This window comes from Ammospiza nelsoni, chromosome 4, assembly GCF_027579445.1.
Source record: "Ammospiza nelsoni isolate bAmmNel1 chromosome 4, bAmmNel1.pri, whole genome shotgun sequence".
NCBI classification, from domain to species: domain Eukaryota; kingdom Metazoa; phylum Chordata; class Aves; order Passeriformes; family Passerellidae; genus Ammospiza; species Ammospiza nelsoni.
Window position 1 is genome coordinate 32681146 of NC_080636.1, and position 144179 is coordinate 32825324.

Sequence of the window (144179 nt, forward strand, 5' to 3'; positions counted from 1 at the left end):
CCGGCGGTGGGAGCGCGCCGGGCCCCTCCTGGCCGGGTCTGGCGGGCAGCGTGCCCGCACCGCCTCGGGAGCGTCTGCGGAGCGTCCGGAGAGGCTCCGGTTACTTTCATGCTGGGTGTTCCCCATCGACGCGAAGCATTTTTTTTCCTGCAGCTGGGCAGGACCAAGCTCTTCCCTCAGCTCGAGGTTAATCATCTGCCTGCAATTAACCAGTGACCTCCCACGCCCGGCGGGCAGCGCTGTAGCTTTAACGCGGGCGCTGGAGCGGAGGGGCAGCAGCGGCAGGGCCGGCCCGGAGCCGCTCAGATCCCGCAGAGTGCCATGGAGAGCCGCAGCCTCCTCGCCGCCCTCCTGGCCGCTGCCCTCGCCGCCCTCCTGCCGCTTCCCGCCGCCTCCTCGGGCCACCGCAAGCTCCTGGTGTTCCTGCTCGACGGCTTTCGCTTCGACTACATTGATGACAGCGAGCTGGAGGGTCTGCCGGGCTTTCGGGACATTGTCAACATGGGGGTGAAGGTGGATTACATGACCCCAGACTTCCCCAGCCTCTCTTACCCAAATTACTACACACTGATGACGGGTGAGTACCTGTATCTGTGCTGGGATGCTCCTCAGAGCTGCCAGCTCCCTGTGCCAAGGTGGAAGGCGGCTCCCGGTGCCTTTTTCTTCCAAAGAAGATATAAAAATAACCCAAGTCGTGCTTTTACCTGGGAGTTTAAAAGCACTGTGGCATTACCGCCCAGAATTTTTTCTCTGAAATGTGTTCCAAATTTGGAAATGCTACCTGGCACTAATTAAATTCCCTTTTGCTCATCCAAGGTGTAGCTGGGTCCCAAACTGCTGCCACCTCAGCTCACCTGGAGCAAGCGCCAGGGGGGCTACTGCATATATATATGTATAGAGAACATAGAAACAACTGGGACTGCATGGGAAATGAATACAGAGACTGCTCAGGGGCTTTAATAAAAATGCATGTGAACCGAGTGTGGCTGCACTAAGAACTTATTTTCAGTCAGTAGGTCTGTTTTGGCAAGTTCAGCATTAAATTTCTTTTTAAACTTTGTAGATTTTCTGTTTTCTTAACTTTGCTGCAAGTCCTCATATCTGTAATAATTCAAAATAGCCAAATGGAAAAGCAGGCAGGATTTTTGCTTTTCCTCCCCTGCAGTTTCTCAGAATGTCCAGGGGAGGCTTTCAGAAAATTGAGAGGGCAGTCATAGTTTTCATTATACTGATTTTCTTTTAATCTTATGTGGAAGACACATGATTACAGGGACACTAGGAAGGTGCAGAGAGTAGACCTGGGCCAATTCCTTCAGAGACAGACACCAAGAAAGAAAAAGTTGAATAATAAAACAACAGAACCCAACAGAACAGGTTTTGTTTTGTTTTGTTTGTTGTTTTGGTTTTTTTTGTTTTTTTTTTGTTTTTTTTTTTTTCCTGGAGTTTCTGCTTGGATTTTTCTCTGGAGTTAATAAATAAGCAGGAGTTTCCAACCAATGAGGAGGTGTAAGAAAATCTATCCTCTCCTAAGATATGTGGCATCTTTCGCTATTCTTGGAACAATGCAGTGCCCAGTGATTCACATACTGCTTGCTGGGAAAGCAAATAGATGCCATTGTAAGACAAAAATCTGACATCAGTTGTGCCCAGCTTGTTTTGAAACTGCTTAACTCCTTCTTCCCTCTCTCTCTCTCTCAAGAGAAACCCTTTTCTCTTGCTCATCTCTGATCAGAGAAGAGTATAAAACCATCACAGGGTTGGGTTTGATTCTTTTTCATTATTTGGTGCAAATACATGAATGCAGAATAAATGTTGTGAGAGAAAACAGAGGTGTTCCACTCCAGGCCATGTTCTTTAGATGTACATAGGCATACCGACCTAACACTTCACAGGTGCAAAAAGAAATTTGGATGGAACTGTTAAAGATAGAAGAAAAGTGAGTGACATTTCACTCCTAACCACATTTAGTCATCACTCCTATTAAGTATATATATATATATATAAAATGAAGTCTATTAATATCAGCCTTTTGAAGAGTTTTGAAAACCTCCTACTTTGTACTTAGAAGAATTTTGTTTTCCGAGATGAAACACCACTACTGGATTTTTAATATTTTTAGTAGAGTCCTGCACCTCAGTCTGAAGCAATAAGATAGTCTGTGAGATAAAACTCACTCTTATTGCAAGTCTCCCAGACTTTATGATAGAGATATCAATGCAAATACAACTTAATTGGAAATAGCAATTCACCTCCCTAACACATGAGTCACAGTAGTATTAAGTAGGTCAGGAACCAATTGAGGACTAAGTTTAGGTGAGGAACATTGCCCAGAGGAAGATCCAAGTCTGCCCTTTGGCCCTTGGGGTGTTAGTTACCCCCATGACTGTGTCTTGGTACGACAGCAGGGTAACTCCCATAGCTGCACTGTTCTTACCCTTTGGGGCTATGGTGCCGTTTCCACTGAGATTTTATGGGAAGGTGGGGTTAGGAGTGCAGAGCACATGGCAGATGTAGTGTTAAGCTGTGTTCAGACTACATACATTATACAGGTTTAAGAGAAAATTCAGCATGGCAGGGGGACACAAGCATCATGCCACAGTGACCTGCTTAGGGAATGGCAAGCTACCGTTTCCCTGGTGCTGCTGCATAGGCATGGGGAAGCTTCATCACATCTCACCAGCCATGCAGTCCCTCTGCTGCAGGCAGACACAACTGTAACTGCTTTTATTTTTGTTTGTGGCTAGGATGTTTGGGAGGTAAATGCTGCCATAATTTCTTCTGAGAAATCAGGAACAAATTATTCTTCATGTCTTGTCCTACACTGCTGCTTCAGGAGCTGCTAAGAAAGTCACATTTTAACTTCCAAAACATTGTATTTTTCTTCATAGTATATCGGAGTCTTTCAAATCAGTTTAAGAAATTGCACATTCCCACCCCTGGCTTGTTCATGATATCCCACTTTGGGTTTTCTGTTTGTTTTTTGTTTTGATAAATACTCCTGCCCCTTCTTTCTCTGCTCATTCACAAGGCCTTATGGCTCCACGTCCATTCAGGAGCACTCATGGCTGCCAGGTCTTGGATAACACGTTCATACAAGTGTAGTTTGTGTGTATCTGATTTGTCTCTGTTCATGCTTGTGAGCAAGGCCTTTCCTTTCTGCCTACTGCCTTCCACCCCACATCCATGCAACCTTCAGGACTCCAGAGCACTTGAGTTGTTACCAAATGAGAGAAGTTCTGCCTCGTTTCTGTGGCTCTGGAGGAGGACAGTGAACTCTGCCCCTCAGATACCATCACTGTTGGAGCTGATCAGTCTCCTCAGACATGAACTCAACTCCTCCTCCTGCCCAGACCTGGAGGCAGAGGTTGTGGAGATCAGCAGCATCAGCCCCAGCACTTCTCAGTGTCGATGCCAAGCAGATGAAACCATAACTGTTGACCAGAAGCCACATATCTAAAAGAAACTAACTAACTTATGCTGATGAGAACCCCACCCCTTTCTGCTGAGGGGAGTTGCTGGGTGAAGTACTGACATAGCAGGACAAGCAGGGTCCAGCCTGGTGAAATTTTGGAAGGAAACATGGGAGGGACATGTCTTGTTTGTGGTCATGCAGTGCTGCAGGGCTATGGCAGAGCTCTTCATGTGTCCTTCTGCTGCTATTAATCTGTGAGAAGATACTTGCTGGAATGTCCCCAAGACACACAGAAAGCCCCAGCCCAGAGGTCTTTTCCTTTCCTACCCCAACTACGAGAAAGAAAACCAGAGCATAGAAAAATGTAAAATCACTAAGTAACTCAGAGTTTGGGATGAAGCTCCAGTTTTCCTGCAAGCCAGAGCATGGCATCAGGACCTACTATTTGCTTGAAGAAGCCTCAAACAAATATCCAAATTAGGGCTGGTGCAAAGGCATCTTACTGACAAGCAACCAGAGAAGCTGTTTTGTTCCAAAAACCTGGTACTGTGCAAGGTAGCTCAAGGATATGCTAGCATAAAATCCAACTCTTTGAAAAGCAGTCTCCTCTGGCAACTTCCAGCATGCTGTGTTTCTTAGTATTGGCTTCTACTGTGGCAGAAAGACTCATTTTTAGGTCGTTGGGCTGCTTTCTGAGCTGCTGAACTGAATCCTGCCTGGTGTGCTGGCTCTCCATGGTGCAGTTACAATATTGTTGACCTGAAAAACATGAAATGGAGAATTAGGTAGAAGGAGATGTTGCAGCTGTGACAGAGCTTTTGCAGGACTCTGTGGGCTTGGCAAGGGAGGTAAGAAGTCCAAATATGTCTATTGGAAAAGGCTCCCTTAATCATACCATGTGCTGTTTGTTTTGGAAAGGCAGGAATTAAGTCCACAAACCATCTTGGGTTGTTATCCTGTGGGGAGTTTTTAATTTTTCCCTTTCCCTGCCGTGGCCTGGCTCTGCAGGGAGCTCTCATGCCAAGTTCAGTGGAAAGTCTGAGATCTCCCCTGTAAGCACTGCAAGGCAGGAGTTACTGCTCCAGAGCACTTCTGCCACATCTGTCAAGAAAAGCTGCTCATGCTCTGGTTGGTCTCCCTTACCTGACAACCTGCAGGTGTTGGAGGGGTGATGAGGAACTCCCTGCAGCCCAGCTCTCCTGAAGTCTCCCCCAGCTGAGAACACTCAGGGGCACCTCACATTTCCAGCCAGCTTAAACATGAACAGAGAGTATCACATCTGAGATAGAAATCCAGAAAGGATTTCTTTTCCAAGATCATAACTAGAAATGAAGTCTTTCTGACAGGTCTTCCATGTGGATGTGCCAGCTGCTGCTCAGCTGTGCAGCCCCACATCCAAGAGTCATATTTCACTTGGCCTCCATGGGAAGCAAAGGGAGCCCCTGATTGCAGAGATGGGTGGGGAACTGCTTGGAGAGGAGCCAGCAAGGAGCCTCCATGTGCCTCTTTGGACAGGACCTGATCTTAAATAAGTGGCAGAGGGGCTGTGAGGTCCCCTGAGGCTTGAGGGGTGGAGGAAAAGGTGGACCAGAGAACATTTCAGCCTCCTGCACCCAGAGTGAGGGCTGTGGCCCTTTGCAGGGATGTGTCATCACTGTCACACAGTGATGACACATTTGGGTGTTGTCTAAAATACAGGGGTGGTTTGAGGTGTTTCCTCAGCCACTGCAGCTCATCCCTACGCATGCCATGACCTCTTCCTCTGCATAGCAGTAGGGAATGGGGTGACATGGCAGAGCTCCCACGGATAGGTGACATCAAGGTCCACTCTCCCAGACTGAAGATTTCACCCATCTTCCATTATTTCAACAATCTTCCCTTCACTCCTCACTCTTGATGTTGGCACGCTTAACTGCTGAGGGGCTTTGGTGGATGATGCCAAAGTCTAACAAACAGTCTACATCTGTTCTCCCCTGAGCAGAGCAACTCAACATACACTGCACCCCATTTATTCCATGTTTTCTGGGAGAAAATATGCTGTGGGCTCCCAGCCCTGGAATCCCCTGCAGTCTGGCTGATGTGCACACATACTCATGTGTTTACTGCTTACTGTGAGAGGTTTCCTGATTAAAAGCACAACAGCTCCAGGCTCCTTCCACCCAGTACCTGAAGGAAGCCCAGCCTGATGACGGTTCTAGTGGATGCCTCTTTTCTGCTGCACAGGTAATGGCATCCTGACTCCAGCCTGGTCCAGAAAAGGATGCTGACAATTTCTGTTCAGCAGTTAAGCAAATTCTATGTAAGCAATACCATGTTTTCTGAGGAATAAAAAAATGGAAGGATAGGAGTACAACAGGGAAGTTTGTTACATACACATGAACTAAAACTATCTCTACTTCACGAGCTAGAAGCTTAGAAAAAATCCAGAAGGACACAAAGTGCATGATGAGTGAAAAGGGAAAATTACTTTTTCTTTTTGGTCCTCTCAAACATCTACAGATGCCAGCAGCAGCAGAGATTTAAAAGATTCTGTTTGTGACATAAAGCTCTGAAATCAAGTCTCCTCTTGGGTTCATTAGCTTTCCATTTCTAAAATTCTGTGTTGGGAAGCAAAAGAGCATGAGCTGTGGTAATACTGTTAAGTGGCAGAGAAAGGGTACTGTCCTAGCAAGAACAGGCTGGAAAAGTTAGTGGGAACAAGGAGGGCTTTTTTTCCACATTTTTCCTCTCACTTTGTTTACTCACCACCTGCAGAAAAGCTGCAATGCCCAGCATCAAGATTTTTCTCTTTCTCAGACAAAATATTGCAAAACTCTGTGTTTGCTTCTACCAGTTAAAAAATTGGAAACACTCCTAAAATGTAGAACAGAAAGTTTTTTCTAACCCAAGTTCAAGTAGCAACAATGCTACAAATTAAAATACAGAGCTTTTTTTCTCCTCATTAGGTACAATCTCACAGCTCACAACTAGTGTACCTACTGCCAGCTGTTAGCTAAGTAACCATTCACATATCAAGGTATTTCTTAGCCCAGAGCTGAAGTCCCTACCAGAGGCTCATACTCTGCCCAATAATGCAGGCAGCAGCTTTGCCCATTGTTCTGCTCTGTGCTTGGAACCTCAGTGCCCTCTAGTCACACCCAGCTCTGGGGGTTCAGGGGTCCCACAGTGGTCCCTGAGCCCACCACAGTTCAGAAGAACAATCAACAGCTTGCAGTCCTGGCTCTCCCGGGACACAAGACCTGACTTCCCACACAAGAAAGCATCTGCAAAGCCTCAGCTGGATGATTTATTAGCAATTTTTGTACATCCCAGCCCTGGCCCCATGATGAAAGCATTAAATTAAGAGTTTCAAGGTCTTACTAAATGAATTCCCTTTAAGGAAAAAAATAATGATGTGTGTAGCTGAGATTTTTTCTGTGCTTTTTGATGTGATCCTACTTGAGTTGCAAAGTCTTGCCTGACACAGGCTAAGGTGTTCATGCTTTGGCTTTGTCTGATATTAGAGGTCATAAAAATTTGGAGAGACTTTGCCAGCAAACTCCTTTGGAACATGAATTGCCCATACACATCATGCAAGTACTGTTTTTGCTTGGGGGTCTGCAGATGGCAGGGCCACTTTGCCCAGGCCAGCATTCCCCTGAGACTTCTCATGAGCTCTGGCCTTCTCCAGGCTCCTCAGGGTTTAGCACAAGGGTTTTGTTTTTAGCCTGTGGTCTTTCTTGTCAAAGCAGAGCAGGTGAGACCCATCAGGGGAACTGCAGAGCAGTGCATATATCAAAGCTTAGTTCCTCGGGACACCAACTGCTATATCTGCTCCAGAACAGGAATATGGTGCTGGTGACTTTTAAGTCCTGCTTTCTTCATCCTTATAGGAGGCAGCATGAGCAGAGCATTTCCCAAGGCAAGTCATCCAGCTGTTTGCATGGAGGAATTTAACTCTTCCCCAGACTGCATAGCTCTGTGGCAGCCTTGCAGTGCTTGCATCTGCCCCCCTGACTCTTGCTACTTTCCAGAGAGTGGGGACATGGTGGTGGGAGATGAGAGGAAAGGTCTCACCATAGCAGCAAGGCACATACAAAATATTGCAAAGTACATTTAGCTAAATGCAGGTACTGGTCTTCGCCATCAGATTGCGGTACCTTTGCTGCATTGGCTAAGAGACACACTGTGGGTTCTCCGATAAATCTGCTTTGCTCAGTGCAGAGATGGCAGATGGCCCAGGAGTGCACATGCTGGTTTCTGGATCTCACACACAGCCAGGGCAGCGTGCGCAGCACTCAGTGTGACTGTGCTGCTGCTGTGGGTGGCCCAGTGGCTGTGTGTTCTGCTGGCTTTTTAAATTTTGTCTTTGTTTTGCAGAGATTCATTTGAATGGTGACAAAAGTGCCTGGAGATGTGGGAATGTGCTTTAGACAAATGCTGTATGAAGTGTAGTGTCCAAGTAAGCTGGAGCATGCAGACTTGCAAATGCTTTTGCTGGCTCTCCTCCAGAAGGATACAGAAGTTATCATATTCTTGGGAACTATACCCTCTTTGTTTTCCTCTGTTGCTTGAGGAAGGAGTAATTTTTACTACAATTACAGTGAGTTTAAATAGTGACATCTGTATGCTAAAATTGCTTGCTGCCCTGTTTCTATTTTTGAAACTCTTAAGATAAGAGTTTGATTACTGAGGAAAGCTATAGTAATGGAAGAAGTAATAAATTCTGAATGTTATGGTGACTCTCTAACACCATGTTGCTATTTTGATAATGATTAAGGAAGTACACCAAAGGTAATTTTCTTAGGCTGGAGAAAACAAGTGAAAATGGGATATAAAGAAAAAGAGTTGGACAGGTGACCCAAAAGAAACTTGAGAAATGGCCTAAATTCTGTGTACAAGTATCCTGGAGGGAGGGGGCAGGGGCAGAAATTCCAGTTATTCCAGGGCTTTTCAATCTAGTGAGCAAGGCTCAGAATAGCCATGGTTAAAGATTAACCAAGGTCAAAAATAAAATTAGACATCAGGCATACTTTTGAACATTGTTAATTGATGACAAATATTGGGAGGAGAAACCAAAGAGGTTAATTGCTTGATTACTGATGTCTTCCAAGGAGGTCCAGGGTCTTTCTGAGACACAGGCCAAAGGTAAGCAGGCATGAATGGCATTAAATGGTCGTGTCTTTGATGTGTTGCTCACCTGATCTTCTATTCTGACCCTGTCAACCAGGGATGTCTGCAATGAAAACTGATGCCTTACAGTCTTCTAGGTCTCTTTTTCAACAGTAAAAGAAAGGATTTGGAGTCCATAGAAAATTGAACTAATCTAATGTGGAGAACAGAACACTATCCTCTGTATTAGTTCAAACAGTTAATTAAATTTCCCAACAATGCTACAAAGAACAATCTCCAATCTCTTCCTTTAAAACAGCAGATCTTAAGTCCTGTAGGATCAGTAGCAGCTAGAGCTCATTAGCTCTATATGAAGACTACACTACACATCACAGATCCCTAATATGTAGGTTTCACACTGATAGAGCTTCAGCAGTACCTGTAAGTTTCCCAGGCTGGCACAAATTGACTGCTGCAGTTTATCAGGTTGATAGATGCTTAGGAATACATGGAATTCAAGAAGCTGAGGTTGTCCTGTAAATTGTACAGCTGTGCTTTTGATGCACTCTAGAGACTTCCCTTCTCTCTCTTTTGAGACTTACAGAAAAGAGAAAACTTGGCGGCCTGAGGAGAACAGATCACTGCCCATCCAATCCACCAGATCTCCTATGTTAAACCTGTTTGGGTTAGTATGATAAGGATTGACTGCCACAAACTGGGACCACTTTTTTCCTCTGGGAAGGAGGAAATGTTCTGCATAATTGAAATACTTTTTAGTAGGGAAGGAGACTTCAAAATCCATTTCAAGATCACATGCTCCCAAAGCATACAGAGTCCTCTGCACGAAATGACATCTTTTCAGAACAAGAACACCAAGGTTATTTCAGTTCTGATCACCATGCTCAGGCTCAAAATAATCAAAGCCTGTTATCTGAATCCCTGCAATAACATGACTCACCAGCTAATGAGGACAGTGTCTATCACATGCTTCAGTCATTGCTTTTTAAGATATGTAAATAAGGAACTTCCAACTTATTCTTCATAATTTCTTTTCCCATTTATGTTAATTCATCTTCAGAATAATTATTAAAATATAGCATCTTCTCTTCTGAAAATTACAAGAAGTCAAGAAGTAGACGATCTCTCTCAGTTATGATATACTAGTTTCTTGTAATATGAAGTAGCCCAAGGGCCCCTCAGTACAGTAAGAAGCCTGAACATGTCTGATGAAGTTATTGCTGTGCCCACAAGCAAGAACAAAGCATGATCATTGCAAGAAAAAAAAAAAAAGAAAAATGAACAATAATAGAAAATAACAGTAACATATAAATGTTTTTGCCTGTTTGCAGAAAAACAGTGTGCCCTATGGATCAAAGAAGGAGAAATACAAATTTCTCGATCTTTGTTCTACGTTTCTAGATTGTGCTCTTATCACCTTCTGTTCACAGCTTGCTTCCCCCAGCAGGTTGTGAGTGCTGATGGGTTCCTTAAAATGGCCTCAGACTTGGCAGCTGTTGGGTGTGTAGAAGGAGCCAGGTGTCAGCCAAGCACGTGGCCCCCAGTTTGTGTGTTGGGCTGGGTTTGAAATGTTGAGCAGGACACGGGGTGCAAGGTTTGTTTTTTCTGGCCTCAGCTGTTTAAAATTTGGCTGCCTGAAGCTGAGAAAAGGCTGTGATCTTTCTCTACCAATAACTGAGAGTGTCTGCACCTCCAGATACCCAAATGCCTATCTTAGGGTGGCATGAATTGCTTTCTAGACATGACTCTTCTTATCTGTTGATTGTGAAGGGAACACAGGGGGCTGACAAACTTTAGCAACTCATTTTTGGGTGTCTGAACTGGGGGATTTAGTAATCAAACTGGAGCACCCCAGTGAAAGGTAAGAGTCAGGGAGATTTCATGAATGGTTGCAAGGTAAGAGATCCTGGAATTCAAGACAGGGCTTTTCAGCTGATTTGCTGGATGATCCAGTAGTAGCAGTGGTGGTGATGCCAGCACCCTTTTACTGAAGAACACTATTCTGATTGTGCTGCTTTTGTCCCCACTCTCAAAGGTCGCCACTGCGAGGTCCATCAGATGACTGGAAACTACATGTGGGACCAGAAGGCAAATGTATCATTTGATATTGGTGTGAATAAAGAAAGCCTGCTGCCTCTCTGGTGGAATGGATCAGAGCCTCTGTGGGTCACTATGATGAAAGCTAAAAAAAACGTTTCCATGTACTACTGGCCAGGTTAGTATGTGAAAAATTCCTACAATGCACTTTGACACCTGAGCACTCTATATGCTGTCAGAATGGCTCTCTAATACAGTTCTGAAATACAGATAGGAAGGTTTTGTGCTTTACTAACCAGGCATAGAAATGAATTAGCTTTTTTTCAGTCATGATAATTTGCATATTACTTAGAAAGGAGAAAACTGAAGTTCAGTAGAGGCAGCTTTCCACTAAATGCTAGCTTCGGGAGGGTGCTGGCTTGAAGAGCATCCCCTCCTCCATCAACTGCTTTTTCCTCTTGTCCACCTGTAACTTCTGCTATGCTCAATGGTTGCTCCATGGTTCACAGTCCAATCAAAGTAAAACAATAACCACCCTCCCCCAATGCTTCTTTGGTTTTAATCTGGAAATTAGTAGCTGAGAGCTGAAGATTATCTGCTCTGTGAGAACAAGAAAATCCAGCTGAAAGCAAAGCATCCTTGTCTTCTGGTCCTCCTTCATTGTTAATTCATCTGTGGTCCCAGTTGGTCTGAGTCTGGGCCATTCATTTGGAGGGACTGGCCTTTCTGTTCCTCATTTGTTAGATACTGGACCACTGGAATGACTAGGGACATGCAATAATGAGTCCTTTTTATCAAACAGAAGTATTGTATCCCCTTAGACTACACGTTTAGGCACTCACATGGAAATAGGTGTTCCAGCTGAGCAACCAGACCACATCCCTTGCAAAGCACCCAGATTCTCAACATTTTTACCTTCTAACTGCTCCGTACCCTAAGCAGTCTGCAGACACCCTCAATGTGCAAGCGCAGGCAGGAGGACCAGAGAGCTGTTAGCAGAGCTGTGCTGAGCACAGCCAGTGCCAGCAGGGCAGTGGCAGCTGACTCATGCCATGGGCTCCTGGCCAGCTCGTCTCTGCTTCCCAATGCAGAGTGTGTGCCTGGCCACAGGCTTCCCATGCAATGTGGCTAAGGGTGTCCTGGCAAAAAGCCCATGATTCTAAGGAATGGGAAGAAAGAGTGAACCAAGATGAAAAACAGTGAAAAGCCATCCAGAGTGTTTCTACAGCACTGAAGAGCAAAAGGATCTGAGGGTGACAATATTGCTTTATGGACTCAGAGGCAGTCAAAGAGTTTACATCAGCCCTGAAAAAAGGCTGCTTCCTACTGAAGATGTCTCAAGTGATCTAACAGCAAGGCAAATAGTAGGATATAGAAATTATACAAGAATGTATGAATTCTTCCAAAAATTTACAAAAATATCTCTTTCTGTAGACTATTCATTTTTAACTACTATTGTAATTGCTCTCAATAGGTATAATTATGTACTGAATAGATGTAACAGCCTACAGAGAGCTGCTGAAATCCAAAAAACCAGTATCACTTTCCATTAAATGCCTTTGGACTTCACCTAGCTTCTTCATGTTGCCCTTTGAGCAGTGTTTCCCAGGGAATATATATGTATCCCTGTATATATATGTATGCTTTTCACTCTACATGCAATTTCTAGCTGAAAATTGCAAGGAACAAGAGAAACGCCATTCCCCCAGTGCTTACACTCCCAAGTGTATGCACTGAACTCTCTTATGACACAGAGGGGGAATTTTTGCATGGATCTGGCATTTTAGCTGTGGACTGTGACATGTAAGTCTGCCTATCCTTAATTATTTATCTGTGATGGTTAACCTTTGGCAAAGCCATCAGCGCTTCAGTTCAGCAAAAGTATGAAGCACATGTTTATTTTCAGGCTACTCATGGTCTCAAAGGACACATTGGCCATACAGGGTCAGACACAGGAAGCAGAGTGAAATATGGAACTACTGAACTGAAATACAGGGCTGTTGGGCTGCAGCAGGACTCCAGGTATAGCTGGGGTGAACAGAACTCTCTTCAAATGCAACAACATTTGTTACATTTTCCCTATATGAATTTTTTCCCAAGCATTTTCTTGTTCCATAGCAAGGACAAAATCCTTTCTAAAAATTCTACATCTATCATTTTAAAGCTTAAATTCTTAACAAGCCATTTGAATGGGGAGCGATACCAAACAAAATGAAAATAAAACTCCAAGATTTAATAACCAAGGTGAGTAGAGGAAGGCATTTGTACTGCATATGATCTGCTATTAGTGATTAGCTTTCCAGCATGAATACACACTGCTGCTTAGTAATGAATCTTGCAATTATGATAAAGATCCAAACAGAAAAGTTAGGGAAACTCTTAGTAGGAACTGCAATATGTAGCCAAATTCATTCCACTTTGTTCTGGAAGATGCTATTTTCTCTTTAGCTATCAATGAAGACAAACAACATCAATGAACCATAGCAGGAATGCATTGGAAACACCAGAGTGCTGATTCCCAAGATTAACTTTTACCAGTGTCATTTCCTCCTCAGACCCAGTTCCAAGCTTTGCAAAGCCTAAACCCAAAATCTGCTGCTTCATTTTCTTCCCTATGTTCCTCTCTCATGTGTAGTCACTGCCCAAAGAAATAAAATCCAGACCCCAGCACACAGGAACACAGAACACGGGAGAGCTCTGGGATGCAAACTATCACACAGCTTTATCTGTGAGCCTAACATAAACCCAGCAAAGACCACTCATGAGCAGAATGCACCTGAGATCTTGTGATTCTAGAAGCAGAGGAGCCAAACTATCACCATGCTGGGGGTCCCAAACACCACTTCTGCCAGAACATAAGGCCTTGCCTTGTAGGGATGTTTTCCTCCTTTCTTCATGCTCTGTGTGGGGTGAAAGGAATAGCCTCACCCTCAGGTTGCCTGTCGGAAGCACTGCTGCTCCAGCAGGTGGAGAATGCCCAGAGGAGCACAAGAGCATCCTGGTCAAAACCTTGGAGTGGTCCTTGCCTCAGCCCAGTAAGTGCCATCATCCCAGATGCTCAAGCTCCTTCATTTTCCAGCAGCCCATGCAACTACTTCAGCTGAAGTGCAGTGACAACTTCCCTAAACACTGAAATAAGAGACAGAGGGGGTAAGAAAAAAGACTCTAAACTCAACTTTTGCCATTTAAACATAATATTTATCAGACCATACAGCTAGTCTGGAAAGTTTTCAAAATCTTCTGTTATGACATGAAGTGTCCAACTGTTAAATAAATGTTTAGAAATGTAATTTAAAACTGGCAGAGATTCTGGTCTCCATGTCAGACAGATAAAGAGGGGTTTATCACTCTGAAAGAAGTCCTTATTCCTGCTCCAGTAGTTCAGGTTTTTAAATAAAGGTTTAGCATCATACAAAACTGTGCAGAGGGATCTAGCATTACATCTTAGTAAATACAGCTTAACTATTTGTAGTTTAACCAAGAAAAACTTGGCATTCCCTTTGGCTGCCTCCAAATCTGTTTAAATTTTCTTTCCCATAATATCTAAAAGAAAAAACTTACCATATGTCCTGGCCTCTTCCAAAACGAAATTTAAATATTAAAAGGTCTTCATAGCCACTATTTTGGACTTGTAACAAGCCTTAATATTAAAAACCCTAATTTAAGTTCTATTCATCATAGAGGCAAAAAAAAAAAAAAAAAAAAAAAAAAGAAGCATACTTGAAGACCACTATTTCATGGCCAAAATGATTAAATGATTTCTAATTGTTGCCACCCTGTAGTCTTTTACGTCATGCTCATCACTTGACAACCTAGAAATAGCAAATATAACTCAGAAACTAAAATATCCCAGATCCCCAAGAGGTTAATGCTCCCAGTTAAAATTATCTCATGAGTAATTCTGAAGAAAGTTATTTGAGAAAATTACAATCTGATGCCAGTATCTGAAGGCAAAAAGAGGCAAAATGATCATATTAGTCATTGGCCACAAGCAGTTATCCAGCTGAAGTTAAACACAAGGTATTTCTAACGACTTTCCAAATGCATTCTTAACTTCTTGCCTGGTTTTGGAGACAATCTTGAGCCAGACTCAAGTATGAAATGAGAAATTGGCTCCAAAGTTCCAATTCAATCCTGAAATACTAGCAAAGCCTGCAGAGGACAATTGCATCGCCTCTAGCAACTGAGGTAGCCGAAAGCCCTTGTTTTGCTGCTGGTAGCACCCAGGACACCCTACAAAAGGCTGGATCTCTGAGCCCTCAGGGAAGGGACTTCCTGGGTATGACTTCAGGCCATTCATGGAATACATTTTTCTGGTAATTTGGTTCAGTATCAGCTCCGACCCATCTCTGCTGCACAGTGTCATTTCTTGGGGACACTGTGTGCAGATGTAAAGGAGTTTTATTGCGGGGTGATCAAGAGACTCAGTTATTGTCACATAATCTGCTGGCTGCTTATCCAGGCTGCAGACAACTGTCATGGGGAATCATGGTGGAGAGATGAACCCTGAGGTATTTTCATGCAGAAAGTGGAAGAGTAAATCCTATGTTTGGGGCAACAGGGGAAGAATGAAAAGTAGGCACCATCCCACAATTTTGATACAAATAAAAATTAGATATAGCTTCAAGAGTAAGCAAATGTGTTTTTACAGGAAAATAAATCAGTTGACTACATTAGATGTTTATTATTGGAAATAATTAATTAATCATAACAGATGGGGTCCCTTGAAACATACAGAGCATATGGAGACCTGGGAGCTGCTACCACAGGTGAAGAGACTGAATCTGTCATGTGTGCTATGGCCCTTTCACTTTTGGAAAAGATAATTTCCATCTGACTTATCTGGCTTTCTGCAAATCATTAAAGGTTTTAAAAAATTCTTAAGCTTAAACACATAAGTTTTTCTAATTTTTCATGGTAGTCCTGAACTATCACATCAGAAGACTCCTAGCCATCTTGTGTGTGCTTTTCCCTGCATCCCAGGGATGTGGTGTGCTTTTCCCTGCATCCCAGCACTGCATCTGAGTGATGTGAGCCCATGGGAGCTGAGATGCAAGGCTGACAGACTCTCTTTATTGAGTGTCCCAGTAAGCAAACCACTGTAAATCACCTCTGTTGGTAGCTCTGCTTGCTGTAGGGCCCTGTCTGTACTTACACCTCCTTCTCACACCCCAAGCAACAAGTCAACATATGACAGTCCTTAATGCATTTCACTTTCCTCCCAAAGGAGAAGCAGAGGGACCCAGATGTACAGATTCAGGTTTTGGCTTAGAGCTGCCTTTTTGACCAGACTGTGTTGCTGTATGCAGAGGCCCTTTTGCAAAAGGTGGGGCTTTTTGGTTTTGATTCCTCCTTGTGGCCCTTGTTTTCTGATGTGTTTCTGAATACATCAGAAAATGCCTAACTGTGATGGGAGGACTCTGGAGTTCTGGAATGATGATTTGCATTAATCCAGTGTTTCTGGAAGCATACTTCTTTTAAATATTAATATTATTCAGCAGCATAGTAACTGGAGAGCAAAAGGGCAAAGAAACCTCACAAAAACATGTTTTTCTATGTTCAAGGCCATGTTCTCCTGTAGGATTTGTTGCCATAAATTTTTAGGCTACAAAACAGACTTTATTTTGCAAGAAAGGCTGCCAGTTGCCAAGAGAGTTAATTGGTTTACACTGTTTTAATAAGACCTCCTGGGAAACAGATATAATAGTGGAGAGCCAGTATCACACCATAAAATACACTTTATAGAGGATATTGCAATGTAAGATACAGTGTGTCTAACTGGAAAGTATTTGCTGAAGTTTCAGAGAACAATGTCTAAATCTATTATGTTGGAAGCCTGGAAATGAGGCTATATGGCCACAGAAGTTAAAATATAAACAAGCTGGTGATTTAGGTGGAAATGGTCTGCCACGAGGGAATCGAGCATTTTATTGTGGGCAGGACACACATAGACCTTCCTTTTAGAGAAGGAAATAAAAGAGTGCAATGTACAGTTTGCTACAAGCACTTGTCAAACCAACCTCTCTCCCCATTTCCCTTGCCAGCCACATGGTTTCCTGCAGGGAAGGCATAAGGTAAGTACTGTCACAGGGAATTTACAGACCTGAACTTGGACATCAGGGTCTGAGGTCTGTGATCAAGGTGAAATAGCAGAGCTTACCACATTTTTTGCTCATAGGTTGCGAGGTGGAAATCCTTGGAGTCAGACCAAGTTACTGCCGCGAGTACTTCAGTGTCCCAACAGACAGGAACTTCGCAGATGCCATCAGCGATGCCCTCGAGTCTCTGTGGTACGTCATGAGATTTTTGCAGTGTGGGGTTTCCTCTCTCTGGGACAAATCTTTGGATTTACTATCAGGGAAAATTTCAGGATGAGCTTCCAGGTAGGAAGAGGAGGGCCAAGAGTGCTTTAGAGTATCATCATAGAAACAATGCCATAACAGAAATAGGGCCTTACACTAAGAGTGGAGGGAAAGATGTGCTCCTCTGTTTCGGTGTAGTCTGCAACAAGGAGGAGACAACCTGACTTAATGGCTTGTAATTTGCTGTTTCAAACAACTTCAGGATGAGCCTGTGCATGTCTACTCCTGCAAGAAAAGGCTTTGAAATGCTTGTATTTAGACAGGGGATTTGGAAATTCTGAAATTCGGCTCCAGTCACTTGTTTATGAGACTGATGGTCTGGATTTTTCTTCATTTTAGAACATCTCAAGCCAAATATTTTTGGACAGGGCATTTATTTTTTGCAAATATGGGAATAGAATAGAATAGAATAGAATAGAATAGAATAGAATAGAATAGAATAGAATAGAATAGAATAGAATAGAATAGAATAGAATAGAAATAGAGTAGACTCGAATTATTCTGTTGGAAGGGACCTAGAACAGCCATATAGTCCAACTGATGGGAATATATCTCTCAGACAACTCCTAGGAAAAATGTATGCTCCAAAACCAGCTTTCAAGTTCCACCATCTCTCATCCAAACATTTACAAGAGACAATTCCACATAGGGTGTAAAGTCAGGGAAGGTTGCACCATCACATGCTGCACCAATGCCTTACTTGGACTATAACTGAGCTTCTCCTTTTAAAGCCTTGTTGGTTCCATAATTAATCCAATCCTAGGAGACCCTTCTACTTCAATACTTGCAACTGCCATAGCAATTTGAATCCAAAAAGTTTTGTATTCAGGTTCTGAGTGTTGATTGTTCCTGAAATAAAGGCTCCAAGATTATGAGAGTGCTCTTGGGGAAGTTGCTCCCAGTTGCACACTGGGTCCTGCTGCACAAATGCTCACAAATAAGTGTTGTTTGCAGCAAGGGCTTAGACAGAAGGTTTCTGAGACCATGTGAGAGGTTTTATCCTGAAATTATTTAGCTTAGATTTAAAGAAAGTTACCTGCATGTGACATGAGGAAGCCATATGTGTCATAGGAGGCTTTCTGGAGCTTTTGCAATGCTTTTAATTCAGTGAATAAAAAGGGAATGGAAGATGTAATACAGACATCAGCTCTGGCTTCTGGTAGAAACCCAGAATTAATGTAGAAAGATTTTTGGTCTGGTATCATTTTGGGATGGGTCAAGATATCCTTGAAGCTTCTTACTTGGTTTCTGTGAAGCACAGTGTGTAAGGGTGCTCAGTGCTGTTTTTCAGCTCTGTAATTGTGAACATAGTGAAAAATGAGGCACAAACTGCTAAAAGTACCAGCCCTTCAAGCTGTTATTTTTGGTAGCTGGAAAGTTTCAATAGCTAATTCTGTCCAAGCCACAAGGCTGCCTGTTGCTGTCTGTGGTGGAAAAGGAAAGGGACACCACAGTGTTGGTGGAACAACTTGGAAGAGGTGAAAGCTGATGATTTCAAGAAAAGTGTAAATCCCTGCCACCAAGATGTCATAAATAACAGCTACAGTTTTCTGAAGTGCCCAAATCCCACAGATCTTCCCAGTGTAGCAGGAGTTCCTGTCACTGGTGTCTGTTTACACACCATCCCTGGTGAATTTCTTCCTGAGTTCTTTTCCTTTAAACTAAGTGCCCTGTATCCAACAAGGTGGGAAAGAGGAAAAAGTAATGCTCTCACATAAAACTAATAATCAGGTTTAGGTGTGAATACTGCAGGGACTTAAAGTAAGAAGGGAGGGTAGAGAATGAAAATATTTAAAATCTGGTAGGTTTTCCTTATTGTTTCTCTCATCCATCCTCTTTGTTTATTTCTTTAAGATTTAGAAGAAGTTCCATGCTGCTGTGCCAGCCCATAAGAAGTAAAGTCTCTGAAATGCTTTTCTTGTAGTCATATTTATTTAGGAGGATTTAGCATCTCCAGTAGAAGAGTCTTCAGCTTGTTATCTATATCTTTCACAAGTGCTTTTGACTCCTGGAGCTGTTCAAAGGCTGGCATATGCAGTGTGTTTCCTTTCCACACCCTAGGTAATTGGAAAAGCCCATTAGGCCGAGACTGTCCTTAGCTGTATGTGAGAAAACAGCCCGTGGCAAGGGCAGTCTGTTGCCTGGAGCAGTGCCTTGCTCATCAGCCCTAATGGCAGGTATCAGTAGTTAAAGAACTGCACTTGGGCACCCACCATTAGCAAACCTTGCACGGACTCCAGGGTGAAGTACCTAACTCATCAGGGAGCCACTGAGCTTCTCTTGCAACCACAGGAAATCAGCCTTCAGCAATATTCTCCAGTCTTTTCAAACAGGTGCTTCAAGACCACTATTTGGACCAAGAATATTCAAAACAAAGTCAAGCATCTGTTTTTGGCAAGTGAAACTAAAACCTCCCTTGAATCTTTTCAACAACTGTAACTTATGGGTTGTTGTAATCTACCTATCTGCCTGGGGAGGTGTCATGAGGTCTGCATTGTACTTGCAAAGTGTGCTGGTAGAATATAAAATACTTTTTGGTGTTGCCATCAATGCTGTCCAACTTTCTTCAGCATTCTTTTCTAAGTAATTTATTTGGAAAGTTACTGGTGATGGAAGAAGACAGGACTAACAGAATACTTCTGTCTAAAGACAGAATACTTCTCCCATGCAAGCCATGATAAGGGTTTTCTTAGAAAACTTAGAAAACCCCTTTTTTTTCCATAGAAAACCAGGCAAAAATGGAAACAAAGTCAAGCCCCAGACATGCTGTACCAAATTCTGCAAACTCCTAAGCATATTGCATTACTGGATCTTGTCCCATTGAAGTAATTAAATATTCTTCCTTACAGCACTGAGCCCTCATGGAGAAATCTCACCACAGCCTAAATGAGATCACTTGCTTTATGCAGTAAATCTCTTTCTTAGCTTCTATCTTGGTCAAAAATGATAATTTACTTATAGGTGAGAAGACATAAATTAGTTTAAGTAGCTTATAACACAGGTACTGCAGCAGAAGTGAACTATTTCAATAGGTTCAATGACTGTGTATGCAATAGAGAAATTACAGGGTCAAATTTTAGAAAATAATTTATGCCTAATACAGATGGAAAGTAATGCTTAAAATGAAACTGGGGAGAGGGAAGCGCCGGTTCATTTAAATTACTTTAAAACCTTGAAGAGTGAGGAACAGCACTGCTCTGCAGGGCCAGCAATGGAGAAATTCCCACCCCAGCAGACATCTTCAGCTTCTCACAGGACTGCTCCTCTGAGCCTTCTACAAACTGAGAAATACAAATGACAGGCTCTAATTCATTCACTCAATCCCTCATCTCAGATTTTGCCTCTTCTGTCCCACTAATTACACCAGACTGCCCAGGTGTCTTTAATCAGACATGCTGGACAAACAAGTCTTTCTGTAGAGATCTTAATATGGATGAGAGCATGTAATATGGATGGCATGCTCTGCCATATATTAAGTACAGCGCAAAAAGACTGGGTTTGGGTTCAGGAGTATAGGTTTGTGATTTTATCCACACAATTTCTCTCAGGGAGATTTACAGAGAACAGTAAAGTGGTCATGAAAATGAAATTAAGCACTGATGTGTGTGCTATCCCCACTAATGAGGCTGACAGGAATCAATACAGAAAAGTGTGATCAGCTAAACTTGTGCAATTCTGAGATTACCTTTGTTTCCCTTGCTCATGTTCCTGAATAAAACCCCCTCCTAAAATCTCATCCCAGATCATACTGCTTGGTATTTTGTAAAGCAGAGCACATCCTGAGTTGACCTCTGTGGTTTGGAAGACATCACACAGGAGAAAGCCAGAAGTGCCAAACTTTTTAATTAAAGCACATTTGACTGGTAATTCCCATAATCCTTTTAATAGGGGCATTCAGCACAGAAATCAGAATTTCTTTGTTCTTAAAGGGAAAGCTTCTTTCCTGATTCAAATAGGTAGTAGAGGACTGCCAGGCCAGCCTGCACATGGCAGTTTCCACCTGCTGCCTCTGATGGGAGTCCCAGGCAAACTCAGGGGACTCTGGGTGTGAATAATGAGCCCAGCAGTGCAATAGGTGGTAGGACAGCACAGGCTGGAAGCAGAAAATGGGGTTTTGTGGCTCTATATACTTGTGAAGACAACAGTGCCAGTAGCCAGGAGGTCTCCATGTGTGTCAGCCCTTCACTCCTTGCCCTCTGTCCCACCCCCAGCAACAACAGCGCCGAGATGGCTGCGGTGTACTACGAGCGCATCGACGTGGAAGGCCACCACTACGGCCCTTCGTCCCAGCAGCGCAAAAACGCTTTGAAGGAAGTAGACAAAGCCTTGAGCAACATGATCTCACTCATCAAGGTGAGTGGCATCCATAAACCCAGCTCCTGGGTGTCTTTGGACAAGGCTTTTAAAACCGGTCCTTGTGGCACTGCCCAGAGCCTGTTTAACACCTGTAACTGAATGCAGTGGCTGTAAATTTTTCTTTCCTGAGAAACAGGCTGCTGAGTTCATGTGGAATTCAAGGCACCATTACCCTGATTATTATTTTCATTGATGGCATTATAACCCTCCTGGTGGATTTATACCAGTAGGCCCAGGAAGCCACAAACCAATATACATGTTGCTCTGTTTATGACTTGTGTTGCCAGCTGGACTTCATTGTAGGTGAAGAAATCAAAACTGTGTTTCCTGAGGTTTGTGGAATCAGACTATTAACTTTCATATCAGTTTTTATGACAGCATTCAGAACTCTGTACTTTAAACTTGGTTTTAAAAAAGCATTATTGAAATGATTTTGCAGTGACAAAATCTTTTGGGTAAATAGCAATTCTATGAATATTTCTGACAATGATAAATGCATGTTGGAGTTTTTATGTGTTTCAGTGAAGAGAGGAATATGCATCTTCAATTTCACTAAATATTAAAAGCTCTAATGCTAAGTGCTCACGTTTGGGAGGGAAAGAGAGAAACACCCCTTCCACAAGTGGTATTGTGGCAAAATTGCTGTGTGGACTTGTTTAGGAAAAACTCTGGTGCTAACCTCTCAGACTCTTCCAGAGCAGCAAGTAAAAGTGGGTATCCACCATTATGGGTGGTGGCAAAGCACATTGCAGGACATTGATGGATGTGATCCTTCTGGTTAACTTCCAGAAACAGTGGAGGTCAAAAGGTGATTTACATTTTCCAGCAGGCACAGACAGTGCCAAGCTCTTACCTGGCCCTAAAAGCTGTCATACACTTTCCTCGCAGAGCAAAGGCCTTCAGAATGATATCAACGTCCTCCTCTTCTCTGATCATGGGATGACAGACATCTCTTGGGCAGATAAAGTGATTGAGCTGAAAAACTATATCAATATGAGTGACACCATACAAATGAAAGACCGAGGTCCTGTTGTGAGCCTCTGGCCAGCTCCAGACAAGCATGCAGAGGTGAGTACAGCCTAGTTGTACACCTCAGTTTTGTGTTTTCTCAGTTTTTATGCTAATTGTGTCTTCTGTTTTCTCTTAACATCCAATTACTGCTCTCAGAGATGTGTGCAAAAATCAGCTCTTATCAGGAGTCAGACTTGGATCCTGTGACATCCTTGAGATGCTGGTTTCCAAAGGAAAGTAACACCAGGCAAATTAAAAAGCATGAACTTGCACTGTTACATGGCAAAGACACATGCTTCTAAACTCCACCCTTATTAGCTTCTGATAAATAGCTAAAATATTTTAGTTCAAAATGCGCTTTTAGGATTTTATATATATTAGTCAATTTATTGACACTCCAGCTAGGATGTTCAAATCATCTGAAGCAGGTTCAGGCATTTATATTCCAGTAAACTTCCACTGAAGAACCAACTCCATTAAACCAGAATTGCAATATTGTCCTTGGAGGAATTTTTGATGAAGCATGTTGGATTGAGTCAACCATAAAAGCTCAATGCTAGAACTTCAGGGTTTTGAGGGATAAATTAAAACAATAGAGAAAAGATTTGAAAATCACTTGAAAAGAATTAAAATGTAATTTCTCTGACTAATAGACAAGTACATTATAGTTTAACCCAAAACCAATGCATGAGGAGTCATTACTGCTGTTCTCAGAATATAGATGAGTGGATGTACAAAATGGGCAAGCTGTTCCCCAGGCAAATGATTTTGGTTTCTACATTATATTTTATCCAGTTACAGTATATTGTAGCCTGTGCAATTTTTAAAAGAGAATATTTGCTGATTTTTGCACCCAATCTCTTTAGGAATTGTGTGTCTGTGATATTGTGAACATTTCAAATTAGTGCCAGAACTGAAAGTTGTCTTAGAGGCATGCATGAGCAATTCACTCTCAAGTGCATCACAGGGGATCACAGCATTGATGTGCTTAACCCAGAGCTCCCTGGTTTTGTAGGCCAGACCTTCAAACAAGGGCAAGTTGCAACTTCACACAGCTATAGGGTTTCATCCAACAAAGCTCTTCAGCACATGCTTCTCTCTCATTAAACACCCTAATATTCCTAAGGAGAATAAAGTACAATGCCTTATACTATTGTTTTGCTTCCTTCTTTCATTTCTTTTTAGGATTTCTTACTGGAGGGATGCTTTTTAAGCAAAATTAAGTTGATTTACAGTTTCCCAATAGCTAGATTCTCTATTTCTAATGAATTTTAAAGAGCTATGTTTATGAGTTGTAGTATATTATAACATAGTGGTCATCATCTCTAAGAATTACCCCATTTCAAAGCACCAGAAGTACTGGCGACCACTCTCTAGCCCTGGTCATGGTGGGAGAAATTGTGTCATCACACCCTGGTGATGTCCTTATGGTCACTGCACATCAGTGCACATATCTGGCACACATATACACACCAGAGTGACTTAGCTGAAAGGCTAGCGAAGAACCTTTCATTCTTTGAAGAACTGAGCTATTTATTCCTGAAGATTATTTATATTTAACTTATTAAAGAACAATATAGAGTCTAGAGGCTCCAATAGCTGCCTACTCTTTGGCATTTGAACATCTTTTCCAGGCATTTAAAATCTATTTTCTGAATAATTTGTGGTGTAATGACATTTGTGTGATTATATTCCAGACAGTATAATTAATATTAATAAACCACTTGTATGGCATTGTGCAGATTCAAAGCTGCAGGCTTTGGCTAATTAATCTCACATCAGATAACTAACGAAGCAGATAACTGAGCACTATCAATCCCTTGATAGTAATTGAGTGGGTGAGTGCAGAAACACAGGTGAGGTGACATTCATTCTCCACTCAAGAGCACAAAGAGGGAATGAGTGGCAGACAGTGAAGATGATATCTCTTTTCCATGCCTGTCCACAGTCCGCACGGTGCCTTTGAGTGTCTCAGCACTTCACTCACTGCCTCCTGTCTCCACAGGTGTGGTTTCTCCTGGTCTGTTTCTGTAGGCTGCTACACTCACATGTATACATTTGTGAACGTGTATTATAAATACACACAATACATGAATTCATGCATTCCTATGTGTTTATGATTCAAGTTTTAGAATCCCCTGAACCACACAGGCAGGTTTTGTCCAGCCATGATCTTTGGACAGGCAAGTCCTGGTGTGAATGTGCTGAGGATGAGCTATTACAGAGGATTAGCCATTCTGCAAATCCAGGTGTTTCCATGTTCCCATTAGTGTATTTATGATTTTACAGCCAGATCGTGTTCTAACATTCATTTGTTTTGCAGATATATCAAAAACTGAAAGCTGTGGAACACATGGATGTTTATAACATACAGGATATTCCAAACAGGTTTTTCTACAAAAAAGGAAAATTTGTGTCTCCACTAACTCTCGTGGCTGAAGAAGGATGGTTCATAGTAGAGGTAAAGTATAGAAGCAAAATACTTAGACAGGACCGTGGAAAGGTGCAATATATTACTGATCATTGAGTTAAAGTCAATGGGCTGACTACAAAACTAATGTCAAATTCTGCTGTGTGCTTAAAAGAACTTAAATGTATTGCAGCTATCCTAGAGGCAACCAGTTAAATAGTCAAGGTGCCTCTTTTTTCTCTGTTGTCATAAAGCAGTAGTTCTTGTATTTCACATTCCAGTTTTGTTGCTTTACTCTTCTTCTCTCCCCTTGCTATCTACTTTCATTTCAGACAAAAAGAGTGTTTCCATTTCAAGTCCTTATTATCCTCCTCCTCCTTATTATGCTCCATTCAGCAGTACTTTGTGGCAATTTTTCCTTCTGCCTGGCTTTCCTCCCATCAGACTGTCCAAAAAAATGCCCCATTTCTCCCAAGACCACCAGTCTCAAAGGGGTCACACTGGAGATTTACTTCTCAGAGATTCCCATGCACACACTGAAAACCTGGGAACTTGTTAAGCAGAGAACACAAACATGAAGAGATTTTTCATACTAACTTATTTTTTTTACTATGAATTGTTGTTACTTTGTCCTTGTGTCACATCTGGGCACCTCCACATTACAGATGCTAACTGCAGCTCAGCACAGCTCAGAGGGTGAGACAACTGTGTATTTTTTAAGGAGGTAAACTGAGCAGTGTATTAAGTGATTTGCCCAAGCCATACATGAATTCAGTAAGTTGGCAACAGAACCATGGAGTGCTGGGTTTCTTTTGTGTCCCAGCATAGTCAGGGCACTTTGTTGCCTTGTAGGTGATTGTAACTCAGCTCAGCATCTTTCATGGCCTTCAGAGCTACTGCTCACCAAGCTTTGCTCAGTCCACACTACAACATTTCTCACTAGCCAACATAAATTTAGCATAATAGTTTCTAAAGCTTAATAAAATGCACCTCTAAAAAAACCTGATGACTTTTGAATACAGCTGGATGAATACCACATTTCTGATTAAAAAAAAAAAAAAAAAGTATTAAAAGCCAGAGTTAAGATTTAGACAGGTAAAGTAGGAATCTGAAACATTTTCTCCAAAATTATTTTTAAAAAATGCAACTAAACTCTCTCACACAAAAGTTCAAAATAGAACGTTTTTACATATTCTGTAGAAAATAAAAAAGCACTTTAAAAATCATTGAGTGTCTGACAAACCTTAATAACAGTGCAGCAAACACTGCTGCTATGATAATTATTTCTGTCTCTCTGCCCATTCCTTCCCATTGTTTCTGATTTTCAAGAATGTCCTCTCATTAATGCTGTCAGATTTTCCTTCTCTTCAGTACATTTTCATTATCTGTGAATGGGATATGAAAATGAAAGTTTCCTGTCATATTTTTAAAGAAATTATTGAGCCTTTTATTATACTTCCTGCCCAAACCAGTGAAGAGAGGATGTGCAGCTCTTCCCTGTCATGCTCCCAGGGCTTTTTAACTCTCTGTTAGCTAGTGGATAGCTAAAAGCTGTTTGAAAAAGGGGATTCTGTTGATGGTGGGGGTTTTTGAAAGAGACAATGGGGGTGTATCTGGAAAGTTGTTTCCCTCATCACGGAGCAGAGGAACTGAAGCCCATCTATATTTCGTTTAAAGCACGATGAGGAGGGATTTCATGCTGTATCAAAGCTGATCTGCTCATATGACCTTGTTCCTTTCACATGAGTGAGTGGTCCACATCCTTTAGGCATTGCACATTCAATTTTCTTTCTTAAGAAGATAAAAATCAGACAAAATAAATGTTTATAAAAGGAAAGGGAACCTCATTTAATCTGCTTCACCATCTGCAGGAGCTGCAGCACTTGCCCAAAGTGGGAATGTGGGAAACTCTTGTGGGCATCTTCTGTCCTTCTGTACCTGAGTGTGAAGGCTAGACCTGGACACTCTAGAGGACTGTGCAGCTCCTTCTCTGTAATTATCAGAGAAATTAGTGCCATGGGTCTGATGAACTGTGAGTTGATGTTCTTTGTTTAAGTGAAATTCCTGCCACAGTTTTGGGGTGATGTGAGTGCCACATCTGTCTGCTGCTATCCCTAAGGAGCACGGGACAGGAGAAACTCATGGACAGGTTTGTCCAGCATTTGATCAGCCCCTAGGGACTGCTGCTCTGACAGAATGGCACTGTTGTAGGTAAGAGCTGTTGATACAAAGCAGGAGAAAGTAAGGAAGGAATTTAAGAGTACATCTTAAGTGCAGTATGGGCTAGGAAGAACAAGATTTATAATGATAAATTAATAAAGAGTAGATCCACTGAGCAAGGAAATAAAACAGAGCACAGGCCACAGAGAGTGGGACTGTCTCAGGTCAGAACCAGTGTTCCGTGGAACAAACCTCATTGCTTTAATACAGAAACAAGTGGGGAGAAGAAATAATGATTAGAAAATATCTAGTAGGGGGAATATTTGTATTATTAGGCTGAATAGTCAAATGGAGCAAAAAATTACTTATTTTTTAAGGTGTCAGTGGCATGTGGGGAAGAACAACACCCCAGCAAACCCACAGAAGTGCATGGTGCTGGGTGGGAGAGCAGTGCTGCAGGCATGGGGAGAGGGAAAGCACCTTCCTTACACAAGTCACATATGACTGTGGTACTTCGTGTTTGTGGCAGAAATCTACATGAGTTGTCCTCCCCTCCCTGTGGAGGGGGAGGTGATTACTCACTGAGACAGCAAAGCCTGTCAGGAGGGGTCACCCCTCCTGGGCATGAGCTCCTGTGCAGGTGACAGCACAGTGTGGGGCCTGAAGGGATGGTACAGCACATGGAGACACAACATGGCACCTCACAGTGCCCAGCACAGCTCACAGGCAGGCACTAACCATGCTCTGCTGCTGTCACCCAGAGCAGGGACAAGCTGCCCTACTGGGAGAACGGGACGGGGAGGAAGGAGGCCTGGCAGAATGGCTGGCATGGCTACGACAATGAGCTCATGGACATGAGAGGCTTCTTCCTCGCATATGGCCCAGGTACAGTGCCACCATCCCTAGTGTCCCACTTCCCCTGCAGCCCCATGGCCCTCACCCCTGCAGCCCTGCAGCCCCTGGCACATCAGGACCCTGATGCAGCACTCTGTGGCACCCAAAAATTACAAATAGATGGCAGGATTTCCTCACAATGGAGGGCTTGTTGCACTGCATCTATTTCATAGCTGAAGAAACAGGGCAGAGAGATATGAAGGGATTTAGTCAGCCTCTCTCTGATGTCCCAGTGCAGTTACTAAGTCTTTGCCATGTTTCCCTAAATTTTGGCCTAAATTTTCAATTCTATTTGAAACACATAAATCCTGCTTTTGTCGGGGAATTCAGACTCGCTACAGCAGGGCACTTCCTTTGGGAAGGTTGCAGCATAGCTCACTCATGTGTCTGATGGGCAGACACATAACTCCTGGTTTCTACTTCATCAGCCCCTTTAAACAGGACAGAGCACCAGGCAGAGCACTAGGCAGAGCACCAGGCTAATTGTATTGCACCAGTGAAAGCAGAATGTACAATACAATTATGTCAGGCTATTACATCTATCAAGCACATGCAGTAAAGTAACTCCTGTACTTAAAACTTCAGAGCTTTCTCTAGATTCTATAATAAAATTGGCCTAGAAGAAATAATAATGAATAAAATTGTTTAAATTAATGTTTTTGCTGAGCTGTGCTCCAAATTGTGTAGCATGCCACATCCCAGCCTGGTGAGTAAGTCCCAAGGAAGACAAAGGAGCCCTTGCCTCACAGCACCCCATGTTCCAGGGTTGCCTGATGCCAACTCCTCTCTTTTGCCTGCAGATTTCCGATCCAACTACCGAGCGCCTCCCATCCGATCTGTGGATGTTTACAACATCATGTGCAGCCTGGCAGGAGTACAGCCACTGCCCAACAATGGCTCCTGGTCCAGGGTGGAGTGCATGCTCCGAAACACAGCCCCCTTGGCACCGCTCCCCCCGCGCAGCAGCTGTGTCCTGGCACTAGCTCTGCTCTCCCTGTTCTCCAGGCACATCTCCTTACTGTGATCCCTGAACAATGTCACTCAGTGTCACCAGCAACTCCATCCTTCTCTGTTTGTTCTTTTAAAGTTCTTCATTTGAATAATAGCTTCATTAATAGAGGGCTGTCCCCCACTCCTCCATTGTGCTCCACCAGGCATGAATCTGACCCATCCTGCATTTACAATGGTTTTAACATGAAGCCAGGTTTTGTGCTGCTCCAAACACAGCCAGGGACAATGGTGTCACTCACCTAGATTTACAGCACTGCCAGTGAGGGCACAATCCTGGCTGGGTGTCCACAAAGTTTTCTGGTGGGTGCACATGGGGATCTCTGAGCATCAAACACATCTCACCCCAGCATCTTTCACTGAGGAGCTCACTCTGGTTGGCCATACTGAGAAGTTCAGGAGTGGAGACAACCTCTCTGTGTGTAGCTGGGATCATCCTGGTTCACCCCTTCATCTCCAGCTCCAGCAGCAGCAGAGTCCCATCTTCTCCTTACAGCACCAGCCAAGCCCTGTCTATACAGACACAGTCTTTAAAGAGCCAAGAGCTTTGCTGAGGGACCATAATGCTGAGAGAGGTGGGTCAGCAGGAGAGCATCCTGCTTCTCTCAGCCTTTCCTTCTTTATTTTCACCAACACGAGTCCTGGCTCTGCCCATTTCCAGGGCCAGGCTTTCCTCACAGACCACAGTAGAGTGAAAGGCTGGGAAAGAAGAAAGTGACAGAAATCCTCCACTTCAAAGCTAGTGGGAAAATGAATAGACATCTGGACACACAAGGGTCAGGAGAACATAGGATGAGGAAGGCTGGCATTTAACAGCCTCTCTGCTTTTCCAGGTGAAGATAATATCATCTGATCATGTTCTATACTCCATTGCATTTCTGAAGTTTTTTCAACATTTACTGCTCTTCTATCAGCTTTTGCTCTCTACACCTCTGCCTGGTGATCAGCACATTTCCCTTTATTCTGCAGCAGGGAGAGAGGTCTACACTGATAGATCTCCCACCCTCCCAGCTAATCCAGGTGATTTTTTCCACCATGGGCCATCAAGCACAAGCAAAGTTGTAACAGCAAAGTTAAATTAAACAGCAGGAGAGGATAGAGTTGTTGCCAGAGGTGCCTTTGGGAGTGCACAGCGCTTTATCTGATATACCTCTGAACCAGGAGCTTTCAGCAACAGCTGCCTTTGGCAGGACTGAGGTCCCTCCCCATGTAAAACAAACCTCTAGGACTCACAACTCTTCTGGAGCCAGGGACAAGCACGATCCCAGTATGTGTGCTACAGTGCATTTAAGGGTGAATGGTTACACTGGGGGGGAAAAAAAACAAACACCAAATTAAACTTGACAAAAGACTTCTGTAATAGCTGTAAAGATTTATGTAATGTGTTATTAAAGCTCAAGTGAACCATCAAATCAGTTGGGAGAAAAATGGAAAAAATCAGGCTTTGTTATTAGACTGTTGAGTATAAAAGGCAATTTAGTGCTTTCGAAGCATTTGCAGTAGCTGTAAAACAAGCACCTATTGTTCAGAGTTCCCTGTTGCTCTTTAATGGACCAGGCTCAATGAAATCACTGGAGCACATTTTTAAAGAAAAAAAAAGAAAAAAGAAAAAAGAAAAAAAGAAAAAATTAAGTCAGCATACAAGATAACTAAATTACCAAGTTTTGTCTGAAAATCATCAGGTTAAGACACCATCAGTGCCTGCTAACCCCTCCACAATGTGCCATTTTAAGTCTTACCAGAGAGCAGAAGCCAAGGTCTTCTTACAGAAGAAATGTTTCTAAAGCTATAAGGGTACATTCAGCTCCTCAGTTGTACAAACAGAAACTGAAAATAACAAATTGGATCCCTTGAGTTGTTTCATGGATGGGCCATGACACATGAAACCAACACTGATCCTTGTGAGTACTTTGTGTAACTCATTTTTGTCAGGATCCACATGCAAATACTGAAGGGTAAATCCAATTGCAATATGATTTGTTTGACCTTAATGCAAGCATTGTGTGTATGGTAAAAGATACTTGGTCTGTAAAAGCAAAATTTGATGGCAGATCTTCAAGAAGCTCGCTAGCTTCAGGAGAACTACAGCTCATTATTTTTTGGAAATTGCATCTTTCTTCCTCAGAAATGTCATACCTCTGAATCAATTCATGTTCTCATTCAAAAATCAAGTGTCTTAACTCTTGCCTATTTTTCTGTATACTATGCAATGGAGGTGGGTGTATTTTAAAACCTATTTCTGAATGACGTTTTTATACAATGATTGTGAATGAGTGAATAATTCTAAAAATGGTGTTAGAAAAAGCACTTCTTTGTAAATACTGTAAGATTTTTGAAGAAAAAAATAGCCCAAAACCTTCCCTTCAACACTTTGCCTTTCTTGTCTAATTGCTGCATCAAAGTGTGATAAACAGTGTTTGAAGCTTGTGCTGATTAATTATCAGAAAGACGAATGATAACATTGTTTAGAAATGGCAAAGTTGTCAGCATGTAAATTAAGGACATTAAATGCATCACATGAGATGATGTAGCTCGTATATGCAGTCCTTTTTTCCAGATGTATTTCATTATTTAACCTTTTGAACATCCATTCAGGAACACATCATTCCCACTAGGCAATGGACATGACAAGACATTTTGCATTTCTAAGAAGAGAGGTGAGCCCTGGATGCTCTCTCACTTCTCCAAGCCTCCTGTGTCACCATCACATCAGCTGCTTGCACAGAAATTAAGACCATTGTCCCTGGTATGAGGGTGCGTTAGGCTCAGGCTGTCCAGAGCCCCCCTTTCCCGGTGGGAGATGGCACAAATGTCAACAAGACTTCAAAAACCAACTCTAGAGGCCTCAAGGACAAGGGGGCCCTACTCCACTCTAAACTCGACAAACTGACAATGTCCATGGAAGAGACTAATTTAATAGAAACAAGTCTCCAAGGCTACTCAGTAGAATTTATCTCCTTCTCCTTGTATTGACTGACCACAGAGCAGGGAGGGGATGATGGAGGAGGACCAGTGCAGGTATGCCAACAAGTCCTTTATTTCCCAGCAGGACTCCCTCTGAACCACGAGCACTGCCAAGGTCTGCCAGAGATGCTCCCCTCATGTTCCATGAACATGGATCCTCAGGAAAGGGAGGTGCTGAGGGACGACCTGCCCAGGAATAAGTCTGTCAGCTACCCATAACAGTGCCAAAAATGGCATTTTCACAGCTTAATAAGATGAGTCCTTTTTACCAATGACCTTGGTGGCCATGCAAGTGGCATGGCTGGCTAAGGCTCAGCGGGTGAGCCCTCCAGCATCCCTCTGGATGCAGCCTGCATTGCCTGCACATACTGCAGCACCATGGAGACATTTTCCATTGGCCCAGACACCAGCCTGCACCCTTGACAAGTACAGAGACTTTACAAGTAAGGGGTGAATGAGAGGGTTTTGCAGTGCTGGTCATCTTCCTTGTCTCCTAACTAATACATCACATCACAAAATCACAGAGTATTCTGACTTGGAAGGAACCCGCAAGGATCATCAAGTCCAACTCCTGGCCCTTCACAGGACCATCCCCAAGAATCACACCCTGTGTCCAAGAGTATTGTCCAAATGCTTCCTGAACTCTGTCAGGCTTGGTGCTGAGGCATCTGTCAGATGTTAGCCCATACACCCCAGGGGAGGTGCAGACCAAACGAGCTCTGGCCACTGGGAAGTGAGAGGCGCTGGAAAAGCTCCATGTAACATTTCCTCACCTTCTTTTCCCTGTAGGGCTGTAGCAGAGGGCAGGTAGCAGCAAATCCAACTGGAATTTTTTAAGCATGGCCTAATAAGGAGGAAGGTGTGAAACTCTGCATTTTAGCATAAGAAGTCTTTAACAGCTGTTTTAAAAGACAACTGTCACATACACAGAGAAACTTTTTTGTGTGTAAGTATTGAAACAAATCTAAGTTAAGGCAAGGTTCAAAAATAAAAACATTTCAGAATTACAATTGACTGAACAATTCTCAAGCTTCATAGAGATGGACTGCATGGATTATATGGACTGTACGGATTATTCTAGTATTTCAAACACATGGAAATTGATATGGACTTAAGAACCAGCATAAGGTTGTCCCAAAGCCGTATCAATTACACCAGTTCAGCCCTGCCAGCCCAGTTCCATCAGGAAACCACTGTGAGCGGCCCGGCGGCCTGCCCTGCCCTGCCGTGTCCCACCCAGCCAGGTGTCTGTCTGTCCGACATGCGGAACGCCTTCTGACCAGCTGTCCGACATGCGGAACGTCTTGTGCAGCCGCAGCACCACACCATGGCTGCCGCAAGTCTGCTGCCCTCCGCTGGACCGGCTCCAGGAGCTCCACGTCTCTCACGTACCGAGGAGCCCAGAACGGGACACACATTTGCCCCCACGCCGTCTGTGCCCCTCTCCTGCCCATTTCCCGCCCGCCCGAGGCCGCGGCCTTGAGGGAGGGAGGGCGGGAGGAGCCGCGGAGCCCGGCCCGGCCGCGCCCCCTGGCGGCCCTGCCGCAAACCGCGCCGTGGGACCGGCGTGATCCGGGCCTTGGTGAGGGGCGGAGGGACTGACACTCTCCTTCCCTCTGCGTCTCTCACCGCAGCTTTTCGTCGTTCTCCCTTTTAGCTCTCCCGGTACCCTTTGCGCTAGGGCCCATTCCTCCTCACCCAAACCTGCTGCCTCCATGTAGCACTCTGAGCTATCTTCCCCCCTGCTCCTGCTTGCACGGGAGATGAGTGGGCAGAACAAGACCTTCGTGTGTACGTGGCCCTAAATGATCCAAGAGAGGAACCAGCTGGATGTAATCCCCACTCTCAGGACTTGGGCTGCGTCTCAAGCTGCCTTTGTTGTCATTGTAGTCTGATCCCACTGGTGGGGAACAAAGCACATAAAAGCAGGAGGGGAGGGGAGCAGTGGGAGTGACCTGCCTGTTGCTCTGCTGCTCGTGTCCACTTGAAGCTTGGCTCGAACGCAGAACCCTTGGGTCAGATGTCCCAGCAGTGCCACACTGCGAACTCTGAGCTTTTGTCAGCACAGGAGAACTCTGACTAGAACAGTCACAGGTAGCAAAGAAATGGAAGAATGGGCTGAGGTGGGGGAAATTCAGTGCCCACTTTCCACACCAGCACATATCAGGGCTTAGCTGAGCTCCAGGTAGTTGATTTTGATCCTCCCTTGGTCGCAGCAAATGAGGCATTTTAGTATCAGGATTATATCTGTCTTCAGGAGCAAGGGACACCAGTGCAAGCATAGAGGATGTTCCTCTGTCCCTCACCAAGGGGTTGCAGGGAGCCAGCCAGCCCCAGAATGTCAGCATTCTCTGCTGGGAACACAACCAACCAAATTTCTGTGGCTGCCAGAGTGGGCATTGTCAGCTCTTGAGCAGACCTCTGTTTTTCCCAAGAAATTAATAATACACTAAAACATTACTCATCACTTACACACATTGTTCAACGAATATTAATTAAGCCACAAAATTGGCTGGGGACTGTCATTTCTTCCTTGCTAGACAGAAAAAGGGAGGCTGAGGTGGCATAAGCTGTTGCAAAGTCTTTGGAGTGCAGGTCAGGCTTGCAGGGGATCATCCACAATCCCCACGGAACACTCACTCAGCCTGCTGCTCTCACTGGGCTGCCTCCAGGCAAAGGCTCCACGTAAATCTACATAAGCAGGCCATGTGTCCATTAGAGGCAGTTTTAACCTTTCTTCAGCAGTCTCACGTGCTGCCCATCCTACATCACTGAAACAAGCAGTGCATTGGCATTCACTGTACCCTCTGTTCAGGTTAACTTTAGCCCTGCAAGGACAGGACCATACCAAGGGACTCAGCAGGAGCCTGCTTCTGATTTCCAAGAGGTGCCTCACACCTTCTACATGATCCCTGGGCAGAAGGAGGCTCTGACAAATTAAAGATTAATTTTTTTGGAAGGGTTTATTTGCCTCCCAATGTATCCATCCATCCATCCATCCATCCATCCATCCATCCATCCATCCATCCATCCATCCATCCATCCATCCATCCACCTGTAAATTGCACTCTCCCTTGATACTTCTTCCATGCACTCCATACTGGCAGAGCTTTGGCATGCAAGAATTTGTGCCCTTGCTTTCCATAGCAGGCATCAATGTGGCTCTCATCTTACAGTTCATTCATTGTCCATGAGAATGTGAGGGCTGAAAGAGGGGTAATCCTGCTGCCCCCATCTCAACTGAGTAAATTCTGTAAGAGACAGGGATAGCAGCCCTTGCCCATCTATGGAGGGATTCTCCAAGAACAGCTATAACAAGGAAATAATTTTGGTCTTAAAAACTAAAATTTTGTAGTAGTCTTCAAATAGCAGCTGTGAAAGAAGACCAAAAAAAAAAAAAGCTGAATGTTTTTTTAAGGTAGAATTCAAGCAGTTTATGAGCTGGATTATACAAACTGCTTGCTTTTCCTGCTGCAGAGGCTGGGTGAAACATCTTGAAACATCCCCTCCTGCCTTAATCTCAAGTGATTCCTTGCAAGAACACCTCTGACAAAGAAAAATAACTATTTTTCCCCCTCTAAACAGAATAAAATTGTGAGGGCACTGAGCTTTCTTTGTGTTTCATACAACTTCTTTTGTCAAGAACAAATGGGATGAACAAACCCAGGTCCTACAGAGAAGATATTTAATATCCATAATGTGGGGATCTTTCCAGCAGAAAAAAACTCAGCAGAAATAGCTGAGTGCAGCCTGTAAAGGCCTAGCAATTAATCACGCACTTGAAGAAATACAACACGCTCATAGAGCCTGAATTTTAAATGCTTGCTGCTCCAGTTTGGACAGTGACAAATTAAGGCCCCCACAAAAGCAGGTGTGGCTCTTGAAAAAGCCCTCTGAGGGCAATTAAAAATGGGAAACCAGCTGGTAACTGTGCAGATGTGACAGCTAGGGCAGCTCAGGAAATGAATACAAAGGAAGAGGATGGAGGAATAAATGGTGTAGGAGCCGAGGCAATAGATACAGGACCTGCTCTCCACAGGGGGTTGCTCCATGGCAGGTGAAGTGCCTCATCATGTGGGCTGCACAAAGGGTGACAGCCACATATCCCCATTGCCTGGAGAGCTGCCAGAGACAGGCTTCAAATGAGCCCCTCACTGAAGGACCCCAAAAACCAGAGGAGCTCCTGCTTTGTGTGTCACAGAGTTTCCCCTGGTGCCCAGGGGACAGCGGCATTCAAGGATGTCTGATGCAGATGGCCTGGGCACATCTGAAATTGTCTGTGGTACCCTGTGATGGAAAGGGCGAGGGATGAGGTCAAGGGTGGATTTTCCCAAATCAGCTTCAATGAGCTCCAATTCAACAGGTAATATCCAGCCAAGTTTCACATACAGTGCTTCATTGTTCTGGTCAGTTAATTGTCTCCAGTGTTCACTCTTCTGAATCAGTCAAGAAAATGGTAGTTTGTCACATTGAAAATACAGCAACTAATTCAGACACATGACAGATTATAAGGACATTCCATTAGGAGTACCACTGAGGAAGTGTGAGCAAAATTATTAACAGTGCCATGCAAACAAACTGTGTATCAGTACAAGCCAGAGCTCCTCATCCCATTTGAAAAATGATGTCCCCATGATTTTCATCACAATTGCTCAGGGCTGTTCCTCACACGTCTACTCCTACTCTGCCTTTCTCCACACATCCAGTGTGTGTGAGGCATCACTGGGACAGAATTTACCTTCTACCAAAGTGCAGGCTGGGGGACTGGTCCCATCAGTCTGTTTCTCTAGTTTGTTGATAAAAATCTCTTTCCTGTTGTGAATTCTATGGACTATTTCTCAGAAAAAGCTGTCAGCATAGATCATTATACATTACTTTTTCGGTTGGTTTTTTTCACTCCTTGTCCATAGGAAACATGTATTCCTGTTAAAGTTAAGCTTTGGCATCCTTCTAGGATGCTGAGCTAACAGCATTTTATTTGAGACTGCTGATAAAGGGCAGAGTAGACAGGTCCTTACCAGTCTCAACTGGTAATAAATAAAAAGATCTCTCTAGTGAAGAGCTGGTCGGCCACCTGCTTGGCTCTGTGAAGCTGAGTATTCTCTTCTCTCTTGAAAAAAAAAAATCCTGTTCTGTTGGACCTATTTCCAGCACAGTGTTGACAGTGTGAAGCATAGGAAATTTTCTATGTAAAAGGAGCTCTCTTTCTGTGTTCCCCTTCAACACTTGCTGCTTGTCAACAGTGTGGGTCATGACAGCCCTAACAGTGCCATCCTAGGCAGAATGACAAATAATAAGGCAGGAGGGCAGATTCACTGTGAGAAAGTACCATCCACCTCAGTACCTGGGCACAGGAAGTCATTGCAGCACAGAAACCCTCTCTGGCCTAGCAGCTTTCATATCATAAACACACCCTAAGACTGAATAAATTTTATAACAAGCTCAGCATCCAGGGTCTCAGCCAGGGACAAGGGCCCCAGCTGGCCAGGAAGAAACCCAGCCTCAAAAAGCACGAATTTTTTGCCAAAAATCCTGCAAGGGTGGGAGAGGCTGCAACCAGAGAGAGCCATGAACACACCCTGAGGCTGTATTGAGCACACCGCCAGCAGCCACAGGGTGGAGATGATCTCTGCCAGCACTTTTCCTCTCTTTGAAGGGATGGTAATGGGCGAATTTGGAACTGGCAATGGGTAAACAAAGAGAAGATATAAGATGAATCTTATAGAATTATCTGAACCTGTTCTGCATCCCCCTTCCACTTCCCCTGGCAATCACAGATAGAAATGGAGAAGCTTTCAAGTGATGTTTTAAAAGTTTCATGTACCAGCACAGCAAACAGAGCAAACAAAACAACTTCCCAGCCTCTAAGAAGGGACAAGAGGAGAAGAAATTGTTTGGTGCTCATCCATTTTCCTCCTGTAATCTGTGGTGACTGGTGACTGCAGCCATGTGCAAACATCTGGGATGCACCACAGACCTTCTGCTGGAGAGAGGAGATGGTTTTTTGGACACAAAATAAGTTTGGAGACACTTTGCAGGCCTTGCAAGGGAATGAACAGCAAACTATTGCATGTATGATAAGAATGGGGGGAAAAGGGAGAAGATTTTATTCTAAGACAAATGTGGGTGCCTTGAGGGTGACCAAAACTTTCATGAGCAGAAACCTCCTGCACACATGAGAAGGGGGAGGCTGATAGGTTGAGACAAGCAATTATGACTTGTGCTTTAGAGGTTTGCCTGAGCAGAGGGGAATACCTCACCAGGTTTGTAAGATGTGCCTAGTTCCTACCTACTGGGTGAAGGGTGGCAAGTTGTTCTTCAGGCCAGGAGTTAACCAGGAGTGAGGAGGGCCACTGCACCTGAGCAGCAGAGAGGAGGAGTCCACATGGCAGGACTGCCAGATGGTTCCTACCAGGATCTCTCTCCATCCCTTCCCACAGGGCTTTTCCAGGACCCCACTCTGCCTACAAACAGGGCACCTCCAGGAAAGCCAACCTCTGCTGCCCTCAGTGGCTGCAGTATCTCCTGGCCCCAGCTGGGCATCACTCAGGGACACCAATGCTTACAGTACCACCACAGACACCTCAGAACATTCCAGTATCAGTTCCTATTTATTTTAAGTCTGTATAAACCATGAAGGCAGGTACATGTAGTTCCCCACCTCAGCTGGCTTTTGGGAGTTCAGGATCCTCCAGCCTCCCAATAATGCAAAGAATTTTTTCTTCTGTCTTGAACTGACATTCCTTCTCCAGCTGCTGGTCCTAACTGTGAATCCCCTGCTACTGAAGTACATCCTCACATTCCTCTGTCCTCAAGTTTTCCTCTTTATTTGGTGAACTCTCTCAGGATTTTAGCCCTGATATTCCAATTCCTTCATCTTCCTTATGGAGAACAGTATCCACCCTCCTTCTCTTCCCCTTGAGTTGCAGAGATCCCAATTTGGAAGAAATCTGGGCAGAAGCTGGTTCCTTCTGTCTGCTGACCCGTCTGTTCATGGAGACCCATACCAGAGTTGCACCCCTGACTGCATTATCCATGGCACAAGGCAGCAGCCAGGAGACACAGAATTCACATAGTACATGCCAATATAGTCTAGAGATTATACTATTATTTTTATTTTTACCAAGAAAGAAAGAAAGACAAAAAAAAAAGGGGGGAAAAAAGAGGCTGGCAGGTGAGACTAACTCCCTTGCTTTTCTCTGTCCTGAGAACCTGGTGGTCTCAACGGACTGGACCTGACGACCTGCTACTAATCTAGTGTCAAAAAAGGCAGTTTCCTCTTCCACAACATCCCAAGCAACTACTTTTTAGAAAGACAAACATTCTGAAACTGCAATGGTCTAAATATATTAAGGCAATAGTCTTTCATTAGTTTCTGGATCAAAAAAGGTCCACCCATCTCCCAGCAAGTGTTTTAAATGCATTGAAGGAGCCTTTCAAAGCTGTTTGTCATTCTGTAAAGCTTTCGCTTTCCAGGATTTTATTCCTTACTTCTGTGTGCAAAAATGAGTGAGTTTCTCCCTTTTTTTTTTCCTGTGATTTGGTGAAACTTGTTTGCTCCTAACAGCAAAGCATGAGAGGTAATTGTCTCTTGATATTGGGTTATAGATAACAATAAAACCATAAGGGCAAAGGGGTCTAACTTTAAGGAGGAGCAATAAATATGTTGCCTGCCTTAGGTCTGAGGACTCCTGAGTTTCTTCATCATGAATTAATAACAAATCTCCAGGGTCCACTGGCACCTACTTACAAATAAAGCACTGTGGTTACAAGATAGAATAACTTTCTTTGTAAGTAAGAAGTAATTGGGGAAAAGATGGGACACTAGTCCCATCTAGACTAGATGGGACACAGTCTATGATGCTGGGAGGACTCTGGGGAGCTGCCAGCCTGCCAGGCACAGGAGCCATGGGACAGCAGAACAATAGAGCTGAGGAGTTTTTTAGGTTTCCCTTTCTACTTCATGGGCTGGAGGTGTCTTCCTCACCCACCAGGCACGGCAAGTGGAGAGGGCTCCAGCTGGGGTCCCTCTGTGGACTTGGCACCTCTGTTCCTCAGGCTGGTCACCAGAGTGGCCTTGTGCACTTGCATCATGATGGACAAAATAGTTCCTGCGCCTCTCCTCCTGCCTGCCCTGACACTTGTGCCACAGACTTCATCTGACCTCTGCCTCAACACAGAGTGCCCTAGGAATTTTCAGCACTCCTTTAGAAGAAAAGGAAAAAAACACACTGCTTTGTCCAGGTTAAAAAAGAGGGGAAAAAACCTAGGTGGTTACTGTTTTAGTGAGCTGTGCCAGGGTCATGCTTTAGGTGAGTTTTACAGCTGGACCAGTTACAAGTATCTTAAAGTCACCATCAGCTTGTGTCACAAAGAAGCACATTAAACTGCAGCAGCTGGATGTACAATAGGGCTGCTCTGAAAGCTTCACCTTGGGCTCAAGCCAGAGGCTTGCACTAAACTGGACAGAGAAGAGCCTCTCCCTCAGCATTAATTAATTTTAATTAATGAGGGGGGTGAGTGGCAGCAAGGGGCTGGGGCCCCACAGCCCTTCAGGGAGGAAGCTGAGACTGGGGATTTGGTTCAAGGCTACTGAGCAAGGAGCATCGGTGCAGAGGGAAGGGGGAGACCTCACTGTGGAGGCAGGGACATCTACCATCTGCCATAACCAGCAAGTCAAATGTCCCTCTCTCCTGCCCTTGTCCCTGTCACTACCCATAATCCTAAGGCACACCTACCCCAAAGGTTTGCACTTCTGAGTCCATAAGTCTGTAGCCCTGATGGCCGCTGGCAGTCACTGCACAGTGGTACATGCTCAGTGTGTGCATGGTGGAGACCCAGGTACATGGCTCATGGGTGGGGTTTGCATTCAAACCCTTCCAGGGCACAAGCTGCCCTGTTAAGTTAATTACTTAGGTCCTCATTTTCCAAAACCCAGCTGACAGGACCCAAAAAGGCTGTAGTGCTGTGGCTCTCCTCCTGATGTGCATCCTCTGGTACAGAAGTTTCATCAGCAAGTGGTGCAGCCCATCTGTGCTGAGACTGCAACTGGAGCCACAGCACAGAGTCAGAGTGTGTGGGCACCCAGGACAGCCCTTGCTGGAGCACAGCCCTGCTTCATCTCAAGCGCCAGGTGTACCTTCTGGCTCTGCATGAGGAAAGCCCATATTTACAGGAGAGGCCCTGGCTCCTGCTTGTCCTCTCACTACTCGTACACTACTGAACACACTGGGAGCTGCTGCTTTGCAGCTTCCTGCCAGTGACCCTCTTTGGTATTTAAAAAGCAACTGGCCTAATTTTACCAGCAACAAGCACAGGGACAAGAAGGAAGAGATTGAGAGAACTCAAAACAAAAGGCTTCAGGTTTCCCTAAGCAAGCAACCAACCAAAATATATAACTATTTCAGTGTATGCACAGCCATGTTGGTAAATTTATTTACTGTCTTTGCTTACTTTCACATAGTTGGCAGAACAGGGTTAGGTTTTATTTACTTATTAGAATGACAGAGAAGAAAAAAGATGTTAAGTAAAAGTACTTGGGATTTCCCGTTCCTTGTCCTCATTCATCACTTCTGTGACAGCTGGGCTAAAAATACTTTACTAAACATGAGGACCTATGGGCATGAAAGGAAGTTGCTTATAAATGCAAGCTCAGCCATCTCCACACAAAACAACGGGCAATTATCAAAGCACCAGCATCACTGACTGCTCAAAACCCTTTTCTCTTTAAGTACCAGCTACAGTGAACAGGAGTCAGAGCCATGGGCTCCTTCCCTGCAGTTTAGGACAGGCTAGTAAGTTGAGGCCATTTTCTTCATATCCATTCTGCAAAGCACAGCTGAATAGATTCCTTTTTTAAGCATTTACCTGAGGCCTTGCTTGATGCCCTGAGGAAGACAGATGTGACCTGGTGTTCCAGTATAGTTAGGGGTTTTGTGTCTTCTCTTTCAGCCCTCAAATCACAGAGACACAGAGATGCTGGACAGAATAGCACATAGTCTCTAAAAAAACCCCAGGAGCAGCAGACAAAAGGAGGAAGAGAACAGAAAGGACTAAAATATGGGGGTATATTTACATTCCTAAACATTTTTAAAATTATAAACTGCAACAGCATGGCCTGAAGGGAAGTGCTGACAGGAGCACTGCACCTATCCTGAAGCAGCTGACCACCTTTTCTTCTCTAAGGTCTTTCTGAGGAGCAGGGAAACTGAAAAAGGGAAAGTAATGGAGAAGTGGAAGATCAGGCTCTAAGATTAGAATGAGGTCTTGAGAGAGTAGGATGAGAAATGGGCCAGAAGAACTCTCCAGTCAAGTAATATGTAGGGAAATAAAATCCCAACCTGAAGGAAAGTAAATGTCAAAAAGAAGCAGAAGATGAGGGGATTCAATAGAAGAAGGACATTATAGAAAGTAAGTTATAAGGAAAACAGACTAAAGAAACAGTTGAGAGGCTGATGGAGACAAAATCTGGAGAGAAGATCTTTGAAAAAGTTATCTTACAAGGAAAGATATCTGTAGACACTGAGGGATGTAAATCTACTCAGTGCTCTCAGCAGAAAGGTGTGACCTAAGAGCAAGAGAGTACTTCTTCAGCCAAGCAGTGGCCCTAGACATTTTCAGTATGTTACAGACCATGTTTGACAAAAAAGATGTCACTTGATCAAGATCTTCAGTTTACCTGTCAGCAGAGTAAGTATAAAGAGAATTCAAGCCAGGCTTGCAAGCAAGTTTTAAAGTGCACGGTGTGGTAACTTTGGACAACAGCAGTTTCTTTCTAATTACTGATTAGGCTAATTTAGCACCTAAAATAAAAGCACACCATAAGGCGAGAAAATAAAACCAAGTGCTCTGTGAGGGGAAATAGTGCTTGCAAACTTCTCCAATAATACTAAAAAGGCCTTGCAAGTTTGAGTCTACCAAAACCCAAAATTGACTTTGCCTGTGCAAAGCACTAGTGCTGGCATAAAGCCCTAACCAAACCCTGTCTGGTTTTGGGATTTTTTTGCCCCTGTAATTCAAAAGGCACAATTTCATGAATATGAATTACAGTGGAAGCAGATGGATGAAGGGGAATGAGCTAAGACTAGGAACAGTGTGGTATAAGTATGTGCCATTAGCAGGTGACAAGCCAAAGTGCTTAAGACAGCACCTACTTTCAAGAGATGCTGCTCTGTTTCTTATCTTATAAATGTTGTAAATTCTCATAGCTGACCTTGGCAAACAGCAGTTCTCATGACACAGCTCTGGCAAATCTCCTGGACCCTAAACTTCCTCCAAACTTTCTTCCAGGTGGTGGCAGAAGGTTGGAAAATGGTACTTGCATGTTACATTGTCCACTTGGGCCTTTCCAAATAGCAGCTATCAGTTTTCTTGAAGAATGTTAAAAAAACTCCTTCCTAGAACCCTCTCTCTTGGATGCACCAGGTCCTCCTTTGGCTTATGAGGATGGAGAGGAGAGGAAATGAGGAACCTGACAGCTGTTGCCCTTGGCATCAGGAGGTCCTAATGCACTTCTCATTTCTTGGAGCTTGGGTGCATCTCAGCTGGACACTCACATTCAGTGGAGATCACACTCTCCCTGCAGTTGTCAAATTCACATCCAGTCCAAGCCAGAAAAAAGGTTATTTTCTCTCTTGCACTCTTAATGGCCCAAAGAGCTTTTATAAAGTATAGGGGAACACAGTGAGTTGTTACAGTGTTTGTTTATCTGAGATTTCTGGTTTGCTGTGCAAGGTTTCCTAAGTGAGGGAGAGAAACAGCATGTTAAATGGAAATATAAGGATACTCTCTAAAAATCACCGATGAGTGCAAAGAATCCACTTAGAACATATAACCAAATGTTATTTAATATCTTAAAAAGTAACACAATCCAAAATGGATATTTCACACAACACTACATAAACAACATGAACACAATATTACCATATGGAGGGACTTTCAAATATAGACTTACAAAAATCCCTGTCCTTTTTTTTCCTTTAAATTATTATACTAAGCATGACAAGTAATCATCATTTACAATATGGTACACTGACACAATAAAAACCATGTTACAAATGTGCTGTTATAAATCAGTAACGTTAGGGAAGACATTTCATGAACTGCAATTATTTCATATGAAATACTATACAATATAAACAGAACATCCATCTTGGATGACCTTTACAGCAACCAGAGACCAAGTAATTTTTTAATTTTTTTTTTCAGTGCAAACACATTTATACAAGGCAGTCTTGGCTGCAAAACTCCCTTCTAACATACAGTAAGTCCCACTTGCATTTATTAACTCATTTAAACCTAATGCAACAGCCACATTCAGTCACTCACAGAAAATTACCTGCAGAATTATGATCCCTTTAAACTTAAAATCTCCTCCACACATAAAAGTAACATCTGTGCCAATTACTCCAAGGGCCCTTTCATACATCTGGGTGGGTATCCTTTGGGTGGCTCTAAGTGAGGGTAGTGCACCACGTGGAGAATCACCCTCGCAAGGTGGGGCACGCTGGCAGCTGGCCTGGATCCCGGCTGGGTGGCTGTGCATTCCAGCAAGGATTCAGCCCAGGCTGCCCTGCCAAAGCCAGGTGCATTCCAGCAAGGATTCAGCCCAGGCTGCCCTGCCAAAGCCAGGTGCATTCCAGCAAGGATTCAGCCCAGGCTGCCCTGCCAAAGCCAGGTGCGTGGCCCTCTGCTCAGTCTCTGCCTTTAGAGTCTCGGGGCGGGGGGAGGAACACGGAAACCCTCAGCTCAGAACTGAGCTTCAATGGAGTTAACGACCCATTCCCATCTCTCAGATCCTCAGAGATCAGGGGAGTTATGCCAGATTCACACTCGCATAACTGGAACCAATGTTTAGAGCGCCACTATAAAAGACATGTGATAGTCCCGTTTTCTTCTAGCACCAGCTTGGCTTTTGGTGGGTCCGCTGCATGTGTCGCATGCAGTAATGATGTACTTTACTTATGCTGGGGGGAACATTTTAGATATATAGCCTTTTTTTAAAAGAATTTTGTAAAAAATAGAACTTTTCTCTCTAATACTGTACAGTTTTCTTCAGAAGAGCAAAGAGAATTGTAAACTGTGGGTATGACACCAGATTAGGAGTGCTATTTGCTTTCTCAGCACAACAATTTGAACAAGTGTTTGGGAAAAGCACTAGAAAATGTATTTGAAAAACAAATTTTTAATTAACATGACTGTTTCTAAAACCACTGCTGCCAGTACTCATATGACTGCAAAATTGTTTTTGGAACTGCTAATCCAAGAGTGTCTACAGGGCTGTAAAGTAGTTTCTTGCTTAAACAAACTGAATGCGTCAAAAGAATAATTTCAGAATATAAACATTAAACACTTTGGTTAACTTACTTCAGTAACTTTAAAAAAGCAACTGGTTAATAAATTAGTCTGCAGACTCTTAGCCTTTGCTTTTTCCAATGGGCCGACAAAAAGTAGGGTCAGTGAACTCTGCCTACCTCACAGGCAAGTGCTTCGAGACCCTCAGGCAAAAAGGTGTGATTTAAGTGCAAAGTATTATCTGTGTTCATGATGGCCTCTGAATACTGGTTTGCTTATTCTCTTTCCTAACAATTACTACTGCTGGCAAGCACTTCGGCCACAGTTTTCATTAAAATATTTGTTTTCCAATACATTTTTATTTTTAAAGTTGAGTTAATGTTGTTTCACATATAACAGTCATTTTACAGTGGTGCTGGGAGTCAAATGGCTAATGGTTTCTTCTAAATTTTAACTGAAATAGTTAAAATGGCAAAATTAGCTCAACTGATGATTGTTTATTAATCTGCATCAGGATAATGGTACTGGGTTTGCTGAAAGGTGTTTATAAATCGGGATTTGTATACAATGTGATCTGCTTAGGTTCAACTGCCACTTTCTTCCTTTGGTTTTTGGAAAAATCTTTCTTTCTTCCCTCTTGAAAGGTGGCTTGTTGCAGCTGGCTACTTTTCAAAAGCCAGCTTAATTTCTCTTGGAAACTTGCCCATGTTCTTTGAACAATAGGCACATACCTCGAGTAGGGACCCTAATACTGCTCCCAGCAACGTCAGTGAAAGGCTGTTGGTAATTTCTATAGGAACAAATGTTTTAGATGCACACAATCTAGAGACCAGAGTGCACATCATTAAAGGAAGAGTTGTTTTAACACCCTTGCCAGTTCAGAGAAACCATGACGTACTAATGTTGACAAAGATGGAGGCAGAACAGGGCCCCAAGTATCTGAAGGCTGCCAAGAAAATACCCAGAGTGTCTTCTGTTAAACCCCAAACTGTCAATCATATTTCACAGACTGTAGATGTTTCTAATTTGCTAAATTACAAATACATTTTCAAGTTCTACCAGGCAGAAATTTTAGCAGTAACTGGGGGAGAGGATGGAAGGTTTCAGCCTCCCTTTCACTTTTATCCCAATTATGCAGCCTTGTCAAAGTCTTAAGTGACTCATCTGAAAGCCATCTTTTTAACATTGTAGAAGGAAATTGTGGCAATGGAAACATGATGACTTCATATGCAAGCTTTGACACACAAGAGAACGCCATGACCTAATGCTTCAAAGTTTCTAATCTTGCTTTGTACAATACACTTTTCATGTTGCTGCATTTCATCAAATTCATGGAGGTAGTTATATGTGTAAAAAAAATTACCATAAAAGTAACATGTTGTATTATAATAATACATATTAAGTGTGCAAAATGCCGACAGATTTGTGTTGACCCTTTACAGTTGAACACAACACAGATTCAACCTAATCTAACTCTGTAAACCTTTAAATTGATACATTAGAATGATAGATAAGCAACCACATAATACAAGGCTATGATTTCATCAAAGGATTAGGGTGACATAAAGCACTCAAGCTCCACTCTCGTGGTTTTGTTACCAGAACCTCAAGATGGAATTTTCTTATTTTCCATAGTTGATTTTAAAAGGAAAAAAGAAAATCAAGATTAGAACGTTTCTATTTGAAACTTCTGTTTACATTCCATATTCCAAGAGTCACATTAATATTGGTACAATGCCATGTCAACATTAATATGACATTTATGTTGTCTGCTGGTCTCTGGGAACGTTAGGAAATAACATACTATACAGTTTATAGGTATGTACTATCACATTTTGTTGGAATTATGCCTTCTGTACAACCAGCTGCCTGTACAAATTCTGATTAGCTTATGACAAACAATTATTTCTCTAAAGGTGACACCTGTTTCTGCTCTTCACATTTTAATACTGCCATTAGTACTTTAGATGATCACTGTAAATTTTTTTACCATTTCAACATTTCTATTTACTGAATTGATACATACTACTGATGTCAGAGCTCATCTCAGAAACAAAATCACAGTCAGCCACTGCATAGTATATGACAATTCCCCACAAGAACTCTGACTCTACAGTTCGCATGGAATAAGTACGGCTGGAGTTACATATCGAATAAGAAGATGCATCATGCAAAGCATTATATGGTAATTAGAGCACATCTTGGAAGGTATGGTAAGGCAGAAGGCTAAAGGCCAAGTGACTTTGATAACCAACCAAAAGCACAATAATTTCCTTTGTGTGCACTGAAAGGTCTTATTGCTCCTATGAAATGGAAATTATACACTGAAATAAATGAAAACAGACCTGTGCATTGGCTGTGTATTCTTGACAGAACTGATTGTGTCCAGAGTTAGAAAGCTGTTTCATAAGTAAATGATCAATATCCCATGGTGTAACATAAGGCTGAATTGTCAGTAAAGACTTCCGATCACAATAGAGAACATAAGTGAAGCTCAAATGACTTTGTATACAGAGTAATAAATGTCACCAGAACCTGATGAAAATACTGGGTTTTCATATGTACAGTTGGGTTTCATATCTGTGTACTACAAGAGCTAGACAGGGTAAATGTCCCTTTTCTATGGAACAATTTGGGCTGTTGCACATTTTAGTATCTTTGTTATTATTCCACCAATTCGTCTGTTCTGATAAAAAAAGTCAGTTTGTTGCACTACCAGGTTGCATTAGCAGAATGTGACCCTATACCTAAAATTACTCTTGGAGTTTAACTATCTGTAGAATTTACTCTGCAGTAATTAGCATAGTACTAATTACATTGGAGTAACAGTTTAGGGAGAGCAATTAGGATGTACTGTGCCTGCAGGACTCAGATTTCTACTGCAAACCAAGTGGACACATTGAATTTCTAGAAACCAGACATGTCCATAAAATGGTAAATTGCAAATAACATCCACTGAATAAAAAGGCCGGAAGTTTATAATTCTCTAAATTTTGTTCTCTGATAATCATTACACTGTATGCTATTTTAATAGCCTAATTTAGGCACTCTATTTAATAAGCTACATAAAATAGATTTATGTCCTTCCACTAGAAAGAAATCAATTCTTCAGGCCATACTTGTCATTTATATCATAAAGGATATTTTTGTCCCAAGAAATTAGTTATCCTGATTTCTATATTAATGGCAAGTTGCAATACCAGAAGTGACACAAGAATTAGATTATCTTTTTAAAATAAGTGAATTATACTGAAGACATTTAATATATTTCGTGTCACTCCACATTGTGGCTCCATGACAGTTACATCTTTCCCTTCCCTCCCCACTCCCCCCACTCTGCAAAGGCCCACCTCCTCACAGGTGACTATGGAAGGTCAAGTAGCAGGTCTCATTTAGTAAACATCTCCCGTATTTTTGAAACAAAAGGAGGAGCTGCCTCCCTTCCCACCCTCCATACCTAGAAAAAAAGCAAATCAAAACAAACCCCAAACCTCCTTTTACTCGCTTAACTAGGTATTTGTAAAATTGTGTCACAAAAATGCACAGTGAAAATGACCGATTAGTATTAATAATTCACATATAGAGCTGAGGTCATGACTTGTCATGTTTGGCATTGTTTTTCCTCATGGTGATCCTGGCTGGTTACTTTCAGCAGTGGCTCAGTTTTTGAAGAAAAAAATGATGAACTCTGCAGCAGAGTTTAGCCTCTGACCAGGGGCATCACACATCTGTGGCATTTTTTAAATGAAGTTGGCAACTGCATGGACATTGAAAATGCAGATTACACTTACAGTGTCTAGACTTTCATATATGTGCTCAGTTACAATTAAGTGAAGCAAAAAGTGTACATATTATCCCTACTGCTATTCTGTTGCTACAGAGCCGCAAATGTGAAAAGCAATACCTTGAAATAAAGACTTCTTTGTTGCCCCTAGTCTACATAGCAGCACAGTTTAAGTGAACACTAAAACTGTGGTTGAGATGCTTGCTTTATTTTTCCCCAAAGATGTAAACATCAGTCCCAGTGTGGTAAACTTTGCTGTATAGGATGAGACAGACGATCTGAGGCAGGCTGACTATCAGACACTAGTGACAGAAGCTTGCAGGCAGTTACCAGGTTTCTGCAGTTTCTCAGCCTCGCTCGTGGGCGGGTCTGCAGTGGCTCGGAAGCTGAACGTGGGGCCTGCGCCGCCGTGTGCAGGGCTCAGAGCGGGGTTCTGGCGTCTGTTGCTTTCAACAATACTTGAAGTGTTGGATGCCAGGCTCTCACGAGTACTGGAACGGAAAAGAAATATATATACACACTCATATATGACATGCATATATACCTATGGACCAGACAGGAAAGGAGAACAGGGTTTTATAATGGGTTTCCTGTGTTTGTATGTAATGTCACATCAATGAAACGTCTCATTTTGACAGTACACACATGTTACTCCCAAAATGTGTCCCAGAGGTGCTCAGCAATCATCATACCATAACACAGGTATAGCACTAAGCACAGCTCAAACTGTCACACAGACCATAAGCTGAACCAGTATCAAGCATCTGGATTTTTCACTCAAGGAAATAGCTTCCATCTTGCACTTGGAATTTACTAGTTTTTTTTCCTAGCTGATGTAGTTTTGCACAAAGTAGCTTCATCAAATCAATTCTGTGACTAGGCAGAGTTAGGACAGCAATCATATAACACAGTATCTTCTGTTGTCTCCTCTTCTACCTATGTTTTTGTACACAAAATATTAAATAAAAGTTTTACCTTACATTAAACCCAATGCTTCTAAACCCAACACTGTAATTTTGCTTTGCAGCTGAGATCATCACAACTTAACAAGACAATGAGAAATCTTAACTGCCAGACTGTGATCTTGCCTTGGACAACAACTACTGCTGCAATTTCATTCACAAAATGGACAATGTTCCTTCAGTTCTAACATATAATTTAACCACAAGAGTGACAGAACACTTAGCACTTTTAAAGATTAGGCCTTTTAATGATACGTCTAATTATGAATGCAGAGAAGCTTGTATTTTAGTCTACAGCTTTTACAAAGCTCAGCTATGACATGCTAAGGGTACTTTTATCAGTACTACTGCTTCTGCTGTCTTTACACTAATAAATAACTTTTGCTCTCTAAATAATGTGTGCCTGTTCAGGAACAGATTTGCTTTCAAACATCCATGTGGCCCCCTGGTCATGTACCCTTCACTGTACCCCTACTTCTTTGTAAAATGACATCACCACTTGCTATGGAGATGTTCATAGAATAGATTTAGAGGACTGAATGCAGTTACTAAACAAGCACTAGAAACGAGGATACTAATAACAAAAGTTTCATTGTCAGTTTAAAGTCAACCTAAATTTACCTGCTACTGAAAGGGGTAGTAGCTCTTGCCTGCCTTGCGTGGACCTGACCCTGCCACATGTTTCTGCTGCTTCCCTGACTAAGCCTTGCAGGCAGCCAGACAAATCAGGGACCACTCTCAGTGAAATACTAGCCCTAAGAAAAAATAAAAAAATAGTCCTAGCATCAAGGGAAGAGTAGGAATGCACAGCTTTAAATGTGGCAGGGGAGTGCATGGCATAAGGGAAGTGAAACACTGTTCCTAGTCATCAGGACAGATTTAAATAATCTTAAACTGACTGAGTCTGGAAAATCAATGAGGCTTTTAGGAGAACTCTCATAGATCTTTTAAACTGGTCAAAATGGATGGTACTGATATTCTTCTGTCAATGATTGTTTTATATTCCACAGTTCCAAAGAGCTATGGTGGGTGACACACAGAGTAAATGATTCCTGTGAGCTGCAATGATGTATGGTGCACTTCTCTTACTCATTTTTTAATTCCTCTCCCTCTGCTTTGTAATGAAAATAGATGCAAATCTTAGTTTTCAGAGATGATTTAGTATTGTATCATTCTTTTTGGGACAACCAATTCCAGATCTTCAGACATGCTCAACTCTGATATTACAAAGTGACCATTACAACATGTATACACAAAAACTGCATTGAAAATTTTCCATGCAGAGTAATGTCAAAATTAGCTTTCTTTAGGTGACAAAGGAGCAACAGTATTATATAAGCCCTAAAAATAAAGGAATAAAATTAATAGTGACAGCTAACATTTCCTATATATAACTTGCATAAAAGCAATGCATGAAAAATTGTGAGGTTTTTCTTCCCAATGATGATTAATATCTTCACACATTTTGCACACAAATACTTTGGAAGTCAAATGACCATTGCAAATCTCTTTAACTGCAGCCATTTCATTCTGATTTTTTTTACTGTCCTTTTTTCAATTTATCAGACTTTATTTTTTCTTTTAGAGTACGAAATTCGTAATTTTGATTCCCCAAACAATGTTGTATACTTCAGTTTGAATGATAAGATACCACCCCACCTCAGGAAGCAGAGTTACATAACCAGTGGAAGCTAGAAGAATATACTTGAGGAACATCACTATATGCACAACCTGTTCTTATATTCTTCCCATGGCATCTTCTGAAGGACACTGTCACACCTAGCTGAATCTTACCAGATGGATGCTGGATGCTACTTTGTATTTCCTGGAAAAGAGCTGTGGAGTACATTTTTTATTATAAGGTAGGATAATAAGAACAACATGGTACTTTTAGCCAAAGGGCTGAACTCACCCTCAGTTCAATTTAGTTTTGGAGACTTATGTGAAGAAGTGACCCAAACTCAGCAAAATCCCCAAATTTAATTATTTTCATGCAAAGCTTATCAAAAAGCTTTGAAACATCCTAACTATATGCCAGTCTCCCAAAACAAAATACCCTATAGAATGTTTTGGCTTGTTTTTTTTTTTTAAGCTTACTTTATGTGACCTTGCCAAAAAATGGTATTTGTTAATAATTAAACAATTAAAATTTTTAATAAAAAATTTTCAAAAAAGGATGTGTGGAACACAAATGTAATTGAAAGTTGCTCATCTGTTTCCTTTATGATTTAAACAAGGTGGTATAGCAGCACTAAATCCAGTATGTTCACCACATCCTGTTCTCTTGCTAGCCAAGTTTAACATAAACAGAAATTTTAGCTTTTGTGTAAATAATTAGGGAAGAAAATGTCTACCATTGCATTAATCAGAAACACAAGTTTGATAGAAAGCTAGCGTACAAAACAGTAGTCCAAGAACTGATTTTTCATCCAGCTGACACCCTGTCCTGGAGGGGACTCTCATACTCTGGAGTGAGACAGGCTGAGCAAGAAGCACACACCACAACATACTCCCCCACAAAAACTGACTGCAAGTACAGCACTTCAACTACTGGAAGACATCACATTTAAAGAAGAAAAGTGCAAACAGTTTCACACAACAGTTCTATGTGAGAAAGATGTCAGGCATCTGCAGAACTATCAATAACATAAATTCAAAGCCTTCTCAAGCTTCTTTTTTAGAGCAGACTCAGTGTTAATGGTATGATTTACTCAATTTTTCAGGATTTTTGCTCAGGAAAAAATATTCATTCATTAGAATCTCACTCTAGTTTGATACATCACTGCAAGCTGCATCAGGCTCTCTAATTTCTCTCGTCATTAACATAAGAGGAAGTAACCATCAAATTCAGAGGAATTTCTTCCAGAGTGACAGGACTTCGACTGAAATTGAAATTTAGTCCTGTGTATGAACAGGACATCCTTCACATGCCTGAGAGCCTTTGCTATTGATGTAAAAAATATACATACTTCTGAGGAATAAGAACACCATTTATAGGGGAAAATAAAAAAAAGTGACCAAAAACCAAACCAAGGAAAAAAAAAACAAAAAAAAAACAACAACCCACAAAAAACCCACCAAAAAAAAAAAAAAAACCACAACCCCCCCCCCCTTTTTTTTTCACATAGTATAAAATCAGTCTTGGAGGTTTTATTTTTAAACACAGGCAATAAATAATTTAAGCTTAAGTAATCCACTCTAAGAGAACTACTACTGTACATTATTTCTGTGTTCTCAGAGTCATTGTTCTGAACTCTGATGAGTTGCTATGCAGGCCAAACAAAGCAGGTCATGCTCCATTCCATCAAGGACTGCCAAAGGTCAGACAGACAAGGAAGAAGGCTAGCATAAAGGATTCTTGAACCTGGAAATGAACTTTTGAAATCTCCAGGGCAGGGAATTCACCAACAATTCTCTCCTCCCTACATTTCTAAGACTTCTAGCACACTGAGACTTCCATGATGCCTGAAATCCCTGGAACAGTAATTACTAAGCAGCACCACCACATGCAAACATCCGGACTCTCTTCCCAAGTATCTTAGACAAGGCACCTCTCTCTCAGCAGTGCTAAGTCACATCTCAAATATCAAGTTCAAGTATCCTGAGCACTTTTAATTTGTAGAGGGAGTGGCTATTCCAGTTTCACCAGCTTGAAATTGTGACTAGATACACTTTAATAACTTTTGAAGAAAACAAACAAGGAAGCCCAAACACAAAACAACATAATTTGTTTTTCTTTTTGGCTGAGCCAAAGATTATGCCACCTGGTCATGCCTAGTCTTTCCATTAGTCTTGTTGATAGTGCCTTAGAGGGAAAGGGAAGAGTATGCAGGAGCTCATCCCTTTTATTCTAAAAGCAAACACAAGTTTAATATAGAAAAAGAAGGATACAGGGAGGTTTTCTGCAAACAGAAAATGAACTAATACAGAGTCAATGCCGCCAGTGGTCACTGGTTTCTTACTGTATGGTGGGAAACCCATATATCTGAATAGAGGATTCCAGAGCTATAGAAAAAACACTGTCTGAAAATGTGTGAAATTTTTAAATACAGCCCTACATTCTGTCACCAATATCACACACCCATAAAACCATAAATGGAACTTGCTAGTCTGTAAAGCTGCAATGAATGTGACAGTCCTACCGTGGAGAGTTGAACCCGCTGTCCACAGTAATGCTGCTGCTGTCCATGCTGTCCAGGCGGGCTGAGTGAGTGGCTCTCTGGTTGTTGCTATTTTCTGTTTCCTTCGGGGTGAGAAGAGTAAGATTCTTCTCAAACTTTCGCTGCAGATCCCTTTCCTTTTCTCTCTCTAGGAGCCATTGCATGGTACCAACATCATCCCTGTTCTTTTCTTCCTCAGCATTTTTGTTGGTTCCTTCCTCTGAGTCATCATCATCAGATACGTTGTAGTAGTCAAAGGAGGCCTCCTGGTTCCCGGCTGTCTCCTGCTGTCTCTGAGAAACAGGCATGACTTGTGTGACTGAGGTTACCATCGCTTGTTCAAGTTTCTCACATCTGACAGGCAATGTGTCAGAGGGGGTCTTTTGATGGGGCTTTAGCAGAGGCGTGTTAGACTTATGATAACTATTCACAGAGAGAGTGTTGTGCAGAGGCTTAAAGAGTGTATCCTTGCTAAATATTTCTTTCCTTTTATCAAGGCTGCTTGATTCAGTGCTATGATGCTGAACCAGCCGCCCGTTAGCAATCACCTCTGCAGTTTGGCCAGCAATCACTGAACCACTGCTTGGGCCCTTTGGGGACTCCTCCTTGTGCACCCCAGGCTCCCTAGCAATATGTTGAGACTGTCTTTCTGTGGGAGTCATTTTTTTTAGCCCATCAGTCCCTGTTAGTGTATCATGATCCTCTTTATTCTTTCCCAGTAGTGATGGAGCGGTAAGCACAGTCTCACTGGATGTGTTGCACTGAAAATAGTCATCAACTGCAGATTTTGTTGTGCAGGAGTTGAGCTCACTATATGATGGCAAATTCTCTGTAGGCTTGCCTTGTTCCAATAGGCTACAAGAACTGGGGGTTTCTGCACTGCCCCCGGCTATTTCAGGGATGCAAGTCTCTTTGTAGCTTGCGGATGAAATCAGAGCCCTTTGATGACTGAGCGACTGAGATGGCCTTAAGGTACTATCATCAATGTAGGTTTGGCTAGTTGTTTGGTCATCTGGGCTACAGCCTTCACCTATATCTTCAGGTGTGCCTAAAGTAGCTGAGCCCAGAGGTCCCTTGGAGTTATCCATGGATCTAGACCTTTCTTTAGCCTTACTGGACCGCTCATTCCTTGATCGTCTATCCTGCGTATGGCTGTGGCTCCGATGGACCTTGGAGTGGGAGCTTCCCCTGGAAGGTTCAGGGAAAGGCATTTCAGTTCTTCTTTTGGCCAGTTCACCAGACACATCCCACTCTGGTGTCATGGGAAAGTGAGATTCAATCATGTTAGGATTGCTGTGCATTATATAATTATCTCCCTTGTGTTCTATTATAAAACACCCTTCCCGTGGGGATCGAGTCAAGGGATCATAGAACTCATACTCCCTTTCAGCAGGTATATCCAAATGAGAGCCATCTGATGGGTCTCCTTTGGACACCCGGGTCTTGCTGTGCGACCTCGATTTCCCATGAGACTTTCTATGATTCCTGCTCTTTTTACTTCGTCCACTGTGGTGAGCTGAAGACCCTGCTTTGCTTCGTTGAGCTTTTTCTTCTTCAAGTTTCTTCATTAGTGCAGTGTGTCTCATGACATTTTCCACAGTCAAGTCTGGGTTAATGCGCCTAATAATCTCCATTTCTACCTCTCTAGGTATAGTGGTAGGGGTGTCCTCGTCCCTCAGCGGCCACTCCTCTGGAGGAAACTGGGCAGAGAAATTTGCCAACTGTTTGGTCTTATCCTTCTTAAAACTTAATCGGAATAATTTGAGTCCAAATTTCTTAGACTGCTTTTCTACATCCTTAGGCTTTGTGAGTGTCTCTGATTTATATGAAAAATTGACAGTACTTTTACTTTTCTCAGTAGGTGGGACCTGACATAATGAAGGAGGACAGTATGAGTCTTTACAGTCTTTTGCTGATTTCCTCTGTAGGGTGGATGCATGCATGCTGTGCATGTCTTCTCTGCAACAATGGCAGGAGTCGCAGTGGTTTTTGGGTAGTGTTCGGTCCCTGACACATCCCGAGGTGGAGGGAGTTATAGTTCCTTGTTGTGGAGAGGTACATTGAGACCTGTCAGGTATCCTCTCATCCAAATGGTACCATTTACTGTTAGTTCTTATGAGAGATGGCGTTATAAAGTAAGTCTGTGGGGTTACAATGAAATAACCATCTGGAGTTGGGTATATTTTCCTCTCCCGTACAAGCATGTTCAAAGTATGTCGAAGGATTTCTGGACTGGGTGTTGGAACTCCTAGAAATAACAGTAAACACATATCAGGAAGTGCATAAAACTGTGTAGGACTCTCTAGTTTCCCCCTTCCCAGCAAAAAGCTAGTTTTCCCAATGTGCAAGCCGAATATGCTGAACAAACATAAAGCGTTTTGTTAGGTATTCTCTTCTCCGTTTATTTTTCCACTTATCTCCTACACTTCAGACCTATCAATTATTAATTAAATAGTAGGCCATTAATAAAGAGCTAAAAGAAAACCCCAAGAGAACTTCTGCACTTTCAATGTGCAGGTGATCTTCAGCTAAGAGATGGAATCACTGAAAACCAGAATGTCAAGGGAAATATTCTACTTTTATTCTTCTTCCAACAAAGCATTTATATCCAAATTCACAAGAACTATTCTTATAACACCTTGTCACATATAAGGCAGTAGGTATTTGTTACTTTGGATGACTAAGCTGCTTTTCCCACAGAATACTACACCGAAAAAAAACCCCCAGTTCCTTAAACTGTCCCTTTATCACCAACCTGATTTAACTGATTTGCTCTCCCATTAAAATATGTTTCAACCATATCAACTGCTTCAAAACAGAGACATTCTGAATGATCCCATTCATCTTACCCAGAAAGTCTTTTCCATCAGGCTGGAAATTACAGATTTAGCTCCCAAAAATTTGCTTCTCAGAGTTCCTTGTCTTTCAGGTGAGATGTGTGGGACACTATCTAAGTGCATGTATTGCATACCAAGAGAGGGACGAGTATGACTACCCCACATCAATGGCATATGATACACTTGGCACTGTGAGCCACATCCTTCCCATTACCAGTGCACCTGCTGGATTCAGTGGTGCTGACCAAGTCTTCAATACTTCATTAGATAAAACACTAAGTTGCATGTTGTGTATAGGGGTAAGTTCTATCTAGAGCTAAGGAAAAAAGAACTTTAGTTCACAAACTAGTTTTAAAAAGTTTGTTTATGCTGAATAAAAAATTAAAATACTTCCATGTTATAAGTGGAAAAAGCTATCTTCAATCAATACATTTTGTTTAACTAAAAAGCATTTTAATTCTGAGTACTAGTCTGGTTTACATTTTTAGAACTAAGGACTTTTTTTTCAAACATTTGGATGCTCTATTTTGAACAGAAAAAGTTGAAATTATTTATTCGGGGTCTTAGTTTTAAACAAAAGTAATTTAGGAAAAAAAAAAAGAATCAAAGAGCAACTTAGTTTGGAAGAGAACTCATGAATTAATCTGGTTAGCATCTCTACTCAAATCCTGGCAAATTTAGATGAGGCTGGTCAGGACCTTGTCAAGTCAAACTCTGTCTTGAAGAATAGTATTTCAATGCATGCAAAAACATTTCAGTGAAGCATCTGCTTTTTTACAGAAACACTTCATGGAGAAATCTCAGCTGGGGTACCTGCCCCAAACACAGCATCTCCAGGGGCACACAGAGTCCGGTCACCAACTCTTCTCCAACATGTCAAAGGCTGGAGCCTGTAAGCTCACTGATCTCCTGATGACAGCAAAACCCATTAAAAACAACAAGAAAAAGAGAATTTGGACTTATCCTGTGTCTTGCAACTGAGTTGGAGGCAACATATTCTTACATCTGACTCTGAGTGTTGTTTGAACTTAGAGACATGACCATACTACTCATATCCATAACTAAAATTTTAAAATGGAACACAAAGGGTTAGGAACAACACGGACATGAGTGAAAGCAGTTACAGCACAAAAGGCACCAGGAAGAAGTACACAGGGACATGTGCTGGTTTTGACTGGGATAGAGTTAATACAGCTCATCCACCATCCACAGGGCTGAAATATTTGGGCCACTGTGGACACAGGAAGTGAGAGGCCAAGATACCATATCATTTGAGAGCACAAATGAGAATGAACATTAGAAAAAAAATATGGAGAATCAGGAGCTTGCATTTTCTTCCTTTTTCATGCAGGTGTCCACAATTTCTGTAATAATCTGAGTGAGAGTAACAAAGATCCCCAGAACCTCTAGATGAGTTAACATGCCAGAAACAGCAACAGGTGGGAAAAGCTAAAATCCAGAGAGCTGGGGGAAAAAATCTAGCCCAGAATTCTGAATCTCTCTGAACTAAGTAGACAATATGCTGGCTTCCTGTGGATTATGAGGCAGAGCAGGCTGTCCTCTGCATGAGCTTTTGATATCACACAGGAACATGAAGAACGATTTCAATCCCTGTAACAACTCATGGTCACCTAACTCTTCATTCCTGCAGTGGAGCTGCTGTGTCTGCTTGGGCAACGCCACCCCTTTGACATTATGGTGTGCATCACAACAAGACGTGGATGACTGCAAAACTCAAGCTCATTTGTTTCTCCATCCTGTGCTGAATAGGCACTGCAGGGTCCAACCATGGTCCAGCTCAGGTGCACCTGCCCTGCAGCAGCCAACCTCTCTTCCTTCCCCTACACAAACAACCTGCCCCACCCATTGCACTCTTCAGAAGCTTACAAGTAAAGACTTCAACACATACTTAGCTTTGTGAGAAGTTTTCATCCTTATTTTACTAAAAAGACTTTTCTTAACATACTGTTTCAAAAACATCACAACACAAATAAAAGGGATGAAAGTACTTCTCCTGGGAGCTCAGAGAAAAGTTAGGGAAAAGGATTGAAATAGATGTATTGATGTTTTACAGCAATTTAGGCAAAAATGCACTGCAAATACATGGCAAAAATAATAATATGCATTTTTCACCCAGTAAACCATAAGGGCTACAATGTGTTGGGTAAGTCTCTAAACACTGGATACACAGTAATTACATTAATTGAGTAACTCCTATGAATGGAGAATGTGCAGATAAACACCAAGGAAAAAAAATCAGCATGCCTGGCAGTCAATGATGCTGTAAAGTTAATTGTGTCAGCCTTCTCTCTGGAGTTGAAGCCTATCACTTTTATCACTCCCAGCATACAGTCCATGCTGTGGTTCACTAAGCCAGCGGGGATGACAGCAGATGCAGATCTTGGAAGCTCAGCACTGTCAACTAAGGGTAGCTATGGGTTTTATGCCAAGCTCTTTTAGGTACTTACAAAAGCAGAAACAGACCCAAACTCAGCTTCGGCTTTCCTGCATGCAGACAGGAGCAATGACATTAAAAAAGGAATAATGGGATCCAGAGTGAATATAGATTTCTTGGCTTTCTCAAGACTTTCCTCTTTAAAGCAATCTGCCCCCCCCCGCACTCAAAGGTCTCCTTATGGTCTCCCTTCCTCCATTAAATAGGAACAAGGGAAAAAACCCCAGTGACTTACAGATTCCAGCCCATAAAATATTGCATGACAGCAGTGGTGTTATTTAAGATTATGTAGTGGTTTAATAATTCAAAAGCAGAAACTGTCTGGACACTGAATCATCAGACATGTACATTTTCTGTATCTCAAGAGAGTCTACTATGCCATCCACTGAGCTTCCAGACAGAAGATTATGTCTTGTTTGCTGCTCACAAAGAACACTGACCTAGAGTGAACCCAGTTAACGTAAGACACTTCTTTTAAGTGCTACACATATAATTCATATATTTAAAGAGTGAAGTTATAAAGGTGATTGTCAGAGGAATTTGCCAGCTTTCAGAAAACTGCTTGCTTCAAAAGTAACCTAGGCCAATACACACGTATTTTCTACACTGAAATTTTGAAGGTCTTAAAATTATTTAAACGTGTATGTACACAGAACTGGTGAGGAAAAAAAAAAGAAGACAAATATCCTTATTAAAGGCAGCACAGACTAAGGTTTGATGTTGTCTTTGTCCAGGTTCATACAGATAAGAGGGTCTGGTTGCCAAACACAGAACAGGGGTTACATTCTTAGCTCCTTATACTGGATTTCAAAGATTTACATTTAATGTATGGGATTTAAACCATGGTCAATAAATTACAAAGCAGGGCTGTACAAACATCACATTGTTTAATTCTAAGTTAGAATAATGGAAGCATGTGCAGGAGCAGCCCTCTTGCTTTTTTGAAAACCCAACAAATAACAAAAAACACAAATAAAATGTGCATTATCAATACAAACTTTTTGAATAAAATAAATTCATGAAAAATACATCTGAAGTAGTACTTAAATGGTGTTAAATCTGCTAAAATGATTTTCTCCTGAGCTGATGCTAAGGCTTAACAAGGGATAAAAGAAATACTCTGATTGGCTCATGAAATACTAGTTAAAGATGTGGAGTAGTTGCTATGTGATGTTATAAATAATTAGCATACCTTATTTCAGATAGAGCCATGGCCCAGATTTATGCCTGCACAATGGCTCAGCAAACTAGAGGGCTAGACAGCAACTGTAAGAGCCTGCACTGAGCAAAAAGGTTTATTATTCTTAGGCACTTTTGAAAATAGCATCTGGGGTCTTAGGAAATTTATCTTCACCATGAAACGCAGTGAAGCATCTGTTCATTAAAGCACAAACAACACAGGCAGACAAGTGCTGCTACAGGAAGAGATACAGAGAGGTTACGTGATAATAACAGACACATCTACAGTGGTAATGCTCTTCTCTCCCTCAGAGCATCAGCACCTAGCTAGGAAAAATAAACTATCAGAATATGAGAGGACATATGAGAGGCTATTTTGCAATAGCCACAAAGAATACAAAGGCTCAAAAAGGTACAGATTATTTATTACAGGGATTTGGGCAGAAAAGTGAAAAGTGTCAGCACAAGAAGTTCTTTTTATTGGAAAGGAGAAAACTTTTGGATAATCCTCATACACTGAGAGAACATGTATGCTTGCTATATTAAATATGTCATGGCTGGGAGAAAAAGGCATTTCTCTAGTGAAGGGGAAAAATTGGTCAACAAAGGGTGAATTTTTTTTCTTCAAATAACTTTATCTACATTTTGGGAAGTGAGGCCCTCCCCTTTTTTTTTCTTTTTTTTTTTTTTAATCTCAGACTTGAGAAATTCACATGTTAATGGCTAGTGGAAAAAAAAAAAAGGCAGCAAGAGACTATGTGCTAACTTGCCTCAGGCTTTGTCTGAGCAATGTCTACAAAATAATCCAGCCAGCTGAATTATTTTTCATGTTTGGCTCTGTCTAACAAGAATAGCACAACACACCAAGTGAACTGATAATCATGCTCCCAGGAAACTCAAGGCATGTCACCAATAAATTATTATTTCCACCATGCAAAAATGGTTATATAAAAATATTGATCAAATAATTGAAAAAATACTTGCAATCTATGAAATTCTTCTAGTACATAGCATACATAGAAAAGATAACTTGGGAAAAAATCATCAAAATTAATTAAGAGAATTACAATAGTGAACTTTGCCTTCTTCACATTCTAGCCCTTACAATTTTTACCACTATTTTCAAAATCAGCCTGATAAACAAAACTACAAATAGGGAGATAAAGCCAGTATTTACAAAATATGCTTGCAGTACTTTTTTCAAAGTGCAATAATTAAACGTCAGACAATTGTTTATTCCAAACATAGCACTCAATTGAGAATTATTTTTTAAATTCTCAGAACTCAGCATCACTTATAGCAAAAGACATGTAAATTGCAAGGCTTATAGTAACTCTTGCTCTAAAAGGTAAGCAAAAAAATTCCAGACATCAAAACATGGCTGTGGTCGGGCTGCCTAGATGAGACCAATGCATCAGTAGTTTTCCTACTGAGGTATTTTTAATTAGCTACTTTTTGTAACTATAAATAGGTACAATGGAGAAGTTTCTCAGCTACTTTAGAGAACTGTAAACTCAGACACAGAACAGATAAACATCTTGCTCAGGATCATACAAAGCACAAATGAAGAAGTTCTGTTCTCTTGAGCAGTAAATCTCTGCCCAGCGCCTTAGTGCCTCAATGCAAAAAGTCTCTACAAGATGCATTTTGCATGATTCACCCACTCCAGATACAGCCAGCAGAGAAGCAGCATGTTCAAGAATACATTCTTGTTACAGGATTCCCTTTTTGTGGTGTCACAGTATCTCTAATCCGAGGCAATTTCCATTTACCATTTGATAAATATCAAATGCTGACAAGAATACCTTCTGAACAGTACATTTGTGTATGTGAACACAGCAAGTGCATCTATAGCTCTCCAAAACTTTTAGTTTAGTCATGGAGAGAGATGCCTTTTTTGTTGCTGTTTTTCAAGCAAGGGCAGTGCAGAAGCAAAAGTCAGAACTGTGTCCAGGAAGGATCTGAGAACTCTTGGAAAGCAGGCTAACACAGTCCTTTTACTTTAAATTAACCTCCCACAGAAACAGTCATATCATTGTTACTGGACTCTACTACTTGCATCAGGCCACACATTGAGAGCCTGTTCTAGGTGAAGGAAGACATGCAGATGTGTGGGAAACCTGATCTTTAGAAGGGAGGTCTCTACATGAGGTTACCTCTTCAGAGGCTGGACAATGACACTTCAGCTGGTTGAATGATGCCAACACAACCCTTATGAGTTACTGCAACCAGCTTGAAAGCCACAAGGTGAAATGAGTTTCTCTGGCTATATCACATCATGCTTTGTTCTCCATAGTTATTAAAGAAGCCCTGCACTCCTTTAGCTATGATGATAAAAAAGGTTATTTTATGAGAAAAAAAATCACAAACAAGCTTATTCTGATACTGTCTGAAAAAAGAAACAAGCCAATATTTTGTTGTTTAGTACACCAAGTATTTTTTATTACTTATATGAAGTCAGGAGTTTGTTCTGCAAAATGCATTCCACTTGAATGATCTTATCAAAGAGAACTCAATTCTCTATATGTTTAAGGATAAAGAACAAGTTCCAAGATTAGAACCCTATTGTCCCTTTTACTTTTGGTTAGAATGTCAGATGAGTCAATATTGCCATCCAGAAGGTACTGAGGATTCTTTAACTGCCTTTTTACAGCCATGTGCTCATCTGACTGATGATTTATGAATGACTGGTTACCTGGGAAGCAGGTGGTTAGGTGCTCCATTAGTGCTTCTTGTGTGACTTGTTTCCGGGCAGAGTTCATTGCTGAGATGGCCAGGCAAAGGATTTCCCCAAGTGGAATAAACTGTGACTGAGTGATGGGAGACATGCTGATGGGTGATACATCACCTGTAAAAACACAAAAGATGTGCAATGAAGCATTTTGTTCAAAAATCTGCTCATAGCACAAAGAGGTAGAGATACAGCTGGTGAAAATTCAGAGATCTCTAGTTTTTGTACTGAGCTGGGTATAAAACCCTTACAATAGAGAACCATCCATCAGCTTATTTCAAAACTTAAGACACGGAGAAATTTGGAAAACGGGAGATGCACACTATGCAGACATAGCTTCTCAAAGTGTACAACTGACAGACTCAGGAAAATGGCAATAAATTAGCACTCATGGCTGCAAAACCTCCTCTTAACATCCTACTAGGTAACTGCACAAACATAACAGTTGCATATATTTCTCTGGACATAAAAGGGGAAATTTCACTCCCCTTCCAAAGTATAGATCACCCACCATTCCCATTTGATATAGTATTTTTTTATTAATAGTAACAAAGATTAAAAAAATGTTGCTAATTTAATGAATAACATTTTAACTCAGCTGATAAAACACAGAACTCTTTAGAGGCCCAAAAGCATCAAAACACCTTAAGACTGATACTCTGAATAAACCTCTCCTGGATCTACATGCCAATATATAGTTGTACAAACTATATATTTTTTAGAAGAGAAGTTTTATGGTTTCAGGATGGCCTGAAAATTGAGTTTGTCGTAACTTTTCTTATGTTGTCTTACACACTATTCATTAACCTACAGTTTAAAAAAATCATTAAAAGATCTTAAAGTTATGGGAGAAATTACAATTTGATAATACTGGCATGACTACACATATACAAGGCCATTTTAACTTGTTTTATCCAAGTACATAAATCTTTGATTCTGCTCTGTAAATCTTCCTGAAGTGGTGACAGCTCCCCAGTGATGTCAAAGAGAGAAAAGCAACAGGCTAAAATATTTTCCTTGCCAGTGAAAAAGGAATAATAAGGAGTAACAGACAGAACAAAGGGCACTTAATTATGAATCCTATTCTGCCCACAGGTCAGTAAATAACCAGGGATTAAGTTCTACCTAAATGGCTTTGAAATGTCACAAAAATCATCTTATTTCTGCTGTCACAGAGCAACACCTTGTGATCTCACCATGAATCAAATTACTAGAAATTAATTAAAATTCAAATTTTCATTCTCAGTTCAGAAGATCTAATATTTGCCCCATTAGTTCTATATTCCTATTATGTCTACTAAGCAAGAGCAGCAGCTTCCAAAATTGATTATCAAAATGCATTCACTCTGGCATTATACTCAGCACTTTGGTGGGAAAAAATTGGTGAGTAGTAAACTGCATAGCTGTCTCAGCGAGACCTATGAGCAACATTTTTCAATCACAAGCTCTACAATCTGCTCTACAGCAGTGATACACATTATCCAAGGCACAAGAATGATTTAAAACAACACATTTGTGCTACGCTATCTCCTGATTGCTTTTGCTTAATCAGGCCTGACCAGATCAATGCTGCACTCCCTTCCCAGCACAGCAGCATTCCTCCCCCTTCAACACAGCGAAGCCTAAGATCCTACTCATTCTTATCTGACCACAGAATTATGACCTTAAAATATAACATTCTCTGGACGTGTTTTTACTCAAATACACCTAAAAGCTCCTGCCCCATGCATTACAGAGAACAGCAAAGAAGATGACACACAGCTTACAGGGAAACATGAGAGATATGTTCCACATGATATGGGAGCAACACCATTTGTTCCCTCATCATTTTGGTATGGATAAAGAACATCACAGTTATTATATTGCTATTTACTAATAATTATCTCTGCTGTCAGTTTAAACTCGTTCATAGACAAATCTTTGTAATCAGCCAGACACATAAGTTTACCAACTTTGATCACCAGTCATCATACACTTTGTATAGAAGATCAGTTTCTTTAATGATTAGTTTCATGTCTAAGAAGCATCAGAATTAAGGTAAGAATTATGTAGATTTAGCTAAATAATATAAGAAACGACTGTCTTTAACCAAAGATTATGTCATGGGTATCCTTGGGAGAACTACTAAATTAAGTTCAGTGCAATGTCAGACAGATTGGCATATAGTGGCCACAGCTGATAATCTTACCAAGTTCACAGGGCACTGAAATGGGCTCTCTGGTGTCCTGGTTTTGCTGGGACAGAGTAGCTTTAAGGGCATCCAGGTAAAGGGCAGCAATTCCGTAATTGTTCTATCTGTATCATCAAAGACCTGGCAATTTCTCAAACCTAAGCAGCCTGGCAGGAGTATCCCTGTGCCTGTTCCCAGCCATGCACCCTCACTGCCACCTACACAGGTGCCAGGACAAGACAGCAGGAGGAAGACTTCTTCCTTTCCCTGGCATGGGAATGATCCATTCACAGCTAACCACAATGATACGTAGGATGTAGAGAAGGGGCCATAATACCATAACCAGCCTCCTGAAGTGGGAAAGGGACTCAAGGAGTTCTATACCCGAAGCTTTGCTCTGCAGCCTTGTAGTTGCCCACGGAGGGATGCTTGGACAACAACTCAGAAACCAGTTGCTCTGCTCATGTCCAGGAGTAGCCCATCCCTCTGCCATGACTGCCAAGAACCTGCATAAATCCACCTCTGAGATCACTTCCAGCTGGGACTTGTTAACTTAAAACTGGCTAAGTACAAGCTAAGAAATAATAAAATTTACCTGATTTTAGTAACTTCCCACAATTCTCCCTTTTAAAGTAGGCCTTCAGCAAGGAATTGCTTTCTAGGTTAGTGAGCAGAAAACACTCACTGACCCCCTGCCAGGAGGGCTCTTGTCACCAGGAACAAGCGAGGGATTTCACTGAAATACTAACTATAGTTCACATAATTCCTCAATATGAAACATTCAGTAGTGGCTCCTCAATGTTAACACAATTTCTAGCACAGCATGTTATAGTTTGTATACCAGGGTAATGCACACCCTGCTTGCAAATATTTGGGAGCTTAACAACCATTTAATTAACAACAAAGATTACTATAATTGCCCATTAAATTTTAACTTAAATGGCTCTAAATGAAATAGAGATGTTTAAAAAATATTGGTTTACGTGAGGGCCTTTCTGGTTTGTAAAGGAATACCGTGAGTTAAGCCTTATTCCTTTCCACTGAGTGCTCCTCAACCTTCTTCATTATGGCAAGGAAACTTGTTTCAGCTCTGTTGTGATAGAATGATCTCCACAGCTTGTTGTTCATAACTGTCTCCTAGAGATAGTTACTAGCTCTTGTTTCAAAAGGCTAGCACAGATTTTGAGCAGACCTAGTGACAGAAAGCCAAACTCCCCTCACTCAGGGAAGCTCTAATTTGCCAGATTTTATCTTGACTGTCCCGTGGCTCTGGGAAATCACACACACTCTGTGGTTATAGTTAAGTCAACAAACTTCTTTGATGCACGGTAACAGCAAATATCTTGCATCTATGAGATAATATAATACATTAACATCAATTACACACATAAATACTGTTAGGCTGTTGAACAGAAGGTTTACTACAACTTCTTTAGGAAAAGATCTGCTAAAAAAAAAAAGCGGCAAATATGCTTTTCCTAATTTTTTTGAAGACCACATCACTTACATCTAGCATATGGCTCCTGTTAGCTCTGACTGATGCTTGTCTCAAGCAGCTTTCTTTTGAAATCAAATTACTAGCCTCAACTTTCATATGTTTGTGTTCCCAATTATATGAAAACTAGAGCTCAGAGAGCAGTTTTCACCAGCTGACTGCATGTTTTGTTTAAATATGAGATATATACATGTATATATAACTTCAGCTCTGTTTCTACAATGTCTTTCCAAACCTCTCTCTAAATAATTAAAAAAAAAAGTTTTCTAGAATTCTTGTATAAGGTGACATTTTAAAGAATGTCTAGGCACATAAGAAACAGTGAACGGGATTTGTATCACTGGCCTGGGGGGAAAATTATTTTTATTACTTAGAAGAAAAGATAATGTAGCACATAAAATAAACACTTAGCTCTTATACAGCACTTTTCTTCAGTGGTTTTCAAACACTCTGAAAAACTGGGAACCATAACTATCCTTAACATACAGATGAGAAATTGATGGTCTAACATAGCTGAACACACATCCTGAACCCATACCAGCCAGAACTTTTCCTGTGCCAGTGTATCTAGTGTGTCTGTTCTCTGCAAGTCTGGGTAACACCATTTGAGAGAAAATGCTGATACATGGTACAGCATGGTACAATCACATTATTAGTGATTCTACTGCTGGAAAGAAGTGACCTGGAAGTCAAACTCTTTGTCTCATGAACTTTGCATAAAGATTACTTGAAAAATCACCTCTTGACTTACAAATGGAACCAATTCGGTACAACCATTGTATATGAATTAAAGAAATTAGAATGCAAAATCATACTATATTAGAATTTATACACCCTATTTCTCTGAAACAGGGAAGAGACCCTCTGATTTACACATTGCATCCTGTAAAGTACAGCCCTTCTTTAGACACTCAACACCTTTTTAATCTTTTGTTTCTTATGGCCCAAGACAACCTTTAAACACAATTTTTAGCCTGGTTTACACAGGCTAAAATGAGGCTTGCACAATCACAATCTGGGTGTTTGTATGTGTCAGGGAGATTGAGCCTCACTAGACAAGAGCAGGGATTCTAAAACAAGTGCTTGCTACACTTGTATAGATGTATACTTTGTATAGATGCTACACATTACATCTATACAGAGCTTCAGGCATAGCAACCCCCCACTACACAGGACAGAATCCAGTCAAAAAACACTTGACAAGGGAAATCTGACTTCACTTCTTTTGCTGATTACAGAACTACATTATTAATCAGAAAACATCAAGCTAGAGCACAGTAACTTCATGGCATCTCATGATTACAGTGGTGACTGCAATAGAAATCCCCTACAAAAATTTTCTTGCCAACAGCCTGTTGTCATCAACACTTGTCTATGATTTCATTCTCGGAATAACTACAGAAAGGTCATTTTCTAACAAAACTACTTGTAATGGGCAACGGAGGGCCTAGAATATTATCTTTTTTTCCCCCCAATAATACTGAAAGTAAAAGGTCTCTTCTAGAAAAAGTACACTTTCAGATTTACTTAATGAAGGGACAGATGCTGAAGAATTTACATGTCTGGCCTGGGTTGCACAATTACCCAATTTTGCCCCAAACCCCAACTTGACTGAATTATGCTAATTAAAGAATACTTTGTAAGCAGATGCAGCAAACCTACTCTGATGTGAATTCACAACAAGGAATTGCCATTTTAAGTTAGACATTCCCATTTGACTGAACAAAAGGAGTGAAAAGGAGGAATACGCAAATTTCTTTAGTATTAAATTAATTCTTTAGTATTAAGTAGTATTAGACTACTGTGAAGCACCTTGAATCTGCACTAGCATGCTAACACAGAAAAGATCACATTTCACTGACAAAATCAGAAACTAAGAAAATTAGAAGAAATGTTGCTTGTTCTGTTTCCAGACATAGCCTAAATCCTCCTTTTAAGCTACATTTCCTGGAGTATTTTATGAAAAATGATGCAGGTTGTGTTTACTGGACAGATACACATATTAGAGGACGGAAAACAACAATAAAAATACATTAAAGATTTTTCCATTTATTCCTGTTTAAGAGCAGCTTAAACAAAGGCTCAACAAATGCAGTAATACATTCATTCACTAACCAGCAAGTTCCCTCTGCAACTCTGAAATGCACACCCATCAAAATCAGTAATGAACACTTCCAAGGATGTGACCACTCCAAATCTACACAGCCTGAAGAAAACACATCAAACTTACCATAACCAATATAACAAACCTAAACAGAGTTCTAGTTCCTTACTAGTTATTAACTTCAACTGTGTAAATTGATCTTTTTAATCATTCAGACCCAGCTAAAATAATGATCTCCAGCTTCACCAAGTGGCACCAACTTTCAGAAGCAGGTGCTAAATTACCCACAGTCAGCAGACTCATCTTACATGGATTCATTCTGTGTATTTCCTGTGATTTAATTTTCCTTTTCTTTGTTCATGTCCTGTGGCCAGCTGCCTCCTGATCCAAAGTGATATCCCAGCACATGTTACAACCATGATCATAAAAAGTTTCTGCTGGAGCACGGAACTTTCCCAGAGGATTCAGTTGAGGAGATTTCTGTAGCGTTGCTTATCCTGGGAAGGAGGTGTGGGGGGACTGTGTTTTTTTAATATATTGTGTGCTTTAGAATGTATTTCCCCAAACAATATTTTTCAAATGCAGTTTTAATAAATGTCCATGTCTGTATTCCTGGCACACAATATGTTAAAAAAGGGGGACTTACCTGAACCCCTATGGTCTGGTTCCATGCTCCAGCACAGTATCCAGAGAAGCAGTGATGTAACAACAATGTGCATATTGGGGCTTTATATCACTGTGGAAGCTGGCTGAATGCAGCATAGGTCAGTGCCACAGGACCTGAAAGAAGGAAAACAAAGCATGCTTTTAGGCATTAATATGCTGAACACCCACCTCTCAAAGCAGGAAATAGGGGCATACTGAAGAAAAAAATGCAGTTATCTATGCAGGTCCACTGAAAGGAACACTATTTCATGCAATTCTCATATAAGCATGAGAAATAAATGGTTAAGAAATTACAGAGGAGGTGGAGAAGAATCTAAAAGGGACTACAAATATAACTCCCACACAGTGTTTTGAAAACATCTCTCTCTCTTTGCCCTGTTTCCATGGAATGGCTGAAATCACGTTCTGATACCACCCCCTGTTCCGAAGGCACTCACAGTCTTTGCAAAGCACCTCTCCACTGCAGTGCCTCAGGATTCTGCAGTGTCACTCCTCTTCTCCCTGGCTCTCTGCAAAGTGAAGTCATAGGAATGGATCAGCCAACCTGACTTCTCACTACCCTGCCCAGAATCCTTTGTGAACTGAAATGAGTCATCGCTCTGAAAAAAACCACAGCGCAATGTTCCAGGTTTCTCCCTGTGTCTGCGCTGGCTTCTTTGTCTTTGAAATGAAGTGCCTATGCTTCTGGAACAGTGCCCAGCTGCATTGTACAGGATAACAAGCCAGCCTTCTCATTAAGTGGACAAGAAAGCTATTTACATGCATTAGCACAGACAAGTTAAAGCTTTAACCCTCTAGTCAAGATAAAAAAAATCACCCTTAACATATCTTCTTGATGTAATGCACAACTCCCCCTATACACAGAAACATAAATGCACAGACATACATGGGCATACAGATACTTACACAGAGCAGTATTTTCTTTAACTATTCACTATTTTTCATGACACCAGTTTTAGGTCTATTAATTAAAAAGAATGATTTACTCTCTTTTGTCAGTCCTGAAGAATGCTGCAGATCTAAATGTAACAAGCAGCTCTGCTGTACACTAGATCAAAGTTGTGCTGCTGTGAACTGTTAATCAAAAAATTAGAAGCAGTGGACAAGTTCTTGTAAGCTTATTTTTCAGTATCTCATTCACCATTTGGGCTTAAAACAAAGTGAGCCCTGAAACCATGCCAGACAGAAAATGTCAAACTGTTCCAAGAGCTGAGGGCCAGCAGAGCTGCTTCAGCTTCTGCTACCACTGACAAAGAAGGTAATGCTCAGAACGAGGTCACTGTGTCAGGATCTCACTCCCAGTGCTAGGTTTTCTTTTACTTGGTGAGGATATGCTAAGGCAAAGTATCAGGAAGACACAGAAGAAATAGGAATAGTGTATGAGATGAGAGACAGATGCTGCTGTTCCAGAGGAACATTTTTAGTTGTTCTGAGATATTCTTTTAAAAGAAGGAAACGCTTAAAATTGACTTTACTGTAAAAGAACTATTTCTAGTCATGACCTAATCATCAAAATCAGACCAATATGCCAAAATGGAGGTGCAAAAGGAAAAAGGAAGTTTTGCTACAAAGAACCTCTTTAAAGGCTTCTACATTCCATGCATTTTGAAATGGTTTGAAGCAAAGAAGGCACATTAACCACAGAACTCTGAAACACAGCACTTTAGGACTCACCTGTGCTATGCTGGAACAGGCAGTTCCCCTATGTGTTTCACCAAATGAACACACCAGGTGCTTAGGACTGAATGAAATACAAAAGTCAGTACCACCCTAGCCCTTCAAAAACCCTGGCAGTCAGAGAGTCCAACCAAGCCTTAAACAGGTTTGTGTGTTTCAAGAGGACAAGTAAATAGCTGGGTTATACAGCTACAGTTTGTTGTATGAACAAACATCAGTTTTGGCCACAGGTCTGTGGGGGTTGTTAAGCAGCAAAGCCATACAGATCGATTTACAAGTGTACCACACCAGTAGTTACACAGTAGCCATAATCTCAACATTGAAAGATGGGGGCTTGCTATACACACAGTCAACAATTTTTGTGTTCCCTGAAAGGCCTCCTTCCAGCAAATCTTCCTTTAACTTCACAGAATTTTTGCCTTCCCTGGAGCTGCAGCATCAGCCACAGCACCTCTAATGAATCCAACTTGACATTTACAATGTTTTGGGTCTCCTAGGATTGTCCTTCAGAAACTCTGATTGTCTACTAAGTACACACCCACTTTACAGCAACAAAACCTACCCCATGAAAAAAAAATTAACAAGTGAATTAGACCAAGCACTTATTGAAAGTAAAAACATTAGTTCCAATCTTCTTCCCCTTTGCACCAGACAGCTGCCATGCAAAGCTAAATGCATGCATGAGCCCATGTTTCCACAGACATGCACAAGTTCTTGCTGCAGTAGTCTTGCAACTAACACCAAAGTTAAAACACTGGTAGAAGAAAGCTAAAGGTAATACTGCAGCCTAAACAGCTTTTCTCTCTACCAAATTTCTCTAGCACTTGAATCTATACTATATGCTCAGGAACAACTCAAGTATTCTGAACAGACTAATACAATGCAAGCTCTTTCAGTGAGACAATTCCTCTCGTATGTGTGATGCCTATGGATACCTGGAATACACCAAGCATGCATAGACATCTTGTGTGCATGCACCTAGGCATGCCTTTACTCAAATTCCTCAGTTTACAGCACTCTTACACAGCCCTTTAAGCAGTATTAACAACAACAAGAAATACCTGATACCTCAAGCATAGCAGAGAGCAAAAGCGAGACACCAGTAGTGGGGAAAATATAAATGAGAATGTTTAGAAGAGCTGAAATTGATGGACAAACCAGTGCTGCCACCATCAGCGATGTCACAGGACATGGCCTCACAGGAGGAAGCCCTAGCCAAAATCCCACATGCACTCCCCAACCAGGGCAGGTGCTCTGTTCCTCCATTCCACATCTCCCCCCGTAGCACGACGGAGGTTGGTACTAAAACAAAAGCTGCCTTATTGATAGCATACAGTACAAACACACCACATGCTTCTCTCTGTGTAACTCCATGTATGCATGTGCATCCAAACAGACCAGTACAAAATACAGTACAGCTTAACACCAATCTTCATCACACACTGAGGAAGCAGATGATGTAAAAATCCCAATTTCTTCGTTTGCACACATTCCTTTGTCAAACTCTACATTAGCTTGCATACATCCTGCAGTCCTCCCAAATTGGGACCTGGGATTCCCCTCCTTTGCCACAGTCCCTTCCTGATCACTAGAGGGAAACTCAAGAGAAAGAAAGGCATATGCTAAAATGGGGATACACACACGCAGACCCACACACATGGTAACACATGAGAGAAAATAAAAAAGCTTAAAAAAGAACATGCTCAAAAGAAGCCAAGAAGGTTATCAAGAGTGCAAGTCCATCTAGCCTGTACCAGTTACCCAAATTTCAGAGGCTAAAATCAGCTATCAGTGCTCAGCAACTGTAGCTGCAGAGACCATAATCATCTACCACAGGATCATAGAATATTCTGAGTTGGAAGGGACACACAAGGATCATCAAGTCCAACACCAGTAAACAGCTCATAAGCAGACAAAACCTGCAACCTTGGTGTTTTTAGAACCATGTTCCAACCAGCTGAGTTAATTTCAGTGTTGGTCATCATGATCAGCTCTACAAGAATGAATTTCACAAAGCAGGAACCACCCAGACACTACACTAGGAACACAGCCCAGGAACCCTGCGGTCTCAGAAGAAACCATATTGAGGAATATCAGAAAGATACTAACTTACACTTCCATTTCTTTAGGAAAGCTCTTAATACAAGAAATTTTGACATATTAGTGCTTCACTAACAACAACTTACTTGCAGTATGCTAATAAGTTCCGCTTGACTTACCTGAACAAATCTCCTGGTTCTTTAAGAAATCACAAGAGGAAACATGATCAGGGTATTAAGTTCACTAAGATCTCAATAAGTAAAACCCATCTGTTTCTGTGGTAGTTGTCTAGGAGCTAAATATCCTTCCTCCTTTTTTTTTTCTTACTCCTGCTGCTTACACCCCAGTTTATTAGCAGAGAACACACCTCCTCTCCTTCAGATCTCAGTGCACTGGCTTTTAAAAATCACACTCTTCTAGAGTTCTTTTCCATGGCTGCCCTTCCTGTCCCTTTAATCCTGTTAGAGGACTCCTATACATTAACTTACGTAACTTTCCTTTAAAAGCAACAACCAGAATTCTGCACCATATTCTAGTGTTCCAGCTAACCTCCCACCTGCATGGGAAATTGCAATTTCCTTACTTTTAGTAGAAATACCCTGCTTTAAACCCTGCTTTTTTCCCCACAGCTGTATTTTATTGGGGGCTCACTGCCACCCTACAACTGAGCAAGCAGTTCTAGTTAACCTTTTTATGCTGATTGCAAGTGAGTTTGAAGCAAATATTTCTAGGTTTGACTCCCAAGACCACGATCTTCAACAGCTCGCTCTGTGGATATGATTAAGGATCTTTGATCATCCCGTTTTTCTCAGCTGTTATCCATTTTTAAGCATCCCTGCTTACCACATTCTAAAAAAGAATCTCAAAACCTAGGACCAAAAACAAACAATGCTTTAAGTGTTACATAATGCAGGACAGAATCATTATCCATTGTGACACTCGCTAATACAACCACCCAGGAAACAGCATCTGAATGAAAACATCAAGTCTTAAGGGAGAACCAAGGCAACCAACGTAACTCCTTCCCTCAAAAAGCCCACCAGGTAAAACAATTGTGTCTTTTCAGAATTCAACTAATAAATGAGTCTTCTTTAAATTATTGCTCACTGGAAAGTATGTGATATTTTAAACCACACAGAAGAATTCTGTAACATATTTTGTCGCTAGGACCACAAAATGAGAAAAGAGGAGGGTTTGGGGCTTTTTCATAGAAATCTGCTACTATCAAATTAATTTGACTCAGGTTAATGCTATATTGTAATCAACCACACCAACACCCCAGTCCCTCAAAAACAAAGCCTGCCTGTTCTCTGGCAGCAAACAGCAAATGCAAGGAAAGATAGAAGCATTTTAAAAATCTGACACTAGAGGAGGTTTGGCAAGAGACAGTAAGCAAATGAGAAACAAAAGAAAGAAAACCCAACAAAGATAAACCTAGTTTCTTATAGAAATTTTAAAAACACAGATAAAAATGCTCCTTTCCAAACACTTCTGAAAGCACAAAACACAGTTGTTGAAGGTCTTAACAAGATGTTCTTCACTATCCTCTTCAGTTTAGCCAGAACACATGCAGTGTGGCTGGAGGTGCTGCAGCAAACATTCAGCAAGAATCTAGTCAGCAGAAAAAATTCTTGAAAGGTGAAGTGATAATTAGCAACACAACCCGAAGACATAGTGCACTCTCTCTCATTTATATTGACTGCTGTAACCATTAAAAGATTTTCAGCCCAAAGACAGTACTGCAGTGGTTACAGCTTTTCAAACCAATAGTGATGACTGGCAGATAACATCAGGTTAAAATAAGAACCTGCAACACTGAATACAAGTCCCATGGTACTGCAGCAGCCTTTAACAGCCCAGTTTTTCCTGGCAAGGAGAGAACTGATGAAAAGGCCAGTTGGAATCAATTAAATTAGTGCCAAAGTGCTTTTAAAAAGAAAAGGTTAGATGCTCCAAAGACTTAGCAGTTGAGAGTTTACTGGGTCATTTTTTTCCCTGTGGTCGACAGTAGAGTTTTCAATATGGCTGGAGTACCTTTAAGACTATATACTTTAAAGTGAAATTGAAATATTTTACACCTCAATACATGAAGAAGCTGTATTAGTATATTCTGCCCCTATGCTCTACCTGCATGAGGTAGATGCAATGACCCCTGCTTCCCACAGCGGCTCAAAATTCTTTCAAATTGTGTCCTTTGGTCTCACCTGTGTGGGGATTAGCTGTGAGGATGGGAACAAAGGAAATGCCATGGCACAACAGTTCAGCAACTCGCCAACTCTGCTGCCTGCCTCATGCTCATCAATCATTTTCTAGAGGAAGCATTAGAAATCCAACTGCACATTACCACTAGTGTATACTGCACCTTAAAGGGAAATGCCCTTGTTCCAGAAACAGCTCTTTTGAGATCCTCAGGGACTGGCATATTTTGACTCTTTATCGCAATGAGTATAACTATCAGCAAATGCAGCAACCAAAACCGACCTCCCCAAATAAATGACAGTACCTGGAACCAGGAGTTCCCACAATTAAACAACTCACTGGATGAAATATTTCCTCCTGTCCATTTCACAAATCTTTAACTTTTGAATTTTACTGAGCACTTACTTACAGGAAGCAGTAAACTAAAACCTACAACAGACATTTTACTACTTTTTAAACAGCAATACATCTCTACCTGCTGCTCTACCATTTTTAAATTAAATCTCAGAAATCTGAAAATTGCCTTGTATATAAAACCATAGTATCCAAAAGGATAAAATTACCAATTTCACAGAGCAACCTCTCTTGTATGACTTCTTACGCACCTCCCCATTTATAGCCATAAGTTTAGACTTTTAATTACCACTCCTGACTCATCTAACGCATTCACCAACTCCAGCAACACGCAGAGACCATGCTCCTAAAAAAGCACAAAACTTAACCAATTTAAGCACTATTTTGTCAGTGCCCACTGCACTGCTTTATCCTACAGTGCTGATGTCACTACTCTGCAGAATTGCTCAGCTGTTTCACTCAGCTGTCACTAGTCCCCTCTGAAATCCTCCTCAGCAGTCTTAATGAACCTGAACAACTGTGATCTGACAGACAGGGTTACCACTTCATTATCCATTCCATCCTTCAGATTTCTTGTACAGCTATTAAACCCCAAACATTTGGTATTGATCCCTGCTGCACAAAGCACCATTAACCATTTACAGGGCCCAGAAGGGGCAATCCTTCTTTTTTCTCTTCTCCACACTAAACTGAGCTTGACAAGACTCTTCTTTTGGACTTCCACTAAGCATTTACAAAGCACTAGAGCGTAGAGTTCTTGTGCTCCCTGAGTGTCGCTATGACCCAGTTTTCTGAAAGATGAGAGCACATAAAAATAGTTGTCTCTTTGCCCTCTTATTCAGTATAGAGAGACCTAAACTAGGATATCAAGGCTAGATTCCTGAGATGATCTCAGGAGCTGATGATGATCTCACCTTCAACTGAACTAAACCAAAAGGCTAGCAAAAGGAGAATCAAGATAATTTCTTTAACAAATTTCAAAAGCAAACACAGGACACAATGAGAAAAAAATAATGTATCAAAAAAAGTTGAGATCAAAGCATAGAGGATACATAAACCCAAACTCTGAATTACTATATTTTACGCCATAGCAAGATAGTTATTTTCTAACACACATTAAAACAACAAAATAAGTCTTTCCTTGTATCTTGTCACCATGTTATAATTCCTTACTCTTGGCCATTAAGAAAAAAGTCCTTATAGTTACCATTATATTCTTTCACCAAGCAATCTCCACAGGCAGTACTTTAACTCACCCAGATCTTACTGGCCTGAGGGTACCCCCTACTTAGGTAAAAACCTAAGTTAGGTTTCAGTTAGGTCAGAACCAGAGCTTGAGAAGGCTCTCTGGTGCAAAAGCACTTCTGATTATCAGTAAACATGGCACTGCACATAAGCCCGAAAGAACAAATGTTATCTTGTGCTGCAGACCCAAGCCTGAGCCCAGGTGCCAATGGCCCAGGAAAGGCAGCATCCCCAGCAGAGCACCAAGCACCTGCCAAGGATACCTACAATTACTACACTGCCTTGGAAAGAGCCCTCCTCCCCTCCCAGTGCCTGGAACAGGCAGAACAGCTAAAAAGAAACATTTAGCTTCATATCCAAAAAGCTGTTTCTAAGCTTTTATGATGAAAGGTCAAAGCTAGGGGAAGGGTGGGAGCTTACAGGACAGTAAAAAAAGTTGAGACTAAATTAGTAGTGTGCATGACAATAAGACACACATACAACATTACCAAGGGAGCATGTTAATGGTTTGGGTAGTTTGAACAGAAACATGTGAAAGCAGTTCAGCATGTCATCACCAATACTGTCTTTAGAAGTGTTCTGCTGCTTTATGAGCAGCTCTTAAAAACACACATGCACGTGTAGCTCCATAAAAAGATGGTGTAATCCACAAGAACTTGAAAATGTGAAGGGTGTCCTGCATGGTCTGCAAAGCCTATGCATAATGCATGAGAATTTTTGCTTTAAACTGTGGTATTTCATTTCTGGTACTGCATTTAACTGAGTTATTCCAACATGGATTTGTTGTGCAGTATCCAGTTTGATACAAGTTTGGAACATAATTTGGAGAACATCTGTGTAAGAGGGATAAGATGGAAACTGACCTCAGGACTTTGGTCTAAAAAACTAATTTACTGTCAGAACTATCTTGGTGTAACCATACCTACATAAATAGCCATTTATTTTGGAGTAAGAGTGTTTTGTTTAACTTGATTTAGTTTGTACAACTTCCAGAAGTTTTATCAATGGGGTTGGTAGTACATGCACAATCCTGTTAAATTCATCTGCATGACCTGTTGTATCATGCACAAAAAGGTGAAAGTTAAAAATGGAATAAACAAAAGTAAAAATAAAATACTGATTTTGTTACAGGCAAGCATATATCTTCCTGTTGTTCAATCATATGATCATGATGCATTCAAAAACTGAATGTTTAAACAAAGGAATTAATTTTCTATTAGTATTTTTTTTCTGGGTTCTGATAGCTTCAGTCTTCAAGAGTACATAACCATTGACATTAAGAGTTGCAAGTACTATTTCTGTAAAATCTTCCTGTTATGGGAAAAGGCAGAGATAGTAAGGGAGCCAAATGTGGCTTCTATTGCCATATGTTGTTTCTAATAGTCGCAGCTTGAGTTTCAAACCTGATGTGGGTTTTCATTTCCCTTTATCTCCATTGAGTGCTGCTGTACTATCACTACTTCTTAAAATCAAGACTTACTAAGAAGCCTAATTTTAGGCACTCATTTCTGGAACATGGCACAGAAGCTCACACTCAAATGTAAAAAGAATCCAGGCATGTAAGGTATCTGGAAATAGCTGAAAGTCTTGGACACTTCTCCTTCATACTTCAGTTTACAAACAAGAGCTTAAAAGTCTACTTTAGGGCATAGAGGTTTGTATGTGATTTACATGTCTTTTGCCTTGCTCCTGACAAACATTTTTTGATGGAAGTTTTGATGCAATTAGTGTTGCCAAGAAAAGTCTGAGGGTTACAAAATTATATTCTTAAGGTACACAGAGTAAGAAGTTCTTGCTTTAGAGAGTACATTTCTGGTATTCTTCCTGTCTTTGGAGACTGAGGATACAAAAGCTGAGTGTAGCTTCCCAGTGACAGTTTTCTCCCTGGTAACATCTTCCAAGGGCAAAAATTACCTTGAAAACATAATCACTGCATATTCTCCCCTCACATGCGGCCTCTGATTGTCTCATTCATCCCCTAGGTAGACAGACATTATGCAACTCTGTTTGCCAGATACTGCTCCTTAGAAAGCACTTGCACAATTCCAAAAGGATATAAACTGCCCCCAGGCCTCCAGAGTGGGTCATCTTCAACTATGGCTCCCACCAACAGTGAAGTCACAGTGTTGGCTTTCTGATATCACAGCATTCTCTGTAGCAACAGCCTATGAGGTCACAAATAAAGGATTATCACTTTGTTGCAGGATTAAGGGAACTAAGAAGCTGGTCTGTCAGAAGATAGGTTTTACTCCAAATAATGGGCATTAAGAGAATGCTGAAAATAAATGGGTTGTAAATTGTCTTTGTCTGGCATGCATCCTTTTTTCCACAATACTGTAAAATAAGGTATTGCTTTCATTAACAGCTCCTAAGTAGTGGAATGAACTGCAGGCTACCTCCTGAGCTATTACATGGGAGATGAATTCTGAAACAACTTTCATACCTTTGGACTCCTCAGTCATTTGATTTTGCAAGCATAGACATCAGTCAGACCACTCTCCTCAAGCGTCTGCTGGCTAGTTTATTCACAAGTATTCAAAGCTAGTAATAAATTTCAGAAAGTGACTAGAAAAAAAATACAAAAGGAAGTCTAGAAATATCTGCTGAGGGAAGGAGGGATAAAAGGAAGGGTGATATCAGGTGACAACAGACTTACCTACATTATTCACAGAAATCCTATGGCCCATGCATGCCTACAGATGCAGACTTTTCCCATATTTTTGAATTACTCACTTTTCTAGATGCCTGGCAACTCAGGCTGCCTGGAAACTAGCTACTATATGCATATAGTCTTATCTGACATGAGCAGCAGGTCCACCACATCAGGTGTACTATGTATGCATAATTTATCCCACAGGGACTGTCCCAGATTTTAAGATTAAGATCTCAAAGTCCTAAAACAGACTGGCTCACAATCTTCAGTCTGACCTGTGGTGCAAGCAATTGTACAGAATGAGAGTATCTTGCAACTTCAGGGAGATTCTTTACTAAGGCCCTACAGGAGCTGGAAGGAGGTACTTCCAGCACTATGAGTGTAGGCACTAACACCAATTTCTGTTCTAGAACTGGAAGAAAACATTGGACAGATTTGCAGTAGCTGATCAAGGCTTTACCTGGAGTCTCACCCATCAGTCTGGAAAATTTGTATTTCTATTTTGCAGCAGGACAACTATTAAAAACGTTGAGAAAAAACAACACAGACGGACCGACGAGATGCTTCAATGCGCTTTAAATAGGCTTTGAAATTTTGCAACCTATTTAAAAACGTTGTTTCTTTTGCCCTCCAGCAGTAGCAATAAAGAACCTCAAAGGAAGTGCTTAGATAGACCAGACTTACTCGCTTTGCCACTGAGCTCTGCAGCTTCCCAGGGCTGAGCCGTGCCGGGAGACACGATCGACACGATCCGCGCGCTCAGCCGCGCCGAGCGCTGCCGCCGCCGCGGCCGCCTCCGTGCAGCGGAACGCTGCAGAGACGCTGGGCCGGCACCGGCACCGGCCAGCGGCCCGCGGCAGCCAGCCCAGGCCAAGGCACCACCCGCGCCCGCCGGGGGAAGCGCTGCCCCGCCGGCACAACCCGCCCGCCGCTACAGCGCAGCCTCCCAGCGCGCCGCGCTGCTGACGAAGCTTTTACCGCGCAGCACGGCGGGCAACCGAGCCGAACGGGCAAGGACCGCCCCTGCCAGCCCGGCGGCTCCCCCGTACCGGACGCGGCACCTACCGAGCCGTACCTACCGAGCCGTACCTACCGAGCGGCGCCTCCGGCAGCGGCCAGGCGCGACTGCCCGCCCTCCGCCGCGGCAACGCGGGGCCCGGTCCCACAGCTCCCATCCCGAACCCATCCCGGAAAGCTGCCAACGCTTTAGGCCCCGAAACACGGAGAAAAAGCAACTTGCGCCTAGTCGGAAGATGGGACGTTACTCCCACCCTTGCACGACATTTTCAACCAAAAGCCAGCAGAGTGTTCTCCCCTAGCAAAGGCCACCCACGCCCCAGCCATTTTGGATGCGTGAGCAACTCCCACAGGACATGCACCCCAGTGTGCTGCTGCTGCTGCTTCAGGAACGGCCAAAATCCCAGACAGGGAGAACTCAGGAACTAAAATAAAAGAAGGAGGGTTTTGTTGATTGGTTTCTTTGGCCTGGAGGTCGTGGGGCTTTGTGTTTGTGTTCGAGGTTGTTGATTTTACATGATGGTAAAGCAGATTTCCATCCAATTCATCTACAAGCACTCTGTCCTCACAAGAAACCCTGGGGCTGGCACTCCAAAAAAGCAGTACAAAGAGACAAAACCCCCTCTGCCTCCCTGAGGGCAGTGATGTGATGGGACGTGTGCTGCTGATGCCAGAAATAAATCTGAACAGCCACTGCCATTAAACCCACCTCCCACTTCAAAAGTACTTCAAAATACCCATCAAGTATTCTATGCAACTTTCAATTCAACGCGGCTTCAGGATTGATCCAAGGTTTTTGCTGTTTTGTTTTTAGAGTTTAAGGGAGTCAAAGGACCAACAGCAAAATACTCCTCTCTGGCTGCTATTGAGCAGAATCTGAATCTGAACTTTTGCAAAAACTTCAGCTGATTAGTCACCTATATTTAGAAGTTATTGTCTGAAAGGGCAACCATAATGGAAATGTTTTTGCACAAGAAGTGTACAAAGACTCACTGCTTCTATTTTTAATGGATGCAGAAGGTTCTATGACCAAAATATGGTTTGTCAAAACAGTGATCAGCACACATGCTGAAAACCACAGCTATAGAGCAAATCGAAAGCTAAATCAAACCACATTGTCCATCTCTCTTGGTTTCATCAAAAGCAATCAGGACAATAAGTTCATGAAGGCAAATCACAGGGTAACAATAGGTGCCTGCTGTGGATCCTGAGCATGAATTTGAACTTTCTCTGAACCTGGGCTCAGGGCTTTCTTCACAAGTGTAAATGGACATCTTGGTTTTTAGGGCTGGTGTATCTTATGGTCCTCAGGCATCAGCAACATACACAGCCCAACCACACCTAGCTGATGGATATTTCCAAGAAAGCTAAAGCAGTACTACAGTCACAGTAATTCGGTGTTTGGGACACAGCTAGGCAAACACTGGTAAGACACAGGAGGTGTCTGCAGCGTGCTGTGGTCAGGAATCAGCACCGTGACCTCATCTGCCTCCAGCACTCAGGCGCAGAGGGACCAGAGATAAGATTGGCAGCCTATTAACCACTCATTCAGCTTGAATTTCAATATTCCTCTTTTTATAAGCTCATCCATTGTTTTAATTACTTAAGGAAGATGTCCAATTTGTGCTTTAGTGCACACATTAAAGCACAAATGCTTTCATTCCAAACTTTGACATACAAACTATTACTGGAGATGAGGTGAACTAAACAGAAACTTTCCACTTGAACAATGGATGAAAGAGATCAAGAAGGTAACCCAGCAGAGTAATATCAATTTTGAAAGGCAATTCCCACCCCCTCCAAGCAAGACTGAGAACTACTGGATGGCAGCATAAGTGCTAGGATCTCCCTCACCCTGCAACTACACACTGGCAACGCACACACAATATCCACAGGAACACTGGCACTGCTCTTTCATAACCAATGAAGAACTGAGTGGAAAAAAACAACCAACCAACCAACCAACCCTTCTATAAATCAAATTTCCCCATGCCAGGCAGTATAAAAAAGCAAGAGCAGGTGATTCCTATGATCATGCAACCTCTGGCATACAGGAAATCCCAGGCCAAGACTCAGCACAGAAGCTACAAGCGAAGACAGTGCAAAGTTGCCTTAAAAAGCCATATGACCATACTGTGCTGAAACATTTTCTAGCCTGTACATCAATTTCACATAGTATTGCTTTGGCTTCTCTATTTGCCAATCATCTCCAATGTATTTACATGCTGGCAATTGTATTTCCTTCTCTAATGCCACTGACATCCATTGCTTTCTCTACAAGTCAAATATGAGGAAATGGTTCTTTAGTGGATGACAACAGCTCTGTCTGGCATTTTACAAGACCTGGATGACTGGCACTGCCTGAAGGACTTCACAACCGAACTCAGACGGAGCCAACATATTTCAGATACAATGGTTATCTGTGAGGCCTTGGAAGCAGTAAGATCACTTCATCCTTGCAAGCTTCAGCTTAACATACTAATCAATTACTGCTATTTTTTAATTTCCTTTGGAAAAAGAAAAAAAATGCTCAAAATTATTTTATCAGTTTTGGTGTTTAACTTTGGGATCAACCATCTATCTTCAGTTATTAAATATTTATGATTCCCTTTTCCCTCAAATACAGGAGGAAAAATGTGGCAGTCAACTAGGGAGGACAAGCTGACTGACAGTGGCTTACAGCTAAACTAGCAACTGCTCAACCAAATTGTACCATCTGTAGAAGATGTGCCATGAATATTAGCTTGAGGATGATAAGCCTATAATCAATAGCCATAATTTTTATTGGCACATCTTGTTTGCATTTCAAGAAAATAACAAAATAATCTGATGGTCACAAATTTCTGCAGTATCTGAAAGCAAAGAATCCCTTAGCTTTCTCCACATAGTTTCTGCTAACTGAAACCCTGGAATTATCTACTTACTACCTCCATATATAGGATGTGCCCAGATACTAAAATTCTGAAGCTGAATGTGCCCAGATACTAACATTCTGTAAGTTTACAGGTGTTTTTGCTCTTTTCTCCTTCACTGCTAAATAGGAAAGATTATGGCAAAGATTACCTAGACTAGGCACTCAATTTGTTCCAACTTCTTACCCCTCTCAGATGCTGGTTTAAAAATGTCAACCTGAACTGAACCAATGATCATCAAGTAAATTACTCACAGCATGAACCAAATTTGAGACCCCACACTTACCAGTAAGGACTCCAGGAGTTTCTCTAACAGCAGACCTATATTCTTCCAACCACCAGGAAAAGCTCCAGGACAGATCTAGCACACTCTACACTACTAACTCCTGCAGGCTACTTTAGTTCCTAAACAGCACCAGGAAAACAGCTTTGATTGAAAAGCAAGGGATGGTCAAGATGTTGGAAAGATACTCAAGACATCTGTGCAGCATTCAGCGCTGCGAGTGGAACAAACAGAAATGTATCAGCAGCAGATTCACATTGCCCATGTGGGAAAGCTCACTGACCATTCACAGTTTTTGTGGTCTGTGCTGAACACTGTGGTTCAGCAGTTACTTGGCTCACATTAACAAAGCTGACCAGGGCAGAGAGAGCTCTGGCCTGCCTATACAGCTCCTAGTACATGCCATATCCTAGATATATGTTTGGCCTCCTTAGACTTCATTTATTTTGAAATTTAAGTGTCTAGAAAACCTTATTGAATAGTTTATGCAAAATGGTATCTCCCATGCTAGAAATCTTTCATTTATAAGAGAGTAATATGGTTAAACAAGAAATAAGAAGACCAAACATACCCATCCTCGAAACATTCACATCAATGTACGATGGAAATTATGTACTCATCTATGCTAAAGCCTGACAAGAAAATCTGGAAAATACTGTTGGATATCATAAGCACTACTTCAGATGGCCTGAGGAATCCATCACCATGCTGGTGGTACTCTGTGGTACTTCTCCTTTGTTCACAGGAAAATGAAAGTCCTTGCACAGACAAGTCATCATTTGTCAAAGCATTCATCATAGATGCCTAACTGCACAACAGAGCTACCCAACCTAAAGGCTATCTATCCATTGCAGTCCTCATCCAGGCCAGGACAGCCCACATTTATGCTTGATCTGCTCTCATGAGTTAGTTTAGGGAGCTAACCTAGCAGAAGGCTACTCCTGCCAGAAAAACAAACAAACAAGAAAAATAAACAAACAAACAAAAAAACCCCATTGTATGCCAAACTCCAACTGGGTGCCCTGTCTGTAAAGACTGAGGAGATCCTGTCTCAGGGCAAAGTAGGAGGCAGTCTGCACAGGCAGTGGAGAAGCAGGACCTCCTGCTCTGGGAGCTGGCAGTTAAGGGTAAGAACTGCTCAGTTATCACAAAACTGCATGGTAATATGGCCACTCATCACTAAAATGACTGACACAGTCACCATCCTGACAGCAGGTTCATGTGACAGCTGGAATTTTCAAAGGGGTTTAAAAAGGCTCACAAAATTCCATTCATGTTCATGGCATCCGGGTTCAGGTCTATCAACACTGGTTTCAACTACAAAGGGCAAGTTTTGCAAAAGCAAGCTTTGTTTGTCATATCCAACAGACCATCAAAACTTAAACAAAGTACGGACATGCAGCTGGAATAAACAAGGAAATAAGTAGCAAGCACACTTTCCAAGAATATGTTTAAAAATAGTACTGCTCTTACAGAGACAGCATGTACCCATTTTCATCAGTAGTTCCAAAGACCTTGTAAAAACCAGTAGTTACAAAAACCTGGTAAATAACTGAGCTTCCCAAGGAATTTGGTCTATTAGACATCAGATTTTGACCATTCTAGTGGGATATAACATGCAGAAGACAGGAAGGATCCTGCATTTCTCCATCCACTGCTGCAATATCCTCCCAAAACACAGATGACAGATTCACAAAGAATGGCAGACATCCTACTGTGTAGAATACAATTCCACTGATATTAAATTGTATTAGAAAACCATACTTTTTTACATATTAATTTTAGAAAAATGGAGAAATATTTTGACAAATGTCAGAACTTCCTGTTATGGCATTCCTGCAAGAAGTGTTTCTTTCTCTCCCTTCAAATTAGTTTGTTCTAAAAGACTGCATTAGGTAGAGCAATATTTAAAACATTTAAACAGTCAAATTTGAAACAAACCAGTCTGATCCTGCTGGAATTAAGTGTTCTATGTGATCAAAAATACTGGGGTTTGGATTTTCTTACACATGAAATCTGTCTACTTTGGAGCTCTGTTTCAAATCAGAAAACAATTTCCTTAGAATCCCAAAACCTCCACAAAATAGAGCCTCTGTCTACTAGTCAACAGTATGCAAGCTTCACATTTTACAAAACAAATTTCAACATATGTCCTTACAAGAACATCCAGTATCATGTATTTCCTCATGTGAAACTTGAGAATCTTAACACATTCGTTTAAAATGAAAACTTTCATTTAGTCTGAGCTGGATTGAAGCGTTTTTGCCTTGTTCTGTATCTCAATCTGTGTGAGATTAATTTATCTTGTGAACACAAGTCTTGATTGATTCACATGTGTTTATAAATATGTATGTACAGCTCAGAGTAGGAAAGCAGGAGCAGCATTACATCAGCCTCAACACCTGCACCATGTTGACTGACGCAGAGAAGACTGTCTATTGTTTCTCCTCCTTGTTAATGTCTGCCTTCCCAGCCTTACAAATGCCTTACTGCTCTGCCAGTAACATAAATCATGCTGACTCTCTCTGATTTGCAGTATCCACTGTGACTGGAGAGGCAGGTCTTGAAAGAAAAAAAAATAAACAAAACCCCAGCAATAAACTGTGAAAATATCTAACAAATATTCTTACGATTTTTATAATGACATTTGCCCCAAGTGCCCATTTGTGTGGAAAATGTTTAAATTGCTTCATTTAAAAAAAGTCTACAGTCCTAAGGGAGCTTTTAGAATTATATACAAAACATTTTCATACAGATGGAGGGCATTAAGTACTTCATGCATGCAAGAAGGAGAAAAAAAAGCTTGAAGAAATGTTACAAGAAGAAAGCAGAATATTTTAAGTCTGAGACAGAGATCTTGTTCATCACACTCACAGAGAAAACAAGCTGAAAAGAAACCAAAAGGAAACAGCTGACATACTATAGAACAGATTCTCTCCAAAAACTTACTCAGCATCTAATGCAACCATCTCAACAATCCTTCTCAGTTAAAATGTAAACCTTAAAAAATACCTAATTTTACACCACAGAAGTTTGCTACTCTTTAAGCTGAGCTATGCATTTAGGCAGAACAAATGGTAAGGATCCAAGTCAGCCAGCACTGGGGGAGACACTCACCACACGTCACCCAGAAAACAGCAGTTTCAGCAAACAGCAGATCCAGACTGGAGCTGAGACCAAGACTGCCAGCCATGACAGCAGTGAGTGATGGCAGAGTCTTTTAAGAGGAACAGTGGGGACAAAATCTGGTTTAAAAACTGATCACTCATGGAAAGGTTTAACGGTCACCTGCAGCAGCTGCAAGAGGTGGGACTCAAAGCCCCCAAGTGCATCTACCTTCAGAATCAGGCCCTACCAGAAGGCAGCTGTGGGAAGGATGCTAGTTGGAAAAGCATCTGAATACCTGGAAAACAGGCTACAAAGGAGCAAGCATTAAGACAAACTCCTGCAGGGCAGCAGGACTGCTTTGAAAATGTTTTTTTGTAATTTCCATCTTGATTCTGAAGTGATAACATCATGCCACAAGCAAAGGAACCAGAATGGCAGTGTTGTCTAGAGCATGATTTCATCCTCCCCACCTTTCAAGTTGCTTATCAGCTCAGAAGGACACTGACAAGCTTAGCAGCACAGGCTTGCTGCTAGAAGAATGTGAAGCTATAGGGTTTTTCAGGTCAGGCTGGAGCCAGTACAATGCTGCAGATTAAGCAACTTCTGTGAATGAGGTGGGAGTCTCAGAGCAGACAATTTGCTCCTGGGAAGAAGATTTGGAGCACCTAACCAAGCATTTAGGTAGGAAGGGACTGCCAGCTCTCAGTTTGTTCCTACTTTGATGCTCAAGGGATCTGAAAGGGTAACTTTTCTGGAAGTGAACAAATCATACTAAGCAAAGCATTCTGTATTGCCCATTTCTAAAGTATACAAAAATACCCTGGAAAAACAAGTTTTGGTTGCTGCATGGCAAAAGTTCCCAAACTGCTTTAAAGATCTGCTGTGGTTTTGTCTTAAAGCTCATCAATGCTGAAAGCCCATGAAAAGCTGTCATTTTCTCACTGCTTGAGAACATACCAAATAGCAATTATAAACAAGCATTGTGAAAAGAAGATCCAACTGGTGGACAGGTTCTTGAAACCTGAACACAACATTCAGACATTTTTCTGTAATTTCTGTGATCTCATGCCTGAGGTCTGCTGTCAACAGTAGATTATCTGGAAGTCTTTCTATTGCCTCTTATTGGAGCCCAGATCCTTAATAGCATAATTTAATATTCATTATCTATTACCAATATGTAAAAGAGACAAGTCCTGTGACATAATTCCTGCCTGTCACAAAGTGAAGCACCTAACACCAGCTGTTTTAAACGTCAATTTAATGATAAATAGTGTCTCACAAAACAAGGCAGACATACCACTGGAAATGTCCCCATGTTCCAAATGCCTCTCTTGTATTGGATGCATCATTCTTGTAACCTTGCAACAGTCAGGGCTATTCATTAACCAGCTATTAGCTGAAAAAAATAAAATGTCCATTAAAAAGCAGCACCAACTTTCTGAAAGTGCAGTAAACTGAGACACAGGTAAACTTTCAGAAGCAGAAAAGGATTTTAGCTAGCAACTTCATCCTGAACCTCTGCTTTATCTAACAGGATTTTGTACTTTTGTAGAAAGTTGCCACAATAATCTAGGTAAATTCTGAGCATGTGAAAAGGAAAAAAAGGAGGAAAAAAAATTATGATCCTTCAGGAATGCCCCAGATGCTGCCATGCAACCTCTTCAGAAAGCAAATTCCCTATACTGGGAGTTGATTTTGTACCACCTTCTATTATAAACTCAAAGGATGCACACAATAACATATGGGTGAAAGTGATTTAAAATGTGTTTCTAATAATGCCTGAATAAGGACCTGCTTCTGGAATTATTCACACAAACTATTTCCGTTTGTTAAAGCCATTATCCCTATTCTTTGACTAACCCCCTCTGCACCCCTTTCAAAAGAAGAAAAAAAAAAAAAAAACAAAGCAAAACCCAACAAAACCAAAAAACAGAGAACAATTTAAATGTTTTGATGTGACAAATGCCAGACTCCAAAGCTCATAAATGTGCTTGAACAATGCATTTGAAACTCTCATCCCCGCACCTTGCATCTTCACATAATCTCCTGAGCTCATTTAAAATGCAAGCACTTTAAATGTACAAACATGGAAAGAACCTTCCAGCTCTTGTAAAGAAGATAATGAATCACAAAGTTAACTTTTTACTTTCAAGATGACTCTCAATCATTGCTTCCATGATTTCACTTTCAGCCTCACCCTGTCCTGATCCTGGCATGTTCTGCTCCAGAACACACAGAGAGATCAGAAAAGCTCTGCTTAAGATTCAGAAAGAAGATAAAAAGTACAGGTAACTAGAAGTGTGCTCTATCCTGCCTGAAAGGATGAGGGGAGGGCTGAGAGTGATGGGGCACAGCAAAAGAGCACACAAGAGCACACATGATATAATAAAGGGAAATGCTCTTCCAGAATGAGATGGAAAATGAAGGAAGCAGGGGTAGAGGGGGAGCAGGAAGGAATCTGAACAGTTATGAAGAAAAAATAGAGACAGTTTTTAAACTCATGAGAGAAAAAACATCTACAGCTTTACGGAAGTGGATGTCATTTTTAAAATTTAAGCTGAAAGGCAAAAAACCAAAAGATTTAAAGTAAAAGGTGAGAGAGAGACCTATCCTGATCAGGTTTCCAGTAGATGCTGACACCATGCATTATGAAGACCTGAATTTTTAAGGGGAAGTTGTCTGGAAAATGATTTTCCTTTAAAGCAAAGCAAATCTATGACCAGGGCAGACCTACAAGCAAACAAGCATCAGCACCCTTGGCTACCCAGACCAAAGAGACAGAACTAACAAGCTCTTCAGCTCACTGTGGGAGTGACAGGATGGCCCTTTGTGGATGGCACATGTGAACCACTGCTAAATAGGCATCCTGAACACATTTTCCAAGCATCTGTTTGGACACAGGCCTCTGCTGCTGGCCTGGATAATGGCAGGACTGGAAGCAGGGTGGAAACCACAGCCTCCAAATGCTGCTCAGCACTGCTAATCACAGGATAGCCTGGTGGTGTGGAGAGGAAGAATTTCTGCTCAGTTTACAGCAGAAGTCAGAATTCCTCCCAGGCAACAGCACTTTCACTTCATTCCCATAACCCACTACCCAAAGCTGATTCTCAAAAACTTTTTTGGGGGCTGCAGGTTTGGTCATTTTCATGTTTTTGTTTGTTGGTTTGGAGGGGGTGGGTGAGGTTTGGGGGCTGTAGGATTCTTTTGAGATTTTTTTTGTATTTTATTTTTCTTTCTTGGTTCAATATCAGGGTGTAATTAAGGTTCAAAGTCAAGAAAGAAAGGGAACCAGCTCTGTGTCAGCAATCAGCTCAACATGCTGTTAATATCTACCCATAATCTCTCCCAGTCTAGGCATAATCAACCTGAGAGGTAACTTAATTTTCCAGTGGTTGCCCCCATGGGTTACCAATCTCTATTGCTTGTTATACATTTAGTTACACAGGCATCATGTCTCCTGAGAATACACAACCAGGTATTACACTTTACTTCCATGAACCCCTTCTCTTCATAGCAGAGCTTGTACCTCCACACACGGAATATAAGCTTAGTTAGAAATGAGAAGCCCTATTTCCCCATGCACTAGGACATCCCTTACTTTACATATTTAAAGAAAAATACAACTGAGTACAAGCAGCCAGAATTAACCTCAAAACGTTTTGGGGTTTTTTTTCCCTTCCAGTGTTTTAACTTGTTAACAAATCAAGCTAGTTTCACAGTCTCTAGGTGTCAGTTCTCAGGGAAAAAAAGATTAGCAAGTTATAGTCATAGCTTTTAACAAGTTCTCAAAGTTCCATAATACCTCATAAAACAAGTATCACTTACTTGTTTTACATCCCCACCACCCAGCACAGTGGTGCATACTGAACACGTGCCACAACAGCGAATGCACACCATTTCTCTTACAGCACCGTTCAGTCAAGTCAAACTGACACGTGAGAATATGGTACCCCACATTTCCATTTTTTCCCTTCTCCCATCCTTAGTGATAACAGGTATCAGGTCTGTACACCAACTTTGTCTTGAACAACCCTCAGGCAAACATTATGGGGTGTCTCCTTGCAGACCACGAGGGACCTCACCTGGTGCTGTGGTGGGACCCTTCTGGCCACGCTGGTAGCCACAATGACTGGGAGGCAGACAGGCAATGCCCATTGCTTCCCAACGTCTTGGGAAAACAGGGATCAACATCAAGTCACTAGAAAGAGGTGACCTAAATGCTAAACAACATCCTACATCCTCACTGCTGACAGGACTATTCATTTCAGAGTGGACAGGGTCTATTTTACCAACAGTTTTCTCCATTTATACGCTCCCTAACACACACATGCACACACACACAGGTTCCTATTATCTGACAATGGTTGAATGATTAAAGGTTAAGAATTACTCCTATCTCTTTTTGCCTTCTTGATAGTTTTAAAACAAAAATCAACTCAATGAATGTATCATTTATAGAAATTGTTTTTAACTCAGCTGTTCCACACAGGGATTGGGAAGGTAATGGCTATGCTGCAAAAAGAGGGAATAAGAGCTCCCAGGCTCCCAAAGGATGATTTATTCCACACTACCCAAATTTCAAAGTGAGGTTTCTCTTGCACACAATAGTTAATAATCTGGATTCTTCTTTGCTGCACTATTATTTCACTGACAGAATTTAATGGCAGTATAAAATGGAGGAGAATATTTTATTCTGCATATATTTTGCACCTCCATCTCTTTTGCATCTTATTTCTCTTTCAGTACATAGAGTTTAAGACTTTGCAGCATTTACAATCCCTTATTTTATGTGCCCAGCACAACAGGTATCCAAGTGCAATAAAAATTAAATAAGTACAACAAGAATAGAAGGGCATTTTCTCCTCAGCTACACATCAGGCACCTGAATTCAGGTGAAGTCTCTCTACTTGTAGAGTCCAGACTTGAATTGCTGGTCATGGACAGGTCACTGACAGTATGGAGAGCAGTGCTCTGTTGGGATAGTGAGGAAGAGCCAAGTCCAAGACTTACCCAGCAGAGGTCAGGCTAAACCAAAACTTCATTGTCATTATGGGTCCTAAGAAATTGTCTCTTGGTCCTTCCCACTGTTTCCCCTCAGAATCAAACTACAATTATTTTTACAAGTATTTTTAGATACCTAAGAATTACTCTGAAAATCAATTTAAAACAGCAAAGACTTAAGTTTGTTGATCAAAATACCCTTGAAAAAGACTAAGACAAAAGCATCTGACACCAAGCATTTGAAGAACTAGAATATAACTGTTCGGCAAAATTGTATTACTTAAATGATCTAAGAATGAAAATCCACTGTAGCAACATAAACAAAACATTGTGCATGATCTCCAAGAGTATTTCAAGCAAATTTTGTGCTGATACACAAGGCATAGTAAATGCTTCTAAAAATACATATTGATATAAGCATTCATAATGACAAGAGGAATTACAAAGGGTCTCAAGAGTTTGGGAGTCATCTGTCCACAAAATGAGAACAAAAGCATCATGCATGTGATTTAGCATTTAGCACAAAAAGCAGAAGACAGAAAACAGTTAAAACAAGACTCATGGAGATAGAATAAAGTAAGTCTGCATAATGTGCTCATATGCATGACAAAGAATCTACATAGGTCCCCACAGCTTTCAAATAAAAATGTGAAAATACTACAAAAACCCAACAAAGGAGATGCAGTGTTCAGTATTCCAGTAAGTTGCATTGAACAAACTAAATAGTAGAGAATGTACAAAAAATGCACAGAAAAGTGAAAAAGTACAGCAGCAAACATGTCTGTGTACTTGTGATATGTACACATACACACAAACATGCATTACTTGTTAAGTAAACTTTTCTTCTGTAGTCAACGTAAGTGTTGGGGGGGAGGTCTGAAGCACGTGAATAAGATTTTAGCACAGGTAAGATGTTCAGTAATATTTCTTATGACAGTTAACACTAGAACATTGCAGACAATGCTAATTACGCCCTGAATATTGTTTGAATCAAGGGGTTGGACAAATCATCCAAGACTGAGTATGGCAAGCAGCAACACTGCATTTCACAGGGGAAGACATCAGAGCTGTTACTCAGTCATTACCTTAAGGAAGCAAAGCGCCCTACGCTTGACCTAAGTAGTTGGTAGGCAGTGAGCTGTTTGTGCTTAAAATGCCTAAGTTTACAATCCAAGGCAATGGATTTTACAGTCTTTCTTGTTGCAGCACAGATACCCACACTCTAGGTTATGCTCCAGTCTCCTTTTGTTGCTGCTTACCAGAGAATGTCAAGATTGGTGGAGGCAACTTTGGATCGCCTCTGGGCCCCTCCCTTTGCCCTGCTCTGTGGTCTCAGAAAGGTTTGATCTCAGCTGTCTCCTTGAAGTTGCATGAGAAGTCTTATCCCAGAACACACCTTTTTTTTTTCCTAATAGTCACCCAACTCAGAGCTTGTGCACTGTCCTCTAAAGGCATGCCTAAAACTGCTCCATGGTCTCTGTGCTGAGGACAGTTTATTTTCAAGCAGATCACAGGCTTTGAGACACAGCTCTATTCCTCTTGTTCCACATGAAGGGGACGCCTGCAGTTCAAAGGTTTTCAATGACAATATTTACAGCAGAACTAGAACTGGCTTGCAACCTTCCTGTATTGATATTTACACTTTTCTGAAGGGCTGCTTTCAAGTCTTGGCTGTGCAGAAAGTTTAAAAGAAAATGTCCCACCTCAAGGGAAATACCAGGTTCCTAAATCACTGCTCTATTTTTGTAGGACACAGAGTTTTATCCGCATAACACATGCACAAAGCTTTCAGCTCTGATTAATAAAGAAAATATGGTCACATCAAAGGTACTGCAGGGATGCCAGACACTGTTCTTTTCTAAGTGGGATCCACATTAAACGTGACTTCTTTAGCATGCAACTTCTGCAAGGATTTGAAAGACGACACCTGATATCCTAGAGAAGTAACTTAGTGTTATATTTACTAGTTCAACGACAGTTTCATATGAGGATGAAATTAAATACAAATGACTACCAAATACTACCATTACTCTTTAAATACCTCTTCTGCAAAGCCAGAATCAATTACAGTGATTGCAAAAGCTGGAACAGCCTCCCTCATTACCTGAAAACTACTCAAACTTGGGATGAAGTCAAAAGAGAGACACAATTCATGTCATGACAGCAAGACAGACAACACCAGTGCTCTGCCAGACATGGCCCATACATCTGTGCATCCTGCAGACAATTTTTCTTCTATCTGCTATGCCAGCCACCCTTGTTCCATGTTGCAGCTAGTGATTAATTACACTTCAGTGCAGCAATTCATCCAAGCCAGACCTCTGAAACAAGAAAGACACTGTGGGAATCTTCTGCACTTTTTAAGCACTTTCCTGCACTGGTAAAATTGAAAGTAATAAAGCCACATGGTATCAAAAAGTAGTATTTCTTTATTTTTGACTGCCTTGTGGTACAGAGAAAAAACCTCAACCTGTAATGTATCTTCATATTAAGTACTTAGCTGTCATTTATCACATCAATGTTCAGTGAAAGTTTCTTTGAGGGAAGGGAAACACTTTTCCAATATAAACCTACAACACACATGTCGTACCATGTGTGCTATAGGTTTGGATTTGAAAAGTGTTTCCTTCCATCAAAGAAGCAACATTGTTCTGCAGCAATGTGTGCTGATATCCCAGCTTAGTACTCGCTGCACTTTGCCAGCCGTGGAAATGTCTAATTGCATTCTGCTTTTCCAGTCCAGAACTCCTTGTACTGCTGCTATCACCACTTGGTTGTGTTCCTCCACGCTCGTTTTGACAGCTCTTGTTAAAGACTAGCCAAAATGTAAGCCTGGTTTAGACAGGCAAATCACCTCACTCATACAAAGGCAATCTTCAAGCCTGCCTTAGAAAATTAAACTTACAGTTATAAGAAAATAATGAGAAGCATTCCCATGGGCTCATCTGGAATGTGGTGCTAGCTATGAGTTGCAGCCCTGAATAATTCCAGCACAAGTTCACCTTCAGAGACAAAATACACAGGATTTGAGAACAGGGTGGTCTTTTCCCCTTCTGCTTTGTTTATTCTTGCCAATGTAACTACATACGTTCTTGGGCCAAGAATCATCAACAAGTCCCGAAACTGCATGAAAAATGCAAACAAAGACACAGACGTGTTATGCAATCAATAAAATCATTATTTTTGCAACTAAAGCAATAAATGGCTAGGTTTAACAAAATACTCTTCTAGGTGAGATCATTAACAACAAAATGAGTAGTCCTTGAATTAACTTTACTTCAGCATGGGCAATTTACTTTAGCATGGGCTTCAAGCTTTTGCTTGAAGCCAATGAGATTTGCATGTAATAGTCCCCAAATAAATTAATAGAATTTACTTTGATTTAAAAAGCATTGTTTGAGCACAAAGATTCAACTCCTCTTGAGAGGAATGGCATGGCCTCACATGGAAGAGGGTGGACTGCAATCACCTGGGATCCATTCCAATCTGAATTTTTCCTATGATCTTGATACTCAAGGTGCTCATTCAGATGCCAGTCTGTACAGGCTATTGGGATGACTGGAGGCAGGGTCTGGAAGAGCCTGCACTCTCTTATTGAATGCAATAAAAATTCTCATGCCAAACTTCTTATGCATGTCATACAACACTCAATAGCAACCAGTATCAGTCTCAAAATTGCCAATTCAATATACCTGCATCCTATGACTCACGCTATCATCTTGGATGTGTTAGCAACAGCTGTCTAAGTAACAAAGTGTAATATATGTGGCCTTAATGCCATTAACCTATGTATATTTTTAACAGAATATTTATAATGAAAAATCATAAATCAGCTCTAAGTAGTGTTTTTGTTATCTTTCCTAATGCACTGTTAGATTTTGCTAGTGATGCTCCAGAGTTTGTGCATGTTTGGGATTTTCTCCTTTGTTTTGCTGGCAGGACCAGAGAAGTCCCAGGACTGAGACTGGTGGAGAGGCAGCATTCCCAAGGACTGTACAATAGAGCAGTGTTTCCTAAAGTAGGTTATGCGAAGGACGAGCAGAAAGGCATCAGAGGGAGGGGTGACTGTGGAAAATATGGATGATGTCATCCTCAGCATTAGCAGATCTTTGAAAATACATGGCAGTGATTTATTGTCCTGGTAGACGATAAGGAGCTATGCTTCCAAAAGTTGGGATAGTGCAGACCTATCCCATTGTTTCCTTGTTTCACTGAATCCTTTTAACCAACTAGTTCTGGAAACATGAACAACTTGGTTATAAATGGCCACGTGCTCAGCCTTTGTCTTAAGCCTATGCCCAGATGACCCATTTTACACATTTCAACCAAGAATAAAGTGACCTCATTTTCAAAAGTGCTGAGCACCAGCTGTTCCTATTGTATTCACAAACTGCACTATAGGTTCCTCTTTTCAAATTCTTGACCTCAAAAGAATTTTCAGGCAGCAGAGTGGTTATATGTTCTTCCACTTGCCATATGCCTATTTATTTTAGTTCAAACATAAAAGTCTGGGTCAACTACTTTAAAATCCTGAATGCACTAAATCCTGAACAAGTACTCTTGCCACTAGAGCTTAAGAGCAACCTAAGTGAGCCACATGATCTAAAAAAAATGTTTTTGCACAGAAGAATGACTAGATTGAAAGTCAGAGTATTTTGGCTTTCACTCCTGGTTTCTCTTTTATTTTCTTTCTTTCTAATGAATGGCCTAAAAATGGCGGAACAATAGTATCCTAGATGCTACACCTGAATTTGCATTTCTGGGATTAAGTTTGTTTGTTAGTTTAAAAAATTCAAGATCATTTTGCTATAGCTTTTGCTAGTGACTTTTCCCTAACAAGCAGGTATTTTGTAGTTTTAAACTGTTACTTAAGTAGTTTTAAACTGTTAATTGAACATACCACTGTCATCTCCAGACAAAATATCACACTGCTTGTGCAAACAATAAATGCAAATACCTTAAATCTCCCCCAAACCATAATGCTTCAAATCAGCAAAATCAACAAAACAACTTACCCACAAAACACAAAATGAGTCATGCTGATGATCAGTGCATAATATTTGGTTTTGATTTTTAAATTAAGCTGTTTTTTAATAAAAAGATAGCAAGAAAACCTCAAAATAGATTGAACTTGCTATGACTTCTTGTTGATCTCTACTGAGAAGACACTGATTTGCACTGCATTGGATCCCAGTAAAAAAGATCCTGACTATGTGTGAGGAAAGCACTACTGCTTTTGGGCATAAGTAAATGAATCCATATAAAAACAGTACATAAATGCACACCACCCACTAATAAAAAAATCAAAAATATTCTTTCTCCAAATACAGAATTTTATTATTCACAGTATTATTCTCTTCACCTTGAAGAGAAATTGACTGTACTCCCAAATCCAATAGATCTTGATACCTTGCTTATGTTGATTAGTCAGAGTTCTATTTTGATTCCCCTGTAGAAGTAAACCTGGCCTTGCTTTGTACTTCTAGCTCTGCCTGTGTTTTACAACAGCAGAAGGCAAAGGTCTGGGAAGGAAGCTTTGCTAGAAAGCAGGGTCATTGGGTGGGACCAAGCACCCAGAAGAGAGGGTGAGATAAAAGCAGGAGGGTTCAAGGTGAAGGCCAGGTGCAAAAACATTGCACAGATGGACTCTCATCTCTGAGAACCAGAAGCAAAGCAGATATAACAGTAGCTCGAAATCATTGGTTTGATACAGTTTTCTGAAATTCTGCTCATACTTGCTGATATTTTACAGGTCAAACTGTCTACAAATGCAACAAGAAACTATCTGGAAGTTGCTGGTGAAGTGCATATAAAGAGGTAAAAGTTTTATTTTATTTTGAAAATAATTCAGAATAGAGACACTGTCAGATCACCAAAAGTCCTGAGATTTATGAAGGTGCTTGAGCAGACACCACAAGATAACAGCAAAGGAAACAAATAAAAATGGTCTCTTTCTCTTGGTGACAGTCTTTGAAATACAACTTGTTTCCTTGGTCTAAGAAAGATTTGTCAGTGACGTTTTGAGAAAAAATGGCTATAAATCCTGCCAAAAACAGCTTATAAATCCATTCACACATCACTACTTTTGGCTTCACTTGTTCCGTACTGCTGATGCTCTGAGAATCACCAGAAAGCACATCCCACCCTTGACCTCCAAAGCCAGACCACAGTATTTCCAAGCTTTGCACTACTGGCAAGGCACAGAGATTTGCTAATATCATAAGAAGAGCTGGCTGGTCTTGTTTGATGAACTATCATGAGAACAGCTATCAATTCAATATTAATTTGATCCTTAATGCTATTTTTCCATGTAAATTATAGCTGCAAACGCAATGAGGTCATCTTCTCTAATCATGAATGCATGACAAGCAACATAAGATTCCAACTTTTGTGATTCACACACTAAATGAAAAAACTATGCAGCAAACATGAATTTCTTATCTACAAAAGCAGGTTATGTCTTTTCCTTTTCAAAGAACAAAACCAATACAACAAACCCACCCATACCAAGAAACAGCTGAGCATAACTATGATTTCTAGATCACTTTAAAGAAGCCATATATATACTCTTTATATACTCTCACTGCTGCTCTGAACTGGTTTCAGGCAGCTTTTACAATTTTTCAATACAGCAGTAGCCATGATATATTCAACATATTAGCTTGCACTACACCCATCCTTTCACAAATGCTTGGTCAGACAGACTTGGTGGCAGGCCATCAGCTCCTTGTGCAACGGATCTCAGAGTCCCACCATCCCACCCATCACTGTACCATCCAAACCCTTTTTGGCTGTGAAAGAGGTGACAAGAGGGCTGGCAGAGGATTTACACTCATATTAGTATTTCTATACAAAAGACTTCCAAAAATGGCAAAGTTGAGATGCAAGTACTAAAGAGAAGATTTAAATGCAAGTGCCAACATCAGTTCTTGCAATTAAACTCATTAGACTTTGGCCTTTTCCTTCTGACTACATTTGTGTCTACAAAGATAAAAGTAGTCAGGCCAAGAAAAATACCCAAAATGCTCACACATAAAATGCAGCTGCTTAGCATATGTCATTACCACACTCACTTCAAAAATACTGAGCAACTTAAACCTGCAAGCCACTTGGCTTTAGCTAGAGATAAATGCCTGAGATAAGAGAGGTATAATTGTTCAATGTAATACTGTAGCATGTTTTATATAAACATTTGCTAACACTGCACTTCATATATTCCATTTCAGTGTTGTGAAGTGCTGCTGAATGTTCCAACTTCATTTATTTACAGGTCTGCTCCTGTAATATTTACACATCCAATGTTCCCCCTAATGCTGCATTAAATATACTATCCTAGCTTCCAAGTAGAAAGGAGCACTTATGCTTTACAACAGAGGGCACAGCCTACAGGTTTCTAGCAGTTACCCAACTAATTCTTCTCCACTGCTGCAAGAGGAAAGGGGAAAATCAGAAAATAATGTGTTAATTTGTGAAGAAAACATGAAATTGGGATTAAAGACAGCTTTTGCATTCAGTAAAATGCTTTGGGTTTAACCATAATTTTTCTACAAAGTAACAATTAAGTAAATTATAACATCTGAAATCAGGGTCTCCACAGAGGAGATGTGTTTGTAAACTTCTTGGACAGTTTGGTTTCATAATGGAATGCGTGGTGTGACTGCTGGCTCTCTTAGCACTGTTCTTCCATATCACAGCTCCTGGACAGCCTCAAGCAAACTTGACAGACAGGGGAGCAGCCTCAAAGGTCTTATGTTCCCACAAGTCTTGGTGACCCACCACAAGGTGTACTGAGGTAAGACTGAAGCCAAAGCCTAGACATACAAAGAGACATCAAACCACCCAGAAGGGAGAGATGAGAGAACGGGATGGAAAACACAGCTCACAAAGACTTCCTGGGTTTTTTTCACTTTAATAGCTCGTTGTAACTACCAGGGAAAAGTCCTGCAACCTCCACTCAAAGAATTCTCCCTTTGAATATTTCAGTTTTCTGCCTGCTTTTCTGCTGTAAAATCAAGGGGAGGGACTGCCATATTGCAATGACAGCAAGGCACAGGTCAGAATCACAGGAAGGAAAGGCAAACTTTGTGATGTCACACCAGTGCACATTTCAGCAATGTATGACATCTCACCACAAAACCAGGTATCTTGCCCTGATTTTAGAATAGTCTACAAGTAATGCTCAGCAGTAACCACTTCTGGCTCCAGGTCTTCCCCTTCTGTCACCTACATGCTTTGACATAAGTGCCTCAGGGTCCTCCCCTCTGGCTGAGCACCAGGAGCTGCAGCTCCTCCCTTTCACCCCAGTGCAAGCAGGGGATTGCCAGCTGCAATGCACGTGGGACAGCACACTGAGGGCACCACCACTGCCACAGCAGTGACAGCACCCACTTCAGTGACAGCTACTGCAAAGGGAGATACTCCACAGCAGTGTGATGATCTTCCTCTAAACCAGACAATTAGGAATAAACCAACGCCACTAATAAATGCAGGACTAAAGCCTGATGGCTTTCATACTGCAAATGATCCTTGGTCTTCCCTGAGTACCGTCAAGTGAAGTCCAATTTTGTTGCCTGGCTCTGTCTATAGAAACCATTCTATTGTTGCCAGCAATGAACTCAATGGCCTTGCTTTTGTTCTCATGCTACCATAAACTAGCACTAACTCAGGTAAAAATCAATAAAATTGTACTGATATACAAAGAAGAATGTGACCCCATGGTCAATGAGGTGATTTTTAATGATCCTACAATTAGAGAAACCATATTAAACATTTAACATTTGATCTTTGCTGCTGTTTCTAACCTAGCTAATAGAGATTAAAAGCACATACTTTTTGTGCTTTTACAAAAAATTTACAAAAATTTGCAAAAAAAAAAAAAGGTTTCAAATGCTGCAAATGACATTTGTTATGTTTTCATTGTGCACTAGAGTTTAAAATGCTATTTTTTAATGTGGAATCGTAGCTTCAGACTATAAATCATGGACTCTGGAGGTATTCTGATTAAGCACCCACTAGACAGATTGGATCATGGACTAGAGTGGATGAAAGCCAATGTCCTGTGAGAATCTCAGCACTACAATGGTGTTTAACAACAGTTCTGCAAATAAAACAAGTGAAAAATTCAGAGAGTGCTGAGAGGAAATTCTTCAATTTTTTTAAACTGAAGTCTATTATGAAAATATTATCACTTGTTATCATATTTACTGTTTTATATCCTATATTTTCTACCATTTGCATTGTTTTTTCAATGTTTATATTTTACTCTTGTTAGAAAACACATCTCCAACATCAATTACAATTACTAACAGCATGCACAGCTAAATAAACACCTGCAGATCTACACAAAGCATAAACAAAATACACTCATATTGGTATAAAACACAGCCTCCTCAAGCAAAACATATTAAATGGATGTGCTCTGATATTACATTAACAAGTAATATACAGAAACCTTCACAGGAAGGGTGGAAATTAAAAAGAGCAGTCTTAAAAAGAACATATATATAAATATATGTGTATAAAGTAAAATTATATAAACATGTATAAATATATTATGGTACTCAGCACATGCAGCAAAGTTGCTTTGTACATACACAAGCAAAAAGATGATTCCTGTGAGCATCAGTGAATGTGCATAGTGGATCTCTTGGGAGGGCTGGACCACATGCAGTGCATACACAGACAATCTCTGGAAGAATCACCATACACAGTTGTCTCCATCCACTTCTACACAACACACCTGAGATTTATTTCAGAACACATATTTCTGTTATGCTGGTCTATGAATTGACAGGGCTTGGGACATAATTTTGATGGATGTTTAGGCAGCTCTGCAGAGAGAATGGCGACTGTATTCAGCTCTACACTCCACCAGTGTTTTCAAAGGTAACCCACTGAGCACATGGATAGAGTTAGTTCAGGCCCATATGAAAATCCAGGTATGTGAATTGTGAAATACCTGCAGTCCATCAGTCTTTAGAGATGTTGAACATTTGCCTTCTTCAAAAAACCAGCACTTTTACAGACACCCAATGTGTCATAAGCTCAGGAAGCCATGCTGTAACATTATGGCCTCTAGCTATTAGCTGAACCAAGATTAATCTTGTGAGCCAGCCAATGACTCCAAAATAAGGAAAAGGGATACCTGGGAGACATGAAACATTAGGATCCACTTCTGCATCCTTTTCTCAGGTCAACAGCTGTCTTGAAACAGCAGTTCCACTTTACCAATAAGCAGGAGACTAGGAAACAACTAATGCCTTGGCACCAGATCCTGCTTGCAATTTGAATCAGGACTTGACATTTTTGGAATGTCAAGAGTTGATACAACAAGAAATTCCTGCTTAATGCAGGCCTTTCATCTAGGCATGTCACCTTCAAGATGAGAGGGCTCATGAGGCCCAGAATTCAGAGGGAAAGGAAAGGAAGGAACTAAGAAAACTATGTGAAAGGAGTAAATGGAATTACAGAAATAATTAACAAATTATTTCTTCTTTCGTGACTTCAGAAGAGAATGTGTGATGACATGAATCCTATTAATATCCAAGTTACAGGAATCTACAAGGTCTATGTTGTTTGGAGACATGGGATTAATGCTGCCTCTTGACCTAACAGCTGATCAGCTTTTGTACCACCAAAAATACCAAGAACCTGAAAACCTCCTTCTCACATGCATATATTCCTGATTATTAGGAAAAGCAGCAAAAGAGGACAGGATGAAACCTAATGCTAGTTTAAGACTGACAATGCACACAACTTGGGGCTGTCACAGTACAGCTCCCCTCATGCAAGGCGAGGTTGTCACTCCCTAACACTGCCTGCTATTACAGAGTGCACCTGCAAGCAAAACATCATCAGGACTGCTAAACAAACTGTATTGCCTGAACCAATAGCCAAGGATGGGAAGCATATTGGGGGAGCACCAGATGCACTTGCTTTCTCTCTCCACTTCCTTAGATACCTGTTTGTGGTTATAGTTAGACACAGCAGAGTGGGCAAGACAGACCAGGGTCTTAACTGGCACATCCACTCTCAGGTTCTTACTTGTTGCTGGAAAAACATAATCCAAAACTGCTATTGAAAGACAACGTATACCAGAGCAGGTTTTAGATGGTTTTATTTCTCCTTGCTGGTCCCTCACAGCAAAATAGCACTCCTAAAGTTATGCACAGCAACCACACGCATCCATCCATTCAGGAGTACATAAGAGGTCAAATGCTCTGATCTGAGGAGCAGGTTTGAAGCTAATTTACTATTAGAGATAAAATTACACTTCCCATGGGTAGCTGTGCTGTCAGACAATTTTGACATGCCTAGTACTGACAAAGCTTGGTCTGACACCAACATACTAGTAAAACTCAGTATCAACACCTTTTTTTATGCTTTCTCACTGCTTGATCCACACCATCCTATTCAACTCCAACATTAATTAGTGAATGAATTATGATGACACAGGCATGTTGAGCTTTTTACTTCAACTCTTTTAACTTACCTTTTCATGATTTAACTCTAAATGTAATCTACAGTGAAACACTTCACTGTACTTAAGTACACTGCTGTGGGTGTGAAAAAGGGATCACTGTTAGGATAAAAAAGAATAACCATAAAAAGCCAAGTGTAATGTACTGTAAAACCTGTTGGTATGTTTGGAACAATCAGCATTGCAATGAAAATCAGACAAGATTATCATCTGGTAGGCAGAAAAAATATTGTATCAATTTTGAAATTAGCTCAGAGACATGTAAATGAAAGATCAATGGTCCTGATTTAAATACAGCCAGTCTAAGGACTTCAATTGAGATCTAAGGGTGAGCTGGTAAAAGTGAAGCGTACTTCTCATGACCAGAACACAACATCAGCCTTCTCTGGCAGAACAGCAACTCTGCCCATGACTCCTCTTTCTGTGCTCTGCCATCATACTCGCCCTTGTTTCTGGTAAACCTGTCCCAGTTTCTCTAGCTGTCCAATCTGTGGCCCTAATTCAAAGGCACACTCCAATTAAAAGGGAGAATTTACTCAGCAGTTACAGCTACATTCTTGTCAGCCTTTCCAATTCTCCTATGGAGGCACGTGCAAGAGAGATGAGTACATGCACTGCTCGTGGAAGGAGCACTGCTGTGTGTTAAGGTTTCCCATCTAAACAGTCAACCAAAACTCTGTGCACTTTCCCACTAAAGGACAGAGCCAGACCCTTGGGGCATTGAGGTACATGCTCATGTAGAACCATCAGCCCATGCACACAGAGCACAGGCTCGCCACGTATCCAATTAAATAAACTTACATAAATCATATTTTACTGTGCTGCACAACAGGCTGACCACATCTGGGGAAGAGTTATTGTATGTGGCTCTAATATAAACAATGCCTCACATAGCTACTCCAGCCTCTTGTGAAAAGAGGTAGTTAAGAATGTGATTTTTAAAGCCAGGTCTCTAAAACATGCCTGAATTTTACACCTATGGTTACTGAAGAATATTTCTGCAATTAAAATAATTACACAGACTGAACCCAAGATTGATTCAAAGGAAAACATCTCATGATTTTAGCAACAAGCAAAAAATGCAAAATATTTCATTTAGGGATGGCTATATATTTTTCCAACAAAATTGGAAGAAGTTGTTCAGAAACTGAGATTTCATTAAAGCTGGAAGGAAAAAAATGCAGAAAACCATTTCTTGCTTCTCTGTTCTGTGAAAACATTTCAGTCAAAACCATTCCTATGCAGACATCCCATGCAAATACAATTTTAAGATTTCACTCTTGAAATTCATTGCTTATGGAACATTTGTATCTAAAGAGAAAGAAAAGTAACTACATCCATCCATAATGAAAGCAGAGACTAAGGATCTATTTGTAACATATTACAAACCCCTAAATATTCCCTGAAAATGGACTCCCTTTATTGATAATTTTTGACTGGATTAGTGCAAGGGGAGGAGGTCAGTGCACGGGCAAACAGCCAGCCAATCTCTCCCACCTGTAATCCCATCTCCTGAATGAATCCATGAAACTGCCCTGAAACCAGAGGCTGAGGGATTGCTTGAGCCTTGGGTGAACTTTCCATGGCCACTGGAATTTGTCCTCCATTCCCTCCAAAAAGATGTACTGTAGACACGTGCAATTTACAAGTGGAGTTTGCAGCTGTTCCAAACTTCATGTTACAGGCAATAAACTTCTCTCAAGTTTCTGGCCACTCTACTCACCCAGCCAGCAATGCAGTAATTACACCTAAAAGCACACAAATCTGAAGAAAACCTTGTAAAAAAATATTTCTGCTTCACTCTGTTTAAAAAAATATTTAGTTTAAGGCTCACATTTTGTGAAACAGGCCACAGTATGGTCCAAGAATGCAAAGTCTCACAAGAGCAGAATTTAGAATGTCCTATGAAAATCAAGAATGGTACTTTACTCTAAAATGTCGTGAAAATTTAAGAGGCAAAGTCAAGTATCTCAATGAAATTTAGTACATCATCTTTACTGGCTTACAGGATAAACAGTCCAATTTATAGCATTTACATTATCACACATGGCCAGAAGTTCATTTACAAACTAGGTCACAGGTCATCAACAGGAAATTCATAGGAAATCATGGAGGAAATTAAAAGAACACAAATGGGCAAAGAAACTAATTTATACAATCTAGGTTCTCCCAGCACAGCTTCCTGTGTTATGATGAACTCAGCTTTCATACTGAACTTTGCCTTTTCCAGGCCACATTAAGTATTTCTGAACTGTCTATTATACTCTCTAAGCCTCAAAATGTGCAGGTCAGATTCACTAAAAAGAGCCATTCAGTTTTTTTTTTCTTTAAACAATATAGCTGGGAAAGGAAATGGTAACTAGAAAAGATGTTTTGAGATCATTAAATGCAGATTTATCACTACTGGCACCTGAACAATGGATGTACAAGATCCTTCATTGACACGAATACCACAGTGAGGAAAGATATCACCGAAACACAAGAAGATATTCTCATATTCCTTCAGTTCCAGCATCCCAGCCAAACTGACCTGCACTCCTGATCATGTCTGAGATGACAAGTAGTATCTGTGGGCCTGTTCTACTCTCACATTAGACATGCTTTTCAACATAAAACCCCTGGTCAGTGAGGCATGGGAATAGAGAGAGCTACAGTTCATCTAGGTTATCTGGACAACTTTTGAAAAGAAAAACTGCTCCGCAGAAGCAGTTACTGCTTAATTGTTTAGAGCTGAAAGCTGAATGCACTGTACTGCCTATACCTTTAATGTATCACACAGAAACAAAGGTTTGGAGTAACTTTGCAAGACACATACAAAATGAAAGACTGGCAAGATGCCTCGGCTGTCTCTCTTCTTGCTCCTTTAGTTAAATAAAAAGACCCAGTATAAATGTGATCAACTTTTCCTTCATTCTTTTTCACAATACCCAAATATCCACATAAGGTCCACAAAATAAAAGCAATTTAAGTTCATTCTTACTCTGGTGCTTCTACACCTTATGAAATTTAATAAAAACATCGAGATGCGTTTTTTCAATACCACAACTTAAAATTTCTCGTAAATTGTGCATTTGTAGCTATCTTCTGCAGATAGTATTTCCCACTGAAGCAACAAGAAAACACATATACGCTTCAAAAATTTTAGGAATCGCATAATCTACAATTTGATGAAAAACAGAACTATTTTTGGGTTGTGAGGAGCTGGTTGACAAGGTAATAGTGATAACAGTACCAAATAACACTCACGCCACACCATTTACTGCTGGTATTATAAACAGGCTCTCTCTTCTGGCTTGCAGGAAGTGAGATGGAAAATTCTGAGAACACAGTGTTGTTCTGAAGACGGGATTTCACTTGCAGAATGAGGATTGCTATGTGCACACTGAACACACCTATTACTGGATGTCTGCTCTTAGCTGCCATTACCAAACCAAAGCCTGGGTTGAGAAAGGATCCTTTTTTTGTGATGGGCAATATTACAGTATAAAACAAAGGTAAAGATTCTCCTACTGAACTGATTAAAACAGAAGCACAGAGAACTGCAGAAACAGTTAAAAGTACCCAGGAAAACAAAGTCAGTGACTGATCCAAGTGGGAATACCTCCCTCGCCTACTAACTTTCAAACCCAGTGATTTTAATCTCTCTTTGAGGGAAGGAAAAGGGGAAGTTGCTATCCTCTTTATAATGAATTCAAGCCTGTTGAAAATCAAGTTTTCTTGTTTCAGTTACCTTTTGCTGCCTGTTTAAAAGCTGCCAATACAGATCAGGATTCTGTCTAAACTAGACTGTTCTGCCCACTCCATCATGCTGCACACCCAAATATACTTGCTGTAAAGCCAGGTCTTCCTTTTCCCCCACCCCCCCTCCACAGGCAATCTGAGCAAGATAATTCCAGCACCTATATGTCATCCAAGAGTGAGATACAAAACAGCATCAGTAGAGCAGCCAACTCAATAAAATATGCTGAAAAAAGGAAGCCAGTAGCTATAAACAACTTTCATACCCTTTCATAGTTACAGGCAATCACTTGGGAGCAACAAATTCTGGTTTGGGAAATTTTTGCAATTTCAATATTCAAGCATTTTCCCTAGGACTACTCTGGTTGCTACTGGCCTTGATACCAAAAATTCTGCAAGAACAAGTACAGAAGGACAATTCCTGAGACTCTTAGAAAAGCTTTTAACCCTTGTTTCTGCTTCTTGTCCTATTCAATTAATCTAGAAAAAAGACCTATAAATGAAAGTGTTCAGTTTAAGTTCAGGCACTCAGGGCTCAGTTTTAATGGTCTCTATCCATTTTCCCTCTTCTGATAAAAACTAAACCCAATGGTTGGACAGAATTGCATGAAGCATTAATTAGTTACTTCTTACAAGGTGCAATCTATATTTCCAAGTGAACATTTACATCTACACCACCAAACCCATCAGATACCCAGTTTTGGTAATTTAATGGTAGTTTTGTCATTTACACTAATGGAAAGTATAATGTTTTTCAAAGAAAAAACCCAAATATCATTGTGTTATTTAGCAATTCTTATACAAGCTCTAACTTAGCTGACAATTTTTGGTCCTGGCTGATACTGTCTGGCCACTTCCAACTATGTAAAAGCATGCTTAGGGGGATCCAAGAGTAACTGTACCTGCAATTTTTTTCAGCACTGCTTTACTTGAGTCGTGGCCCAGAATTTGGATTTGATTCTGTTTGAATGCTGTTCACAGAGATATTTTACAACTTGCTATGGGATATAAAGCACAGTCATGCTAAAGAACCTTCCAGAAAACTGAAAAGAAATCCCCAGTTTTTGGAGGATTTCTACAACATGCTTAGCAAAATGGAATCTTTCTGGTCTTCTGATGGTGCTTATACATCTTTAAACTATGCAAAGAATGTTACAAAGATAGTAGTTTACTCTGGGATGAACTCTCCAGCATACAAATGAAGGCCTATTGTTGCTCACAACTGAGCAGGTTATCGAGCTAACCCAAGGTGATCTGCAGAATCCTCACATTTCAGGCCCCTCCAACAAATAATGCATTTTGCAAAGATGTGGCTGCTATTCAATTCCAAAATGGCAAGATATTCAACACCCTTCAGGTTCATCAAGTGTTGCCAATGGGGTATAACCTCTACACCTGTGAAAGACTGGGAGCTATTCATGATGAATCAGTACTGTGTTTGTTCTGAACCCTTGTCTACTCTCGAAAGAGGAGTTTCCTGTATCTTCAGTAGTCTATCATGATACCCAGTGTGCATATAGAAAAATTACTTCAGTCACAGGATGACCAGAAAACACAACTAGAAATGTATTCAGACCCAGACTGACATTCCAATACAAATGTCAATGACAGCCTTTGGTGACTTGATCGTGGAGTGCCTCTGTGCACCCCAACCTGGCCAAAGGTCCAAGCAAACCAGCAGAGAACATGGAAACTTTGAATGCAAGCAAGAGCAAGGGGCTAGAAAGGAAAAATAACCTGGAACTTAGCCCTGCAGAGATGAGTGCTTTGAACTGAGACAGAAACATGAACAGGTCTAGGTAAGATAGGCACACAGTGTTCTCTTTCTTTGTTGTATTCATTCCTCTTTGATTTTACTTCTAACACCATGAAGAAAAGAGACTTGGATCCCCACACTCATAGGTCACAACAGCCAGGAAGAGCAACAGGTACTAAGCTGCAGTTTGGTCACACAAGCAGTGCTCAGGACACTGCCCACAGCTCGGTCTAAAAGTGAGCTCATGGGCATGCAGAAAGCGTCTTGGCACCTGGTGGGCAAGGACCAGGCATACCCGTGACACAACACACGGGCATGGGCACAGCACTGTATGTGAGTTAATACCACACATACAACCACAGGAACAAAAACCAGGGCTCTACAGGACAGAAGAGCTTGTCTTTGGAATTCTTTTAGGCAAGAAATCGGGGAGAAAACAAAATGAAGTAGAAACTGTGCAAAAATTACTGGTCTGTGAACTTGAACCAAGTTTGTGGTTCTGAAGACACAGCACACTTAGATCCTTCCCCCATATCAGGATGCAGTGAAAGTTCCTAATTCTCTGTCACAGTGAGTGGATGCCACAGAGACCAAAAGGGACTGGAAAGACACAGTGAGCCCAGCAGTAACCTCCCAAGCAATAAAGCAGGCACAGCCCCTGAACTAACTGAACAGAGCGACCCCCTCAGGGTTCACCAGCTCACCACAGACTGAGCAGGATCCAGGAGGTAAAGCTGGTCCTACTAGCCACTGACACCCATACACTCTCAGGTTTTATTGTCCCAGCAGTGGGTCTGGCCTAAAACAACACAAAACTACTCAGAATTCAGGCAAGCAAAGAGATCACATTACTGTTAAGAAGATATATGGGAAGCTGTTTCTTAATACTGCATTCAAAAAAAGAAGGTGATGCAATACTGATTATTCCATTAAATATTAATTACAATACAGCTGCTTTCAAGCTACAACATATTCCTTTAGATAACTGAATTAAGGGACAGGAGAACTGAATGAGTTTTGCGTGTATTTGGCACTTCTCAATTACATTAAACATTAAACTCAATTACATTAAACTTCAGCTCATGTGTAATTATCTCCAAATATTAATCTTTAGACTTACAGATTCAAGCTTTAAAAAAACAAAACAAAAACTTAGGACTCTCAAATTTGTTTAGATGACTCCCAAGATCCTTCTTACTGTCCAAGGAGCTTCAAGAGTTTATCCAAGACCTTTCATCAAACATTCCTGAAAGAGAGAATGAGGTTACCTTTTCCTCCTACAAATTTTAATTTGCATACAGATACCATCAGTTGGATAGCAGGGTTACATACTTCTCTCCTTTCCCTTCTACTTGAACTTGGTAATCAAACTCCAGTAACAGCAGACAACAACGAGACTGAATTTTATTCTTCAACTTTGAAGGACTGAAACCTCTGCAAGGAAAATGTAAAGCAAAGAGCAGTAAAGTAACTGCACACTTTTCAAAAGTAACCTCCAAACAACCATGCTCTGGAATTAGTTTCTACCATTGCAGAAAGCTCTTCAGACATTTCTTCATGCTGTGACTGATACCCTAGACCACCTCCATCTCAAACTGACATGTTACCTCCAACACCAAAATTGTCAATTCAAGTAAATGAAGAAGGCTGCAGGAAAAGGTTTATCTTTCAAGAGCATTACTCAGTTCCATTAATATTTAATGGCTGGGTCGATCACAGGGTACAGCTCCTCTCTCTGCTAAAACAAAATCCAGGATTTGCTTTTGCTTTCGTATTTAAAAGGAAAAAAGGAGGGAAAAAAAAGGCAAGAAGCTTCTAATATTTGAAAAGATATATATATATATATATATATATATATATATATATATATATACACATATATATATATATATATATATGTATATATATTTTTTTTCGTTTAACTGTTTGGAGACCACCAAAGTTGCATTAAATTTTATCCTGCTTGGCAGTTGCATATGATTTCTTTATTTTCCCTTGAATTAAGCAGCAATACATGACAAACTTCAAGTATATTTCCCTCTTTTCAGTAAGAGGTACTGTATACATGTATACGAATTGTATTGGATTCAAACTTTCAGCCTCTCTTCTCACACAAGGTCAAAGCTCTACATTGTTGTAATTTTCTTTTTCAGTGTTTTTTCTCCAAGGCAGTCCTCCACTGGGAAATTAATATTCTGCATGAACAATGAACTCCTTGCATGGCCTTTGAACCTAGTGGTTGCTAGGAGGCCTAAAGAAACCCTGGAGTACAGCCTATTTAATAGCACGTATCAAGAGATTATTCAGAAGCAAAAATGTGTGATTTTCTAAATTGTCTGCTTTTTTCCCTCCTTACTTCCATCTCCATTCATCTGTCAAACAATCTTTAGATTTCATATGAATTGCATCTGCATCAATTTTCTATAATTATGGGCAGTTTGTTCCCCGAGTATTGAAAATGTGACTGGCCAGCCACCAATGCTGCTTCAAATCAAGCAAATATCAAACTGCTCCTTACTCAGTTTTACTGAAAAGGCTGCTCAAAATCAGATGTGCTTCACTGCTGTAGCATGAGGTTTGCACTTCCATTATAAACATGGTTCTGCTTAGGGACTGTATTTTCCTCATACAAAACACTATGGCACTGACTGCAGAACCATTACTCAGTATTTCTCTGTGCTGAAAGAAATATATATAGCTTCTCTATTCAATTCAGGCATACTTGAATATTAAGATTTCAAGCTTTTTAGCATCTTACTGAAGGTTGTTTGATTGTATGCATTTCCATATTTCCCCAAGCAGAGTAATTGAGGCAAAACCCCAAGGTTTCTTTCCCACCCTCCACCCCCATTCCAAACAATGAGGCATTTAATTAAAAGATAACCACAACAATGTTAATGGTGATGAGGTTAAATGGTTGGATAAACAGAATGCAGCCCTCTGAAAAGCCCATGTGTTTCAGGATGCTTTCTCCTCTGCAACACTTGGGGTGACAAAGAAAGTATTTGTATTCCTGATACTCACAGTTTTTACACCAGTAGACTTCCTACAAATTTCCTGCAAGGAAGAGAGTTTCCTCCAAATAGTGAGAAGTGCACACAGTAGCTATTCCTCCCAAAACTAATATTTGGAAAGGCAGTGGACAAGGATCCTTTAAAAAAAAATGAATGTGGCAACTATCCACTATGAGAGAACAATTACATTTCCAGATAAAAGCCTAACAAGCTGTTGTTAAGGTTGAAAAAACCAACAACAACAAGAAAAACTCAAAACAACAAAACCAACAAATATTTGCTGATTTTAATTTTCAACATGTTCTCCCTCCAAAAACTTTAACAAATTAGTAAAACTTAACATTTGTTCTTATCTTCAGTTGTTGCAAGTGAAATGACTACCCTCTATAGTCATAAACAAGTATTCTTGGCCTGGAGATTACTCTAAAATATCTATAGCAGATTAAAATTCTGTGCCCCCTCCTACCTCTCAAGGACACGGGTATCTGCCAACAAATGCAGGGTGACATATCTGATTCTGCAGATTGCTGGTGTTTGACTGTCTGGTTGGTTGGTACCAATCTTGCCAACATAAAGCTTTCACAGAGCCAGAGCACTTTGCTGAAGAATTAAAAACAAGCAAGAACCACAGCACTTGGCACAAAATGCTCACGTGAGCTGCTTCTCTCTTAAATATGGCCTTTCATACTGAAAGAAGGGCTTAAAAAGTACTGACTTCAACAGATCTGACACAGGGTATCTTACACTGGGAATACCAGGACATTCACCCAGAACAAGAAAAATCTTTGCAGTATTGTCAGATTCAGCTTTCCAGACACTTTCAAGTCCTGCAGCACCAATGGAACAAGTCAACCACTTCAACACAACCATTCTCCTCTTCAGCTGTCCAAGCATAAATTTTCCTTGTTGTTTCCACTCACTATGTGACTTCCCAGGAACCAGAGCAGAGCACCAATTGCCAAATAACACAATACTCTTACACAGGCAGATTTTTCAATAAAATGCACATTATTTCTCTTGTACTTGGGCATGAAAGAAAAAAATTAGTCACGAGGCACTTTTAAAACATGAAAAACCCATCCTGACTAAAGAGATATGTTTATTAGGGCCAGAGACAGGAAAGTGAGCACAGAACTGAAAACCACAATCTTTGGCTCAACCTTTGCAGCAGAAATGGGGCGGAAGGGGACAGCAGTACAGGGCCGGAGACGTTTTCAGTAATGCATTATAAATACCTTAGTTTTCTCCTTTCAAGGAATCTGCCTACTCAACCTAAATTGTGCCTCAGAGGGAGAAACGTGCCTTTGTGATAAATTGGAATTTGCCATCATAATAATGAAACATTATGTCCTATCATCACAATAAACAGGCAGCAGAACAACAAAGGAGGTTTCCAGGATTTTCTGCCCCTGGCCCCCTCCCCATCAGCATTTTCCCAAGTCGTCTTTTGGGTGTTTATGAAATGCCTTAATTCCAAGGCCATTAAGATGCATTTCTGGATGGAGCAGATTCTACAAATAGTACTGAGGCTTTCCAAAATCTCACCAGCACTCCATCGGAGGCCAAGCCTCTCCCGGATGCCTGCCTTTCCCTGCGCTGTTTTTTGTTTTGTTTGTGCTTTCTCTTTCCCATGCACAAACATGTTGGTGCAGTGTCTATTATTTCCCTACGGCCTTCCTTGAAAAATGAAGCCACTGACAAATGAATATACATGCACGTGTGTGTTCCACCACATACAGAGGTCTGGTCTCCTTCTACACCTCAAAAAACAAATGCAAATGTGTTTACAGTCATTTTCACCAACACATGCCTTGCCATTGCAGAAACATGCAGCTGAAAGCCTGAGAGACTGTAACAAGACAACTGCATTTGCAACCACAAGTAACCCTTTTCCTTTCCAAAATGGAAAACCACGAAAATCTGATGAATTAACTAGAGTTAACTGCATTTTAAGAGGAATGTGTGGGAGAGCAGTAAATATCCAGCACATGCTTTTACGCACAAAAGGCGCAAAGGGCTCCATGCTCTGCACATCCAGTCATTTTTGTCTGCTCTTCCGCAACAGAGATGCAACCGTATCTATCATACATTTTATTTCACTAGACTAACAGATTTTAAACACCATATTGCGAGGACACCGCTGTGAATCTTGCCGAGGTACAAAATGGTGGATGTATGCTATTTTTTTTTCATTATTCCTAACAACTCAGCCTCCCGATCGCAGGCTCCCCTCCGTACCCACCAACACATCCTTCCCAGGCAGACACACATGCCGAAGCAGCCTCGCAATAAAGCTCTCTCGCATACACAAATTATGTTACAAACCTGATGTCATGTAGCCCCGTGATGCCTGGGAAATAAAAGCTGGGGGGAAGTGCTTGTGCAGTCGGTAGTCCTTCTCGCTGCGGGACCTCATGCGGTCTGAGGCCCGGTCGGAGAAGTCGGAGCTAGGCCAGGCCCGCCGCAAGGTCGTACTCCGCGTCTTCTTCATGCTGAGGACGGCCGAGCCTCCTCCTCCCGCCGCAGCACGGGTCAGGGCTGCGCGCTGCCGGCCATCAGCCTAGCGCGGCCACCGCCGGGCCGCAACGTGCGCGCATCGCGCCGCTCCCTCTTCTAGGGCGCCAGCCGCAGGTCCCTTCCTTTTTTTTTTTCCTCTCCCTCGAATGATCCAATTTTACACACGTCCCACAATGCATTACACTTCATTTGCAATCGGTCCGGCTTATAGCTCCCAGATTTGCGTGGAGGAAAGGCACGTTATGTGGCTTCTCAGGCAAAAAAAGGAACGGGGGGGAGGGGGAGCCGGAGGGGGGCTGGGGACGAGAGATGTGCAGCGTGGGAGCTCGGGGGTCCCGAACAATGGCCCGATTCAGCCCGGCCGTGCTTAGCCAACTGTGAGCCCCGACACAAAAGGCCCAAACAAACGAGGAAAATCCCGCGGCCGCCGGCTGCGACCCCGACCGCGGCGCGCCCGGCGCTGGGGAGGAGGCGGCAGCTCCCGGCGCGGCGGGAGGAGCGGCGGGAGGAGAAGGAGGAGGGAGAAGAGAGGAGGGAGGGCCCACAGACGCCTCTCTCGGCCGCGGGACGAGCGGATGCAGCCGCGACCCCCCCGCCCGCCGCCACCGCCGCCTCCTTCCTCCTCAGGCCCGCGGCGCCCGGGCGGCCGGCAGCGGCCCGCGGTCCCCGGCAGCGCCGCGCCTCGCCATGGTCGGCGCCGACTCCCGCCCGTCCGTCCCCGGGGCTGTATCGCCGCCGGCTCCGCGCTAGGGAGGGCCGGCGCGGGGTGGGAGGCCGCCGGCCGCTCCGCCCGCCTGCGCGGCCCGCCCGCCGCCTGCCCTCCGCCTCGCCGCGCCGAGAGCAGCCGCTGCCGGAGCGCCGCCCGGGCTCATGCCACTCCCGCCGCAGCCGCGCTAGTCCCGCCGGGCTCCGCGCTCCCCCGCGCGGCACCGGCTCGCAGGCGCCCGCGTACGAAACCCGTGCGCGGCAGGGACCCGGCCCCCTCCCGCCCCGCCTCCTTTCCGTCCGTCCGTCCGTCCGTCCGTCCTTCCTTCCTTCCTTCCTTCCTGGCGGCGGCAGTGACGGCGGAGCGCTGGGCACCCCGCACGGCCGGGCTGCGGGCGGCGGGCAGGGCGGCCGTGCGGGCCGGACCTGGCCATCGGCCCCTTCGGGCAACGCGGGGCGAACGGACGGTCAGGAGCGAGGGAAGGGCGCCGGGACAGAGGTGCATCCCCGGGGCACCCTGCGCAGAGCCTGCGGGGCTCACCCTCGCATTCTCCGCCGCCTTTGCCCATGGGCGCCTGAAGAAGCGGCTCTCCCCAGGAGGGCCCAGTCAGCCACACCGCCACACTGAAACCCAGCACACTCCACAAGGGTGTCCAGGACACCCGGGCTGCCCCCTCACTGGCGGGAAGGGGGTTCCCACCCTCTCACTGTGGCTCACACATCTACTCCCAGGGCACCCTCTTGAGTGGGGCCTGGCCACCCGGGCATTTTATGAACTCCAGTTAACCAAACTGTGCAAAGGAACTCGGTTCCTCCTCTGGAAGGCAGCTCTGAGCACGCCCGGTGTTGTCAGGTGCTGCCACCGTTATCAATGGGCACAACTGCAATGCAGGGATGTGAAAATGTTGCTTTTGCAGCCTAGTTAAATTACTTATATATTTATATTTTTATAATCAATCCTTCTTACAGTGGTTTGTGTTACATTTATAAGAGTGTGGAAAAACAGAGGACTGTAATTTTGTACCTGGCACTTTTCAGTAGAGGTGAACCAGTAAAAGGATGACCATCAGAGAACGAACTCCATAGCAAAGGCAGTGGACCATGAGATATTATCCCTGGGCTGCCTTGCTGCATGGCTGTGGGTGAGTCACTGCAGCAGCCACCTCAGCCCATCTGCCTGCGCTCTGCGGGCAGCACACACACCAAAGAATTACGCAGGGGCTCCGATGCAGCAGTCCCTTTCACATGAATAGAATATACATTAATGAAACTCAGCAAGAAAACTGAAAGCTAAATGCTATGGGGTTCTTTCTCATTCAGCCTCATCTTTTTCCAGCTGAGAAAAGCTATCAGGAAAGACATTTTTCCACTGATACTTTGTATACTGGTAGCAACAGGAAAAGTTAAGATGAGAAAAAAGATGGCCTAGAGCTCCTCTAGTAAAAACATAAGATTTTCCCTCATGAAACTTACTCATCTAGCAATTTACTCATCAACCTACGCAAAGCTTATAATAGAGCATGTTTTCACCCTCAGACCAGAAAAACCATAAGAACTTTTAGAATCATTCCATTTTTCTCCTTGAAGGCTGAGGTTGGGGTAGATTGGTTAGCACTACCTAGACAAGTCAATCCTAAAAAATGTACCTATTTTACCAAATGTAGAAGCTAATTAAATTCTATTTAGAAGCATAAATTCACATTGCACTATCTGAACATTGAATGAATGATGGCTTTGCCTTTCCAGCAGTTAAGAAGTGGCTGGATATAGTTGGCCAGCTAGCTTCAACTTATTGCTGAACTAAACTCAACTTTTCTCCTAGTCTAGACACAGCCCTAGATATCAATCTGTTCCATTAAAAGATGACATGAGACAAGAGACAAATAGGAATCAGCAATGAGGAGGAAAAATGAGGTCAAGAAATAGAAAGAAAGAACAAAGCAGGACACACACACAAACACTCTTGACAACAAACAAGGCCCCAGTGACCTTTACACTGGCTTTTTGTATAATTATTCCTAACTAAAATATTCTAACAAGTATCAAATAAAAAAATATGGGATGGCTCTGCAAGTGTCAGATAAAGCACACATCCCAATTCTTTTCAAGCAATTTGCTGTGCACTAATGAACTGGTGACTGCACAGAAGTCTTTCAAGTGGCTTTAATTGACTTAATTTGTACACTTCCATGAATTGTCACAAGAGTCATACAGTACATATAATTAACACATGGTATTGTCTGCTTAGCAGTTGTAGGAATTAGACTGGTTCACAGTTTTGGGTACAGATAATGACCCATTTTCAATGCGTGGTAATTTTAAATGAATAATAATTTGCTCCTACGACTATGAAAGGAAGAGGGAATGAGAGAAGTAAGCAACTGTAGTGGTTTGACCATCTGGCAAGATCAATTTTCCCTTCCCACATGTGGGGAAATCTGTTTAAAAACGATTTAAAAACATCTCAGTATTGAGACATTGTTCCTGTGGTCACCTAAAGTTCCTTTTATCAAGTCTTCTCACAGTTATCTTGTTTGGTTTCAGCTTAAAGTCTCCTGACATGGTATCTGAAAGAGTACTCCTCTTTGAAAAGAGGAATTCAGAGCAAGTTTCCTCCTGCTCTTGAATTGTTTGAAGTCAAGTGTTGTTACTGGGATGAATCAAATATATAATTAAAGACCAAGTTTAAGTTTTGGCTGTTTTCTTTGGAATAAGAGCTAGAACTGTGAGTGTAATTGATTTTTTTGCTTCAATGGCCAAACTGAAATAAAACTATTTTCTTCATGTGATCTGAAAGCTAAAACTTGAGAGCTTTAAAAAAACAAAACAAAACAAAAGAACAAACAAATCCACAACATTTTATTCTGAGATATTTAAGTTTACTTTTTTTTAATGAAGGAAAATAAATTTCTGGATTCATATGGCTATGTCAGAGCAGAGTAAGGAAAAGATTCTCAGCCATGGAAATTGTCTAATAGAGCTTGCTAGAAGTAAGGAAAAATTCTTCTTCCAGGCATGAATTACACTAATGGGAATCTGAACACTTGGTAGTGATGAGAAAAATTGAGATGGTGGCAAAGCTTGTGGTTTTGGTTTTTTTTATTCATCCATAATTCTTTGGAGGGGGTTTTGTTTTGGGTTTTGATTTTTTGTTGGTTTTCTTGGGGAGATTTTTTGTTTAATAAGGGAAAGGTTAAACTCAGAAACTTTTTATTGAGAATACGATAAAGCATTCATTTTTATAATTTGGTATTTAAAGTCCAACAGGAACCATCTCTATCTTGCATTACTGGAGGGAGAGGTGATGCTTGGATAAATAGACCATAGAGATCTTGGGAAAAAGGTCTGAACTAAACAAAAAATAGGCATCCTGCCTGCCTCATAACCTAACAATTCCTTATCAGGAATTGGCAATATAATAGCAGCCATTTCAAAAGTATAGATTTAACAGTATGAATTTCAAAAAAGAAGTTTAGTTCCATATCAGACATTACAAAGGATTCTTAGATGTTCCATCACAACCCTTCTTCAGCCCAAGTTCATAAGGAGCCTGAAGTCTTTTGGAGAAACAATTCAAAGTTTTTGCTTCTGAAAATATGTTTTATCTTTTTAAAAGTGAGAAAACAAATCTTACTAAGAATATCTATTGCATGTGATCTTCATAAACATTTACTAGTTGCTGAGCAGGCCTGTTTCCATTTTGTAGATGGAAAACAGAAAAGGACATAACTTGCCCAGAAAAGTGTAGGAAATCAGTGGCAAATGCAGTGTTAAAACTTTGGGATCTCAGCTCCTATTTCAAGGTTCACTTTTCCTTATCTGAAAAATAATTATGTAGCAGAGTACAATATGGTGAGCTGTATCTGTATTTCTCTGCATGTGTATGTGTATGCATGCTTGTACGTATATGGCAATTGCTCTCATGTAATGCGGTATTTCAAGTTTCAGCTGGGACTACTTTTTTTTTCCTTCCTATGACAAACAAGTTTCCATAGGGACAGCAGCAGGCTTCAGTAAGAGGGTGGGCTGGTGTTACTGCCTTAGCTACTTCCTTGGCTTGGGGACTGACTGCATGAGGTTTTTCAAATTAAATAAGCACACAAGCCGAATACTAAAATAAAAAAGGCAAAATAATAGGACATGCAAGGAGGAAATCCCCCTCTTCACTAAGACAAGCTACACCTCTAAAATAATTTTCTCTCAAATATGCATTAAAAGCCTGGGTTCTCCCTTACCCTGTCACTACCTTGCCTGTGGCACACAGCCTGATCTAGCTGCCTCACGGAGGAAATTAGGAGGGCTTCACTTTATTACTGTCAGCTGAGCTGGTGCCTGACAAGCACCCAACACCACAGGAGGAGCTAACACCCCCAAGATGCCAAGTGCCACACAGAGTTTTGTGGCATCACACTGCAGGTCTATGATAGGGGTCCTTTCCCCCTGCCCAGCTTCAGAAACAAACACTACAAATAACATTGATAATACTGGGACACATGGGAGACTTTGCACTAAGAAAGGCCATAGTCACAAACAGGGATCAGAGGGTCCTTCTGTGGCCTATGAAAACAAAACCATCACAACCTGTAACATTTTAAAAGGGGGAGATAGGATGCTGTGAGATTCTGGGAAGGAATTGCAGGGTTTTTGAAAGTAGGAGAGGGAGAGCAGAAATGACTAAACAAAAAATAAAGTGGGGAAAAAGCCTATAGTACAAACAGTTGGAAAGCAGAGGAGGGGGAGGAAAAATGGAGTGTGAGAAGAGGTGGGAAAAATGAAATTATGAACTTGTGAAAAACCCCAAGCTCATGTATAACATCACAGGCCTTGGTAATCTATAGGTTTATTAGATTTATAGCCTTGCATAATAGAGTTCCTGAGAAAATACATTGCCAGCATCTCTAACATTATAAATCCATGAAGAAGAAAGTTTTCCATGTCATAAACTCACCATTTTCATGTGTGGATTATTTTATCTCTCTGTTAACAAAGGTGAAGAGCTCAGACTCTGAAAGACATGTTTTTAAGCAATCCTTTACGGGTTAAGGCAGTCTGGCAATACACCATAATTGTCTTTGTCTGTAGGAAGCACTACTTTTCTCTTCCAGATATTTGCAATCAGATATACTAGCAAGAACAAACCAGAAACCTCACTCACACCCTTTCACATCAGTCCTTGGACTTCTGACACTAACACTATTAATTTGTAACCTCTCACTAGTACTTGAGTAACATATTTGTTACTCAAATATGCAAGAGAAGCCAAGTAATTGTAATCCATGCTTGTGGTCCAGGTCACAAAAAGAGGCAGCCTTTCTTGATGGATTTATTGGCAAGGGAAAAGTTGGGCTTGCCCAGACAACTCTCTTCTTGAAGAGAGCATTTGAGAAACTCCACCAAAAAGGGAAAGAAAAAAATCCCAAGGGCAAAGGTGTAAGTGAAAAAATTTCCAAATAGAAAAAAAGAAAAATGTTTCAAAGCCTATCACAAGCAAGTCTTCAGTCTTGCTATCAGGTTGTGTTATACCATGGTAGTAATCCTGGCTTACTTACAGCACCTCTTAAACTAGTTTCAGATCATATTTCTCTCAGTGTTATGCTTTGAGAATGTGTGATGACAGGAATGCAGCGCTGCTGCTGCACACGTGCTGTAGTTCACCGATTCATTTTTCTGTGTGCTGCCTTATGTGCTGTGGTATTTATTTTAACTTGCATGACTTTTAAGAAAAACCTGTCTGTGTAATGAGAAGAAAGGCTCCTCTGTTTTCTTTTTTTTTTTTTCATGCCAGACCTTCTGATTGCATTTGTGCTTCCTCTGCACAGAAGACAATTGATGCAGAAGGTTTCTCAATCTGGATGCCCAAATCTACCTAAAAGCCAGTGTACAAACAGGAACACTTGTAGGATACAGCTTTTGTTTTGATGCATGCTTTTCTTCTCCTATTATCACTGACTCAATGCAAGTTAGATAAAATGAGTGGAAGCTGGGCTTGTAACTCCTCAGTGTACAAAACTAACAAGAGAGGGAGACAAGCCATGAATCCTGCACAAATTTCCTCTCACATATAACAGAATTCTAAAACTTGGAGATGTGGACTTACAGCAATTCAAATCACAAGTCAATTCATTCACCAGCTGTTCTTCCAAAGGATATAGTAGCAAAAGATATGCCAAAAATGTTGGTCTCAGCTTTCTTGTTTTCCACTGGTGTCACATATCATTAATACCCTGGTATTTAAGTAACACACTGATATATGGGGACCAGCTGTACTGGAAGTTAGAAAAACAGCCTAACCTTCTGCTTTGGGAGCTGAAACAATGGAGAGCAAGAAGTCAACAGCCAGTGTAGGTCCCACCAGCAGTAAAAGCCATCACAAATTATCTTCCTAGAGATTAATTCCCAAATCTTTGTGTCTATCTATTCTCATTCCTCCACAGAGTCTATGTTGCAAAGATGGCACCATGCATGTGCAGGCCTTGGGCTCTTGTGAAACTTCTGAGTGCTACATCAACACAAACAAGGAGATTCTGTGTGTCAGGCAGGTACTTTTTAATGAAAAAATGCACTAAGAAAAAAAGGCCCTTGGTAGTAAGAAGTGGGCAGTGTTTTGCATCTTGCATGGCTTGCATTGTCCTGCAAAGAGGACAATGAACATATCTGATGGGCAGTCCTAAAAGCAGCATACCAAGGAAACTAAATCCCAGCAGCTGCTATAAAACTGCAGAACATTTGCTGAATAACCCGTACTAAGGGCCCTCTCAAAATTCTTGCTTATACAGCTGTGCAATATAGTGACTGTATTTTATAGTTGTATATATATAGCATGTACAAGAGGCAGAGATCTTTAAAATCTTAGAAAAATTTTCAAGAGGCTACTCCACCCTTTGTAAACAACCTCTTGTCATTCAGTTACTTCCATATGTGCACAAAGCTCTGTCTGAATTTAACAGGCTTTCAAAATAGTGGTTTAGTACTGAAAATGTATGGTTTCTACCAATAAGTTTGAAAAAAAATGTAAGCAAGAGATAAACTTACAAATAAAAAAGTACCAATTTCTCACCTCACAGAAAAGTAGTTCAATCACTTCTTAGATATTTATTATAGTCTCAGATTCAGAGGCTGTCTCATTGGCACATACATTTGGGCAGGAAAAAACTCTAGAGAGGAATCAGAAGAACAGACAAAAATTACATGACTCTACACACGCCTGACTCAAAGGCTTCTGGAAAATCAAGGCAAAATCATCAGGCTGCTTGTCCTCTGGACCAGACTGCAGCACTGCAGAGTCAGTTTGTTCCTGTGAAGGTGGTACTCTTTAGTCACTGGTTTTCAGTGGGACCCTGGAGTTTGTCCCTTCTCTTCTGATTCTGCAGTAGCACCCATCAGAAGGATAATTTCACTCCTGGGACACCTACCCTGACTAGCCCTGGTTACCACAGCTTGTTGCCATCCTCCACTTGGCTTTTGAATCTCTGATATTACCCACCTGCATGCAACCAGAGACAATTTCCCATTGCCCTGTTCAGATGAAGGTTTATGCAGGCACTACTTGCACTTGCCTCTGTAGAAGCTGTTCTTAGCACTTCTCCTGAATGCAGAGATTTTTGTATTCTAGTAGAGGAACAAGAAAAAGACATTTTATAGCACTGAGTCTCAAACTTCTCCCACCACCTTGTAAGAAAGTGAAATTCTTCCTCAGGGGTCTAGTGCAACAAAATAATTTTTGTCTTACTAAGTGACGCTCTATACAACAGTAGCAATCTGCTAAAGCAAAAGTATCATCTCCACGGAGCTCTGCTACTTTCTTTTTCTGTAAATCCTTTTATATTACTGTGGGGCTGTCAGTTGGTTTGTTATTAATTGATATTGTTTTAAACAGAAAGAGAGGCTTAAATCTAGGAGAGCACAGTTACTTCCCAGATTTCTGCAGGTCAATGCAAGATCTTTGACTCCTCTGTGGAGCTAAGTGGAAGGGAGCAGCATCCAAAGCCTCACCTTAGCAAAATGTTTCTGGCACAACACTGCAGTGTCAAGAACCACCTCTGGTGTGAATTTTGCAACCTATAACTTTCTGGCCAGATCAAGGATAATAACAAGTGAAAAATATAGATGTTATGGAGAAAAAAAACTCTTATGACAAAGGAATATCATTGTGAAAATAAAAATAAAATTGTGAAATTAGGAGAAGTAAATTAATATCAAATTAGAAAATTTAATAAGAAAATTCCTTTGTAATTCTGAAAAGCAGACTCCTCACTTCTACCACAATCTACCACAAAACCATACTTCCATCCTTTAAAGCACATGAATGGCAGTAGCATAGGATAAAATTTCTTTCAAAATGCTTTATGTATTACAATGAACTTTTGTAAGGCACAGAGAACCATTGACATTTAAAATTTCCAGAAACCCAAAAATATCTTTCTCAAAAGAAACAAACATCTTAAGTGAGACCATTTACACAAAAGTAAAATTTCTAGCATTAGAATCCTATTTGAAAGAATCATGTACAAAATTAAGAGCTAGAAACTCTTTAGCCTTCATTAAAACTGATCACTATTGAGCTGAACTCAATACCTACACAACCCAACTGTGGTAAATCTTATTAGTTATGGTGATCATCTCAGAAACTTTAGCAAGGAGTCACCATATTCCCATACACAAAAATTTCAAGTGCTTTGTACCCCCAGCTATTCCAGGAACCAGCAAATACTCAGGGCAAAGGTTTCACAGATTGTTGTACGAAGTAAAAGAAACTCCAAATGCAAGGTGCTCAGCGACTTGCCTTTGATCTTTTTCTTAATGGGGAAGATGTTTAGTAACCTTTCCATCTCTCAGACAGTGTAAAGTAGATCAGACAATCTGCCTTCACAACTGGCAGGGTTCAGATTTGTCAGAGCATGATGCTAGTGTCAAATTGTTTTTGTCTTCCTTCCTCTCTAAAGATGGATCTTAACTATTATCCTAGCTGATGGAATCAAGACAAAATAAACACAGACATCAGGACTGAAACAATGATAGACTATCTGAAAAGGCATTTAAGTGCCCACAGTCATCCAAAGAGTAAAAAGTTATAAAAACAAGTACTTTTTTTAATTGCCCATATCCCCATGTCATTGCTGAGGTACTTAAAAAAACCACAAACCCTATGGATTTCTACCCACCGCACAGTAATTACTGAACTAACAAAGAATTGGAAAAAAGTATTTCCAAAGCCTGATGCTATTACTGAACTGCCAGTGAAAAAATTCTCACTAACACCCCTTAAGTCTATCCTCCTGCGCTCCCTAATCTGAACACAAAAGGTTGGGTTTAAACACCCACCCCCCACCCTGAGATTAAAACCGCCTGCAGTTTTCAGCTTTGGGCCAGCACTGACAATACTCTAAATCCTTGGCTACTGGCTTCGTGAAGACACAGCCTACAGAGAGTCCCCAAAGTTCTTTGAAATGTTAAATACAAAGCAGGAGGAGGTCATAAAGGAAATATTCTTTACAAAAGGAATGGATATCATATGCAGGCTTTTCAAATACATTTCTCAGTTGCTTTGCTTCCAGCCACCATTTTCTCAATCCTGCATTGTCTGAAGCTTTTGAAATAAAATTCAGGAATTAAATAAAGCACACAAATTAATGTTATAAACAGCTACCAATATATGAATTTGTTACCTTTTAGCTCTCATAAATCTCTCCAATGTATATATTGTATCCTAATTCTTCTCTGGAAAAATGAATTATTTACCTAGTAAATGGTCCTACAGCAATTACTAAAAGCCCAGCTATGTAGAAGTAACATATAGGTTTTATTGCATCATCTTCTGTAGCATCTGCCCAATTACTGCAATAGAAGCCAGTGTGGTTCCCTGCTGCCCTGGAAATCCAGCTATCTTTCTGCCAAGAGCCTTCTAGCATGCACAAAAGGAACAGGGACTGAGAAACCTGTTTTATCCCCTCTTATCCCATAAACTAACAAGCCTTTTTCCACTGCAGCTTTTCTCAACAAAACCAGGTAATTATGCAGGATGGGATTTTCAAGGTAGGTAAAAGGAAAAAAAAAAGCAATCAGTTCAGCATACCAGCTTTGCCAAGTACTGTCACCTCAAACTCTGAGGGACTTGCTTGCAGTGTGGGGGAGCAGGCAAACACAATGATGCCCTGCCACTGACACACGGGCCAGCTGTAAGCAATGAGCTTTGTGGTTCCAAACTGTTGGGAGGTGGTTACATTTCCCTGTCCACTTCCATTCTTCTGGAGGCAAACACGATGATACAAGCCTTATTTCTGTGCCCTGTCTCACCCTGAACACTCAGTGTCTCTCCTTTCTCATTTGGTTATCATAAACTCAATGACAAAACGAGTTTTACATTCATTTTGAAGAACTTGTGTTTGGCTTACTTGTCTCATAAGGTCTTGTGAGCCTTATCCATATAGGTTCTGACAAGATGTTCCACTAAACATCCATAAAAACATCCCTGCCCAAATTTACAAATTGTGTACTTGAGGAGAAAAGTAACTGGTTGTCATAGTGACGTTCACAGTCTGAGAAGCCTTTGGACTTCAGTGTCATGAAAGGTACCAGGAGTATAAAACCTCCAACTAGATGAAGTGGTTAATGGAAACAAGTACTCCAGCCAGCAGCAAATGCATGCTTAAATCACTGGTGATCCTGTAGAATCAGGCTGCTGCACTTTGAAATCATTTAAGATGTTTAATTTTGGGTTATCTGCAAATTAGTACAGCCCAGCTCACAGAAACTGCCACTGCTGTGACTTACATGCATGTCTGACAGGCTGCTGTCCTCTGCTTTTGACATCAGTGTAATATTGGGGTACCTTCACAGGAGGGAAAGCCTGCTGACAGAAATATTCCAGCTACAAAATAAAGACTGAAAGGTTACAGAAAGCTCAGGAACATCGCATGCTTTTGGCAAGGTGAGACACAGGAGGATGAAAGACAAAGGAGGGTGAGCAGAATTATTGTTCCTCAATGATTAAACAAGCACAGAAACTATGATTACAGATCACTGACATCTTTTATAACATGCCAAACTAGCACACAGAGAAACATGCCTCAGTAACTCAGTCATACAGGCAGCCAATATTGTCTCTCCACAGTTTGAAAGAAGATGAGGGTCTTCTGAAACAGAGGCCCTGACTCCCTGCTTTAGGCCAGGGAAGTGGCACAAAGCCTTTGAAGCATCTGGAGAGCAGGCACTGCTAGATATAGCCCTGGCAGCCAAAAATGCTCCTTGCATTCAATCCTCACTCTTCATGGCAGGAATCAACTCAAGATACACAGTGATCTCTGCCTGTCTGTTGGACTCCTTACCTCTATAAAACAAGTAAGAACAAACTCCAAGCTGTTGTAACCTGAACCTAGGCTTCAGCAAAGCATACAGCTAAAAAACCATCCCTAAAGAAACCCTAGCAGGAAGGCAATTTATTGTTGAAGGGGATCAGGTCCATAGAACTTCCGAGGAATGAGAAGCAATGATTCAACTGACACAGTTCAGTCTTGCCTTGCCTCACACTGCACGTAATATCAACCACCATCAGTCTGCCTGGTTTATCCAAGAGGAAAAGATAATATTTCAGTATGAAATTAAACTCCTGGTTCTCTATGTGCTCAACTAAAGCAACCAGCCATGCATTATTTGCAAAAGAATGTTGATGACTCAACAGTATTAGGAGTTTTTAAAAATCCCATCTTTCTGATAAGACTTGTCCATTTTAATGATATCTATAACAGAAACATTATAAAAGTAAGATTTTTTTTCATATTTGTATGAAATTGTATTCTTGTTTCTGTGTTACCAGTCATTTCCAACACAAAGACAAAAACAAGAACACTGATCTCTGAGCATGTGACTACAATAACACGTTTCTCTTTTTGTGAGCTGTGGTGTTGAGCAGGCCATTTCAAAAGTGGCAAGATCCTGGTTCAGTGGATGTCTGAGCATATTCCTGTTTATCTTTACCACTTCAGAAAACTGCATTCTCTCTCACTGCTACAACTTTGAAAATCAGTGCAAAGCTTGGTGATTTCAGAATCAATAGATTTTAGTCCAAGAGAAGACAGTTAGAAACACAAATTTCACCATATCCAATTTCTAATAACTGTATTCCACCACCCCAGAACAATCAGGTAAGAAACTGAAACCTTACAACAATGTACAAGACACTTAGGCATACCAGCTGGGAGTAAATTCAGTGGACAAAACAAAAAAAAAAATTCAGACAACATTCTATCTCTGCCTTCTTGATGAAAAAATATGATACTATGCACCTTGGATGGCAGGAAGTGTCCAATCCCTTTTCAAAGCAAAGGCATGGAGTCAGTTATAGAGATATAAACAGCAATGTGAATGTAAATTACAATGCAACGTGAACCTAAGAGATACAAGCAGCAACACCTCCCAAATAGTGGAGGCAAGTTATCAGATACTTAATGCTCCTATTAATTATGTTTACACAAGTTTCAAGATGTTCCTGCACAAGGTAGAGTTTCACATGTACTGAACAGGGGGTTACTCATTCTGGATGAAAATTAAATAACTCCAGCAACAAAACAGTTATTCAGACAAACTGGATAAATCATGTTTATAATTAATATATAACTTCATGTTTTGCTTGGCATTTTTTAAGTCAATTTTTTTCTGGATACCATGATTTTCAGAGTCAGAAATAAAACATAGACACTCAACATTCCCAAGGATGTCTGCAACAAAAGAATTATGTGAAGATGGCAAGCTGAAGTGCCTTCATTTGGATACATTTTTGTATCCAAAGAGCAAGCAACAAAAACAGAGTCACAGAGAGAAACAAATGGCCAGTGAGTTATCACTCCTGATCTGATGACTTATGTGGGCTCAACTTGTTTATTTACTCACATATTTGCAAAAAAGTAACTTTCCTTATGTTAGCAGCAGCAATATTGTATATTATGTATATTATATACACAGTACATACTTCTACCTACACACAACACAAGGGCATCAGGTATTTACCCTCCAATTATGGGCTCTCCCACAACCATGAAGGTCACACCTGACCCTTCCCAGGGCCAGGGAGTTAAATGACTGGCGTCTAACAGCACAGCTCAAGAAAGGGTTAAAAGAGGATCAGTGTTACAGCTGCCCTGCTCACTGGCTTGGAGACAGGACAGAAGTGCTCAGGTCCTCGGGGGCAGGGAAGTGAGTCTGTAATTACTGGCTATACCCTTTACACCATCCAGTCTGTAATTACTGGCTATATCCTTTACACTCCTCAGGAACTGCTGTTTCTCTCTCTTCCGTACTCCCTGTTGATGCAACCCCCATGCTAACCTTGCATGATGCATGACAAAAATACTGTCATATGGTCCTGAAGCAACAGGCACCATTTGTTTGTCATTGAGTCCTGTCAAATGAACCAGCCTCAAAAATACAGATTCTTCTTAGATCATCTCACCCCCTCTTTAGGACTGATCTCATTATCTTCACTTTAATTGTTCTCATTATCTTCTGGGCATAGAAAAATAATGCAGCCTTTCTAGGGACATTAAATCCAATTATGTAAAAACACAGTGTTAGGGAAAAGAGTTAAAATATTTTAGCTGAAAATTTGCTGAAAATCAGGAAAGATCAGTGTGTGACCATTTAACCCCCCTGAAAATCACCAGGAAGTATTTTCTAGCTGCAGTTACAAGAATGCTACTGCCCTCAGCTATGGTTAATTGTAAAGGCAACCACCCCCTAGCCTGCAAAGAGCAGGCAATGGACAAAGAGCTTCTGCACTATTTTCCCACTAGCAGAGTTTCACTGTGTTCTTGTGGTGCAACTAAAGGAAGTAAAGGATTCAAAGCAGTCAGTGTAATTTTATATACTGGTAGAGTCCTGAAAGTAGAGCAAGATATTTTTCAGTAGATTCTTCAAATTGCCAGGATGTAAATGTGATGAGGAATGTGTTTATAGGCACCCTCACAGAGCAGGGTGTAATATTGGTGTAACAGGACATAGGATGGTTGCATTGATCAGCTGGTTAAGGATCGGATCCTCTTCATAGGTATATTACCATGGGGATAGACAGGGGAGTGTCTTTGAATAAACTACTGAGCTCCAAACAGCTCCTGCAACAATTCCCTGCAGTCCTGAGGACTTGAGTGGAACCACAGGTACAGCAGATCCCACAGCAGCAGTCTGGAGACTGAAACCTAAAATAAGGAATCAGGTACAGTGAAAAAAAGCTGAACTCCAAGCAGGATGCTCCCTTCTGACCCACCAACATCTGGTGCAAGACAGCCTGGTGCTGTATCTGGTGCAGCATCTGAGCTCTGTGACAGTGCAGAGAATTCTACTCCCATCATTCCACCCACTCTGTGGTGTAGGAAGTGCTGCACAGACAGACTCATGAACACCATCTGCTTCAGCTGTAGCATTTGACTCCCTTCCTCCAGCATGTAATATTCTGAGATGGTCTAAGCACATTGATACAATCCTACATTTTACATGTCTGTATGTCGAGCCATCAAAAAGCAAAATCAAAATATATTTTTCTTCTCCCATAACACTGCTTCGAGTTATTCTAACTGGATTTGCTTGCAGTGTTTCTTAAAAGAAAAACAAAACCCATGAAACTCTGGGGGATCATGAAACTCTTACTTCAATAAAAATTAATAGGCATAAACACATGCAACACTTACATCTGCACAATAATATAAAGTCTACAGAGGAAACAATTTTTTTTCCCCCCATGGTACCTTTATTTATTCTACAACAAAGAAAGAACACTAAATTTCATACATTAATGCAAACACAACAAAAACTTCCATCCAGATCAGGAAAAAAATCCTTTTTCCAAAATATGTGAAATCACTAACTATCATTTTCCTATTCACTATACTTCAAAATAAAAAGAAAAAAATTTCCAAGTACTTGGGTTGTCATGTCACTGGGGTTTATTAATCACACACAACTGTATCATCTATTAATTATAGAAAAGATATATATTACAGCATTTCTGTAGCTTGGAATGCAAGTAACTGAAATAGCCCCCCAGTGCTCTTGGAGATACAACAGCAAGTTAGACAGAGGCACACAACATGGCACACTCTCTTTTTAAAAGGTGTTCAGTGATTTGCAGTGTCCTTAAGGATCATATTTTAAAATTTATTTTTAACAGAAGCCCAAAGTCCCACAACTGCAAAAGTAACCACTTGGCTCTTACTAGGCTTCAGAATCCCAGGGCAAAAAAACAAGGAGAAAATCAGTTCCCAGCAGCTTCCAACTGTTTCCCCTAAAGGGACACACCCCAGCACACTGCTTGCTCTCCCGAGCATCCCAGGGACCTCACCCAGCACCACGCTGGGACCAGTGTTATAACAAAGTCCTCACATCTTCTACTGCTAACCCCATACCTTAACAAGAGATTAAAAACATGTTCCTCATGCATCTATTGTCTGTGGGCTACATATCAGCTTTCCCTAAACCAACAAGCACTGATAGAAGGACAAGGTAGCTTTTGACATACACAGATTAAAATTATCTCAATCTTTCATTTATCTTTAATGTAAATGTACCTGTACAATGCCTTTAAAAAAATTAAAGGACTTAAATTTTTGCTCAACTTCATGATAAAACTGCTTTGTTCGACATGGGGAAGAAGGGCAGAAGAAAATAAGGAACATACTTTTAACACAGGAGTGGCTTAAGGCGGGAAGAAGAATAAAGACTGCTCACTGAGCTCATCACCACACAAAAACGTTTCACCTGTCAGAGGAGGCCCCACCAGCCCCAGGCTCAAGCTGCCATCAGCTTACATCTGAAAACTGGTTCAGCCCCACCTCAGCCCCCTTCTCAGGGGGCATATTGCATGTCTCTAGACCATCCCAGCAGGCCCACCACGGGCACTTTCTGCTCTGGGCTAGAAAGAAGGAGAAAGCAGAACATGAGATAATGATGCTGATCTGAAATTGTATATGCAAATAAGCAAAAGGGCCAACTGCAAACAAAGGGATTGTTTCTGATTCTCATAAGACAGAAGTTACCAAACTAAGAAAAATACAAAACTGTTACATGAAACACAAAAGGGTTACACAGATTGAGTATTTGCATGTGGACAGGACTGGCTTGTTTGGGATGATTAAAGCAATGCAGATCAAACCTCGATCATGTACTTCTGAGCACCCTCCAAGCCTTGGCAGGCCAGCCAGCCATGGAAAAGCCCAGCCAAGCAAAAAGATGGCAAAAATATGGCACCCACCACCCATGAGCCCCCAAGTGCCTGCCTGCCTCAAGCACCCACAGCATTATGGCACCCCTGGCATGTGCACAGCCTGCCCTGCACGGGCACTGGCTGGCAGCGGCGGGAAGGTGAGCGCTGCTCGGGCAGGGCAACAGCCCACCAACAGGCTGGGTCCCTGTTCCCCCAGGGCAAACCCTGCAAGGGGAACAGCCCACCAACAGGCTGGGTCCCTGTTCCCCCAGGGCAAACCCTGCAAGGGGAACAGCCCACCAACAGGCTGGGTCCCTGTTCCCCCAGGGCAAACCCTGCAAGGGGAACAGCCCACCAACAGGCTGGGTCCCTGTTCCCCCAGGGCAAACCCTGCAAGGGGAACAGCCCACCAACAGGCTGGGTCCCTGTTCCTCCAGGGCAAACTCCCTGCAACTGCGGTAAGATGGGCTTCCCCCCTCGGTACCAGCCCGTGCAGGGCAGGGGAGATCACACCACACACAGTGAAAGGCTCCTTTAGAGGTGTCAGGCCGTGTCTGACACCAGCACAGCTCTGCTGGACTGAGGTGCAGTGAGTGTGGGATGTGCAGCTGTAACTCCCTACCAGGACTAGCTGCCTTTCTGCTAGAAGACAAGACTGGACCTACTACTGTGGCTACAGGATGCACATTAATTTAGCCCAGAATTCTATGTTTTGGTCATTTGAATAGCAGGTGGCATTTGTAACCAGCTCAAATAGCATGATTGTCAGAATAATACATTAAAGAAAGCAGTTATTCACCTTACTAATTGAACATTCTGCACACTGGAGATGTATTAGTGGACCAACTGAATACAGGAGATTAGGGATGAAACACAAATAGCACAATTATTTGGTTTAAACCATTCTAGAAAGTTACTCAACAACAAAAGTACAAGAAGGTAGCATTTGGAAACATTTGGAGAAACACATTCTTAAGCGAAGCTTGAAAGACATCTGAAACAAATACAGCAGAACTCTTCCAGAGACAGAGGTTTATTAAAATGATTTATAGTCTGATAGCAAACCAATGAATGTAGTCTGTCATGCACCTGAAATTACTTTACATTTGTGATTCATTTGCACAAGGACTGCTTTCAACAGCCTGATTTTTTTTTAGATTTTAATCATTAACTCCATTAAAATAGAAGAAACTCCCCAGCAATCCCCAGTACCATCTACTCCAATATTTAGTCTACTGAAGAGGCCAGCAGTACACAGCCAGGGAAGAATAAGGTGGGACTTACACCTTCTCATAAGAGTCTCTATCTTGCTCCATTTTCAGCTCAGAGGATTTGCTGTGCCTGCTCTGGCTCCTCTATTGACTAGTCTCTGTGAGGTTTCTCTGCCAAAGGATGGCCCAACCTTTACATCAGCCTGTGTAAGCTTTCTGCACTCACAGCATCACCTGAAGTCCTGTAGGTCCTGCCTCTGGCATGAAGAATTGCCTCCTTTTGCTTTTAAATCCATCTCCCTCCAGTTTTATTTCCCCTCAAATTATTTTAACTGAAGAAGCAGTTCTTCTTCATCTCATCTTCCTCATCTCTTACCATCAAGAATGGTTTCATCCCTGACACGTTTTATGTAAATGCAATGAACTATTGCTTTATTTAAATTTAATTTTTAACCAGGCAAATCAAATGTACTCAAAAAATGGTAGTGATATAAACTACTTTCTAGTGTAGTGCTATGAAACTTGTAATGAACCATCACACACACTTTTTATATCATACAGCTTCCAGAAAAGTTTAGATTATTTTGATATTGAGAGAAGTGATTATGTCATTGTGCAAAATATCATTGCTGTTGAAATCATCAAAATACTTCTGTCTCCAGTCTTGTGGTGGCTGGCAAATTCTTCAGACTTTGGCCCTGATTTTCTGGGAGTTCATCTACACCATCATTGTAGGATGAGAAGTCTGTCTAGGTCTTCCCCAGTTTCCCCGTGGTTGTGCCTGGAAACTTATGAGGAATCATAATGACAGTGATGACTGCAAATCAACTCAGAAAATTAGTTGACATGACATTTGATTTTTTTTTTTCAAAACGTAAACCTGGTGACAGACTGTCGTTGGATGGGCCATCTCTCTAAATTTTATGAGGACAAACTGTAACAAATGTGACAAAGATACACAAAAAAGTAGTAGTCAGTAATTGAGACCTGTGAGAAGTACTCTTAAGGCAGCAATCTGGGTAATGAAGGAAAAAAAAATGCAGAATTTTCCTGTACTTTAAAAGCTAAGCACCACTTAGTGCCCTCTGCTGCATACAGAGGTAATATGCAAAGCATCACTGAACAATGACATCATCTGGTATTAACACGCTATGTTGCATCTATGACAAATATTTATTTCCTTAATTGCCCTTGTTTTCTAAAAATACTAATAAATTATGCAAATATCTTCAGTACCAGCTTAAAGCAGGTGTTTTTTACATGCTCTCTTCCCATGTAGTATCCTGTGCTCTGCCTGCAAGCAAGCTGTCACCTCATCTCCCACATCTCACACAGTGGGAAATGCACGCTGAGCGAGTAGAGGTGCTGGCTGGGGGGAGTGTACAGCACCCTCAGCGTGAGATTTAATCATGAGATGCTCATGACAGCTGAGCAGCTCAGTGGGACGTGGCCCACACACCGCCCCTGGCACTCCCACGGAACTCAGGGCAGTGGGAAGTGCCCCTCTCCCCCTGCTCTCAGCTAAAGGAAACAAAACAAAGACAAACAAACATAGGGAAAGGTCGAGCCTCCAGTGCAATTTTCAACTTCCAAATAAATGTGCATTAAGAGTCTATAAAAGGTCCTTCATGCACAACATGAAAGAGGTAAATGCAGACCAACTGCAACCCTGAAGAGGATTAATTGTCAGACAGAACTGAGGAGGTCTCCTAATGTGGAACACAAATATTTAATCTGATTCTGAAATCTTATCTCCCGCCTTTAAGAAGATTAATGGAAATTCTTTTGCAGCAGACTATTATTTCTATTATTTCTGATCCATTTCATGAACTAAGAATATTTTCCAGAAGCAAAGTTTGTGCATTTTAATTAGTTTATTAGCATTCTATTCAAAACCAAATCAACAGTTGATCATTATTAAAACCTGTTCAAGGAAGTGGGGAGATAAAAAAATGTCATTTGCATGCATTCAAATTGCATTAAACAGGCATGTCACACATGTGCACAGACACAAAAATGTAAGATGTGAAAACATAAGGTATCTAATTTTGCATGAGACATGAAGCATTCAAGAGCTCCACACTAACCAAACCTGGCACAAAGATGTTATGGCAGTAAAGTTGTTCTAAAAACCTTTTTCTAAACTGATAATCCTTGTTCTAGCCTGGTTAAGGGAGATTTCATAGAAGGAGGAAGAATTAATTAGTACATCCTTTTTCTATCTTACACAGACTGACTACAGGCAGACATTTGTTATCATTGCTGTGCTTGGCTCTGCCCAAGGAATCTATGTAACTGGCCAAGTTTCAGGGTTCTCCTTCATTTTTCCTTTGAATAAACTGACAAGTACAGCCAGCTGACTTCCCTTGTCCAGCCTCCTTCCCCCTGGAGGAAAGCAAGGGAGCTGTCTTTCCCACTTCTCTCATTCCTGCTAAGCCAGCATTGTCCCAGATAGTCCAGTCCTAAGCTTTTGGTGTATTTTTTCCTAGACATCCAGGGGCTCCAGTAGGGTCTGTCTGAAGCAAGAAGAGCATGGTAGGCACTACAATGGACAAATGGAAAGATCACTGCCATCACTCCTGCTCCTAGAAGTCCCCCTGATGATCCAAAGTGAGACGAGATGCTTGGGGCTCTGCTCCATGGTCACGAGCCACTCCATCCAGCTCGTCCTGCAGCCCTGCTGAATGCTTCGCATCTCTGCTGGGTGACAGGAGCAGAGCAATGGTGATGCCAAACATCTATTTAAATCAGGGCTAAGAAACATCATACATCAGGCAATCCTCAAGAATTTGGCTGTGTTGGCTGGCTGAATTCAGCCTGTTCCGGTTTAAACCGAGCTAACCTGCATTTCATTGCTAAGTAAGGCTTTACCTGGGAGTTGTCAGCAATGAAACCAACCCAGCAGCATACAAACCTACACTTCTCCTTTTTTCTCAGTAGTCAATTAATAGTGAAGCTACCAGGCATCAGCTGAACATTCTCTACACTATTAACCGCAGGGCTTTTACTTGAGATGCCAAATAATTCAAATAACTTTACATTTGTCATGAGCAAAGAGTATGCATGCAGTTGCAGCACCTCACATGACTCGATTTGAGCCTTTAATCTAGAGAGGACCTTGCTCCAAGGGCAACTCAAATCAGTCCTCAAGTAGAACACTGTGTGGGCTTCTGCTTGCTACCTGAGAAGGTAATGTAATGCTCCACTTGTACACATGAATGCCTGCATCTTTCCTGTAGTCAAGGAAACATCTTTATTATGCTTTCATTTCTAAAAAGTCCAAAGGACATTGTTGTTCTAAAGCCTCTTGATAACTCTTTATATTATCTAGAGCAGAAGTACTTCTCTTTCACACTGAACAGTACAAAATCACAAAGACATGGGCACAATGCCTCCTGAACCCATGGGAAACCCCCCCACACACACACACCAAAATCATCCTCTTCAGCAGGGTTTAATGAGTGCTTCACAACCATTATTTTTGCACATAATAACCACAGTCACGAAGCAAGTCTACCCTACAGCAAAAAGAAAGTATTTAATAAGGATCCTTGCATAATTTCAGGTAAAGCATGTTAGTTTCCAGTTCTCCCTGTACCTTCTTATGAAAATATTCAGTCAGTGAGAAGATGTATGAGCCCCTGAGGTGATGCAATAATGCCACAAGTGCATTGCCTTGTGGACAAGGACACCCTTCCCAGCACAATAGCCCAGATTCAAGCATCCCTCCCTTGAATCCCCAGGTATTTTCCCTCATATACCTGTGTAGCTGGTATGAAACAGAAGCCCTGGAGAAAAACACAGTATGTGGTCATGTATTTTGCCATGCTCTCAGCTGTAAAATGGCAACTGTAACATATTCCTCCCTAGAGGACTTTGGTGATCACAGAAGCATGTCACATGCATTCTGGTACAAAGATAGCACAGTCCATATATACACTCCAAAAGAGGTTTTGTCCATCATAACCTGCAGGCAGGAGTGCACCAGAACTTTAGGTTGTACCATAAATTAAATACCTGCCATTTCTTAAACTGAAAGCAGTTGTCCTCAGAGATTTTAACTTTAGGTTTCAGCACATAATTTTCCAAAGTATCTTAAGAAAAACAGAAAGACTGTTAATTACATGTACATCCTGCACTACATGCATACAACCCTAAACATCTGCTTTCTTACATTGTGGAAAGCCATTATCCCAGAACATACTGCCCTGATGGGCCTCATGTTGCTTCTACCATTTTTGCCCCCAAGCGTGCTTTGTGCCACGTTCACAGACTTTATAAGTTATTCTTTCTTCTTTCCTGATCTTAACCCAAACCACTAATTTTCTGTGCAATATATGCAGTAATATATATGCAAAATACCTATTGGCACCAGCAACCACTACATGACATAAAACTTCAATTAAATTAAAAAAAAAAATCAGATTAGACAGATTATATAGGATGTTGCCCATGGAACTTGATCCTGAACTTCAGCACACATGTTCTCATCTTGAGCAACATGAGATGATGGGGAAAGGCTGTGGTTACTTTGTGAGGACCAGGAGCAAGAGAGAGCTGCCTCCCCAGCACTGAAGGCCTGGAGGGTGCTCCTGGGCAGCTCCCAGCTGGAACTGATGGCTTTATCAACCCTTCAGCAAAGTACCTAAGGTATGCACTGCCTGCTGGGAAGGTCTCCTTAGTCCTGCAACTTCTTAGGCAACCCCAGAACCTTTCTGGCTGCTGCTGCTTTAAAGGCTGTGTGGTCAGACAGAGCACAGATTTTCCAACACAACTAAAGTTTCTCAAGGAACGTAGGCCACAGTGAGAAAATTGTCCTTTTCTAGCTCTCTCTTAGTACAAGCAGAAGTTCCCAAGTCAAAGAAAAGATACCCCCTTAAGCCAAAGGCAAATTATATGCTGCTGCAAACAAAACCAGTTTTAGAGTTCCTTTCTCTCACCTCCTGCTTCCCCTATAAAAGGAAAAGCCCCACATGCTCATAATGCAGTGCATCTGGTGGCCTAAATATGGGTGTTACCAGATTCCCCACTGACATAAAGAGGTCAGAATTTGAGAAGCTGAGAAAATGACTTAAGCTTCCACATGAAAACTTGACCTAGAACAATTAACCTGAGAACAACACCAGAACAATGTCCCAGAAAACTCATTTCCAAGACAAGTTTCTGTTGGGAAAACTTTAGTACTTCAGAACTGCTGAAAGTTAGTTCTCACATTTACACCTGACAAAACAAATTCATCTGGACATGCAATACTCTTAGAACACATGTGAAAAAACAACTGCCTTTTGCAACATCATTTCCTAACCTCTTTACAAAAATTCTAGGTGTAACATGCCACCATATCTAGTACTTTTTGGCATCTGCCTACAGTATAAAGGAACATTTTTTTATGTAGTTGCAAAACCATCAAGCTCCTTTGAGAAACGTCCTTGTCTTCCAGGATGCTTCTCAGCCTGAAATCTAATTACCAAGGACCACTCCTGATCACCTTTGCAAGTTTTGATACACTTAAAAAATGTTTTCCTCAACTGTAGTCAGCATTTTTAATATTTTTTTCCCTCAAATGTGAGAAGCAAAATAAAATACTGTGTTCTGTGTTTAAATAAAATTGCCTACACAGCTACTTTTGATCCACGAGTGCTTGTTCTCCCTCACAATTTTCTCTGCCAACCACCCCCCACAAGACATACTCAGATTATTTGATTGGGCTTTTTCTATTAGCCATCTGCTGTGCCAATGAACACATGAAAAAATTACAAATCAAAGAAAGAGAGGCAGATAAATGGGCTTTCACTGACCTTTTGCCAGGGTGGGGAGGCTGAAAGGACCTGCGAAGGCCGAGCCAAAGGGAACTAAAGCAGGCAGCAGGTTTGCTCCAGTCGGCTGGTGAGCAAGTGAACAAGCAGGGAGAGCTGGTGGCTTGGGAGGGAAGGAGGAGCACAACAGGGCAGATGAGTCATTAGCTACTAAATTAGAGAATAAGCAGCTTGGAGTTGCAAATAACTGTATGCAGTCTGGGAAGTGGAGAGGAAGAGACACTTTCTGTCAAACTGCCCCGGACTGACAAACATCTGCATTTTTCACTCTGCAGGGAGTCTGCCCCTGCCTCCTCTGCCAGCCTTCCCTGTGTGCCAGCAGAAGGCTTCTCCCTAGCAGCTGCAGACCCTGATTTTCATTGGGAACAGCAGGAAAGCACAGAGAGCTGGCATGTGGCACACACACCTGGGAAGGAGCCCTGGAGAGCCGCAACCGCTCCTGGGCATTCCTCATTCCTGCAAACCTTCCATTGTGGGAGGTGCTCTCTGCACCACTAACAAGTCTTTTTATGGTCAAGGTAGTTGCAATGTTCCCAAAATGCTGAGATTGCTGAAGCTGCTTTGATGGCCTAAGAAGGTCTGCAAAAGCCTGAAGCAAGGGAGACGTGATCAGTCTCCACAATAAAATTTTCAAATACTCTGCTGAGGAAAAGTCAACGAAATAAAAAGCAAACCGCAACCTCTGACCCACACCTTTGCTACCTAATTTTCTGTTAGAACACACCTCTACTGACTGTAAAACCTAAAACTTGTAATTATGAAGCTGAATATATTTTTAATATGGTTGGATGGTTACGGGTGAAGTAACTTTTAAAAGCAAAATGACTAGAGACCTTTCACAACCAGAATCTCAGATGTCATTTGAAAAGCAAGAGGATTCAGATTCAAACCCAACAGTTTCAAACCTGATCAAGACTGTGCTGAAGCCAAAACACCACAGACCTTAATTTTCCTGTCCATACTAATATAGGAGAAGAGATAGGGGGTTTTTCAGTGGGGTCAACAAACTCCTCGTTGTACTCAAAACATTTCTGGACTAATATAACCAAAACTTTGTGAGAATAATCAGATATTATTTATATAGAATTATATTTTAATTTATTTTATTTTGTATTATATTTAATTTATAGGTAATATATATATTTTTTACAAAATCTTGCAGGATGTGCTCACAAGATTTCAATGCCATTGCTGCAGATTAATCAGGGTCTAACCCTCAGCCCACATGAAAATAACACCTCCTCACACCCCCTCTGAATAAAATTATTAGTCTTAAAGCATCCCATCCTATTTTGACTGCTTTTTTGTTCACGTTTCCACTCACAAAATAATTCCTAATCCCTCTTTTCGAGCAGGCTGTTTCTGTTTTCTGTAATCATCCTCACAAGGTATGACAAGGGAACAGGTCACAGCATCACTGTGCCCCACTGCTCTCTCCAGTGGCACCCTCTGCCCTGCCTTGTTCCAGTCCTTGCTTAGTGGTGAGCATTAAGCTTTCATGTTAGTGACTAACCTACACTTCTGAGAGTCTGTGGTGCCTTGCCCAGGTTTAGCAAATAATTATGCTTTTAGTGTTTCTGCTTTAGTTGATGGTAAGACTTGAGTTCTTTTCTCCAGCTAGCAGAAACGTGAATACCTATTAAAGTAAAATGCATATTTTCCATTATGATTTCTAGCTTTGCAGTCTTCTACTAGTTAGTTCCACATATTTCTGTTCCTTGGGCTCTTTGTAGCTGGTATTTCTCTTTAGACACCTACAGCTATATAGCACAGGAACACCAAATTTATTTCTATACCCCCCCTCAGATCATTTTTTGATGACAGAAATGTTACAAACAGTCTGGCACACATTCAGTCTACAGCACATCTATTCTGTGAATATCAAGGGAGACTTTGCTTTCCAGTCCAGTCAAACTAACATATTTAAATGGTTAAAGGGAAGGAGGAAAAAAAAAAAAAACGAATACTTCTATAACATAATTGCATACTTATAAATAGCATGCTTTCCCTGTGTGTCAGATATCAAATAGCTTAATGACAACTGATAACTGGCTGATTTCTGCAATCTGCCATCAGCTGCTATTTTCAAGAGAACATGAGCTATTCCTAATACTGTAGTTCAACTCCACTTAGTTGTGTAGGAAGCTTACATTTTTCAACCAGATGGCAGGTATATGCTATTTTAACCAAAACCCTGTTTTAAGAACAGCGGTTGGTACAATGACAGTGCTTGACAAGCCAAGAGGAATTAAAAAAAAAAAAAAAAAAGTAGATAACTACATAATGCCATTTAATATTGGCCTTTAAAAAAATATAACATACTTATGAACAGCAACAGATGGGCCAGGCAATCAGGCTGCATGACCTCATTTGCTGGGAAAAACAAGGTGTTTTGTTTAGTTTTTTTAAATTAAACTTCAGCTTTTATTCTCAAAATATAATATACTTTGTAGAACTAGGATGTGATTTTCCTCATGTGTGTATCAAGCCAAAAAACCTCTTCTCCCTGAGTCAAGCAGGGATGAGCTGTTTGGCTGCATTATGGTGTGATTAATCCATGCAACTGCTTTAACACCCAACAGAGGGAAAAAGCCATCTCTAGAATACAGGGTTTGATATGATACAAATAACTTGTTGTTAAACATCTCTATCATTAGAGCAATGTCTACTAATTAGGAAATAAATAATTTACACTGGCATTTCTACAGTAGCAGAAGACATTATCCTGTTCTTTTTCACTGATGTCTCCTAAATAGCAACAGAAACAGTAGCTGTGAAATCCACTTTACATCTCACAGAAGCAAAGTAATTCTGCATTTTTCAGAAGTGCCATAGCCTAAACGTATTTTTTTTTTCCTGCATCCCAGTAACAAACATCAGTGCCTTTTGGGATCTGACCCACTGCAGTCTGATTTTGCTGCCCATAACATAGGACATGGTTTTCCCCTCGGTACTTACATTATGTCTGGAATCCTCTCTTCAAGCACAAATGGAGAATCAAGGGGGGAAGTTGAGTCTGGGTGCCTGAGCAGCACACCAAAACACCCCAGGTGATCCCTGTGGCTTCTCCTCTCTGCTGTGTCAGAGACTTCCCTTGTATTCAAAGCTCATTTCAGTGGGGAAGATCCGATATCCTACCAGTCAAGCGCACTGAGCCTTCAGATCCTTTAAAGCCCTACCAAAGCATTTAGCAGTAGATGTCTCTAGATTTACTGTTGCCTTTTTTTGGATATACGCCTATGCAAGAAGGAAGCAAACTCTCTTTATATTTCACACCAATTTGCACTACTTTTTTTCAGGGTGTTGCTGAAAGAAAAAATTCCCAAGCTAGCTCAGCTCCAAATGGCCAACTACACAACCATTTATTTTCCTTTGGTTATCCTGACTGAGTTATTTTCCCACACGTCCCTGATGTGGTGGATGACTTGTCTGAGCAAGCAAGATAATGCTTTAGGCAGCAGAATAGAAAATGCAAAATTGCATTGAGTCCTACAGGCACCTCCTGGGTTACCTCCTGGGTTGCCTCCTGCCAGTGAGGCTTGGTCTTCTACCCCCAGCTGAAGCTGCAGGAGGTGCCCATCTATCTGAAGGCTTACACTGGGGATCTCAGGCCCTGAGTGAGGTGCTGCAACAGCCTAATGTCCCAGCCCTGTGTCTGAACATAAATAGAGAGAATTATTTCTGCCAGCAGTGGACACCAAGGCTCAGCCCTGCTATTAACTGCAGCGACAGCTACCAGGTTACCAATACAGAGCAGACTATTTCAGCCAAGACAGATGGACCATTTCCTGGGGAGAAAGGAGAAGAGACCAGGACCACCACCATTCCTACTGCATCACTTATATGTGGCTGTGGCAAAAGGTCAAGGAAAACCAGGGACACAAGGGTTTGGACTGGTTTTCTCCTCCTTTATTGGCAGGATGGATTGCCCCATACCTCCCCCTAAAAAAGGAAAAAGCAGGTCCTCATCCCTTGCACCCACCCCTTCATGGCAGGGAGCACCATGTAGAAGTGTCCTAGACTTGTGGGATCATTACTTACACTGCCTCCTAAACAAAGAATCTGAGGGATATCTTCTACAGAGAGAACAGTGCCACATATTTACCTCTGACCGCCATAAGTGCCACGTGGTAACAAACATCAAAATATCAAGGGTTTCCTGGAACTGGCTGCCCAGCAGGGATGTGCTATCCACATCTCTGGAGGAGACTTCCCAGCCTCACCTGACTGGATCAAGCCTTGAACAACCTTGTCTGATCTCATAGCTGGCACTGCTCTGACAAGGAGCTTCTGGAATCCTCTTCTGTTTGACTGCACTCAAACAAACGCATTGCTGACCACTGACTCTTCAGCCAGCAAGTCCTCACAAGCTCAGCACCCTCACAAGGATTTTGGAGCAAATTAACTACAGAAGCACAGCGAGGTACCCTCCTTCAGCCAGGAAGGTCTCCAGACTAGGGTTCTCCTAATGACTAATAGCTCACAGTGAAGAGCTTCTAACACGTACAGGGTTGGGAGTCAAAAAGTGCAGAAATAAACAGTGTCTCAGTTATAAAGAAGGATTTTCTAGATCTTTCCATAAGCTTTTACTTCTAACACTTTGTCCATAAGCTTTTACTGTAGAGTTTACTTTTTTTCTTTTTGGTTTTGCACTGATAGAAAAATCTATATGGAACTATCAAGAATAAAAATATCACTTTTTAATATTTAGAATAACTGAAAATTTGTTGTCACATTAAAATCTTTACTGAAATTTGGAGTGAATTTTACACATGGAACAAGGAAACAACGCTGAGAAGGAACACCCTGACACCTCTTTTCACAGGCTCTTCACTTGAAATTGCAATTACAGTGATCTAAGTAGGAAAACAATTCTGACATTTAAAAAAAGCTGTAATAAAAGAAAACACTGTTTTAAGTTTGCAGGGAGATCTTGAATCACAGGTGTGCCTGATCCATGGGGTGCACCCCAGCTGCTGGCAGGATGGGTCTGCCAGCTGCACCTCACCACCCTCCCCCAGTCCCTGCCCCAGACCGGGCTCAGGAGCTTGGCTGAGACACCAGGGTCACATCCCCACTGCTCAGCACGACATCCCCACTGGGTCATGGGGACCACAGGGTCACATCCCCACTGCTCAGCATGACATCCCCACTGCTCAGCATGACATCCCGACGGGGTCATGGGGACCACAGGGTCACATCCCCACTGCTCAGCATGACATCCCCACTGCTCAGCATGACATCCCGACGGGGTCATGGGGACCACAGGGTCACATCCCCACTGCTCAGCAGTGCAGAGTGGCATGACAACTGCTCCCAGGCAGGAGCATGGTCAGGGGCAATTGCAAAGGCAGTTGCAATCTATTCTTGCTGCAAAGACATCCCAAGAGCTTCAGCATCTCACAATGCCAATCAGTCTGGTTCCCTTCCATCTGACTCATGCCCACGCACCAACACAGCTGGCACATGGCTCTGCAGCAAGGGAAGCCACGTTTCTCCCCTGAGGGGAAGCTTGATTCATGCCAAGAGATATTCCAGCCTGGATCTCAGGAGCAGTATCCACCTGTGCTCCCTAACATCAAGGCTTTTTAGCTCATTCCCTGTGCTCAACCCAAGAGCCTCAGCAGTTTGGGCTCACCACACCTGAGCAGCAGAGGCCCCACAAGGGGCAGAAGGGCTCATGGATGGAGTGATGTACTTCAGACATTC

At 41.5% G+C, this 144179-nt stretch overlaps 2 protein-coding genes across 4 annotated transcripts; one reads left to right on the forward strand and one right to left on the reverse strand.

The window, feature by feature from the left end:
* The first annotated feature begins 205 nt into the window (after positions 1-205).
* ENPP6 (ectonucleotide pyrophosphatase/phosphodiesterase 6) lies at positions 206-28808 on the forward strand. The gene is made up of 8 exons (XM_059471152.1): positions 206-577; positions 10557-10736; positions 16737-16848; positions 21132-21273; positions 22165-22344; positions 24611-24748; positions 27619-27742; positions 28552-28808. Exons 1-8 carry the CDS (start codon positions 322-324, stop codon positions 28773-28775), a joined length of 1356 nt encoding a protein of 451 aa, XP_059327135.1. The 5' UTR covers positions 206-321; the 3' UTR covers positions 28776-28808.
* Positions 28809-43543: 14735 nt separating this feature from the next.
* STOX2 (storkhead box 2) lies at positions 43544-114985 on the reverse strand. 3 transcript variants are annotated; one of them, XM_059470067.1, is made up of 5 exons: positions 114361-114428; positions 69540-69673; positions 63089-63241; positions 53905-56170; positions 43544-49291 (listed from the first exon to the last, which is right to left on the reverse strand). In XM_059470067.1, exons 2-5 carry the CDS (start codon positions 69610-69612, stop codon positions 49096-49098), a joined length of 2688 nt encoding a protein of 895 aa, XP_059326050.1. In that variant the 5' UTR covers positions 69613-69673; positions 114361-114428; the 3' UTR covers positions 43544-49095. The 3 variants fall into 3 exon arrangements, with proteins under 3 accessions (XP_059326050.1, XP_059326049.1, XP_059326048.1); XM_059470066.1 differs by lacking the exon at positions 114361-114428 and adding an exon at positions 80412-80500; XM_059470065.1 differs by lacking the exon at positions 69540-69673 and having other exon boundaries at positions 114361-114985.
* Between the last annotated feature and the right edge of the window lie 29194 nt (positions 114986-144179).

What these genes read in the sequence shown, in the direction of transcription:
- STOX2 (XM_059470065.1), bottom strand. Translation starts at nt 114,526, where the DNA reads ATGAAGAAGACGCGGAGTACGACCTTGCGGCGGGCCTGGCCTAGCTCC. An exon ending in CCTAACCACCTGCTTCCCAG is followed by an intron (nt 56,171 to 63,088) that starts GTAACCAGTCAT and finishes TGTTATTTCTAG; the next exon opens with GAGTTCCAACACCCAGTCCA. An exon ending in AGCGGGTTCAACTCTCCACG is followed by an intron (nt 49,292 to 53,904) that starts GTAGGACTGTCA and finishes TTTCCGTTCCAG; the next exon opens with TACTCGTGAGAGCCTGGCAT.
- ENPP6 (XM_059471152.1), top strand. Translation starts at nt 322, where the DNA reads ATGGAGAGCCGCAGCCTCCTCGCCGCCCTCCTGGCCGCTGCCCTCGCC. An exon ending in ACATGATCTCACTCATCAAG is followed by an intron (nt 21,274 to 22,164) that starts GTGAGTGGCATC and finishes CTTTCCTCGCAG; the next exon opens with AGCAAAGGCCTTCAGAATGA. An exon ending in CTTCCTCGCATATGGCCCAG is followed by an intron (nt 27,743 to 28,551) that starts GTACAGTGCCAC and finishes TTTTGCCTGCAG; the next exon opens with ATTTCCGATCCAACTACCGA.